At 38.3% G+C, this 144,179-nt stretch overlaps 2 protein-coding genes across 3 annotated transcripts; one reads left to right on the top strand and one right to left on the bottom strand.

Moving 5' to 3' along the window:
• Positions 1–28,555: 28,555 nt before the first annotated feature.
• Positions 28,556–100,249, top strand: LOC149816790 (sphinganine C4-monooxygenase 1-like). 2 transcript variants are annotated; one of them, XM_089986717.1, is made up of 3 exons: positions 28,556–29,197; positions 57,005–57,120; positions 100,058–100,249. In XM_089986717.1, exons 1-3 carry the CDS (start codon positions 28,976–28,978, stop codon positions 100,170–100,172), a joined length of 453 nt encoding a protein of 150 aa, XP_089842843.1. In that variant the 5' UTR covers positions 28,556–28,975; the 3' UTR covers positions 100,173–100,249. The 2 variants fall into 2 exon arrangements, with proteins under 2 accessions (XP_089842843.1, XP_089842842.1); XM_089986716.1 differs by lacking the exon at positions 100,058–100,249 and having other exon boundaries at positions 28,738–29,197; positions 57,005–57,665.
• A 3,269-nt stretch (positions 100,250–103,518) lies between these two features.
• LOC149816789 (protein PHYTOCHROME KINASE SUBSTRATE 4-like) lies at positions 103,519–105,147 on the bottom strand. The gene has a single exon (XM_089986715.1). The coding sequence runs from the start codon at positions 104,957–104,959 to the stop codon at positions 103,691–103,693; it is 1,269 nt and encodes a 422-aa protein (XP_089842841.1). The 5' UTR covers positions 104,960–105,147; the 3' UTR covers positions 103,519–103,690.
• Between the last annotated feature and the right edge of the window lie 39,032 nt (positions 105,148–144,179).

Genomic DNA, 144,179 nt, shown 5'->3' with positions numbered 1-144,179 from the left:
CCACACTGGATTCATTTTTCAAAATTCATCATATTTTCCTAAAATATTTTCTTCTTTTATCAGAATTTAACTTAAAATTAACTCAAAATATATACCAATGGCCATAGTCAGGGTATATTGAGGGTTAATTTCATTTTAAATTCTATAAAAGCACCAAAAGGGTATTTTATCCTTCATTTGAATTTAGATATGAATATTATATAATACATTCAATGACCATAGTCAGGAGTGTATTATGTCATTAATCTTATTTAAAATTCATTTGAAGAATGAAATATGATTTTCAAATCCAATTTCAAACTTATTCAAATTCATTAGCATATAGGATAGAATTGCATCATGTTTTCAAAATTTTCTTTCCAAAATTCCAAGTGATTCTTCTTCTTCATTTTTCAGATCAAATCTTATTCAAATCCAATTTTATCTCATTTCAAGATTCAAAAATTCAATTTCAAAGTCCAATTTGACTTTGAAGTTCTAAAATCATTTTATATTCAAACTTCAAATTTCCAACTCAATTCAAAATTCAATTTCAAAGTTTAATTTAACTTTGAAGTTTTTGATTCATCTTCTGATTCAAAATCAAGTTTTCTTCTAGTTTTGAATCAAAGTTGAGATTGACTCTGAATCTCAAAATCCAAACCTTCCTAAGTTCAATCTGGGTTTTCAAAACCCAGATCCATCTTCAAAAGTCCTATTTTGGACTTTTCAAAACCCGAGACCAAAGTTAAATCTCAACTTGGATCCAGATTTCCAAAGTATGAATCCAACTTCCCCTTTTTTGGATCTTAGACCTTAGATCCACATTCTACTTTGGATCTCAGACTTCATATCCAAATCCACCTTAGGATCCAAAAACCAATTCTATTTTGGATCTCGGATTACATATCCAATTCCATTCTAGGATCCATAACCCAATTCACCTTGGATCTCAGATTACAGATCCAAATTCCATTCTAGGATCTAGAACCCAATCCTACTTTGGATCTCAGACTTCAGACCCAATTCCATCTTAGGATCCAGAGTCCAACCCTATCTTGGATGTCAGATTTCAGATCCAAATACCATCTTGGATTCCAAATCTTGAATCCAATTCCACTCAAAATTCCAAATCCAAATTCCACTTTAAATCCAAACCTTAAAATCAATTCCATTTCATTTCAGATTTCAAATCAAGTTCCCATTTCAGATCCTAAACTCAAAATTCAACTTTGAACTCTATTCAGAATCCAGATCTTGGATTCGGATTTCATCTTGAAATTCCAACTTTTAAATCAATTCCATTTCTCAATTTTATTCAGATTTCCCAAATTCTATCTTTCCTTCTTATTTCGAACTTCAAAGTTAGAATTCAATTCCATTTTCATTTCTATTTTGATTCAAAGTCCATTTATGACTTTGAAAATTCCTTTCTTCTTCTTTTATCTCAAAACTTCAATCCATATTTATTTTCCCAAGCTCTTGATTATTTCCAAAAACTTAGAACTTTTTTTTATCTTAAGTTCTAAGTTAGAAACTATTTCTTTATTCTATCAGCAGATTCATCTCAGAAACACTTGAGAATTCTTCAAAACATTTTTCAAAAAGAGCATACATCTTTTGCATTCGCACAAGCATGATTCTTTGTGCATTTAGACTTAGAATAATTTCTTAGATAAATTCTTAGCAAAAATAAAAGGCATGAATTCGACCCTTGGTTCGATTACCTCTGGTAAAGGCACCAGGAATGGTCGAACCTCGTACCGATGAGCGGATCCCGTCTCCCAGTTTTCCCGCAAATATTTCAAAAACGGAGGCGAGTTATTTCAAAAAATTTCAAAATTAAGGTCAAGTGAGACCCGCAAAAGAGTTCCTCCTCTTCTTCTTTTCTCTTCTTTTCTCTTCCCTCTTTCTTTCCGTCTTTTATTTTCTCCCTTCAAAAAGGAGGAAATAGAGGTTGGAAAGGAAAAGAGAAGGAAGAGAGAGAATACCACAAGAGAGGAAAAATTTTGCGATGATCACAAATAGTTAAGTGGGAGATGACCATATCCAACCCAACACAAACTGTTGTCCAAGTCTAAATCCCTAATCTATTTAACATCTCTTCTTCTTTGTATTATGCGATAGAGCAACTTGTTCTATTTTCTCTTACTACCTCATCTTCTTCTACTTCTTTTCCCTACTACCATGTTTTTTTCTTTCTTTGTTCTTCTGTGTTCCGCCAGACGGAAAAAAGCACAGATGTTCTGCATGATAGGCATGTGGGTGTTGATGACCTTCTGTTTTTTCTATTCCTATTGTCATGCTCTTAATCGTTCGTGTGCCATACTTTTCAGTTTTGGGGGTTGCATCCTATCTGCCTAAACTTTGATGTACTTCATGACAAATAATGCTAGTCTAGGGGGGCTTCATCGTATTTGCAAATTGGGATCCATTCCTTCAGTAAACTGCAAATGTGAAGGATCTCCATTGGTAGATAGATTGGACTTCTAGTAACTAGCATAGGCCACTCGGTAAATTGAAGGTGTTGTTGTTGATGATGATGATAATGTTGATGATGTCTATTTCGAAGCACATCACTATATGGACGTGGGTTGATGTTGTTGATGATGTCAGTTTTCTTTGTTGATGTTGATGATAATGTATTTGTAAGGCAAACTATTGGTCATTATGTATTGTAACTAAATACTCTTGTAAATGAATGTCATTGTAATGTATTGCGATACATCGCCAATCTCTTGTGCAATTTTCTTTTGATGGGGAAGAGAACTTGAGCGATTTATGAACATCAATCATTTTTTTTCGATGTTGCATGTTATCATTTTTGAACTTCGGTTACATGCATTTGTTGATCGCATAAATCACATATGTCTATTGCGATTTTCATTAAATGACGATGAGTAATAATGAGTTTACCTTATGGATTATAGCTTGTCATTAAGTAACAACTCTCGACCTTATGGATCATGGATTCTGAGTTTACCAATATGGAGATTACTGCACCCTGCCTACAGTCCTTCAAGTCCGTTACACGCATTTGGCATCGAAAAGTGAAGAAAACTATGTATGCATCGGACTTGAAGGACTGCAGGCAGGGTGCAGTAGTCTCCATATTGGTAAACTCAGAATCCATGATCCATAAAGTCGAGAGTTTTTACTTAATGAAAAGCCACAATCCATAAGGTAAACTCATTATTACTCATCGGCATTTAATGAAAATCGCAATAGACATATGTGATTTATGCGATCAACAAATGCATGTAATCGAAGTTCAAAAATGATAACGTGCAACATCGGAAAAAAATGATTGATGTTCATAAATCACTCAAGTTCTCTTCCCCATCGAAAGAAAATTGCACAAGAGATTGGCGATGTATGCGGTGAGCAATGGTTGTTCAAGATCGCCATAAGTGTAAGATATAGAACGATATTTCTTTAGAAATCACAGTTTTGCTTGTCGTCATTGAATAAAAAATGCCAAACTCATATGCGATTCAAGCGGCCAAAGATGGCTATTATGACTCAACCTTCACGAATGCGATGTATGTAGTCAGCAATGGCTGAACACGTTCACCCGTCTTAAATGATAACAGCCAGCAACGATAAGAAATGCTTGTTGTTCACATATCGCCATATTATTGATCATGTTGCATTGTGCGAACACGATACCATTCAACGGGTAACAGTACCATGTTTTTTTGACAGCATACATTGCAAATTTATTTTGCGATTTTTAGTACAATATGAAAAGAATTACAGCGATTTGTGTACGTCGATCATTTCTTATAGATCTTTAATTTTATCATTTATGAACTTCGATTACATGCCTGTGTTGACCGTATAAATCCAAATGTGTTCTCTGATGTTCATTCAGTTTAGTGTATAGGGTATAGGGATTATGTTATAGGCAATCGGGTTGAGGCTTCATGTTTAATTTTCGTCTCGATTTGTAATGTATTATGTTGTACGTACAGCGATTCCTGGATTTCAATCGTTACTTTGTTATAAATTTCTCGTAAAATTGATGCACATGATTTAAACTACGACATGTTGTAAATATCTATTGCGCCTATACGAATTACTGTTATACATTACTCATACAAATCGGAGTTGGATGACTGCACAAATCGCTATACAGCGAATACGAAATCGTCACCGACAAATCAAATTCCAGCGAATACGAAAGACTTCCTCGGCAAGATCAGTGGACGTCTTTGGAGTTCTATTGCAGTCCGAATAAGAAGGGAAACCCAACAATTTCTCAGTAAACGAGCTCTGCTGGAAACCCTAAACTATTAACAAATCCGACAATGTGGTAATCGAGTCATACAAAGATGCATGACAACTTATTTAATAGCCCAAACGAGATTTCTGTGTACAAGTTTTCTCTTGCGAATTCATTATAGCCTGTCTTGAAACACAAAATATAAAAAACTGCCTTAGGTTTCACAAGAAATGCAAACATCATCCCAACATTGATTACATACCAAAAGAGTTGTAAAACTGAAGCTATCATTACCGGAAATCCGGTCGGGGGGATAGAAGGTTCGCACGTTTGATATTACGTTGTTAGGGTATTGCTGCATGTTGGACATTACACAAGTTAGATATTGACAAGCTTCATGTAATGGGAAGCAATATAATGTCTTATATACCTGTTATTGAGAAGGGCTTTGTTGCTTTTGATTAGACATTGGTTGTTTCTTAGACCTTTTCTTGCCAACCAATTCTAGTGCACCCTTTGTCCGACGACGACTGCGTTCAGAGGCAGGTTTTCTTTTGATACCCTTCGCTTCATGAATATGTCCATCATAATCAACAACATTCACTACCGACTTGTTGAAGATGATGTTCATGCTATGACGCAACTTCTCAAAACTATCTTGCGAAGCACGATTTTCACCTACGTTGTTCGATCCCATTATCTTCGACTTGTATTCATTCGCTGCATTAGACCACAGGCTAATTAACTGCACATTTTCAAGTAACTTCCTTGACACTTTTCTCATGCATATATATCCTTCTTTACTTCTCGATGCCAAATCAGCAACATGCATAAATGACCTACATAGTTGTTGGTAACGGGAGGCTATGCGGCACTTCTCATCGACACCAGATTTACTCACATTGTCTTCTCCAAGCATCTCAATCTTTGCTTGTCTTCTCCATCTTCACATTACATAAGACTCCGATATTTCTTGTATCTTCTCTTGAGTAAGTTCCTTTAATGCATGACAGCATAAAATACCTTTGAATTCATACATTTTGCATGAACATGCAACTATTCCATTGTCCACATTGTACGTGACATGTGCTTCTTGCCTTTTGTGATGCTTTTCGCCCTCCAATAAAATGCAGTATTTGCGCATATTCTCGGTTTGCACGGGGCCTTCAATATTGCAATTCATGACATTAAACACCTCTTTCTTGATCCATTCAAATACAGTTAGTGTATACAGATATGTAGGTTGGTTCAATATATTCATGCCAAAAGTTGGAGGTCGTGTATTGAAGCATTTGACGTCTTGTTCAAGCTCATTCTGTCTTAGACCGTCTATAAATAATTCATATTGTTCCATGAAGTGAAACATTGTTAAACATGAATACAGGGTTTTCTTTAGTGTGGCATGCATAGATTCATCTCTTTGTATGCTTATCATACCAGCGCAAAAGTATTGTCTTCCATATGTCAATGCCCACTTCTCTTTTTCTGCATATAAATTTTGTAGCCACAGACAATCTTTAAGGTCGTATGTCTGAATCATTTCCTCCCAATCAGACATAAAGGTGATCTTGTCTACGTTGTCAAGCACACACCTAGTAAACTTTTTATCAAACCTTGTCTTCTGATTAAATATGTATCCTATGTTCTTTGCTGCATTTTGAAAGATATGCCACAAACATAGTCGATGATGTGCATCTGGCCACACATGAAGCACTGCAGCCACAATTGTGTGATCACCATCTATAAGTACAGCTTCAGGTTGCTTCTCGTTCATTGCCTGTGTAAATACTCTAAACAACCACTCAAAGCTTTTCTTGATTTGGTCATATAAAAATGCGTCGCCTAATATACAACTCTATGCGTGATGGTTCACTCTGACAAACTGCGCAAATGGCCATTGTTCAGTATTAATCTTTACTGTAGTATCAAATACAAGCACATCATTGAAGCATTCATAATCTACTCTTGACTTTGAATGAACCCAAAACATATTCACAGCATAACCATCTTCATCCAGTTGCATTGCACTAAAGAAACCAAGGTCATTGCTTGATTTCTTCTGTAAGTAATCAACCAACGAACATATTTCTCCATTCTTCATGTTATCTATCATCTTCCTTTTCAAGTGGTTTCTTAGATCCAAATGTGTGAATGGCGCATTATTGCAACCACCGTCTATGTGGGCAAACAAATTATATGTCTTCCTTGGTGCAATGCCGGCGCTATCGGCTATTTCAGCCATTGCAGCATACACTACAGTTACTTTACGATGTGACCTTAACATAGGAGTCATAAATGATACAGATAATTCATGATTATGATCACTGATTAAAGTACGAACTAGAAATTTCTCATTTAGATGTCTTCTCAAAACCATTCTCGCTTGACATCCACATCTTGATTTTGGCATGCTCCCTGTTAGATTTCCCATTGATTTCTTTCAACCTTGCTTGGAACAAACATATGTCTTTCTCACCACGACACCCTGTGCATTTTTTGACTAAGAAAACCTTCTCACACTGAAACCAACTTTTAGGGCATAATCATTGTAAAATTTATATGCAGCTTCCTCATTATTAAACTGCATTCCTTCTACCGGAACATAGTCTAGTGTACTTCCATGTTCATTCACAGTGCCTGCACTTTTAGTATGTGTATTGTCATGATAATCTACATCATTATTGAATTGCATTTCTTCTACTGGAACATTCAAGTCAAGAGTGGGTCTAATGCATGTGTCATTCTTATCATGTGCATCATTAGTGCATATGTTCAATTCTTCAGTTGCGTCATTACTATAGATGTTCAATTCTCCATCACTTTCAATTGATTGAGCTACGTCGTCTTCATTACAACCTGATGATAAGCTTGACAATGTTATAAGCAATATATTAGTTTGTGTTGCCAGCATAATAGCAAACAAATCGATATTAAGTAACAAAACAATATCTCATAAATCGGTAGTATGTTACTAATACAGCAGTTTGAGATACAATGCATATAATGAGTGAATGTAAGATACCTGTTGGGGTAGAGGCCCTTCCTAGCAATTGTAAACAAGCATTCTTGTCGGCAGGTCCCAGCGTATTACAAATATCGATCAGTTTCCAACCATCGTAAGAACAAGATCTACCTGCAGTAACAAAACAATGCCTTAATGGAACACAAGATGACACACGTTCTTCATCGACAGAATGATGAGATGGAAAGCTACTCATGATGCTTTAATGGCAGTGGTGGGAATATTTGTGCGTCATTGCTTTCTTCAGTAATGCCTAACGACAACGCAAAAGAAGAGAAGACACGAGAATGTTTTGTAAGCAATATATCATGTTGTGTTAGCAACATCATACGTTTACTGCGATTTAATTAGGATGTATATAACAACAGATACCGATAAGGGTTAGCAGGTCAAAGAATCGATTTAATGAATGACATTATCAAAGCAACTACGGTTTGATATTTGCTTATACTGAGACTCGAGTTGTCACTTACAATGCCAATAAAAGACTCGAAATGTCGTACATGTGTGTTGATGATAACGTTGTCGGTAGATCGAAGAGGCTATGAAACGAGTTCAATACAAAACGCTGATAGAGCAACAATTTGAATGTGTGTAACAATATGTTTCTGCATGGACACATTTTCAAAGTCTGTGTACAAATATCTTATGAATACATATTACAAAACATATAATATCTTACAAATCGATATACATATCGAATAATATATTGAAAATTGATACGGCAGTTCAGCATAATAACTTACAAATCGACAACACAAACCATAATATCTAAAAAATCGATAAATATATCGCACAATAAATTACAAATCGATACGAAAGAAATTGAGCATAATAGCAAACAAATCGATATTAACTAACAAAACAATATAATGAGTGAATATAAGATACCTGTTGGGGTGGAGGCCCTTCCTAGCAATTGTAAACAAGCATTCTTGTCAGCAGGTTCCAGCGTCTTACAAATATCGATCAATTTCCAACCATCGTAAGAACACGATCTACGTGAAGTAACAAAACAATGTCTTAATGGAACACAAGACAAAATACGTTCTTCATCGATAGCATGATGAGATGGAAAGCTACTCACGACGCCTTAATGGCACTGGTTGGAATGTTTGTGCATCATTGATTTCTTCCATAATGCCTAATGATAATGTAAATGAAGAGAAGACACGTGAATGTTTTGTAAAACAAGATACAAAACAAGGCGGAATCCATAAATAGCAAGAGAGACTCTACCTAGAGACGAAGGAAAAGTTTGCGTTGACAGTGGGAGCTACTGTTACAGCAGATGGTGCAAGAGTTTAATGAATAGCGAATGTCTACACCATAATACTAGTTAACATCAAACTTTCTGGATGAAGGACTTTTTTGTAATTTTCTCAAACCGTCTTTTCCCAACTTTTGAATGGAGGATATTTTTGTCCTTTCCGAGAACCGCCATTTCAGGGCAAGAAAATCAAGTAAGGGTGATTAAGTCTTTGTAACAATGCAAAGTTATGTCAACATACAAGGGAATATGAGCCCCATGTGTGTAAATATGTGGTGCTTATTCGCCCCCCCCCCCCCCCCCCGAACACAGACGTGGGATTCAGTGAATCATCGGGGGAGAACATACACCACCCTCTCCACATTGACCGGTAAGCAGCATAGTAAGTAACACATTGTCCATCAAACATCTTAAGCTTGCTTTCGCAACACCGAATGTCTGGCTTAAAATTCATAAGAATGAAGGTAAGTAGGCAAAAGGCACTACACCAATGTATGTAAGTGGTGACGGCTAAGGAGGGCAAGCGCTTGTTTCTTATGAATGTTTGTACCGCTGATCACATGAGTTAACAGTGATGCGTGCGAATCCGATCTAACATCAAACTCTTTGTGAGTTTGACGTTATTGGTTACTCTCTATATATAGGGAAAATATAAGATGGTTTTGTACTATGATACCATGCGGTAATACACACTTTTGTTTGCATGCATCTAGCCACCAAAATGATAGATCTAACTGTATAGATGTGTTTAGCATGGTTTGTTTACTATGATAGAAGGTTTTATCCTGTCTAATACATCATAAGATCGTATTTTTAAGACAATGAAAATCAAGGATTAACAATTCATGAAAATAAATGTGGTCTAGGAATGATATAAAACACCATATTTTAGTCAAACTTTAAACATTGGAAATAGTAATTATGTTAAACATGATCCAAAAGGAGCTATGGTGTCAAAATAGATTTAAGCTCCAAAGGCAAAATCTAACCATTACATCATGTTTAGTGTGTTCTATTTATTATTTTTATGTGTTATAGTTGAATCGAATATGATTGTTATATCTTTTTTATAATTGTTATATCTTTTTCAAAGCATTCTTATTTTCGTGAATTGTATGCGGTTGATTTTCACAGACATAAAAATGAAATCTTATGATGTATTAGACATGATTAAACTTTCTAATATAGTAGATAAACCATGTTAAACACGTATGTATGATTGGATTTATCATTTGGCAGCTAGATATATACAGACAAGTGTGTACCACTGTATAGTATTATGGTACAGAACTATAAGCGGGTATTCCATGCCAAAATTTTGACTCTTTGCGATCGTTTTTTAAATAACACTCATGCATGTGATTGTGATATATAATTATGAATTTGTCAAGACATTTTTTTACAAAAAAGCAAATGTTACTTTTTTTTTCTTTTGAATGAGAATATCAGAGCATTGCTCCGATTAATTAATAGCATAATAAAGAGTTATTGCATCAATCCACCTAAGGGAGGTAGTCAATCCAGTGGCGTATCCTCTAAAACAAAAAATTGTGTTTGTGCAGAAGCAGAAAGATATAACCCATAGCAGCACAAGAGCCCATAACATAAAAACAAAATCAAAAGCCCCAGCCAATGACGAGATAGCTCACGCGCACCATGGCCTCTACAAGCTGAACGCATCGAAGAACACCAACGGCGATTGTTGGAGATGAGAGATACATGAGACCCATGATCCAACTCAAGAAAAGCATGGATGCACTCCACCTTGACCAGGGAATAATCATACGCATATCTCTGGCCTCCAATGAATAGAAATCACTGGAAATCCAATGTAGCAAAAACCAGCAATCTATAATCACCAAAGTTGAAATCGCATACCAAAAAATAATCTGCTGACCAATCGGCTGCACCAACGGGATGCATGCTGGGCCATCAAGCTCCAAGGGTTTGATGATTCGGGACATTTCTGGAGGCCATCCCAAACACATCATCTGATCCGCACACACACTCCAAATAACATGTTAAAATCTCTCTTTGGAGTAAATCTCATCATTATGCAAAATAGCATTCATACCTGCCATAAAACTATATGGAATACTGAGTTCCAGCACTTTTGCAACCTAAAACTTGACGGAAAACCACCAAGATAACTCACGCGCAACTGAGGTATGAGGCAAGGCAACCTTCTCTTATCAAATTTGTTGCAAATCACATGCCATAAAGCATCACAGGACAAGAGAAAAATTGGTGATTGTGATCCTCTCCTGCCTTGCAACATAACAAACATTTGTTTGGGAAAGACATCCCAAATCTCTTCAGTCTATCCAGCGTCATAAGTTTATATAAGCAAGCGAGATAAACTACCCAACAAGATCTTGGAAGAACACCTTTGGCCCACACAAATTTCAACCAAGAATCTGGTTGCCCCTCTTTACGGATAGAATTCCAGATTTCCTTACAACAAACATCATTCACATTGAGGGAGTCATTCCAAAGCAGCAAATCTGGACCATGCTATAAAGAAAATGAGAATATATAGTGACAGCAAGAACCAAAAATAAACTGCAACCATCTCACCCTTAACCCGGTTCAAAATATCCTTTATTAGAATCAATAAAGGAAAGGAGTGGAGCTTACGAGAAAAGAAGGAAGAGGATATGCACAGGGAGTTACGTGGTTCGGTTGTTATAGCTTATGTCTACTATAAACAATCTTTCTCTCACGTTATATTATCATGTGAAAGCCTTGTAAATTTTATAGAACCATTGACATATTTTTTGAGTTTACATATTTCTCTTGATTTCTTGTTGTACAATAGGCTTTATCTTTGCCTAGAAACTCTATGAATATTGGTCTTACTATTATCTGAATGAGAAGACTAGCTATTAGCATGATCTGCTTTGTTGGCTTCACCGTGATCAGTTATTACCCCCGTCAAGCTTGGTGTGGGGTGAAGACACAAGCCAAGCTTGATGCGTAGAGAAGCAAAGTTGGCCTTGGTCGAGGGCTTCGTGAGAATATCAGCAACCTAGCGATCAGAGGTCATAAATCGAGTTTCAAGCTGTTGTTGCACAACTTTTTCATGAACAAAATGATAGTCCAGCTCGATGTGCTTGCCAGGGTTGACTATCATATGTAGGGCAAACATATTATCGCAAAAAATAATAGGAGCCTGCTGAAGAAAAATGTCGAGATCCTGCAAAAGGTAGGAGACCTAGTTTAGTTCAGCAGTAGTGGAGGCGAAGGCATGATATTCTGTTTCAGTACTAGAATGGGAGACAGTTAGTTGCTTTTTCCGTACTAAGAAATACAATTTCCACCAAAGTATAGGCAAAACCCAGTGGTGGATCGGCGAGTAGTAGAACATCTGGTCCAATCGGCATCGGAGAATCCATAGAGAGAAGTGGGATTATTAGCAAAAAGGCAAATCCCATAAGTTATGGTTCCTTTTATCTTAAAATACGTTTCAGCAACTAAAAATGGTATTGAGTGGGGGCATGCATATATTGACATATGAAATTGACACTATAAGCAAGATCAGGTCGGGTGAAGGTGAGGTAGTGTAGGTTGTTTGCCAGACTTTAATAATAATGAACATCCTCAAAGGGTGGGTCATGAGCTGGTGGTTGGGGCCGAGAAACCATGGGCGTAGTGAGAGGCTTGCAATCAGCCATTTGAGCTTTGTGGAGTAGTTTGCGAACAAAGCAGCTTTGATCAAGAAATAGGCCATGTGAAAAAGGTTGAACCTGTATGCCGAGGAAGTGATGTAAAGTGCCCAAATCCTTCATAGAAAATTCATTGTTGAGCTGAGAGATGACCTGATTTAAATAAGAAAGAAGGGACCCAGTGATTATGATGTCATCGACATAAAGTAATAGATATATGCAGCCATGGGAGTGTGGCAAACAAAGAGGGATGAATCAATAGTACTACAAAAAAACCCAGGGTCAAAAGAAAAGAGCTGAAGCGATCAAACCAGGCGTGATTGGATTGTCGAAGCCCATAAAGGGCCTTTTAAAGCTTGCAAACATGATTAGAACACAATGGATCCTGGAACTCAGATGGTTGGTCCATGTAAACAGGTTCAGATAACGTCTCATGTAGGAAGGCAATTTTGATATCCATCTGACGTAAAGCCCACTGTTTTGATAAGGCGATAGAAATGACAAGCAGAATTGTAGTGAGTTTGATCACTGGGGAAAAAGTTTCTAAAAAATCAATGCCAGGTATTTGGGTGAAGCCCTTGGCAACAAGCCGAGCCTGTGGCATTCTAGAGAACCATCAGCCTTAAGTTTAGTTTTGAAAACCCATTTGCTACCAACAGGGGCGTAGCTAGGATTCATGTGAGGGGGGGGGGGGGGCAAACAAGGGTGTAGAAAAAAAAATTATTTGCTTGATAGTCGGGGGTTCGGAGGCAGCGCCCCCGAAAAAAAAATTTTGAGATAAAATAAAAAATGGCTACAATTATTAATAAAAATCTATTTCATATGGACAAATCAAACTATTTGCTGCAGTAAGGGCTGGGCTGGGCTAAAAAATGGATAAAAATCTATTTCATATGGAATCAGGGCAGGGCTAGGACTGGGTTTTTAAATTTTTATTTTTTTTTTAACTGTTTGGGGAGGCAGGACTGGGCTACAGCCCAGTCCTGCCCCCCCCCCTAGCTACGCCTCTGGCTACCAACTATGTTATGGATGGGTGAAAAGGAACAAGCTCCTAGGTGCTGATATTATGAAGTGTTGTGATTTTTTCTTGCATGGCTTGAAGCCAAAGTGAGTCACTAAGAGCGGTCTGGACAGATTTGGGTTCGGACAAGACTTTTTGATGGGTAAGAATGCATTTGGGGTTAGATTTAACAATGTCATCTTTGGATTGAGTGACCATAATGTGAGAATTAGGAGGACAAGATGAGAGGTCATTAGGAGATAAAGTTGACTCGATAGGATCATTTGTAGGCAAAGGTGGGTCCAGTGATGAGATAGGGGGAGAATGGGTGCTGGCAGCCAATTCAAGGGGAGCAACGATGGTGTCGGCAGGAGTACTTAGATGTCTAACATCAAGTTGAGCAACAAGGGCTGGAACTTGAGGTGAATCATCTTGCACGTTCATCCATTCATCAAATGTGCCAGGTATGGTTGCGTTGGGGTTACTAGCAAGTGCTTGTACAAATGGCAATTTTGTTTCATTAAATAACACATGTCGGCTAACATAAACATATCTAGTTGGCAAATGAAGGCAATGATAGCCATTATAGATGTTGTAGCCCATAAATATGCATGGGAGAGATCATGGATTGAACTTATGGCAAGCATAATCACGTAAATACGGGTAGCATCTGGCTCCAAAAATGCGCAAGTAATGATATTAAGGAGGCTTAGAAAATAAGCATTCATAGGGGAAAAGCATGCCAAGAGTAGAGGTTGGTAACCTCTTAATCAACCAAGTAGCAGTAAGAAAAGCCTTAACCCAATATTGTAAAGGCACATTAGCATAAAAAATCATGCTTAGACCCAATTCTACAATGTGGCGGTGTTTGCGTTCTACCCAAACATTTTTTTGAGGCGTTCTAGGAAAGGACACCTTATGGATGAATGTTGCCGCATATAATCTTAAAATTTTGTGGAGATAAATTCTCCTCCTCCATTGGAATGAAAAACTTTTAAGTTCTTTTAGAATTGGTTTTAAATCATAACATGAAACTCTTTGAACTTCTAAAAAAAAATAGATTTGGTCTTTAGGGGGTAAAGCCAAATGAACCGAGAATGATCATCAACCAATGCAACATAGAACTTAAATCCTTGAACAGATGCGATGGGGGTGGGTCCCCACAAGTCGCAATGGATTTTATCGAAGGGGGCACAAGCATGTGACAAAAATATCTCAAAAGGCAGGTGACTTGATTTTGCAAGAGCACAATTTGAGCATAAACCAGAACCTTTATTTGATGAACTAGAAATAAAGCCATGCTTAAGTAAAAACTAAACAATGTCTATATTAGAGTGGTCAAGATATCGATGCCATGTGTCGAAGTCCACCATATTCTGTCGATTAGAAAAAAGAGCTTGCTTCTCATCAAGAGAGTCATGTTGAAGCACATATAAGTCTCTTTGTCTATGCTCGGTCACCATCAACCTCTGAGTGTTCCTGTCCTTTATACAAAAATCATGGGTAGAAAACTCAAAAATCAAATCTTTATCAACGTCAACTGACTTACTAATATTAAGTTTTTTTTTATATCTGAACAGGACATTATTAAGATCAAGAGGTCCATGATTGGTAGGAATCAAAGCTGATCCAACATGAGTTATCTTATATTGTTGCCCATTTCCAACCATTATCTTGTCGGATCCATGATAAGAAGATAGGGAATGGAGATTACCTGAATTTGAGGTTATGTGCGAGCTTGCTCCCGTATCAGGAAACCACATTGAGTCTTGGGTGTCGACAATAGGCATGGTGGCGAGGGCCTGGGGTGCGTCTCCTGCTTGATAAGCACAGTTGAACATATGGTAACATTTAAGAGTAGAATGATTTGGTTTGAAACATATTTGACAAACAACCTTTTGCTGATTTTTGACGTCATTATTCTGCTTGTTGTTATTGCTATTATTGCTATGCCCTTGAGTTTGTGGCCGATACGACGGATTTCCGTGTTGACTAAATCTGTGACCTTTAGAGGAAAAATTGCCTCCACTGCATCCACGATAATTGGATCCTCCTCTACCTTGTTTCTGTGTATAGAAGGCGGTATTTCTAATTTGGAGTGGATGATTGATCAGAAGGATTCAACGACTTTCGAGTTTCATGCCCTTTAAGTAGAGCAACAAGTTGAGCATATGTTGGCATCGGCGGTTTAAGCATGGTTGTAACAAATGGCTCGTACACAGATCCAAGGCCATTGAGTAGAGAGAACACCATGTGTTCGTCTAATTGAGGTTTACCGATTGTAGCGAGTTCATCACATATATCTTTGAAGGATGAGATATACTCGACCATAGATTGGTTATTTTTTCTGTGAGTCTGCATTTTCTAAATAAGAAGACATTTATGTTCCTAGGAATCCAAGGCAAAGTGATCTTCAAGAGTTATCCACACTTAAGTAGCGGATTGTAAACCGACAATGAATCCCATCTCTTCCTCTAACAGAGTATCGGTTATCCATGTTTTTAGCAGGCGGTTCGACTTCTGCCATGCTACATAATCAAGATTTTCAGCTTGGGTATTGTCACTGCTCGAGGTAAGTTATGGAGGTGTTGCCATGGTGTCGACAACAAAACCTTGCAGATCCTAGGACTCAATAAGACCCATAACTTGGGTGTGCCACAACAAATAGTTTGTATGAGAGAGTTTAATGGGTACAAAATTTGCCATATTGAGGGTGGCAGGATAGAGGTATTTTTAAGCAATAGGAAAATTGGTAATTGAGTGGCAAGAACAAATGAACAATGATAATGCATATCCAAGCTCTGATACCATATGAGAAAAGAAGGAAGACGATAGACACAGGGAGTTACATGGTTCGACTGTTACAGCCTACGTCCATGATCAACAATCTCTCTCTCTCTCTCTCACGTTATATTATCATGTGAACGCCTTGTATATTTTATAGAGCCATCAACATATTTTTTAGCTCTATTTTTGCTGAGATAAGAGTTTATATATTTTTATTTATTTCTTGTTGTACAATAGGCTTTATCTTTGACTAAAATCTCTCATGTGTATATGTGTAGATCAGCATGAATATTGGTCTTGCTATTATCTGCATGGAAAGGCCAGCTATTAACATGATCTGCTTTGTTGGCTTCACCATGATTTTTGAAGTGTCAGTTATTAAGCTCCCTTCCAAGGGTCTCGATCCAAACAAGAGACACACACTTCAACCGCCTCCCAACCCCATAACAAGCCCTTCCACATGGTGGATCCCATAGGATTCTTCGATAATCCCCAAAAACTTTTCTTCTCTAGATATTTCACTTTGGAAAAAGCAACCCATGTAGAGTCCTTGGTCGAACATCAAGAGCCAACTTAGCCAAGCAAGCCCTATTCACTTCCTCTAGCCTCTGATTACTAACACTACCTTCAAAGTTTCAGTTTACACAACTTGTCCCATGCAATCTTCTCTTACCAGCCACCCCACCTTGCTATAAAAAGTTTATTGACATTGTTTTCAATGTCTAAATAACTCTCCTAGGGATCCTAAAAGAGAGCAGCCAAAAAACAAAAATAGAGCTCAACGTATTCTGAATTAGTATGACAATGCCCGCATAAAATAAAAGCTTAGAATTCTAAAGCTCAATTCTTTTTTAACCTTATCCACCACCTCCATACACGAATCTGTATACAACTTACCATAGAAGAGAGGGACACCAAGATAGTGTCATTCACCATAAGATTATGAAAAGAGTTCATATGTCACCTACCCTTAACCGTAGTTATGAAAAACTTTGTGTTACTATCACCCTTCTTAGGCCACCACACCCTTGCCTTTTGCTTCAAACAAAAAAAGCAAATGTTACTTACACAACACTTGTGTAACTTTTTCAAACAATAAAAGACTTATACTTGTCATTTAAGTAGCTAAACTTACCATCATTGTCTCTCTCATCACCCTTTCTCTAAATAGAGGTAACTTATGTCTCTACTTAAGTAACTTTCTCCCTCTATCTTAACTCCTTACGTTTCTTTATCTAATCTCTCTCTAAACAAGTAATTAGGTATGCAACTTAGGTAATGTTTCTTTCTCTAATCTCTTTTTAAGCAAGTAATTAGGTATACAACTTAGGTAATGTTAGCATTTGGCTCAAAATTATATCATTTTTTAAACCAACATCTTTGCAAAATATCTTCTTTTTGCTTAGTTTTTTAAGAAAATATTTTGGAGTGAAAAATCCAAAAAAAAATATTTAGTCCTAGATTGATAATCCTTAAAAACACTTTGAGTTTTAAATGTGGAGAGCTGGCTTAGAGAGCAAGGCCCTCAAGGGGCTTGGATCTTGGCTTATCAATTAAACTTTGGACTTAGACTTGATTCAAATTCAGATTTGGTTTTGGCTTTGGACTTAGTCTTGGACTTGGACTCAGATTTGCACCAGCCCAGCCAAGTTTGGTTTGGTTTAATCTGATCTAATCTAATCTTGGTCATGGTTTGACTTTGACTAATATTTTTATCACCTTTTTGGATAAATTTGTACCTCATAATATCACTTAATAAGATTTATTTTTCGTAAACTTTTGATGGTTGACTAAGGTAGTCAAAGGTCATTTGTGACCTTACTGAATGGTGACACCTAGCCTTAATGGCTAGCCCAAGCCCCAACATGTCTAGAAACGTTGGGATGTTAGTGGGTCTTGGTTGCCCGTTGGTGGGCACAAGGAGCCTGTTTGGATCATAATGGGTGCATGCAACCTGTTTGAACCTTAATAGGCATTTATGGACCCATGCAAACTGGGTCTATCTCAATCCTAATTGATACATGCTGCAAACTTCCTTTTATTGTGCTCTCTCTCTCTTTGTTTTCTCTTGCAAAGCTATTCAAGGGGCATTATGTCATGGTGGCCTGTCCACTCAATGCAAGGAGTGATCGATAATGCACGTGAGGTGCATACTTGGTTGTATCTTAGAAGCAAGGTTGATCACTACCCCTTTCCACCCGAGTTCAACCTTAGTGGGGCAATTATCGTTTTTAAGAAAGTGCTTTTGTTGTGCCTTTAATCATCAATCCCATCGATTTCTGTAAAAAAAAATATCAAAATTTTTAATAATTTAAAAGTGACATTCTAGCTCCATGGCATCCATTATGAAGGTCAGAAACAAGGGGATTCAAAAGTTATCTCAGTTTGATGGGACCAACTTCAAGCACAAGTAGAACAACGTCACAATCTTTTTAACTAGGGAAAAAGTGGTGTGTGTGTTGACTGAACCCTACCCTATAAAACAAGAAGAAACCATTGTTGAGAATAAGAAACATCGCAAGTGAAAGGAAGTTAACTATGTATGATGATGGCATATTCTAAATGTCTTGCCCGACCCGCTATTTGATCTCTACTCTGAAGTACACTCTGGCAAAAACTTTGGGAAGCTCTTCAGAATAAATATAACAAAGAAGATGCAGGAAACTGTAAGTTTCTTGTTAGCAAATATATGGATTTCAAGTTATTTTATGGCAAACCTCTTCTACCTTAAGTTGATCGATTGCAATTATTGGCTCATCAACTTAAGGTAGAAGTCATGAACCATGATGAGCCTTTCCAAGTGGCTGTGATAATTGAAAATTTATTGAGCTCATGAAAAGACTATTGTAATATATTAAAACATAAAAATGAAGATAGGTGAGAAAGAAGCTTACTTTGAAGCAACTTTTTTCTCATCTTCGTATTGAAGAAGAAGCTCGTCACAAAGATAAAAAGGAAGAAGTTAAAGAATTATATACTAAAGTGAACATGATAGATTGTAAGCTAAGGTTCAAGCCCAGTTTAAAGTTTAAAAAATAAGAAACCCAAATTTTTTAAGAAATCCAAATGAGAAATTGTTTTCTGTTATGTGTGTAGCAAACCGAGGCACTATGCGTAAGAGTGTTGTCATCGCAAAGGATAGAGAACCAAGGCAAAAGCTTATGAAGAGAACCTAGTAGTTGTAGTAAAGTCAATTTTTATGGTTCAAATGGACAGAGAGCGGTATGTGAATTAAGGATCTATAATTCATACTTGTAATAACTGAAGTATATTTAAAACATACGATGTCATAGGGAAAGACAATTGAATCTATATGAGAGACTCTCATCATGTAAAGGTTGAAGGAAAAGGGCATGTGGAACTAAAATTTACATCCGAAAAAAGTCTTATCCTCACAAATGTGTACGATATACCAACTGTGATTAAGAACCTCGTATCTGTCTTCCTATTGACAACACATGATTTTAAGCTTGTGTTTGAATCTGATTATTTAATATTATAGAAAAACAATGTGTTTATTGAAAAATGCTTTGTTTTTTATGGTATGTTCAAACTTAATATAATCAATAATAATGCATCTATTTTTGTTTACTTGCTTGACTCACTTGAAGTGTGGCATACGAGACTTGATCATATGTAATTTAGATCCATTAAGAAAATGAGTAAACTAGGATTAATTCTGATTTGCAATATAATAAATTTGATGTGTGCATTCAAGCAAAGTTTAAAAAAAAACTTTTTATAGAGTGAAAAGAAGTTTTAAAATTTTTAAACTCATACATAGTGATGTTTGTGATTTAAAAAACACTCCAATTCATGGAGGTAAAACTATATTTTATAACTTTGATTGATGATTTCTATAAATTTCTTATGTTTACTTTATGAAAAGCAAAGATGAGTCATTTGAAAAATTCAAGATTTTTAAAGCTGAAGTTGAGAATTTTTATAATTGAAAATTACTTCATTTAGATTAGTGAAAATTATTTATCTTATGAATTTATCAAATTTTATGAAGAACATGGCATACACGAACAAAACATTGCACCTTGCACTCTCGAGCATAATGGTGTTGCTGAACAAAAAAATAGAGCTTTAATTGATATGGTGAATGCAATGCTTATTAGTTCTGGTCTTAATTTTAATTTGTGGGGAGAAGCTTTACTTAGTACATGTTATATCTTAAACCGTATTTCTTACTCAAAATTAAAATTTACTTCTTATAAATTATGGAAAAATAGAAAACCAAATTTAAGTTACCTTAATGTTTGGGATTTTGTTGCTTATGTCAAATTGAATGAACCTAAACAAATCAAGTTAGAACCTAAAAACTAACATATGTGTCTTTATTAGCTACTTAACAACAAAGCATATATATTTATTAACTTAGAAACTAACATAATTTGTAAATTTATACAAGCTGAATTTAGAGAAGATCTAACTTTTAAAATTTTGTAAAATCTTTCTTCTCTAAATAATTTTTGTGAACCTATATCCAAAAAACATGTTTTGAAAGATAAAAATCTAGAAATTAGAAAAATATAAGAGAGAAAGAAAAACAAAGGATTTTTAAACAGATTTTTATCTTTATATGATTAACAGAGATCCATTAACCTTTTTTGAAGCTATGTTCTCACCTGATACAATATTTTGGAAAAAAGCCATTCAAAATGAAATTGATTCTATTTTTGAAAATAAAACATGGATTTTAACTAGGTTACCATATGGTTCTAAATCACTTGATTATAAATGAATTTTCAAAAGAAAATTCAGATAGATAAATTGACAAATTTAAAGCAAGATTGATAGCAAAAGGATTTAAACAAAAGTTTGAGATTGATTATTTTAACATGTATACTCTAGTCTCTAGAATCACTTCAATAAGAGTTATTATAGCCTTAGCTTCAATTTTCAAACTTGAAATTCATCAAATGAATGATAAAATTATATTTCTAAAAAACAATTGACTAAATAATTTTTAGTTATGGATTTAATAACTTTGAATATGAAAAATGTATTTATACTAAGGTTAATCATGAAAACATAGTCCTAATTTGATTACTTGTAGATGGCATGTTGATGCTCAACAATAGTATAAAATGCATAATTGACACTAAGATGTTCTTGTCATTTAATTTTGATATGAAAGATATGAACTTTGTTGATCTGGTTCTTGGAACTCAATAGCATTACATTAAAAAATTGCTTAGAAAAATTAATTGTTATGATAGCAAGGTTGTTGATACTCTATTTGATCCCTATGTTAATTTATCTAAATACAGTGAAAGAGATTTCTCAACTTGAGTATGCTATTATTATTGATAGTCTTACGTATACTATAAATGAAACTAGAGCTGACATAATAATCTGCATGAGCAAACTAAGTATATATACTAACAATCTAGGACCTCAGAATTAGGATGCAATTTTAAGGATTCTGAAGTACCTTAAAGGGATATTGGATTATGAGTTATTTTATATGAGGGCAATGACTAACTTTGAAGGTTATAACGATGCAAATTGAAATTCAAATTGGGATGATTTCATATCTACAAGTGGATGGGTTTTTATCCTTGGATCTAAGGCAATATTTTGATATTAAAGAAGCAAACTATCATAACCCAATCCACTATAGAGATTCCATTGAGTAGCAAACTCATGCCTCCTGTAACAATTTATTGTGATAGCCAAGTTGTTATATATAAAACAAAGAGCAATATATACAGTGAGAAATCTATACATATCAGTCTAAGCAATACTGTAAATAATTTACTCAAGTAAGAAATATGGCAGATCCACTAACGAAAGGCCTTTCATGAAAAATCACTAAAAATACATCTGAGAAAATGCGATTAAAACCTACTAAAAAAATTATTCATGATGGAAACCCAACCAAGTGACTTGGGTTAACTAAGTTCTTTGTTTAATAGGAAAAACAAGTAAATGAAGTATTTGGGTGCGCACTAAAGAATATATAAAAATAAAAAGTATCTTCAAGTCTCGTTCTAATGTAAGTGCTCTAAAAAGTTGTGATATGAAGACGAGTCTCATGACCCTTAATAAAATCTGTAGAAAAGATTGGCTAAAGTAGTCTAAACATATTTTCACTTTTGACAAACTCACCTATATGAGTGCGAAAGTGTAGGTCACTTTCTGTGAGATTGATGTTGTCTCTAGAGTACTCATGAAGTGAGATACTGTATAGGACCCTATATATATGTATTCTTTAGTTTGATGACACATATGGTTACCTAAAAGGAATATGTTTGTGAATAGGCCTAAGAAGTCCACAATAGAGACTAGGTTTAAATCTTAGTTAGTTTTTTATACTGTCTGAATCTTACTCACACTAAGGGTATGTTCAGGTGCCTCAACTCGATGTGATTTAGAATCAAAATGATTTCAAATAATTCTAATTTTTGAATCATTCTGATTCGAAATCATGGGTTGCTTGAAATCTCATGTTCGGTTGAACATGAACTGAACATGAGATTTCAAGCTATTAAAATTGCTTTCTCGGGTTCTTCTGAGAAAGTGATTCTGAATAATCCAACCGAATGTCCATTAAATGAAGGTTCAAACCCAAAAGGTACTTTCATTTATGCATATAACTTTCACGAATAACTTTATATTTTTTTCTTTATAATTTTGACCCACGTCTGGGATTGTTTTTTTTTTTCATTTATGCATATAACTTTCATGGATTTGGTTTTGACTTTGGCTTTCAACTTAGACTTGGACTTCGACTTGGATTCTGATTCAACCTGGTTCGATTCAGTCCAATTTGATCCAATTTTGGTCATGGTTTGACTTTAACTAATCTTTTCATTGCCTTTTGGACAAACTTATACCACATACTATCACTTAATAATTTTTTTTCTTTTTAACTTTTGATGGTTGACTAAAGTGGTCAAAGATCATTTGTGATACCGATCCTTAATGTTTGCCTCAATGTGTCTAGGAACGACATTAGTGGATGTCGGTTGCCCGTTGGTGGGTGCATGCAACCCATTGAGAGTGTCCATTTGGACCATTATGGGTGCATGCTACCTGTTTGGATCATAATGAGTGCATGCAACCTGTTTGAACATTAATGAGCCTTTATGGACCCATGCAAACTGGGTCTATATAAACCCCAGCTGCCATAAGTCAGACCATTTGCTAACATTCTCTTCTTGTGATCTCTCTATGTTTTCTCTTGCGAAGTTGTTCAAGGGTCATTGTATCATGGTGGATTGTCTACTCAGTGTAAGGAGTGATTGACAGTGCACGTGAGGTGCAAACTAGTTGTATCTCATAAACAAGGTGATCACTACCCCTCTGCACCAGGGTTCAACCCTAGTGGGGCAACTATCGCTTTTAAGAAAGTGCCTTTGCTGCGCACGCCTCCAAGCATCAGCCTCATCGGTTCCTACAGGAAAAAAATACAAGAAATTCCATCAGGTAACTCTCTCTTCCTACCCTAACTCATTTCTACATCTTTGTCTCTCTTCTCTCTCCTAATCACTTGATCATAACTATTTTCTAAAGAGTTATATTATAATTTTTTTTATCTCCTCTCACTCATTCTAAGGACACGTTTGAAGAATCCAAAAGTTTCTCATTTAGTAATAGTAAGTACCTTCTAAATCAAAGCAGGTTGTATGTTCCCCCCCGATGATTCACTGAATCCCATGTCTGTGTTCGGGGCTTTGAATGAGCACCACGTATACAAGCACATGGGGCTCGTATTCCCGTGTATGTTGACATAACTTTGCATCGGACTCTGGTGTTGTTGCAAAGACTTAAGTACCCTTTATTGCTATTCTTCTCATAAAGTGATGGTTTGAGAAAATGACAAAAATGCCTTTCATTCAAAAAAGAAAAAACAAATAGTTCAAAAAAAGGATAAACATGTCCTCCATCCAGAAAGTCGAGGATGATGTTGACTCTTCAAAGTCTTCTTCTTTTTCTGTTCAAAAAAAGGACAAACATGTTTTCTTCTTCTTTCTCCGTAAAACACTGTAAAACCCTTTCTCTCTCTAGAGAAGAAATCAAGGGAAACAAAGAGTTCTTCCTGGAGAAGGCCATGAACATCAACCCTCTCACTCTCTCTCCCTTCTCTCTCTACTTCTGTGCACATCCAACAGACGATCCTACATTGCTGCATCGTCATCTTCTTCTTCTTCCTTCTTCGTAAAACACTGTAAAACCCTCTCTCTCTGTAGAGAAGAAATCAAGAGAGGTAAAGGGTTCCTCCTGGAGAAGGCCATGAACACCAACCCTCTCACTCTCTCTCCCTTCTCTCTCTACTTGTGTGCCTGATTTAGAGTTTTTGCCCTTACAGGAGGGGGGTCCGGGGGCTCCCCCCCCGGCGCGGATCCCGCTGCGCGGTCAGCGGGCGGGGGTCCAGGGGGGCCGCCCCTGGCGGGGGCTCGGGGGGCAGCGCCCTCCGGACCAAAATTTTTTTGGGCCTTCCAATAACGATTTATAGTGTTATCGGGTTTTCCTACAACGATTTGTAGCATTTGTAGTATTATCGGGCTTTCCTAATTTGCGGAAGACACTACAAATCGCTATAGCGATTTGCGAAAGACACTACAAATCGCTATAGCGATTTGCGGAAGACACTACAAATCGCGGATTTGGAATATGACCTCCGGTTAGGGAGATATGACTCTGACAAGTTGGTCCTAATTTGCGGAAGACACTACAAATCGCTATAGCGATTTGCGGAAGACACTACAAATCGCTATAGCGATTTGCAGAAGACACTACAAATCGCTATAGCGATTTGTGAATCGCTATAGCGTTTCGCGATTTACGGAAGACACTACAAATGCTACAAATCATTGTAGGAAAACCCGATAACACTATAAATCGTTATTGGAAGGCCCAAAAAAATTTTGGTCCGGAGGGCGCTGCCCCCCGAGCCCCGCCAGGGGTGGCCCCCCCTGGACCCCCGCCCGCTGACCGCGCAGTGGGATCCGCGCCGGGGGGAGCCCCCGGACCCCCCTCCTGTAAGGGCAAAAACTCTAAATCAGGCACACAAGTAGAGAGAGAAGGGAGAGAGAGTGAGAGGGTTGGTGTTCATGGCCTTTTCCAGGAGGAACCCTTTACCTCTCTTGATTTCTTCTCTACAGAGAGAGAGGGTTTTACAGTGTTTTACGAAGAAGGAAGAAGAAGAAGATGACGATGCAACAATGTAGGATCGTCTGTTGGATGTGCACAGAAGTAGAGAGAGAAGGGAGAGAGAGTGAGAGGGTTGATGTTCATGGCCTTCTCCAGGAAGAACTCTTTGTTTCCCTTGATTTCTTCTCTAGAGAGAGAAAGGGTTTTACAGTGTTTTACGGAGAAAGAAGAAGAAAACATGTTTGTCCTTTTTTTGAACAGAAAAAGAAGAAGACTTTGAAGAGTCAACATCATCCTCGACTTTCTGGATGGAGAACATGTTTATCCTTTTTTTGAACTATTTGTTTTTTCTTTTTTGAATGAAAGGCATTTTTGTCATTTTCTCAAACCATCACTTTATGAGAAGAATAACAATAAAGGGTACTTAAGTCTTTGCAACAACAACAGAGTCCGATGCAAAGTTATGTCAACATACACGGGAATACGAGCCCCATGTGCTTGTATACGTGGTGCTCATTCAAAGCCCCGAACACAGACGTGGGATTCAGTGAATCATCGGGGGCGAACATACACAACCCTCTCCTTCTAAATAGTTACCATTTTAATTGCCTAACTACTTTAGATGCTCACCCCCCCCCCCCCCCTTCTCAGTTTATGGATATTCTTTTTTCTCTCATTATTTATATATTTTATTGTCCACCTTCCTTAGTTTATTGTTCTCCCACCTCATCACTCATCATCGTCTTCTTTGCATACCCCTTTTTAATCCTCTTCTCCCAAAACTAAGTAAGCTCAATATGCCTTCTTCATGCTCATTAGTATGAATTTTCAGATTGGTTTAATGAACTTTGTGATGAGCATGCTTGAATTTATTATTTGGTATTGGTTTGTTTTGCAATATATGAATAACGTAATCTAAAATCTCTTGTTATTATGATTTATGAATGCCCTTTTCTTAAATTTATGAAATGTATATTGGCAGTGTAAATTTATAAATACGTATAAAGATTAGGTAACTTAAGTATCTCTCTCCCAATCTTATATCCTCTTTATTTCTCTTCTACCCTCATCTACCTCTTTCTCCATTAGGGATGCACACAAGCCGGATTCAAGTCGAGCTTGGGTTGGCTGGACTCGGCTCGAGAAGAAAATCTGGTTGTTCAAGCTCTGCTTGAGCTCGAGACGAGCTTTAACAACCTTTGTATGAGATTGGCTCGAGCAAATCTCAGCTCAAGATGAATATTGTGTCAAGTTTTTTTGAAAGAGAAGAAGGTGGGATTTAAACCCACGCCACTTCCAAAGAAAACCAACGATTTACCCATTAAGATAAAACCTCTTTTTATGACTATATTATGAACAAAATAATACATATATAAATTCTAATTTTTTTATATAACAATGTGAGCCAAGATTAATTGGGCTTATCGAGCTTATCCAAGCTAGACTGCCTGTTCAAGCGGCTCATTCACGTTTATTGAACATGAACCCTTATTCAAGCTCGGGTCATTTATTTTTTTGAATGAGTTCAAGCTGAGCTTAAACAGGTCAATCCCGAGCTAGCTCGTCTTATCTCCATCTCATCCCCTCCTAGTAGGGGTGGCAAAATCTGACCCGACCCACCAGCCCGATTCTTAGCCGGGTTCGGGTTTGGCTTAAACAGGTTTGTGTCGTAAACGGGTCGACCCGCCTAACATGTTTATTAAACGGGTCGGGTTCGTGTTAGGGGTATGCCAACCCACCAACCTGTTTATATATATATATATATATATATATATATATATATATATATATATATATATATAAATCCCGAAATCCAAGCGGGATGGATGTGTGTTGAGCAAGACTCGTGTGTGTTATCCCAACGGGAGCGAGGAGAACCCCCGCAGCGCGCAAGAATCAGCCGATCGGAGGGCATCATTTTTCGGTGAGGCTCCGCCCGGCAGTGCTGATCCATCTCTACGGGGCGACCAGAGACGTGGTCGAACAATTCGATGCAGCCTCCTTTGAGGCGGAGCGCCTCGACGCCAAGGCGCGGCGGTCAATGGAGGAGGTTTCTTCCCGAGAGGCAGAGGAGGCAGAGGTGGACGACGAGGATAAAGGCATAGAAGTGGAGGATAAGGAAGAGGGTTTGTGACCTAATGGAGAGAGAGAACGTCGCTTGAGACCCTCGGCCCGTCCACCATCGAATCCCGAACTTTGATGGAGCACTGATGGCGGCAAAAATTGTGAGTTAGGTTTTCTCTCTCTCCTTTTGTTTTCCTAATTTATTTCATAAATTTTGTTGCGAGTAATGATCTGGTGACAATGTGATCACTGAAAGGTCAAGTTGTTCGCATAATGCTGCCACTTAGATTTGTCAGTGGGTGTTTGTGGATTTTTTAGTAAAAGAAATGAGATGATTTCTACGTGGAAGTCAACCTGCAACCCGTTTAATAGATGGCTCAACCCGAAACCCATGTAATCGAGTCGTGTCGACCTGACCCATTTATTAAACGGGTTAACCGTGTCGTGTCCGGTTACCCGTTTAATAAATGGGTCAGGTTCGTGTTTGCCACATCCGACCCGTTTAATAAACGGGTCGGGTTTGTGTTGAGGTATGCTGATCTGCCAACCCGTCGACACGACCCACGGGTTGTTGACATGTGATTCTTTCCCACAAGTGGCTGTCATTCTCATAAACACTTGCTGGCTTTTCTGACTGAACTCTTCTTTTGTGGACTTGGGCCAACTCATGAAAAATATCTGGATTCTTGGTCTAATGAAAAGTCAACATGCATGGTCTAAATTGGGACTAGTAGGTCCAGAACTGTGAAAATCATTTTCAACAAAGATTATGGCTTGTTGGCATGACTAATATTTGCAGATCCAACCGGGATAAAATACCACACAAAACTTATGCTATTGATTATGAGCAAGATGTGAATTCAATTTATGGTATTCGTGTAGATTCTTTAGATTTTTCTCGGGTTTTCAAAGTCCAAAATCATGATCCGTTTCAATTTGTTCCATCAACTAATGGAGCTAAATCTACCAAAAGATTGACCCGCTGAGTTTAGAGTTTTACAATATTGGCTTGTATGGATGGATTTGTCAAAAATAATAGGGATATTAATGCTAAAATTCTTTGTTAGATGTCAGACAAAACCCTGTTTTCGATGATCCGAAAAGATGGAACCGGGTTTTCAGATGATGCATTTTCCTATCCAATTCAAAGTCTGCATCCACCATTACCTATCTGATTCGATCAAAGTCTCCAGATCCAGATAGAAAACCGAATCGTCTAAGGACACCTCATTCACCAATGCATAACAGTGCGTTTACCAAGAAGAGCACGAAAGAGTCAAGTGCTGCTGCCAGTCTCACTAAGAGGGTTATAAATTGTGAACTAAATGCCAAACATTTTTCTCGTTTTATACGTGGCAAGGAATGAGTCCGATGCTTATTATGAAAGCACACTCACAGTCAGGTACTACCATTTATCATCCAACCGAATTCTCTCTCTCTCTCCTGTATGTATTTTTTCTTTAGCGACAATCCGAGCTTCGACGAGCGCCCTGTGAATTCGGTAACGTCAACCGAAGCCCCACATAACAAAAGTCATCGTCGTGTTGGAAAGTTGGTTGCCTCCCCGCCTCTCTCTTATGGATCCAATGGTCTTCCTTCCTCCTTCCCATAGCGACTTTGGCCTCGGGAGAGCGCTCCTTCCCTCGTTCCTGCCTCACCCACATCGTTTCTTCTGCCAAATTCGTGGAAACCGTCAAACCCACTTCCATTCTACAGCAAAATAGAGGCTCCCCACAAAGTTTTCTTCCCAAAAATTTCCGAGGGAGAAATCCCGGTTTTGGGGATCCCCACCTAAGGAATTGGGGTTGGTTTCTTTCTGTTGTTGGTTTGCTATTCTTCTTCTTGGTGGCTGGGAATGGATGTGTACATCTCGGATGAGTTGCTGGGCACCTTTGCGCCCATCCTAGTCTACTGGATGTACTCTGGGATTTACGTCTTGTTGGACGTCTTCGAGAATTATCGGTTGCACTCCAGAGCGGAGGAGGAGACAAAGAATCTCGTCTCCAAATCGACGGTCGTCAAAGGGGTTCTTCTCCAACAAGCAATCCAAGCCGTCGTCGCCATCACCTTGTTTGCGGTATGTTCTTTAGAGTTAATCCATTGCCTCTGAGAGCGGTTGGTGGGCATTCATTGTTTTGATTACATGGATTTTACAAGTTTTCCTTTCTTTCTTATGCTGATGTAGTTTTTGTCTTGTGATTGCTTTTACTTGTCTGCGTGAACTTAGTGTTTTTTCTATTAGTGGAAAGGTTTGGTTCCTCTAATTGTGTTTGAGAATTCGTATTCTGGGGTGAATTGGGCCTTTCAGGAGGCCCTATTTTGTGCTCTGGATGGAATTTTGTGCCTCGACTCTTTCAAGAGTAACTCACGATTCGATGCTTTCATGAAAGCTGGTTGTGCTTATGTTGGTATGACCAGTCAGTTGATTTTTTTTATTCCTTTTAGCTATTTTTGTCATATTTATAATTCAAACTGGAGTAGAATGGTGCTTCCACTTTAGATTGACTTCTTAATTGAAAGTGAGAGAAGTTGCAATCAAATTATTTCAGTTGATCTTTGTTGTACCCTTTTAAGGGGAAAATGTCTTTTATGCTTTAAATGAATTTAGACGTACAGTTGCACAAGTTTCAGATAATTTAAATTAATGTGTTTGATATGCTCACCACGTTCTTCATGCAAATAGGATATTTTTCTTGACATTCTTGGTGATATTTCTTGGAAGCAGGAAGCTGCTATTGTTCATGAATGATATACTTAGCTAAAGATGGGTGATCAATTGCATATGGACATGATTATAGTTGGTGAAGGGAATGGGCTGCTTGCTACTTGGATTTGTCTCATTGGTATTGGGCTCATTTGAGCTTGGAAATAGGCTTATCCAGCTGAATACATGCCTTTTTGCAGGCTCTCTAAGGCCCCAAATTTCAAACTTGCGAACCTTTTCAGAAAAACAGGCAAGACACTAGAAATATCTCTTTCCTTCAGAGTTTGTTTATGAAATCAGCGGAAGATTTTTCTTTGATAAGGCAAACTGACAACTTTGGGCACATTAGCTAAAAGAATCAAAACTCGCAAGATTCGGATATCCTAAGGGAAATCCGATACAAACCCAAGCGTCCAGGACGCGAGCTAAGAGCAGGAAGAAGAAGTCTTGAAGCCATCTTGCAATCGCGTCATCGCCCGTAGTGTACCTAATCATCACCTGTACCCATAGAATGAGTTAGTTTCGCGAAAAACTAGTAGGTGCACAAGAGAGACTACAAGAAACTGAATTAAGCACATTTAATTCAGTAGGTTACGCAGTTTAAAGCAGATATGCAGTTAAACAGGTAAGCAATGCAAGCAGGTGAATAGTGCAAACACATAAGCAGTACAAGCGAATAAGGTGTGCGAGCGAGTAAGTAGTGCAAGCGAGTAAGCAATGCAAATGCGTAAGTAGTGCAAACAGTAAGCAGTTCAACGCAAGTAAGTAGTGCACCTGACCAACGCAGCATACGATCTATTTGATCGTAAGATGTGAACTACTACGCAACAAGCTTGTCCTCGTTCCTAGAACGAGGTCTCTGCATCTAATCACCATCGGGACATAGTTTGTCACTCGCTACTTCTAACCAACGCTTTGTCCTGAACGACCTTAATCTATCCTCATCTCTCAAAGTCTTACGCGGCTAACCATCACCGGTTATGACGCACTAAGGCGTCATACCTTCTCAGAAAAGCTCACCCTTCCGTAGAAGGTCCAAAACATGATCACTAACTCAAATCGCTAACGATCTGATTCTCACACCTGAGTCAAGCATGTAATTATGCTAAAACAGAAAGCCAAAACTATGAATTCATAGTTGGCTATTACAAATAATCTCAGAAGATCGTCACAGCTCACCATAACCTTTTATGGTAAGCAAAAACACAAGATCCACGTCGGATCATTCGGTCCGAGAGATATACGATCAGACAAGGAATTACCGCCCTAGAGGGTATACCTGATCTTGGACCCTACACTTCCTCACAGGAGTTCACCGTCTTTGCGGCTACTCGTTCGTGGACAATGTACATCCTCACAGAGATCTCCCACTCTAGCCGGGTTACCTGATATGGGAAATGTATAACCTCACAGCGAAACCTTTGGGAGATCAGTCCCTAACAAATGCCATATCCAATGAAAATCATTACGATACATGCATCCATACAAATGACCGCTCTCAGGGTCGATAGCCACTAATACAAACAACAAGATCAACGTCGGATCACCTGGTCTGGGAAATATATAACCTCACAAGGAATTCCGCCTTAGACGGTATACTTGGTCTTGGACCATACACTTTCTTACAGGAGTTCACCGTCTTTGCGGCTACCCGTTCGTGGACAGTGTACATCCTCACAGAGAATCTACCACTCTAGTCAGGTACCTGGTCTTGATCATACACGCCCTCGCAGATAATCCTTTGGAGATCAGGTGCTCGACAAACACCCTACTCGGTGATACACGCATCTATACAATCGACTGCTCCGAACAGTTTACTGCTCTCGATGTCAGTAGCCACAATATGGGCACAAGCATGTATATCAACAATATTTATCGTATTACTCCACGCAGAAGCATATAATCCTACGCATCGTATGATTGCCACAAGGAATATTGCAATCCTCAAATAGGCCCTCAAAGCATGTGTAAACGACACATGAGAACGCGCAGATATGGCAATTCAGTTGATTCTATGGGCGAAGGGTAACTAACTCTACCCGTCAGCCAAACAAAACAACTGAATAAGACAAACACTCATAACAATGCTCGTAAAACATATAATTACCATAAAATGACTCAGTCCATCGACAAGTAATTAAATTAATTGTAAGGCATAAACCATTACATCATAAGCCATTCATAAGCAATCATACGACAACAGTTATATCACAATATGTAAGCAGCTTATAAGACAAGCGGCCACATCAATCCTAGTTGCCACCAGTTCGTAGATTACGAACTTTATGCAATCACATCAATCATAAGAGATGCAAGTCAACAAGTGCTACGCTACAATAAGCACCAAACAGTTCGACCAAGGGATAAAGCAAGTTACATGCTAATATGTAGCAACTGGTATAATGCTATTATTATAAGCATTTAACTAGTATGAGAAACTCTTTATTACTCCGCAAAGAACTGCGTAAGCAGTTTAACCAACTAGAGTAACACCTTGACAGACGTGCACAGTTCAACGAGTAGCATACTGAACTATCGAGCAAGCAAGCGAATTAGTAGTGCAAGCGAAGCAGTAGTGTAAGTGAATCAGTAGTGCAAGCGAATCCGTAGTGCAAGCGAATCTCACGACCCACGACCAGTGTGAACAGACCTTATGTTTCGATAATTACTGGCCTGCAGGTACGCGCAGGCAAAACGTAGAAACAACTGAGACTAGTTCGGGCTTCTGTTATTCTATGTATTTTCAATAACCCGAATAGCTAGTTGAGTCCGCTCCAAAGGGGACGACATTAGCCGAGAGAGGATTCCCCAGAGGCTGAAAAGCAGTGCCACGGATGTATCCAACTTTGCAGAAGTGTTGAGCTAACTTGTGTAGCCTCTATCCCCTAACTCCAATGACTGGGGAGGCCGGATCTTTGCCCGTGGGGTGGTTGTTAACAACCTGTCCATTGGAGTTTTTGTACCGATTTGTTCTCTCCCTTGACAGACAACCAGAAGCGAACGGGTGCGTTAGGGGTTGCTTAACTAACGACCAATTCTATGCTGTGGTATTTAAACCACTCGAGCATCTTGCCTGTGAAGGCGAATGTGAGGCCATTTATGTGATTACAACATTTTGCATTTAGCGCTGTTCGAGGTTGCACGACCGTCTCATCCGATCATCGCAGTACTAGACGTGTCGTGCACGACTACAAGTACTCTAGGATGAAGGGGGTATAACTCCTCAATAGAAGCCCCAACAGGAGTGTTTCACAAAGATGTAAAGTTTATCAACTTTACTCTATCTTTTGAAACAGCAGTACCTTGTGCCAACATTATGCATGTGATTATCTCGAATCACATCCGCTATCGGGGTATCTACATGTCTCGCATGACTCGATATCGGCCTCGATAGACGGGATACAGGTTTCTCAACAAAACACCCGCTACGAAGTTCGCTCGAACCCCCAATTCGGGATCACCCGAGATATGCCAAAAAGGCGAGCAGAACTAGCCAGTCACATCCTTCCAAATGCTTCGATTTGGAGCAGTCTTTGATGCTTTTGCGCAGCTCCCTGAAATCTCAAGTCGACTCTGCAGGACTGCACACACGAAGAGCCAGGATCCTTGCGAGGTATCCCTCTCCTTAAACGGAGGTGTATCGCCAGCTCCCAACTGAACTCTTGTCGCAAGAGTGAGTGATAGATGTCTCTTGCATCCTCCACGAGGATGCCTTTAAGGCATACGCAAAGAGCAAGAACCTGCACGTCATCTGCAAAAAGCAAGGCAATACCAACACATATGCAAAAGCAAGAGCCTAGGCGCAACGACAAAGTAAAGGCGGTAAGCAGAAGTGCAATGCAAACCCTCGCACAACGCGCGACGGCAAGTAAAAACTGTAAGCAGGAGTGCAACGCAGAACCTTTGCACGATGCGCAATGGCAAAATAAAGGAACTGTAAACAGGAGTGCAACACAAAACCTGTGCACGATGCGCAACGGCAAAGTAAAGGACAAGGATCGCGAAACTGCGTCCTTGTGTTAAATGCGTACTCATATAAATATATATAATATATATATGCATATATATTTATTTAATTGTCCTTTTTAGTTAATTGAACTCAATTCAATTGTCCAAGTCTTCTGTGCAATCTTCCTCTACCTTTGAGAGTTGCAAGATTGTTGTCGTCCGCGGATGTACGCGATTGGCGGCTCGAGTCGTGGAGCGCGAGCGGGATCCGTCGTACGAGCTGCAAAAGTAACGATATTAGCAAGCTAATACCAAAATAGAAAGTCAGAGGCACTATCGCCGTTCTGACGTAAGGGAAATAGAGGCAGGGGCATCGTGCGCATGCGCACCTGCTATAAGCGAAAGAAGCAGGGGCCGCGAGCCCCTGCTGACTTGTTGTCAGCGGACTCCGAGGAGGCAGGGGGTTGCACCCCTGCCCTCATAAAGCGAGGGCAAGCAGGGTTGCGCCCCTGCCTGACAAAGTAGAAGAGAGGCAAGGGCAGATCCCCTGCCTGTCAGCAACGAAGGGGAGGCAGGGGGCTTCGCCCTTGCCAGACGACATACAAAGAGGGAGGCAGGGGGCCTTGCCCCTGCGTGCCGAAGAACAACAGAGGCAGGGGCGATGCCCCTGCCTAAAGAGAGAAAAGGCACAGGGAAAAGCGAAGCGAGGGGGCTTGCCCCGACCCATCGAAAAACAACGAAGAGGCACAGGGAGGGCTCGACCCCCTCCCTTGCCGCAACAAGGAGCAGGGAGGGGCTCGACCACCTCCCCCCTTCAAAACAACAAGCAGGGAGGGGGCTCAGCCCCTCCCCTGCCAACACAAAGAGCAGGGAGGGGGCTCAGCCCCTCCCCTGTCATAACACGAAGCAGGGAGGGGGCTTAGCCCCTCCCCTGTCATGATAGGGAACAAGGAGCAGGGAGGAGGGGCTCGACCCCTCCCCTGCCGCAACAGAAGCAGGGAGGGGTCATGCCTCTCCCCTGCCGTAACAGAAGCAGGGAGGGGTCGTGCCCCTCCCCTGCCAAACAGAGGGAACAGAGAGGAGGGGGGCGAGTCCCTCCTCTGCCGTAACAGGAGGCAGGGAGGAGGGCTCGGCCCCTCCCCTGCCTTGACAGAGGAAAAACATAGAAGAGAGGAGGCGAGCCCCTCCTCTGCCGAAAGAACCACGAAGAGGCAGGGGCTCTGCCCCTGCCGAAAAACCCACAAAAAGGCAAGGGGCAGAAGACCCTGCCGAAAGGGTGGGCCGACACAGGGAGCTTCGCTTTCTGCCGGCAAAACAAGAGGGACAGGGGGAGCGGAGCCCCCTGCCGACACAGTGAGTGACAGGGGGCGGAGCCCCCTGCCGGTGAATGGCGACGATAGGGGGCTCTGCCCCCCTGTCAATCGACCTAAAGAGAGACAGGCTGGGGGGAGTCCCCCTGCCGACGACAGGGGGCTCAGCTCCCCCCCCCGTCGGCCGATCTTGAGAAAGGCAGGGGGTAACCCCCTGCCGATGAGAGGCGACGGCAGGGGGCGCTGCCCCCCTGTCGGTCGACCCCACACCGAGAAGAAGAAGTGGAAGAGGAGGCAGAAGGAAGAGATAAGTGGGGAGGTGGAAGCGTACTTGGGGTCGTCAGAGCCTTCGCAGCACAGAGAGGGAAGGAGATGGCCCGCAACAACGGCGCCGAAGGGAGGTCGCAGGTGGAGGCGACGTCGAAGGGAGAAGGGAAGAGAGAACGAGAGACAGTGAGGGAGAGAGAGTAGGTCGGGGAAGAGAGACCGAGAGACGAGAGGGGGAAGAGGCGCTGAGGGGGAGAGAGACCGAGAGAGGAAGAAGGGGGGCGGGGGTTCTCTTTGAACCCCTGCCTCACTGTCTTCAAAAGACACGGGAGGCGGTGCCTCCCTTTCGGGTCCGGGTCAGGTCCGGGTCCGGATTCGGATCCGACCCGAATCCAAGCTTAATTTTTTTTTTCAGTTTATTACATCCTACCCTCCTTAAAATAATTTCGTCCACGAAATTACCTTGACCTACATTAGTAAAAATACAAGTCAGGGTAATTTTTCCTAATATTTGACCATTCATCAGCTGAATCTTTGTTCGAGTTTCTTGCCATCCTTGGAGTAAACAAGGAAATACTTAAGATCAAAATCTCAGGAAGCTCGAAAAAGAAGCCAAAAACGTCTATACTATTCATGCGTAACATGAGTAGTTCACAAAAAACCCAGCAATGCTGGTACATAAGCATAACATGTCAAGTCATTTAGCTTAACAACGCTAAAAACATCTATAAAATAAGAAAAATTCTATACTTACAGTGCGATGCGGATGCTCAATGTTCAAGAATCCTTACTTTCCTTAGCTCTGATACCAAGTTGTAACGCCTCAAATTTCAAACTTGCGAACCTTTTCAGAAAAACAGGCAAGAGACTAGAAATATCTCTTTCCTTCAGAGTTTGTTTATGAAATCAACGAAAGATTTTTCTTTGATAAATCATAAGGCAAGCTGACAACTTTGGGCACGTTAGCTAAAAGAACCAAAACTCGCAAGATTCAGATATCTCAAGGGAAATCCGATACAAACCCAAGCGTCCAGGATGCGAGCTAAGAGCAGGAAGAAGAAGTCTTGAAGCCATCTTGCAACGCGTCATCGCCCGTAGTGTACCTAATCATCACCTGTACCCATAGAATGAGTTAGTTTCGCGAAAAACTAGTAGGTGCACAAGAGAGACTACAAGAAACTGAATTAAGTACATTTAATTCAGTAGGTTACGCAGTTTAAAGCAGATATGCAGTTAAACAGGTAAGCAATGCAAGCAGGTGAATAGTGCAAACACATGAGCAGTACAAGCGAATAAGGTGTGCGAGCGAGTAAGTAGTGCAAGCGAGTAAGCAATGCAAATGCGTAAGTAGTGCCAACAGTAAGCAGTTCAACGCAAGTAAGTAGTGCAACTGACCAACGCAACATACGATCCATTTGATCGTAAGCTGTGAACTACTACGCAACAAGCTTGTCCTCGTTCCTAGAACGAGGTCTCTGCATCTAATCACCATCGGGACATAGTTTGTCACTCGCTACTTCTAACCAACGCTTTGTCCCGAACGACCTTAATCTATCCTCATCTCTCAAAGTCTTACGCGGCTAACCGTCACCGGTTATGACGCACTAAGGCGTCATACCTTCTCAGAAAAGCTCACCCTTCCGTAGAAGGTCCAAAACATGATCACTAACTCAAATCGCTAACGATCTGATTCTCACACCTGAGTCAAGCATGTAATTATGCTAAAACAGAAAGCCAAAACTATGAATTCATAGTTGGCTATCACAAACAATCTCAGAAGATCGTCATAACTCACCATAACTTTTTATGGTAAGCAAAAACACAAGATCCACGTCGGATCATTCGGTCCGAGAGATATACGACCGAACAAGGAATTACCGCCCAAGAGGGTATACCTGATCTTGGATCCTACACTTCCTCACAGGAGTTCACCATCTTTGTGGCTACCCGTTCGTGGACAATGTACATCCTCATAGAGATCTCCCACTCTAGCCGGGTCACCTGATCTGGGAAATGTATAACCTCACAGCGAAACCTTTGGGAGATCAGTCCCTAACAAATGCCATATCCAATGAAAATCATTACGATACATGCATCCATACAAATGACCGCTCTCAGGGTCGATAGCCACTAATACAAACAACAAGATCAACGCCGGATCACCTGGTCTCGGAAATGTATAACCTCACAAGGAATTCCGCCTTAGACGGTATACTTGGTCTTGGACCATACACTTCCTCACAGGAGTTCACCGTCTTCGCGGCTACCCGTTCGTGGACAGTGTACATCCTCACAGAGAATCTACCACTCTAGTCGGGTACCTGGTCTTGATCATACACGCCCTCGCAGATAATCCTTTGGAGATCAGGTGCTCGACAAACACCCTACTTGGTGATACACGCATCTATACAATCGACTGCTCCGAACAGTTTACTGCTCTCGATGTGAGTAGCCACAATATGGGCACAAGCATGTATATCAACAATATGCATCGTATCACTCCACGCAGAAGCATATAATCCTACGCATCGTATGATTGCCATAAGGAATATTGCAATCCTCAAATAGGTCCTCAAAGCATGTGTAAACGACACATGAGAACGCGCAGATATGACAATTCAGTTGATTCTATGGGCGAAGGGTAACTAACTCTACCCGTCAGCCAAACAAAACAACTGAATAAGATAAGCACTCATAACAATGCTCGTAAAACATATAATTACCAAAAAATGGCTCAGTCCATCGACAAGAAATTAAATTAATTGTAAGGCATAAATCATTACATCATAAGCCATTCATAAGCAATCATACGACAACAGTTATATCAGAATATGTAAGCAGCTTATAAGACAAGCGGCCACATCAATCCTAGTTGCCACCAGTTCGTAGATTACGAGCTGTATGTAATCACATCAATCATAAGAGATGCAAGCCAACAAGTGCTACGCTACAATAAGCACCAAACAGTTCGACCAAGGGATAAAGCAAGTCACATGCTAATATGTAGCAACTGGTATAATGCTATTATTATAAGCATTTAACTAGTATGAGAAACTCCTTATTACTCCGCAAAGAACTGCGTAAGCAGTTTAACCAACTAGAGTAACGCCTTGACAGACGTGCACAGTTCAACGAGTAGCATACTGAACTATCGAGCAAGAAAGCGAATTAGTAGTGCAAGCGAAGCAGTAGTGCAAGTGAATCAGTAGTGCAAGCGAATCCGTAGTGCAAGCGAATGTCACGACCGACGACCAGTGTGAACAGACCTTATGTTTCGATAATTACTGGCCTGCGGGTACGCGCAGGCAAAACGTAGAAACAACTGAGACTAGTTCGGGCGTCTGTTATTCTATGTATTTTCAATAACCCGAATAGCTAGTTGAGTCCGCTCCAAAGGTGACGACATTAGCCGAGAGAGGATTCCCCAGAGGCTGAAAAGCAATGCCACGGATGCATCCAACTTTTGCAGAAGTGTTGAGCTAACTTGTGTAGCCTCTATCCCCTAACTCCAATGACTGGGGAGGCCAGATCTTTGCCTGTGGGGTGGTTGTTAACAACCTGTCCATTGGAGTTTTTGTACCGATCTGTCCTCTCCCTTGACAGACAACCAGAAGCGAACGAGTGCGTTAGGGGTTGCTTAACTAACGACCCATTCTATGCTGTGGTATTTAAACCACTTGAATATCTTGCCTGTGAAGGCGAATGTGAGGCCATTTATGTGATTACAACATTTTGCATTTAGCGCTGTTCGAGGTCGCACGAACGTCTCATCCGATCATCGCAGTACTAGACGTGTCGTGCACGACTACAAGTACTCTAGGATGAAGGGGGTATAACTTCTCAATAGAAGCCCCAACAGGAGTGTTTCACAAAGATGTAAACTTTATCAACTTTACTCTATCTTTTGAAACAACAGTACCTTGTGCCAACATTATGCATGTGATTATCTCGAATCACATCCGCTATCTCTCTACATGTCTCGCATGACTCGATACCGTCCTCGATAGACGGGATACATGTTTCTCAACAGAACACCCGCTAAGAAGTTCGCTCGAACCCCCAATTCGGGATCACCCTAGATATGCCAAAAAGGCGAGCAGAACCAGCCAGTCACATCCTTCCAAATGCTTCGATTTGGAGCAGTCTTTGATGCTTTTGCGCAGCTCCCTGAAATCTCAAGTCGACTGTGCAGGACTGCACACACGAAGAGCCAGGATCCTTGCGAGGTATCCCTCTCCTTAAACGGAGGTGTATCGCTAGCTCCCAACTGAACTCTTGTCGCAAGAGTGAGTGATAGATGTCTCTTGCATCCTCCACGAGGATGCCTTTAAGGCATACGCAAAGAGCAAGAACCTGCACGTCATCTGCAAAAGCAAGGCAATACCAACACATGCAAAAGCAAGGCAATAACAACACATGTGCAAAAGCAAGAGCCTTGGCGCAACGGCAAAGTAAAGGCGGTAAGCAGAAGTGCAACGCAAACCCTCGCACAACGCGTGACGGCAAGTAAAAACTGTAAGCAGTCGTGCAACGCAGAACCTTTGCATGATGCGCAACGGCAAAATAAAGGAACTGTAAACAGGAGTGCAACACAAAACCTGTGCGCGATGCGCAACGGCAAAGTAAAGGACAAAGATCGCGAAACCGCGTCCTTGAGTTAAATGCGTACTCATATAAATATATATGATATATATATGCATATATATTTATTTAATTGTCCTTTTTAGTTAATTGAACTCAATTCAATTGTCCAAGTCTTCTGTGCAATCTTCCCCTAGCTTTGAGAGTTGCAAGATTGTTGTCGTCCGCGGATGTACGCGATTGGCGGCTCGAGTCGTGGAGCGCGAGCGGGATCCGTCGTACGAGCTGCAAAAGTAACGATATTAGCAAGCTAATACCAAAATAGAAAGTCAGAGGCACTATCGCCGTTCTGACGTAAGGGAAACAGAGGCAGGGGCATCGTGCGCATGCGCACCTGCTATAAGCGCAAGAAGCAGAAGCAGGGGCTCGTCCGAGGAGGCAGGGGGTTGCACCCCTGCCCTCATAAAGCGAGGGCAAGGAGAGGCAAGGGCAGAGCCCCTGCCTGTCAGCAACGAAGGGGAGGCAGGGGGCTTCGCCCTTGCCAGACGACATACAAAGAGGGAGGCAGGGGGCCTTGCCCCTGCCTGCCGAAAAACAAAAGAGGCAGGGGCGATGCCCCTGCCTAAAGAGAGAAAAGGCACAGGGAAAAGCGAAGCGAGGGGGCTTGCCCCGACCCACCGAAAAACAACGAAGAGGCACAGGGAGGGCTCAACCCCCTCCCTTGCCGCAACAAGGAGCAGGGAGGGGCTCGACCCCCTCCCCCGTCAAAACAACAAGCAGGGAGAGGGATCAGCCCCTCCCCTGCCAACACAAACAGCAGGGAGGGGGCTCAGCCCCTCCCCTGTCATAACACGAAGCAGGGAGGGGGCTCAGCCCCTCCTCTGCCATGATAGGGAACAAGGAGCAGGGAGGAGGGGCTCAACCCCTCCTCTGCCGCAACAGAAGCAGGGAGGGGTCATGCCCCTCCCCTGCCGTAACAGAAGTAGGGAGGGGTCGTGCCCCTCCCTTGCCAAACAGAGGGAACAGAGAGGAGGGGGGCGAGCCCCTCCTCTGCCGTAACAGGAGGCAGGGTGGAGGGCTCGGCCCCTCCCCTGCCTTGACAGAGGAAAAACATAGAAGAGGGGAGGCGAGCCCCTCCTCTGCCGAAAGAACCACGAAGAGGCAGGGGCTCCGCCCCTGCCGAAAAACCCACAAAAAGGCAAGGGGCAGAAGCCTCTGCCGAAAGCGTGGGTCGACACAGGGAGCTTCGCTCCCTGTCGGCAAAACAAGAGGGACAGGGTGAGCGGAGCCCCCTGCCGACACAGTGAGTGACAGGGGGAGCGGATCCCCCTGCTGACACAGTGAGTGACAGGGGGCGGAGCCCCCCTGCCGACATAGTGAGTGACAGGGGGCAGAGCCCCCTGCCGACACAGTGAGTGACAGGGGGCGGAGCCCCCTGCCGGCGAATGGCGACGACAGGGGGCTCTGCCCCCCTGTCAATCGACCCAAAGAGAGACAGGCTTGGGGGAGTCCCCCTGTCGACGACAGGGGGCTCAGCTCCCCCCCCGTCGTCGGCCGATCTTGAGAAATGCAAGGGGTAACCCCCTGCCGATTTGAGGCGACGGTAGGGGGCGCTGCCCCCCTGTCGGTCGACCCCGCACCGAGAAGAAGAAGTGGAAGAGGAGGCAGAAGGAAGAGATAAGAGGGGAGGTGGAAGCGTACCTGGGGTCGCCGGAGCCTTCGCAGCACAGAGAGGGAAGGAGATGGCCGACAGCAACGGCGTCGGAGGGAGGTCGCAGGCGGCGGCGGCGGCGTCGAAGGGAGAAGGGAAGAGAGAACGAGAGACAGTGAGGGAGAGAGAGTAGGTCAGGGAAGAGAGACCGAGAGACGAGAGGGGGAAGAGGCGCTGAGGGGGAGAGAGACCGAGAGAGGAAGAAGGGGGGCGGGTGTTCTCTCTGAATCCCTGTCTCACTGTCTTCAAAAGACACGGGAGGCGGTGCCTCCCTTTCGGGTTCGGGTCCGGGTCCGGGTCAGGTCCGGGTCCGGGTCAGGTCCGGGTCCGGATCCGGATCCGACCCGAATCCAAGCTTAATTTTTTTTCCAGTTTATTACAGGCTCATCATGTTTGATGAGCTATGACAGAACAAAGGCTATGCAGCTTTTTATATGGTCCTCATCAAAATATTGACAATGTTTATTCTTGGATGAATTTAGAATAAGAGCAAATCTAACAGTCTTTGAGGATTACAAAAAGAAAAATTAATATTCATTCTTTAAAAAATAAATTTTGATGAATCATGCATGCTGTGCACGGACAATTGCATAGCCTTTGCCAAGCACATGCAATTCATAATATTATATAATGAATCATGTAATATGGAATTTATAGAAAATATAAAAGGCTTTAAAATAAAGAATTAAAGTAAGTAGTTCCTAGTGAGCTAATAGATCAGAATATTAATACAAATCAGATACGCAGTTCTTTGGGTTCACTTGAGCTTAGGATGTTGAATAGTTACTTGTATAGATTTCAAATCGAGCAGGTTAACCCAGTGACTTGTCCGAGTCAAACGAATCAACCCTTCTATTCGGTCAATCCATTGGTTTATCTAGTCCTCACCTATGTCACATGGCTACGGGTGCGGGGGTGCGGCACTTTCAAAAACCTTGGGCACAGGGGTGCGGCAAAAAAAAAAAAATATATGTATATATATGTATATAAATATATATATATATATAATTTTTAAGTTTTATCAGTTAACAACATTATCAGTTTCACAGTCTGAATTAGTTCATACTTACATATGCGTGGCTTAATCTTTGACACAAGCATATGTGTAAAACCCTCGTTTAAAAACAAAGTCGGACACGTGCCGGGCATGTGCCGATGTTAGGTTCCAGATTATTCGCCTGCATCTTTTAAAAGATGCATGCTGAGAGGCGAGGGGCAAAACCCTTGCCCCTTTTCTCTCTCCTTTAGCTCGCTCGTCTCCATCCCCTTCGTTGTTGATGTCGGCGATCGAATCGCCGGTGACCCCCGTGCTCCGACAATCACTGCTGTTGACAACCCATTTCCACCACCCCAGTCCTGCGCCCCCCCTGCGAGACCCTCCGAAACCCCGATCTCTCTTTTCCTCTCTCTGCTGTCTGCAATCGCCGCCGCCGGCGATCCTCCGGGACTACCTCTCTTTCCCTCTGCCTCTCGTACTCTCTCAACCTCCCTGGGTTCTCTGGTACCACCGCCGACCCCCTTTGTTGAGATCCTGGACGATCGCCCGACACCCCGCGTCGCCTCCTTTTTGCCGCTGTCAAACCCCCCGACGAGCCGCCTGGGCCGTTCCTTGCCACCGGTGTCCCTGGGCTCCCCCTTCATCGGTGAATCTACAGGTATACCGCCTCTTCTCTCTACCTTCTACTTTGACCTCTTCTGTTTTCTCGGTCAAGCAGCAGGATCGCCGCCTGCATTGTGCCGTCAGGCGGGCAGGGTCAGGTTGACCGCACCCAAGGTCGGGTTGATCACACTGGGTGCCGCACCCGCACACACACCCACATCGCATCGCGTGTGTGCGGCACCTGGTTGGCCGAATCCCTGTGACATAGGTCCTCACATGTCTGCTTCATTTATACACAAACACAATTTGATGGGACACCTTAATGGAATTTGATGGGAAAGTGGTAGATGGAGCAAAAGTTTTACTCTAAATTATGGAAATAACAACAATAATATTCCATTTTGTTCTTATTGCAAGAATCATGAACCCACATTGGAGAAAACATTAGTATATCCAAACATTTACAAGTGCTAAAAGGAGATCAATGATGCCATAAACCTCTTCAAACTCAGAGCCAACAACCTCAGTTGCTAATGCCAGCCCAAGTTATGTAGCTTAGTGCATCCTGTTTCAAATGTCAGCGTGTAGTCTATTGGTGATGGATCATATTTGAAATCTTTAGCTACCAACCATGTCATGGCAGAGAATAGGTAAATTCTCATATTTGATCTAAAAAAAATTGTTAATTACTGGTCATGACAATCAATTTTGTACTTAACATAGTGTACAATATGCAATGATATGTATCTCGTAGTTATGGGGGAAACTGATATGATACACACCTGGACCACATTTTGGGTGTATATTATACTAGTGTCGGGTGTATCGGACTGTATACCCTTGTATTACCGTCTGTCTTAGGTGGGGACAGACTTGTCCCTTTTTTGTTTGACCATCTCAAAGTGTATATATATAATCAATATAATTATATATTATTGTAAATTCTGCATTTTTCTTGACTTTTTTGTTTGTATCCCAACTAGTCTTGCCTAGGCCTTTTAAAGATCTCCCACCAACTTGCGCTTTTGACTAAATTAGGCTGGAAGCTCTGTCTAACCTATGGGCTGCTCACTCTCAGACGACCTCAATTTACCAAGTGTCAGCCTTGATCCTCAGTCTCTAAAAGAATGAATGGATTCTTGGGTGCTATGTGACATGGGTGCGGGGATGCGGCACTTTAAAAAACCTTGGGTGCAGGGCTGTGGCAGGGCAAAAATGTAAAAATCTATATATATATATATATAATTTTAAAGTTTTAACAGTTAACATTGTCATAATATCATTCATCATGCATGCAATATATCAAATTAACAATTCTACAAAAGCTGGAACGACAATCGGCAGGTCAAGGCCCCTGTCGGAAAATATCGACATTCGACAGGGCTTTGCCCTTGCTGGAGAATAACAAGCCCCCCCTGCCAAAAAGATTGTCGACAGGGGCCTCGCCCCTGCTGGAGGAAAGATGGTCGGCAGGGGCAAGGCCCCTGCCGAAAGAGGACTGCCGACAAGGGCCTCGCCCCTGTCGGAGAAATGACCGACGATAGGGGCAAATCCCCTACCAGAGAAATCCCGTCGACAGGGGTCTTGCCCCTGCCGAAAAAACAATCGGCATGGGCAAAACTCCTTGCCAGGAAAATGGTGGTCGACAGGGGCAAGCCCCTGCCTAAGGAGATGGAGGGAGGCAGGGCTTCACCCTTCATGCCGAAACTTCGAGCGATAGGAGCGAAGCCCCTGCCAGATAGGACTCAGGCGACAGAGAGGGGGAGGGCCCTCCAATAGCACAGAGAGGTGGGAGGGAGGGGCGGCAGGGGCCGCCGTGAAAGTGCAATAGGATCGAGGCAACGAGCACTAGAGGGGGGGTGAATAGTGCTTTTAAATATCGTATGCGGAATTTTGTAATTCGCAAAGCAATCACACAAAGACCACAATAATTTATCCTGGTTCGGTCTTTTCCGACCTACATTCAGTCCCCAAGCAAAACCCGCTTGAGATTTCCACTATCAACCTTGTGTAACTAAAAGATCATACAGACCAAATCCGGTCCTACTTTCAGTAACACACCTACTGAAAGCAAACAACTCTTTTAAACCAAGGAGTTTTTCCTTTTACAGAAAAAGAAATAAGTAACAACTTACAAAACAACCTACGAGCCTTCTTATGAATGCAAATGAGATGCAATTGACTTTTGAGATTGTTGAAATACTCTACTCACGAATTCACTATCTCTCAAAGGAATTTGAGTGAAAAGCTGAAGTGAAAAATATCACGTGAGTGAGAAAAAGAATATGAGTGAAAAGCAAAGAGTAATTGATTCAAATTGATTGAATTGTTGTTGTTTTGAGTGTAGAATGCACTCATATTTATAGTTGAAAGTTTTCATACGTTGAGGGTATGAAAGGGTATCAAAACGGTCTATTTTGAATGATCAAAACGTTTGAAAAATGAAAAGACACGCATTTTTGAAGTTTCAGGAAAAACGACAAAATTAGTCGACTGGAACAGTAGTTAGTCGACTAATAGTTAGTTATTAGTAGACTGATAGTTATCGTCGGTCGACTGAGTTGTTTATCGATCCGTTTGAAAATCTGAAGTTTTGAAACTTAGTCGACTAGAGAAAAATTAGTCGACTGATAATATCATCAGTAGACTGAAAAACCTTTCAGTCGACTGCTGCTAAAATTTTCTGAAAAACATACATTCTGTCCGGTCGACTGATAAAAGCATTAGTCGACTGCTGCTAAATTTTCAGAAAACACATGTTCTGTCCGGTCGACTAATAAAACCTTCGGTCGACTAATTTGACAAAAATAACATTTTGCTTATAAAATTTGGTGCGAAAGGATTAGTCGACTGGTAAGTCTATTTGTCGACTAATAAACACGAAAATTTAAGAAAAGAGTTTTCTAAAAACATTTTCATGAAGTGTTCTTTTAGAAAAGTTTTTCTAAAGACTTTTTAGGTGAAATGCAACCGAAATATGCACTCTAAGTAAGGCTCTTAAAATAATCTAAGACTTTTAATGAATTTAACATTTGCACACTAGTCTTCAAAGATTCTTGATCGAATTCTTCAATGTTTGTCATTGTTCTTCATTGCCTTAGCTGAAATGTAGTTGCTTTACTTGTTCATCATCAAAACCTTGTACTTGAAGTATCATGTACAGCTTCATTGTCGTAACAATCTCCCCCTTTTTGATGATGACAAACTTAATCAAAGATGAAGCATTTAGATGCATAGATGGAGATTTTACTCCCCCTATCAATATGCTGCAAAACATTAAAAGTTAGTACATTCAAAGCACATATATCACATATTGATTGGTTTGCATTTCCATCATTACTTCATGCATTTTAAAAACTTTTTCATAAATGCAATTTTCAATGCTTTCTTATGATGTAATTTCCATGTCATAATGCAATTTGCAATTTCTATTTTTTTCTCTTAATTTTTCATTTCTCATGCAAGATCTATCTTTTTCTAGACACAATTGTGTCTAATTCTATCTTTTTCTCCCCTTTTGTCATAATAAAAAAGTGTAAGGGCAGAAATAACATAAGCAAAATGTAAATACATATTTAAAATATTACAACCCATAAAGTATCAACGTTAGTAAAGACATAAAACAAAGATCAGAAAAGTGAGTTGAGCATGTCCTTGATTGCAGTAACATCTTTTTGAATCGAAGAAAGTTGTTGAGTCACATCTTCACGAAAAGTGCGTTGATGCAACTCCAAAGCTTCCCGTCGCTGCAAAACTTCATCATTGTCTTGAGTTGTAGAATTTTTTTTTTCGTTTTGCTTGAGATAAAGGTGTCACAAAAGATGGTGAAGGTTCAAAAATTGATGGTTCAGTAGGATCAGATGGTTCAATTTGATCAAAGTTTAAAGGAGGCAAATATTTAATTTTCATTCTTTTAAAAATGGTTTGATCAAAGAACTCGTTTTGCTCAATATATTTTTCATTAGTTAAGGAAACTTTGAAATGTCTGAAAATACGAGTAAGGAGACAACCATAAGGAAAAAATGGTTTTTGTTTCCACAAATTTGTAAAATACACGTTGGCCCAATTAACAGAAATATTTCCAAATAAGACATAAAGAGCCGTAGAAAGATCTGTGAAATAATAATCAAAAGAACCAGTTTTAGGTAGAACATTGTGGGCAAGAATTCGTCCAGCAATGCGTGCACGAGTTTGAAGATTGGTGTTTTTGAAAGGAGGACAATGAGGTGCACCTGAAAGAAGAATTTGTTCAAATTTTTTTTCATCATTTAGTTCAACAATATTAAAAAGAATGTCTGAAGGTGGAATTTCTAGGATTTCTCCAAGTAGTTTAGAATCAAACTCAATTTCAACATCACGAACAAGAGATGAAAGAACTTCAGTTTCATGATCAATTTGTAAATTTGTATAAAACAAGTGAATCAGAAAAGGATAATGAAGGGTATCTGTACAGGCATAAAAAAGATGTGAAATTCCTGGAAATAATTCTCTGATTTTGTAACGAGAAAACATGTGAAACAGGACATTTCGGCCTGATAAAATAGAAAGTGCAGAAATCGATCCAAAAGTATCATATAAAAGAGGATTTCGAAGTAATCTAAGAGAAAATCCATGTCTTGCTGAAGGTGTAGGAGGAGGAGAACCTTTTGCAGATGCAGTCTTTGAACGAGGCAGGGTTAAAAACAGATTCACCCAAAAAAGATGCAGAGAATGATATTGACTTCCAAATGGCGTTCGGCTGGAGGAAGATGTTGTCCGGACGTTGTGGCGGAGAACCAATGCAACATAATCACTTTGTGCAAAGTGAACGATGCGCCTTCTTCGATCGAGGTTGTGGGTAGAAGCCAAAACAATCGGCAGAACAACCCACCAAAAGGGATGTCGTTCTTCACAGATTTTAGGCAAGAATAGAGACGCGAGGAGGAGTCCGCCTGCTACAGAAATGGAGGATGACATGGTGGATGTCGGCGAGTGAGAAGAGGCGGCCACAAGCGGCGTTGGCTGAAGAGGCACCGATCACGGCAAGAGGATTCCGACGAAAAATCAAGAGACTCCCTGTCACGGCCAGAAGATTTCGGTGAGGAGAGGTTCGAACGGCACTCCGAGAGGTTTTTCGGAAGAGAGAAAGAGAGAGAGTGAGGGTTTCGTTTATCAAAGGATTTCGTTTTTAAGAAAAATGAAAAGGTGCGTAAAAAAAAATGAAATGATGCCCAAAAAAAAATCCGGTAAAAAAATCCAAGGGGTATCGGGTCCTTTCAATTAAATTTTTTTAAAAAATTTAGTCGACTAAAATTTTATCGGTCGACTAATAATGTGCGACTCTATCTAAAAAATTTAAAAGCATCAGTCGACTAGAAATATTATAGGTCGACTAATATGATACGACTCATTCTAAAAAAATTTTAAAGCATCAGTCGACTAAAATTTTATCGGTCGACTAATAAGGTGCTATTTTGAGATTTTGTTCAAAAATCAACATTTTATAAATCCAAAAATGAGCAAATGCCTAGTTCTCTCCTAATTCTCATAAAATCTTCATTTTTAAGTGGTTTAGTGAAGATATCGGCAAGTTGTTCATTAGTAGAAATAAAATTTAACGAAATATCTCCTTTTAACACATGATCTCTTAAGAAATGATGTCTAACTTCAATATGCTTAGTTCTTGAGTGTTGAATAGGATTTTTCGAAAGATTTATAGCACTAGTATTATTATCACAATAAATAGTTGTTGTGGAGTAATTCAAATCAAAATCTTTTAAGGTCTGTTTCATCCATAATACTTGTGAACACGCTAAACTAGCTGCTATATATTCTGCTTCAGTTGTTGAGAGTGACACTGAATTTTGCTTTTTACTAAACCAAGGGAATTTCCTAGGAAATGACAAGTTCCGCTAGTACTCTTGCGATCAGATTTACTTCTTGCAAAATCTGCATCACTATATGAAACTAAATCAAAGGAAGATGATTTTGGGTAAAACAAACCATAATCTGAAATATCTTTCAAGTAACGAAGAATTTGTTTTACTGCAGTTAAATGAGATTCCTTTGGATTAACTTGAAATCTTGCACACATACAAACACTAAACATTATATCAGGTCGATTAGCAGTTAAGTATAATAGAGATCCGATCATACCTCTATAGAGCTTAGTATCTACATTTTTACCATTTTCATCTTTATCAAGAGAAGTAGTTGTGCTCATAGGATTTCTTCTTGATTTTGATGAGTCCATCCTAAATCTCTTGAGAAGTTCTTTTGTATACTTAGCCTGATTGATGGAGATTTCTTCTTCAGCTTGCTTTATTTGAAGTCCAAGGAAGTATCTTAATTCGCCCATCAAGCTCATTTCAAATTCTTCCTGCATAGCTTTAGCAAATTCTTTACAAAGAGAATTATTAGTAGAACCAAATATTATGTCATCAACATAAATTTGCACAATAAGAATATCTGAATTAAGATTTTTAATAAATAAAGTGGAATCTACCCGACCAATGGAAAAACCAAATTGTTCTAGAAAATTTCGTAGTCTTTCATACCACGCTCTTGGTGCTTGTTTAAGTCCGTACAAAGCTCTTTTTAATTTGTAGACTTTTTCTGGATATTTCTCATTTTCAAAGCTTGGAGGTTGCTCTACATAAACTTCTTCATTGATGTGTCCATTTAAGAATGCACTCTTAACATCAATTTGATATAACTTAAAGTTCATGTAACTAGCAAAAGCAAGCATCATTCGAATTGACTCCAATCGAGCCACTGCTGCATAGGTTTCATCAAAATCTATGTCTTCTTCTTGATTATAGCCTGCTGTGTTTCGAATGACTTCGTCATTCTCGTTCAGCTTATTTCGGAAGACCCATCTTGTTCCAATTATTAGATGATCCTTTGGTCTATCAACTAGATCCCATACATCATTCATAGTAAATTGGTTAAGTTCTTCAGACATGGCCAAAAGCCAAAATTCATCATCACAAGCCTCATTGATATTCTTTGTATCTATTTTAGATATGAAAGCAACATTCGTAATATATTTTTCTAATTGCCTTCTAGTTTGGACACCACTCTTTATTTCTCCAATAACTTGTTCATATGGATGATTAGGAACTTCTTTCCAAACCAGTTGAAGAAGAACATTTTCTTGAGAAGTATTCTCTATCAAAGGTTCTTCTTGAAGTATTACTTCTTCTCCTTCGCTTAAAGGTATAACCTACTCACAATTCTCATCAAATGCAATATGTAAAGATTCTTCAATGCAAGATATTCTTTTATTAAAAACACGATAAGCTTTACTTCTAGAAGAATATCCAAGAAATATTGATTCATCTGATTTTGAATCAAATTTATCAAGATTATCTTTGGTATTTAACAAGAAGCATTTACTACCAAAAATTTTGAAATATGAGATCTTTGGTATACGATCATGATATAATTCAAAACATGTTTTATGTAAAATTGGTCGAATAAGAACACAATTTAAAACATAACATGTTGTATTTATTGCTTCAGCCCAAAAGTATTTTGGTAAATTTTTATCTTGAAGCATGGTTCTAACACATTCTTGCAAAGTTCTATTCTTTCTTTCAACAACTCCATTTTGTGGAGCCGCTCTAGGAAAAACAAAGTTGTGAGATATACCATGTAGATCACAAAACTTTAGAAAAGATTCATTTTCAAATTCACCACCATGATCACTACGAATTTTAATTATAGATATAGATTTTTCATTTGTAATTCTTCTACAAAGTTTGAAAAATTCAGGAAAAACATCATTTTTGCTTTTTAGAAAAATCACCATGTAAATCGAGAATAATCATCTACTATAACAAAAGCATACTTGCTACCATTCAAACTTTGAATTCTAGATGGTCCAAATAGATCTAAATGTAAAAGTTCAAGATGACGTTTTGTTGAAACTATATCTTTTGCCTTAAAAGAACTCTTGATTTGTTTACCCATTTGGCAAACATCACATAAGTGATCTTTCTTATATGGTATTCTAGGTAGGCCTCTAACAAGATCATTCTTGGATAACTTGGAAATAATTTTAAAGTTAACATGTCCAACTCTCTTGTGCCATAACCATTGAATTTCATTTGAAACAATAAGACATTTTTCATTAAAAGTGGGTAACTCATCTAGATAAAGTTCATACACATTGTTCCTTCTTTTACCTTTAAAAATGATCTTTTTAGATTGAAAATCAGAAATTAAGCATAAATCATGTTCAAAAGAAACGAGATAACCTTTATTACATAATTGACTAATAGATAATAAATTATGCATTAAACCATCTACTAAAAGAACATTTTCTATCAAAGAAAATTTTGGATTACCAATATTACCAATACCTATTACTTTTCTCTTGTTATTGTCACCAAAGGTGACGGTTCCTCCATCCTTACTTTGGAGGGTGGAAAATAACTCCGGCCTTCCAGTCATATGTTTGGAACAACCGCTGTCCAATATCCATTTGCTCTTTATTTTGTATACCTACAACAAAATTAGAAGACAAAGCATTTGACCCCTTTCTATTTTTGGGTCCATGAGAGTTAGTCTTTGGAACCCATATCCATTTGGATTTTGGTTTCCTTTGATAATAAATATTCTTTCTGTAAAAAGATTTAGCATTTCTAGATTTATCATGTCTAGGCTTATAAGCATTATAAGTTCCATGATTAAATGCATTTCTATTAGAACTAGAAAATTTAGTTCTATGAACAAATGGTTGAGAATATTGTCTTTGATTCTTCACCACATAGTTTGGTCTATTTTGAGTATCAAAGAAGCTATATCCCAATCCGGTTTTATTAACCGAGCATCTTTGAGAACCAAGAAGTCTTTCTAGATTCTCTTGACTATTTGTGAATTTGGTGACTATAGAAACAAGGTCATTTGATTTTTCTTTTAGACTAGTTATTTCATTTTGTAAGAGATTAGTTCTAATTCCAATTTCTTTTATCTCAAATGCTTGACAAGAGTTTTCCTTCTTAAGATCTTCTATCTCTAGAAGTAACACTTTGTTTTGAGAGTCAAGAGTTGAATTTTCAGTTTTTAACTCTTTGTTTTAGAACTTAAACTTTTAAATTTAGCATATAAATCATTGAATGCTTCTAATAAATCATCATAGTCAAATTGACTTACCGAATCTTCTTGTGCTACAAAGCACATGTTGACGACTTCTTCATTTGATTCTTCATCGGAAGAGGAGTCACTATCATCCCAACATGCTTGAAATGCCTTTTTCTTCTTGAATTGGTCTTTGGACTTGATTTTGAGAAGAGGACAATCTTTCTTGATATGTCCAGCCTTTTTGCAATTAAAACACTTGACTTCATTTGGATTGGAAGAGTCTGCTTTCTTTACCTTTGAAATCTTCCCTTTTTAATGAATCTTCTGAATTTCCTTGTAATGAGGGCAATATCTTCATCTTCATCTTCTTCTGAATCTTCAAAGTCAGAAGTAACCGTAAAAGCAAGAGATTTCTTCTTGGGTTCTTCTTCTTGTTTGTCTTGAAGTTGGACTTCATATGCCATTAGGTTACCAACCAAATCTTCAAGAGTGAGAGTGTTTAAATCATTTGCTTCTTCAATAGCTGTGGTTTTTCTTTCCCATTCAGGAGTTAAACACCTTAGGATCTTTCTGACTAAATCCACTTGTGAATATTCTTTTTCAAGGGATTTCAGAGTGTTAGTTATATCGGTCATTCTTGTTACCATGTCCGATATAGATTCATTTTGCTTCATTTTAAACAATTCAAATTTATGAACTAAAGAAGCAATTTTAGATTCCTTTACCTTTGACGTACCTTTGCGAGTCACGAGAAATATATGTCAGATTTCATTTGCTGTAGATCATTGAGAGATGCGATTGAACTCTACCTTGTCAACGTCACAATACAATGCATTCATAGCCTTGGCATTAAGTGAAGTAGTCTTCTTTTCTTCATCGGTCCATTGACTAAAATCAGTTGATGACATTTGGTACTTTTCTGAAACAACTCTCCAAATTTCGAGATCCATGGATTGTAAGAATATGGTCATTCTCATTTTCCAGTATCCGTAGTTTGTTCCGTCGAAAAGAGGAGGACGAACAAAGGAGCAACCTTCTTTGTGCTGAGATGATGTTGCCATGCTAGATGATGGTCAAATCAAAATAATAGCGAACCTTGCTCTGATATCAAATGAAAGTGCAGTAGGATCGAGGCAACGAGCACTAGAGGGGGGGTGAATAGTGCTTTTAAATATCGTCTGCGGAATTTTGTAATTCGCAAAGCAATCACACAAAAAACACAATAATTTATTCTAGTTCGGTCTTTTCCGACCTACATCCAGTCCCCAAGCAAAACCCGCTTGAGATTTCCACTATCAACCTTGTGTAACTACAAGATCATACAGACCAAATCCGGTCCCACTTTCAGTAACACACCTACTGAAAGCAAACAACTCCTTTAAACCAAGGAGTCTTTCCTTTTACAGAAAAAGAAATAAGTAACAACTTACAAAACAACCTACGAGCCTTCTTATGAATGCAAATGAGATGCAATTGACTTTTGAGGTTGTTGAAATACTCTACTCACGAATTCACTATCTCTCAAAGGAATTTGAGTGAAAAGCTGAAGTGAAAAATATCACGTGAGTGAGAAAAAGAATATGAGTGAAAAGCAAAGAGTAATTGATTCAAATTGATTGAATTGTTGTTGTTTTGAGTGTAGAATGCACTCATATTTATAGTTGAAAGTTTCCATACGTTGAGGGTATGAAAGGGTGTCAAAACGGTCTATTTTGAATGATCAAAACGTTTAAAAAATGAAAAGACACACCTTTTTGAAGTTTCAGGAAAAACGACAAAATTAGTCGACTGGAACAGTAGTTAGTCGACTAATAGTTAGTTATTAGTAGACTGACAGTTATCGTCGGTCGACTGATCTGTTTATCGAGTCGTTTGAAAATCTAAAGTTTTGAAACTTAGTCGACTAGAGAAAAATTAGTCGATTGATAATATCATCAGTAGACTGAAAAACCTTTCAGTCGACTGCTGTTAAAATTTTCTGAAAAACATATATTCTGTCCGGTCGACTGATAAAAGCATTAGTCGACTGCTGCTAAATTTCCAGCAAAAACATGTTCTGTCCGGTCGACTAATAAAACTTTCGGTCGACTAATTTGACAAAAATGACATTTTGCTTAGAAAATTTGGCGCGAAAGGATTAGTCGACTGGTGAGCCTATTGGTCGACTAATAAAGACGAAAATTTAAGAAAAGAGTTTTCTAAAAACATTTTCATGAAGTGTTCTTTTAGAAAAGTTTTTCTAAAGACTTTTTAGGTGAAATGCAACCGAAATATGCACTCTAAGTAAGACTCTTACAAGAATCTAAGACTTTTAATGAATTTAACATTTGCACACTAGTCTCCAAAGATTCTTCATCGAATTCTTCAATGTTTATCATTGTTCTTCATTGCCTTAGCTGAAATGCAGTGGCTTTACTTGTTCATCATCAAAACCTTGTACTTGAAGTATCATGTACGACTTCATTGTCGTAACACGCCGGCCACCGGCCTCCTGCCGACGAACACAGGGAGAGGGAGGAAGGAGAAGACAAAAGGAGGGGGTCCGGCAGGTGGCCCCTGTCGCCCTCCCCTTGTCCTTTGAGGCCTACCTGAGGGTTTAGAAAAGTTTTTCTAAAGACTTTTTAGGTGAAATGCAACCGAAATATGCACTCTAAGTAAGGTTCTTACAAGAATCTAAGACTTTTAATGAATTTAACATTTGCACACTAGTCTTCAAAGATTTTTCATCGAATTCTTCAATGTTTGTCATTGTTCTTCATTGCCTTAGCTGAAATGCAGTTGCTTTACTTGTTTATCATCAAAACCTTGTACTTGAAGTATCATGTACGACTTCATTGTCGTAACACGCCGGCCACCTGCCGACCCTCAGGTTGGCCTCAAAGGACAAGGGGAGGGCGACAGGGGCCACCTGCCGGACCCCCTCCCACAAATAGAGAGGGAGGAAGGCGTGGCAGGGGCCACCGGCCTCCTGCCGACGAACACAGGGAGAGGGAGGAAGGAGAAGACAAAGGGAGAAGTGGAGGAAGAGGAGGAGCGTACCTGCAAGCTCCGGCCGTCGTCGGGGTTGCGGGTGGTATTGACGCCAACGATCGTCAAAGGTATGCGATGAGGGAGAGGAGGAGGTGGTGTTGGGCTCCCCTGAGAGAGGAGGTGAGAGAGCAGAGGAGCGTAGGAGAGGAGAGGAAAGGTCTGGCGGAGGTCATCGGCGACATCGGAGTCCAGCAGAGAGATCGACGTCGGGAGGAGAGGAAGGAAGGATTAGGGCAAAACAAATTTGCACTAATCCTTACAACCCTTTTGATCGGGCAATTTTTTTTTAAGTCCAAAAATTGGACCAAAATGACCCTGGGTGCATTGACCACGGGTTGGGTTGACCACACCGGGTGCCGCACGTGCACCCGCGTCGCATCACGTCGATGAGGGTGCAGCACCTAGTTTGCCGAATCCCTGTGACTTAGCTTGGGAGGTGAAAGGGTACACTCCCACATAATACTAGAGGAAAATTAAAGTTGAGGATAGAGCTTCATGCATTCGATATTCAAAACAGCTTGATGGAAAGGACATCAGATTACCTAGGGGAGGCTGTGTACCAAAATCCTAATCATGAAGCTTATTGTATAGAATAGGCATGGTCAGGGTTCTTAGCGACCTCTCCTTGGAAACTTGATTAAGAAAAGGTGCTTTGATATTGTGGGCATTAGTGTTATATAAATTGGAGCAGGTGGATATTTGGTTTGTTAATAATATCTGGTGTGATTGCAGTTTTGCATTTAAACCCTCTAGAAGTTAGGGTATCATGATGATATGGCATCGAGATTGGCAATTTGTCTGTCTCCATTCTTTTCCACAATGGTTTTGAAGACGACATATTTATCTTAAGTTCTTAACGATAGTTTATGACCTTGATTTATGAGATATTGAAAAGCATTTTTGGAGGAGCTTTCTGGTATTTGTTTTTATTAATGAATTACCAAAGGTGGAGACTTTTTTTTTATGACAAACATTGAGCATGTATTCATTTGCAGTTTAAAACTGAAGTAGCATCTATTTTCTAAGGACCAAATTGATATTTTTAGCTAGCTGTCATAATTTTTGGCTCTTCAGAAAGGTTAAATTGAATCAGTGTGCTAGAAGGATTTTTGAGAAAAAAGATGATAACTTGAATCCATGGCTTTTGTTGTTCATTTTGACCTCATATAATGATATAATCATCAAGCTCAGCTGCAAAAGGTAATATTTGCCTGCTTGATTTTATAATTCTGATGAATATTAGTAGAATGCTATGTCACCTGGGTACAGGTACGGGTACAGAGGGTACGACATGACAATTCAGAAAAATGTGGCTACGGGGACACGGCTATATATATATTAAATACAAAATAAACTGAATATAATCTAAATATATATGCTATATCTAAAATATATATTATATACTGAAAATATAATTAAAGTTATAAATTAAATACAAACTTGTATGTAAAATGGCATGTCCGGGTGTCGACGTGCATCGACACGGGGATATGCGTGTCAACAAGGGTACGGAGGGCAAAATGGAGTGTCCGGGTACCATAGGTAGAATGAAACTGTCATTGATTTTCCTTTTCAACATCAGCCAATCTTTTTTATATATTGTCAGTTACATGTCAATTTGGTGTTCTTTCAATTTCAATATTCTGATGAACCTTTACCATATGCAGATCGCGGGCAATGGTGGAATTGCTTCATCTGTTCTGCAACTATCTGCCATTACGCATGTGAAGCAGTTTCTCATTGCAATGTTTGTGATGGACACATGGCAGTATTTCATTCATAGGTACATGCACTACAACAAGTTTCTGTACAGGCACATTCACTCCTATCATCATAGACTTGTGGTCCCTTATTCCTTTGGTGCTTTATATAATCATCCTTTGGAAGGTCTGCTGATGGATACTGTAGGTGGTGCTTTATCATTCCTCATCTCAGGAATGTCGCCTCGTGCTTCCATTTTCTTCTTCTCCTTTGCTACAATTAAAACAGTTGATGACCATTGTGGACTATGGTTGCCTGGGAACTTGTTTCACATTTTCTTCCAAAATAATACTGCATATCATGATATTCATCATCAACTGTATGGAAACAAATACAACTTCTCACAGCCATTCTTTGTCATGTGGGATAAAATCCTTGGGACATACATGCCTTATAGTCTTAAGCAAAGAAGTGGTGGGGGGTTAGAAGCTCATCCGACCAAAGACTGAGAGAGATCATCAAACATTTGCTTTTTTTTTTTATGTAAAGTCATACTTATGTTATTTGTATATAAATTATGGATGAAAAAGGTGTATTATCAGTTTTTATATGTATGAAACTTGTTCTTTAGTGCGCTCGTATTGCATATGGATTTTTCTATATTCAGCTGATATTCTCTTGAACTACACCATTTGTGGTATACAGTAATTCTTCTTTTTTTAAGCAGTAAAAATTTCATTTCTGATCAAAACTGTACAAATTTGTTGCGGTTATCATGCACAAACGTGATAAAATATTCAATTCAGCTGTCTACTGAAGTTGCTGGAAACTGATGGCGTCTTTGTTGGGAAAAACAGCAGAACCTGCAAACTGATGGCATATTTTATCTGGAAACATGGGGCAAAACTGACTATTCGGAAAATATTATGTGATTCTTGCACATTTAGCTGATTAGATCATTATGTTAGCTCCATGATCAAGCATTTTTTATGTGACTCTTGCTCATTTAGTTGATTACATTGTCATATTGTCTCCATGGTCATGCACATCCATATTTTGATCCTGGTAGAATATCTGGATTCTGGAATTCTTTTTTCTTTTTGTGAATACCAGTGGAATTGATGGTTATATCGTGCATGCAAATTAAATACATTTTTAGGTATAATTTTGATTCAAGTGTGTTACAGACCATTTATTTTCCCTTTATTCATGCCTTTTAGTACATTAACCGTAAATAACACAAAATTACAAGGTATATCAATGGGCTTTAAGGCCAAATACACACCACTATGGACAAATACACAAATCACTATGGGAAAATACACTATCCACTAACCGCAAATAACAACGACACTAAGGCACGCGAGAGCATTCAAGATAAACACATAAAAAAAATTATTTTTCTTTAGTAAAATGCCTTTAACAAGCATACTTTACAATGGGAAGGAACCCATATATATATATATATATATGATGATGATGAAGAGGACAAAAGAGAAGGCATATTAGTTGTTAGACATGCCTAACGATTAGTTGCCAATAGCTAGTTTCAAGCAAATAAAAAATTATAACAAGATTTAATATATATTATATAATATATGTACAAAGGATATACATAAACATATATACATACAAGTACTATACACATATACATAAATATACTTGTATTTATATACATTTATATACATACATATAAGTATATACATATATGTGTATAACAAAAATATATCAAATATGAACACTAACATGGCATTGAAGTACCATGAGTCATTTGTTCTTAATTCTCTATCTTACTATCAATTTTGTTATATAGAATTACATTATGTGCTTGCTCATTATGTGGGCAGAATCTTCAGTGATGCCATAACTTAAGCCAACTCTATTGCTCCTTTTAGATATTCTTCTCTAACATAATGACAATCCATCTTTATATACTTTGTCCACTCATGGAAGATAAAAATCTGATCACTTTCTATATAGATTGCACTTTTGTTGTCGCAATATATCTTCGATGAAATTGAGGTGTTTCTCTCAAGTACATTAGAATAATTAAAGATATGTATGAAGGAGTAGTAACCAATGTCCGCACTTGTGGAGGGGTGACAACCAATTTTCCTATAACGGTTGGGTTACATCAAGGCGTAGTTGTTGTTGGTTGGGTTACATCAAGGATCTGCTTTAAGCCCTTTCCTATTTGCTATAGTGATGGATGAGCTTACGAGATCAATTCAAGAAAATGTGCCGTGGTGTATGTTGTTTGCTGATGATATTGTTTTGATTGATGAGTCTAGAGCTGAGGTTAATGCTAAGTTAGAATTATGAAGACAGACATTGGAAGCAAGAGGTTTTAAGTTGAGTAAGAGTAAGACATAATACATGGAATGTCGGTTTAGTAAGCAACGAAGTAGTGATGGGAGTGTAGTGAAGCTTGGTGAGCAAGAAATACCGGTGAGTGATTGTTTCAAATATTTAGGATCTATCATTCAAAAGTATGGAGAAATTGATGGAGATGTAAATCATAGAATAAAGGTTGGGTGGATGAAATGGAAAAGTGCATCTGGAGTGTTGTGCGATCGTAAAATACCATTGCGGTTGAAGGGAATGTTTTATAGGACGACTATTAGGCTTGCTTTACTATATGGTACGGAATGTTGGGCTGCCAAGAGGCATCATATTCAAAAAATGAGTGTAGCTGAGATGCGTATGCTGAGATGGATGTGTGGAAATACAATAAAAGATAAGATTCGGAATGAGGAGATACATAAGAAGGTAGGCGTTGCACCCATTGAAAATAAGATGAGAGAGAATCGTTTACGGTGGTTTGGACATATTTGGCGAAGGCCTAATGATGCTCCAGTTAGAAGGATGGAGAAATGAGAAAATATATTAGTTAAAAGAGGTCGGGGTAGGCCTAGGAAGACATGGATGAAGGTGATAGGAAAGGATATGAATGCTTTGAACCTCACCGAGGACATGACATTGGATAGAAATGATTGGAGGAGAAGGATTCATGTGGAAGACCCAAAATGATTTTCTTTTTTGGTTCATATCGCCGACCCCAATTATTTTGGGATGAAGACGTAGTTGTTGTTGTTGTTTGTTGTTGAAATTGAGATGTTGACTCCCATGCCTCTAAGTAAGCTCCTCATCCATACAAGTTCGGTGGTCGTGGTCACGATGGCATGATATTCAACTTATGTCAATGATCAAGATAGTTTTTGTTACTTCTTACACCTCTAAGAAATAAGTGAGTCTCCTAAAATCACATAAAAGCTAATAGTGATGACTATCATTTGAATTTTCTCTCCAATCAACATTAGTATAAGCAATCAAATTCAAAGAAGAAGAAGATGATAAAAATAGACCTTTAGTGATAGTGTTCTTGATATACTGACAATTCTTAAAACAATACTCGTGTGTATTGCAATAAGGGCATGTTGAAACTTACGTGTTGTGTAAACTTCATGAGCTATATCCAGCCCGAGTAATTAAAAAATAAGTTAATGAACCAATTAGTTGCATGTAGGGCATTGGATCTTCTAGTAGAGTACCATCTTCTACTCTCATCTTATTGTTGACAACTTCATGTGTGTCAACTTATCATCTAAGATTGTCGGCATCAAGTTTCATCTGAGATATGAGATATCCTCTTGGAGAATATGTCACCTCAATACCTAAAAAATACCTCAAATATCCAATGTTAGACATATCAAATGATTCTTAAAAATAATCTTAATTTCATCTACTCTCTTTTTATCACATCCAATGATGATTATATTATCTATGTAGAGTAACAAAATTACAAATATTAAAACATGTTTCTTTAACAAAGAGAGTAGTATCAGTGTAATATGATTTATATCTCAAGCTTATCATTACCTTACTAAATCTATCATACCAAGTTTTAGGAGCTTGTTTAATACTATAGATAGCATTCCTAAGCTGAAAAACTTTTTTCTTCTCGATCTCAAGACCAGGAGGGGGATCCATGTAATCTTCTTAGTTTAAATCACCATTCACAAATGTGTTTTTAACATTGAATTGGTAGATAGGTCATTTTCTAACAAATGTTATAGCAATAAGTGTTCTAATGCTAGTTATTTAGGCTATAAGTGCAAATGTTTCTTCATAGTCAATCCCACATTCTTAAGATTATCTTTTAGCCACTAATCTAGCCTTATACCTTTCTAGAGATTTATCTTCTTTGATTTTTACTTTAAATACTCATCTATACCCTATAATTTTCTTTCCTATAAATAAAGACTAAATATCCTAGGTTTTGGTCTTGTGTAAGGCTTTTAATTCTAAGTCCATGACATCTACCTATTCTGGAATGTCTTTAACTTCTTTGTAGGTTAAAGGTTCATAAAATGAGTGAACGATATAAGGCAGGCTTTATATTTTGGTGAAAAAGAGTCATATGAGGTGAACATACTTGGTGGTTTAAAAACTCATTTTGACCTCCTAACACTTGGTTCTTATACAATTTGGTTTTGTGTATACTTATCAAGTGCATATGGAGGGTTCTCGACCATTGGAACAATATTGAATATCATGAATAGGCTTATCTACACAAATATTAACACTTAAAGAATCACTAGAAAAGTTCTCAACATACTCTATATTTTCTCTTTCTAAATCACAATCGTCAATGTCCAATTTATCATTTCTAGATAACAAATCAAATAAAAAGTAGTACCTAACATCTTCCTTAGGCTTGTTTCCGTCAAACCCATTTTCATTTTCAAGAATTTAACATTTCTAGCAACATAAAGTTTGTTATTTTTTAAATCAAAACATCTATAACCCTTTTGGTTTTCCGCATAACGAAAAAAAATACGTTCATTAGCTTTAGGGGAGATTTTGTCATTCTTTTCAATTAAAACAAAACATCTCTAACCAAAGACTTTCAACCGTTTTAAATCTGGTTTTATTTTATAAAGTTTTTCAGCACTTTGAAACTTTTTGGAGTGAAGATGAGGACATTCTATTTATAAGATTCACCACGCTAAGAGTGGCTTCGACCAAAAAAATTTTTGGCACATTTTTTAAAATTAGTTAAGTTCTTATAGTTTCAATAAAGGTTGTATCATATCATAAAAAATCATAAATTTCACTAAAAAATTCTTTAAAAATCTAAAAAAAATCATATAGTATAAGAACATAATTTATTTATGTAATAAGATTAACTAAACATAGATATATTCTTAAACATTAAACAACCATGCATTTGGTTGTGCAACAGCCACACTTCTAATCACCATAAATACAATTGATTAAGACAAAATAATGATACATTCAAAAGCCAAAAAAATTTCATAACTCATTGCAAAGGTTAAAGTTACATTTTTTAGTTACAAAATGTCATGGTAAAAGGAAAGGCATAAAGCTAGAGTTCAGAAATATATAATAAAAGTCATCTTCAGTGTTAAACTTCAACTCAATGATTTTCTTTATTTATTGCATTGTTCAGTGGCTTGAGATGATGATGGGTCATTTTCATCTTCTAAATCGGGGACCACCTTTGATAAATTTTCTTTCATAAATATTGCACGTACTCGTGTCTTTCTTTTATCATCTTCTATAAAACTAGTAAGAAGCTCAATACGAATATCAGTAGGAATGTGATGTGTACATAATTTCATGGTAGAATTTTTATGCCCCACAATATGACATTTAAATTTATATAGTCCTCCATGCATTACAAAACCACAAAAGTTACACTTCACTATTCCTTTCAAAAGTCATATCCCTTGCGCATGGATCGGCCCTCAAATCACACTCATGACTCCTAGGATGCGTGAATACCCCTCTAATGACATCTAACAAATAGGGAGTCGTCCCTCAAGAGGTATTTAACCCCCCCCCCCCCCCCCCCCCCCCAAAAAAAAAAAAAAATATGATTCGTCCCTTGACACTATATCGTACGATACACCTTGTATCGTTCTATACGGTATAATACAGGTTCGCATTGTACAATACATTTTTTTAAAAAGTAATGATACATGTCATAGTGTATCGTATGATACACACGATACATACAACATTGGTTTCAATAATATGTCAATGTTTTCTTTCAACTAGCTCATTTTGTTGGGGGTTTTTGGGCAAGATCTTTGTAGAGAAATATTATGTTCTTTCAAATAGTTTTAAAAATCATTTGATAAATATTCTTACCTTGAATCTGAATGAAAAATCATTATGTTAGTTTCAAATTGATTTTTACTAGATTGTGAAATCTTTTAAAACATGAAAAAACTTCAGATTTAAGTTTAAGGAAGTAGATCCATGTGTACCGAGTATAATCATCAATAAACACTATATATATAGTGATGAACACATGCTAAATGAGGTTTTGGGCCTTTTTTTGTTTCACTTTTAAATTTTGACCATACAGGTGTGATCTAGATGCTTGATTTTATAGGAATCAGCTCTTGGAGTGTTTGATTCCAACACATGGGCAGGTTTTTTATAAGGTTTGAAAAATCAATGGTTCAAAATCTTTGTAAAATTTCAAGGCTCCAAATATCATTTTTTTATAATAAAAACATGATCCAGGTGTTGATTCCTATCAAAACAACAATGTTGAACACATCTATGGGGTTAGAATTATGAAAAAAGTACCAAAAAACCTGAAGAATCCATTTAGCCTGTTTTCATCACTATATATATATATATATATAGGGAAGGGAAGGTGGACTGTCCTACCAAAGGAAGGTCCAAAATCTACAACCAATGACGATCAGACGGCTCCCCTTCTCTAATGTTTGAGTGTTTCAGCAATCAGACCTTATATATTTGTTCTTGATAATTTATTTAGTAAGAAATATGTTTTATACAGAGACTTTATGACATCTATACATGTTTTTTGAAGCTTTAAAAATTGACTACTCACAATTCATTGAAAACTTTACAGTACAAAGAATTGTGGCCGTTGATTTTTAGCGCTTTCAAAAAACACATCTAAATATTGAAAATTCAAAATCTAAAACATGTCACTTATTGAATGAATGATAAAAATCCAATATGTAAAGTCTGATCGATGAAAAACTTAATTGTTAGATAAGGAATTCCATCAATTATTATTGGTTGTAGATTTTGGATATATATAGTAGGGTGTAATGCCGAACTCACAAAGTGTTTGACATTACGTTGGACAAATGCACGCGCGATCAGTGTCACACATTATTTTTTTTGCAAAAACAACCATTTAGCTTGGTCCACCACTAAAGGCTAGTTTTTTGCCCAAACATTTAGTGGCGGCCCATGGTCGCCGCTAAATGTCAAAAAAACACAAAATAAAAGGGAATCAGATGCGCTGGGCGTGTCCGACCCCTGTTTGACGATTGGTCGTTTGATGATACACTCAATCTTATATATATAAAAGATACATACTTTCGGGGCCACTAGAATATGCCAACTAAAGTGTGAACTAGGCATTTCCGATTTTTTTTTTTTTGCAAATCCCACCTGTAGATGTATTCAGCATGGTCCATTTGTTTGTAATCAATTATTGGATCATGATTTTTTGACCAAAAAAAAAAGAATTTTGGATGCTTGAATATTTATGAAAATTGTGAACCACCGATTTTCAAGCCTTAAAAAACACTGCTTATGCATCACAATCGGATGATTTAAGAGCCTGTGCCTTTAAAACCAAGCATGTAGACTGCATCGGTATGGTGAGATTAAAAAAAACAAAAAACCCCATGAAAATCTCGGTTAACACTCTAGTTCTCATATTCTAGTGGCCCCATACTTTTGTATGTGCATGTACTCTGATGCTTTGTTCATGTTTTTGTGAATCCATAACATCCAAATTATGTTAATATGTTTTAAGTCTATTTGAGGTAATTTGCAGTATTATTATTATTTTCTTATCAACTTTGTTCCTTCATAAATGCCACAAGATCCTCACTTCAACTTCAGTCCCATCAGTAAAGCTTGAAGACTCTTTCCATAAATGACATTCCAAACAAAAAGATCAACATGAGCTGGGTAAAAAGGACTAAAGTAAAAAAGGCCTGGATGGAGATATTAGGTGAAAATCATGAAACCTATGAAAACAGCAGAATAGTTGAGGCAATATTTAATAAAAGAACATAGAATTGAAGTTATCTATATAAGAATGGACATTCGATTTGGCTCGAGTTGTCCCATTCAGGTCAGGCAAGTAGAAGGTTAGAAACTGGGAATTGCTCAAAGTGTAGAGAAGGGTATAGGGCTGAAGCTTCCAGGCTGTGTGGGGCTTGGGTTGTACCTCTTGGGTCTATGAAATTATTCCAAATTAAACCTGTTCTAGTCTTATCTGTCTTGGGCTCATGCCTGCCTGTCAGTTCTTACCAAAAACTCACCTATTTGTGTGTATTCCTGAGCCAGATCAGCCCCAGGGCTGATGAGCTCAGTTGCAGGCGCAAGAAACCTATTGGGAATGTGGACTAATGTCCATCTGTAATGTGGTATTGTGGATAAGAACAGTTGAACATCAACTAAAATGATGATGAATCCAACAAAACGGTAATGGAAAACTAAGAACATGATTATAGGTACTTGAAAGCTGAAACTCAAGAAAATGTTCAAATATTAGTAATTCCTATAATTGGAAGTCTAAAGTAACTGAAATCAGAGGTTTCTAGCACAGAATTGAAGAAAAACCTGGATCCGTTTGGGAATTAGACCATCAATTTTTGGTATAGAGCTGAACACCACCTAGGGACTCTAGCGTATCCTATTGGAATGCTGGTAATGCCTTTAGGTGGGTGTAAAACTCAATGAACCTTATCTCCCTAACTGTCGTCTTGAGTTTGTCGCAACATTCTTCATTCTTCTAAAAAAAAAAAGAAAAACCAATGTTAGTATCTTTAAAAAAACTGTTGAATTTTTTTATAAAAAAACAAGTGGGTCTATGAGGATGAGCAGGGTATATTCTCTATATCATTATCCTAAAAGCTGTAGACCAACATTTGTGTGGTTCTATACATTAAGCTTTCATATATGTGAGCACTTTACATATTTTATATATACTTGCTTGTTATACATGTATGCATAATCATAATCTTTATGCATCCTTGGTATATTTCTCTATATGCATTACATCATGAAGCATCTGTTTACATATCTTGCATGTTACTAGCTTGTTTTTTAACAGGAACTTAGTTAACTCATTAAGAAAAGCCTACTCAGTTCTATCTTAGGATCATCCTGTAGATAGATGAACGTTAGATTCATAGGTTGTCCCACAGATTGATGGACCAATATGAAAGCCATTTGACGAGCGTGTAAACCATTTCACCACCCTTATCTCCAAAAGTGTATTTGGACCATCAATGTCATTTCAGATGTCTATGTCTTATTCTGATGCTTTTGTCCAAAAGCTTGTTTATCTCTTTGTTTCTTGCAAACTTGTTAGTTGCCTTTTGTGTGATCTCGGGTGACAAGGCACTTGTTTCATCTTTTATCTTACATTGTTTAAGAAAGACTTTCTACTCGTAGTTATTGAGTTTAAAGAAAAACCCTCGATGTGAAACAAGATACCAACTTAAATTTTGATTTAACCTCGTTTGACACGACATCTCTGCCTATATAGACAAGTATCACAGAGACTCTTATATTGAGTTATGTACACACCTTTAGCTATCACTTGCACCATAAGTTGTCAATGAATTTGTCTTTTCACAAAAAAGTTTCAAAAAGTACAATGTTTGAGCCAATCTTTTGCTCTTTTCAAAACTGGTCTGTTTACTTTTTTTTTTGTTTTCAACCGAGCTTCGCACACTCAACAATAAAGATGAGCATATATAGATGCCCTAATTTCGACAGTCATTTCATACTATCAAGTCTCATATTTTTAGATTATTTCAAAATAAGGATAACTTTAATCTAACCTTTGGCTTTCAAAACTACTTCCTCAAGGTTTTTGTCCAAAAGATAAACTAAATTAGAGAATCTTAGCTTTTAAACTAGGTCAATCCAATACCAGAATCCAAAGTTATGGTTGAAACAAGTTGGCAGCTCTTAACAAGTTATCAGATAACTATAAATTGTCATTAGTAGCTGACCTGAACTATGATGTGTCGTCAACACTACTAACAATACATGAATTTTTGTTAGAAGATCTTGCTTTTCGTTAGAAGTTTGTGTCATTGGCAGCCCATTTGGTTAGAAAAACATAAACCATTTGGAGATAATACTTCTAGAATCCTATTTCTATCTCACAAACTTGTTGGTACATATTTTCTTAACCAAATAATGTACCTACCCTCATTCCCAAAATCCTAAGATACTCTCTAACCTATCCCTTTCCTAAATCTTAGGCTATTGGACTCGTGGCCAATCAGATCTTGCCATCTCACTTTCAGATGAATCTAGATCATTGGATCTTGGATATGTAGATATTGTGTCAGAATCCGTCAAAAAATCTATAAATAGGGGTTTAGTTTTTTTATTCCAATATCTGACATCTGAGATTTAGAAGTGACCTTACCCCGCAAAAATCTCTACTCATCTAGACTTAACACCCTAGCTTAGCTAAGCCCATTTAACTTAGGCTAGGACCTAGATCCCCTATCTCACCCACGTTTTGGAACCCATGCCTAGCCGAAGTAACATTCGAGTTTCGTCATGCTCATCACTATCGTAGTAAATGACTACCTAAGCTCGAGGTGAGATTTAGCTTCCTTTTATTTCATTTATTTCATTTAATTATAATTAAGTGTAAGATCTTTCTAACTTTCATGTATTGGTTGTGTTTCATTGCTTTTTTCAAGCCTTGATGGTGACTCACAACATCAAACTCACTTTTTTTTAGGACCCGCATACAAGGTAGGATTACTCATAAGCTGAAGCCCGTATTAAATATTTTGAGTCTCTAGTACCGATGATCCCTACTCGGCGAAGGTGGAAAGGCACACAACTTGAAGAGCATACCCCACAACTTTCTCAATCTTTCATCTCAAATTCGGATATGTTTTTTCTTAATCCATTTTTTTTTCAGATAACCCTCTTTTGGTTTTCAAAATTTAGAGATCCACACCCTACCATCTTTATGACTCACAACATCAAACTCACTTTTTTTTGGGACCCGCATACAAGGTAGGATTACTCATAAGCTGAAGCCCGTATTAAATATTTTGAGTCTCTAGTACCAATGATCCCTGCTCGGCGAAGGTGGAAAGGCGCACAACTTGAAGAGCATACCCCACAACTTTCTCTATCTTTCATCTCAAATTCGGATCTGTTTTTTCTTAATCCATTTTTTTTTCAGATAACCCTCTTTTGGTTTTCAAAATTTAGAGATCCACACCCTACCATCTCTATGGCTGCACAACTAACCAAGCTTAGATCGAGCCTGGCTCAGACTCAACCCATTTAATCTTGGCTTGAACTCATTCGAATAAATAAATGAGTCAAGCTTGAACAGGGGTTCAGGCTTGATAGACATAAAGTGGAGTTTGAACAAGAAATCAAGCTAGGTTACGCTCGATTAGCTCTCATTTAGTTAATAATTCCCTTGTGTTTAGCATATGTAAAAATTTTGTTGATAAAAGAAACTCCAAAGAGGAATGCGCCCAAATGGGTAAGACGTTGGGCTTTCAAACAATGGGGTTGAGTTTGAATCCCAGTGGTTATACCTTCTTCTCAATGATTTTTTTTTGAAATAAAGATTTTCGGCTCGAGCCGAGCCAAGCCGTGCTTTGCTCGAGCTAATCACGTATAGGTGTTGTTCAAGCTCAGATTGAGCTTGAACAACCAGGTTTTTGGCGATCCGAGCTTGAGCCAGCCTAAGCTTGGCTCGAACCGGGCTCGTGTGCAACTCTAACCACCTCCTAAAGGGGGTAGTTGCTAAATCCAGGATTTGACAACTGTCACATTTCCAAATGCATAAACTCCCTCCAAACTACCAGTTTCAGGTCATCACTATCCAGCGATATGCTAAATGCAAATGAAAAAATAGTGGTTTCCGCGGACTCATTAACTAGTGATATTATTGCCATATGCATATCGTACTACTAGCTAATGTCTTTTTGCTTTTTGGACATGAGATTATATCAAGGAAATATTTAACAAAAGCTATAGTGTTTAATTTTTGTTACTATATCTTTTCCTTTTCTTCAAATACGTGAGCTAAGTCGGTTTTCTGAAATTCAAGCTGCTGTATTTTGGAACTAAATATTTTGAGGTAAAATAGCGTCTTTCACTTCAAAATGCTAAGGTCATCATACTCAACGCACTTGAAGAGGGGGAGAGAGGCACGTTATCTACGTGGCTGGGTGAATATTCACCTACGTCCACGGTTATATTCCCTTATTCACGTTACATTTACAAATTTTTGAAGCTTATCACTTTTACATTTTCCTTGATAAGCTCCTACATTTACGGTACCAAGACTTTCCTTTTGTTTCTTTACATCTTCATTTGATTTGCCTTCATCCTCTTGATTCTTGCTATATCTTCGTTTGCTTCTTCTGTTGAGCCAGCTGTACCAGCCTCCGTCCTTATCGTCTTGGCTATCCTTGCTCCGTTTGCATTTGCATCATTTGGTGTCCAGAGGTCTGAACCCCATCCATTTGGGGAGACCCGGTCTATTCTATCACATACACCATGGGCGCAAGACAGGAGAATGCAGACCAAAATGGTTTGATCGTTGTAACTTTATCATGCCTTTTATTGCATGTTATAGGAAGATACATAGGGATGACAGTGGACCGGGGCTGAGGCTGGGGACAAGGTCTCCATCCCCGCCCTATCTCAAAATTCTGCCCTCCATCCCTGCACAGGTTTTGATTTTAACCTTCATCCAATCCACTACCGGTCCAAATGAGGCGAGGCCCCATTTCTCCCCAGACCACTACCATCTCTAAAGGTATTTTAGTTATTTTACTAAGGTGTATGGAGGACGACGGGGCAGGGCAAGAAAAAGCATAAGTCCATCCTCGCATGAATTTTGATTTTAACCTTCATCCCCACCTCAATACCCGTTTCATGTCTTCCATCCCCAGTCCGGTCCAAAAGGGGCAAGGCGGTGCGGGGTCCCATTTTCCCCCGGTCCACTGCCATCCCTAAGGACACAGTTAAGAACACTAGCCCAGCTGATTACTCAGGGTTATTTAGTTTTTTTTTGTGTTACATATTTCTTGTGTAAAAGATCAAGTATCCTCGAGATCTGCCGTCAAGGGATCTGCACACTTAGTTAGGTGGGGCAGCCTTAGGCGTTTCAGTTAAAGCACATCTCTATTTCGATGCCCATGGTATTTGTTCCTTGCCACAATGTGGTGGGTAGGGGAAGAGTAGTTTACATTGCAGGCATGGAAACAAGGCCATGATGAATGTGGCACCTCTCAACCCATAATGGGATGTCCAACTCCAAACCGCTGTATATCCTCGTCGTTAAAAACAAAGAAAAATATCAAGATCCTCCTGACTTGTTGAGCTCTTATATGCATATGCATGCATGTGTGTGCAAATGTCCTCCTCACGGGCTTATTGTATAAAACAAAATACCAACCACATCTGGCTCTCACAAACGAAAATTCTTGCAGGGTAACTATCACAATACTAATAGAAATTTCCTTTGGCTATATCTGACACCAGCATTTAAATGAACCTTTTGAGGGGCGTGGCTCTTATTGCAAGAGACAAAACGTGTGGACGATTTCCTGCAAGGACTTCTTGGGCCATATAAGTCTCTTTTTTGCCAATCCACTCCCATTATGACTGTCAACAGGGCTTGTGCAGCCAGCCATTACTAAATGATTTTTTCTCAATGTTCTTTCCTTTGTAGTTATTTGCATGTTAAATAGAAAGGGACCATGACAAGTCCCCTTTGTAAATGCTAAAAACGATCTCACTATCTTGAAGAATATCTTGAAAGGACTTTCTTTCCATCAAATAAATAATTTGGGTTCATTTTTCGTCCTTAACTAGACATTCATCTTTCTTAGTCTAAACTACAAAAGGTCATGTTTGGTTTACTTTCTCTCTCTCTCTGACGAGGAATCTTGGCCGCGAATCCGATCAGTTAATCGGCCCTCCTCCCTGCAAATCATATCTTCCCTGTACAATTTTTGCATTATTTTTATCTTCCCTTTCACAGTACCGGGGTCTCTCTTTCTCTCTCTCTCAACGCTGTTCATCACTTTCAGTCAACAACAACATTCCCTGTAGAATTTGTGCATGATCATATCTTTCCTTTGTATTAAATGGCATTCATGGTCAACCAACCTTCTTCACAAAGGCGTGGCCCATAGGCTGCAAGCTATATAGATACCCGTGTGATTTCATCCATTAGGGTTCCTTTCAAAAAAGAGGGACTAGGGCTCAAGTTGACAGCCAAGAATTTAAGGCTGATGCCCAATACAGTTGCATTGTCACGTAGACATCCATGGGGGAATATGATTATTCCCTCCTACGCATAAATAATTTATTCTTTCGGGACATAATTTTGTGTGGTGAGTACGTTTAGTAATGATGAGAGTCAAGCTACACATAATGAATGTGAGAGCGCTTAGGCTGATATACGATGGAGACAACTGAGCACTCAAAACACTACAAGTTTGAGACTAGAATATTCAAACTCTGTGAACTGTGCTTTTTTTTTTCAGATACAACCATGTAGATGTGTTTGACATGGTGAATTTGTTAGTAATCAAATGTTGGATCCTATATTTTCATGAAAACATACAATTTTTTTATGATTTAATATTTTGAACATTATGAGCTGTTGATGTTAAAGCCTTAAAAAAATCTTGTTTATGCATCATAATCTGATGATTCAAAAGAAAAAACAAAAAAAAAACCCATGAAAATCACTGTTCACATCGTATATCAGCGCTTAGGCTGATATATGATGGAGACAACTGAGCACTCAAAACACTACAAGTTTGAGACTAGAATATTCAAACAACTCTGTGAACTGAATGTTTTTTTTTTTTCAGATACAACCATGTAGATGTGTTTGACATGGTGAATTTGTTAGTAATCAAATGTTGGATCCTATATTTTCATGAAAACATACAAATTTTTTATGATTTAATATTTTGAACATTATGAGCTGTTGATGTTAAAGCCTTAAAAAAATCTTGTTTATGCATCATAATCTGATGATTCAAAAGAAAAAAGAAAAAAAAAAACCATGAAAATCACTGTTCACACAGTAATTCTCATATTTTTAGTTCTTATATATATATATATATATATATATATATATATATATATATATATATATATATATATATAGAGAGAGAGAGAGAGAGAGAGAGAGAGAGAGAGGGGAAACCTTTGGTTGAAACTTAGAGGGATATTGTTTTTCCCAAGTCTAACCGCTTGAATGTATTCAACATGGTAAGAAAGCCACAATCATATCAGATTTTTTCAATTTAAAAATGTGATTTTTTAAGGGATGATAAGTTAGTATATTGTACTAAACCCATAGAAAATCCTTCTATGATATGATGGTCAATTTCTACTAAACCAAATATGTAATCACATATGAAGGGTCAGAAGCACAAAAATAATTAAAAAAAAATTGACTTTTCACTATAGGGATTCTTGCCTTCATCGGCTGGCTTCTTCCCAACCTTGATCGATAGAGTGAAGGGCTTGCACTGAGTACCCACTAGGTGTTCGGCCATCACATACACATCTTCCAAAGTCTCGGAATTGCTTCTTTCGACTTTGGACTATGCCCATTATTGTAGCCCCCACAATAAACCAGTTGAGTTTGTCTTCATCTGTCATATTGGGTACCTCTAGCATGAGCTTCTGAAATGTTCTGATATAGTCTTGCAACTATAAGACCCGTAAATTTTTCTGAGGAATTCAATGTTTACATGATTTTGAGGTGTATACTTTCATATGTTTATGAGGTTGTAGCACGCATAATTAGATATAATGTGAATTATGCTTTAAATTTCGGTTCATAATGAGCGAGGTCTGAAATCGCGTAAGTACAGTACATGAGTTGGAAGAGCACAATTCTGGATGAATTAACTTCTAAAATTTTTAAGGTAAATTCATAATATAAATGTATAGTTTGTCCCCGAATTTGAGACCCATACGACGAAAAAATACTATCAGTGCATGTGAATTATTGAAATTTGCATATTGATGGTACGTGAGTCATAACGAGAGCATTTCTCGCAAACAATGGAAAATTTCTCTATGGAGCTTTAAAAACTATATGGTGATTAAGAGTTTGAAAATGAAAATATAATGTGTTGAAGTCAAATTTTGTTTTAAAGCATTAAATGAGCATTTTATGTAATATTTACATTTTCGTTTTTGGATCTGGAGGTGGCCCAGACCCATTGGACGGTCTTCCATGTGGACAGTGGTGGCCATGAGGACCAGCTGGTCAATGGTTGACCAGTTGGGCGGTGTCATTCTTGTAAAAGAATGCATTGCTTGAAAAGGGACGGCCACGATTGGCCATGCCCTTGGTTCAAGGCCTCATGATGAGGATAAAAACTTTATCATGAGGGGCACCTTTCCAAGAGAGGAAGGCATGGGGTTGCGCCCCATGGCCTTTTGGTAATTGTTTTAAACCTTTTCAAAATGCAAAAAACGATTGGTTGTAAGGGGCGGTAGCCTTGGGGCTCCCCTTGTAAATTTCTCAAGATTTAATGGAATTTTTTAAAACCTCAAGGAGTGGCATTTTTGAAAGACCTTTTTAAAGTTTTGAAAAGAGGATTTTTATAGGTAGAGTGGGCGGCTATGGGGGGGGGGGGTGAGTGGAGCACCCCAGCCCTCCATCCAATCCGGATTAATCTTGGCCGTTCATTCTAGAACCCTAGGTATTTAATCCTTGTAGAAAGAAGGAGAGCCCAAAAGGGGTGATTTTCTCTCTCTCTCTTCCCCTTCTTCCCTCTCATTCTTCTCTTCTCCCAAACTGTGAGAGGTGTAGGTGCTAAGCACCTTTCTCGTAGAGGTTTCCTCTCCATTAAAGCCTTTAGAGGTGAGGTTTCGTTCATCTACCATTTGCATATATTGATTTTCTTACAAAGATATACATGGTTGTACCCTCTTTCTTTAAAAGCATGAAACGGATTTTCAAAAATGCATTCTTATTAACATGCATGTAGGATTTCGGTGGAATAGATGGTAGTTGTGTAGCTTCCTTTTTCTTGCACGATGTCTCTTGAAGATGTGGCATTTTGACTCTTCCATGAAACCGAACCACCTTGCATCCATGGCATGCAAGGGGTTTTCCGGTGGATTAGACGATTTTGCTCATATTGCATATTCGTTTCACATTTATTGTTTGTTTTGGTTTCTCTCTCTCTCTCAATGTTACATTTTGGGGCTTCTTGATCTTTTTCCCATTTTGGGTTCGATGGTGTGGGTGTGGTCTGCAGCCACCACTCGCGGTGGAGGGATGCTAGCAACGTCGCCATCTTTCATCGTTGCGTTTGGGTGGCGGTTCGTGCTTGCACCTAGCCAAACCCGCCATCTCTCACTCTTTCGGTTTGCCTCAGTTTGAACCAAGTTGGTTCAGACTGGACCTTGGGCACTGCCGGTCTGAGCACAGGGCTCAGACAGGCTTTGGGGTGGCATTCGGCGTGCCCAGACCAATGCCGAGTGCTGGACGCACACTCGGGTGGTCATGTGGCGTTGGCGCCCATGCGTCATGAGCTGGTGCCATTGTGGCTGACACTCTTGTGGCAGGCGTTGACCTGCAGTGCCCTGCCCATTCGTGTTTGGTGCGACCTGCACCTTCGCTGGTCTGGACATCACAGTCCAGACCCGTGCTCAGAGCCCGAGCAAAGGCTTCGGTCTGTACCAGACCTGAGCCAAATGTTGCAGCACATGAATCAAGTCGGTTCATGTGGCACATTGTGTACAGGCAAGTCTGAACCGAATGTCTAGACTTGCTGTCGACTTTTTGGGGACCACCTGGTCTAATGGCGTGGGTCTGGACCTCTGTCCATACCAGTAGGCTGCTAAGCTCCGCGTGTCGGCAACACCCTATGCTGGTGGGTTGGGAAGCATCACTCCTGAGTGTGCGGCTGCAGCGGTTTGACAACAGCGTATGATGATGTGCTCAGTATCGCGACCGTAGTGAGGCCTTGGTGCAACCTCATATATGAGTTTGCTGTAGCAGATAGGGGCAGCTTGTTGTTGGGCCCCATTCTCGCTTTTTCATGGTTTTCCATGTATCATGGCCTTAATGGCCGTTTGGGTTGGACGCACCTCTTAAAAGCACGATGATCGATGCCATAACACCCTTTGGCAAGTGTTTCTTTTGGCACCGAGGTAACGAACATATATATATATATATATATATATATATATATATATATATATATATATATATATATATATATGTATGGTGACATTTCACTTAGGTTATTTACATGCATAAAGTTAGCTCTTTACGCAATAAAGGGTTTTGCGAAATACATGAAGTAAACTGATAGAATATGCAATATTATGACTCAAGGAAGAACAAGTAAATCACGTGTCTAATGCTTTCGTACTTAAGTGAAATTATTTGAAGGCTTTGGTTCAATGAGCTGAGCATTATGTTTCTCAATAAGTATTCACGCTTCTTATCACTCACACATTTCTCAGCACACATCTTTGGATTGTGTGATTTATGATAATTCTCGAATTACAAGATAACTTGGGGAAATGACATGTGATCATTAGACATGTCAACAATTCGTGTAACCATGTCATAGAAATTTGTGGTCGTCAGAACTCCATGGTGAGTTCAGTATTGGGCGATAGACCCATCTCGTGAGATGAGCTCATTAAAGATAACAACGTGATGTTATTCACACTTTTCTTGCTAAGTGCACCTCATGCGATGTATGTTCTAGAGAAGCCTTGCCTTAGATAGTCAATTGACGAAGTGCTCCTTATTGCAATTAAAGTCTATCACAGTTACACTTGGTTCCTCTCTTTAAATAAACTAAATTGTATCACTACAAAGCACATACATGTACGCACCCACTGTTTAAGTTACTCTACCTGCTTCAGTTATGGTTAAATTCCATCAGATCGTTAAATTGCAATATTATGTTTCTAATGCCTATTGCGATCAAGATGTTAGTGTTGTATGCTACCTTGGCTCAATGTTTCTAACTATCTCATCCTAATGCACATTGTTTTGTACTGTTCATTACTAGTTCTCATACTTGCCACAACATGCACATATATGTCCACTTGTGCCTATGCATAGTTCACAATACTTTATTTGTTCTGCATGATATATTCTCATGTGCTGTTACATTGGTTGATTATGTTCTGTGATGCATATCATGTCATACATGCTATGAATTGTTTAATGAATGTCGTAGATGATTTTTCACCAGCTCACAAGAGTATTGACCCCGTTTTATGGGAATACAGGTGTTTGCTTCTAGGCGTGCGATGGAGCTCGATGTGCAGACACTTCGAGAACGTCAAAGACCTTGGCAATGTTTTTTTAAAGGGAATTGTTGTACTATTTGTGAAATATGATAAATAAAAGATGTTTCATATCCTTGTTGTTCACCCTGTGATCCGCCAGAGTTCCACTTGTTTTTTCCTTTTGGTATTTCTGTATTTGCGCAATGTTTTCAAAAACAAATTTACCCAGAAAATCTAAAGGATTTTCAAAGTGGGGATTCTGGGGCGTCACAAGTCTTGGTATCAGAGCATTGTTATAGAAGTGTGGTTCAAGTCTCTGCACGCATCGACCATCGCACTGTAAGTATGCTTAGCTCAGTAGTTTTATGTTTTTATTTCTTAGTTACTTCTCCTGCATGATTAGATCAAATTCTATGATATTTCGGGTGTCGTTCGATGCGAAACCCAATTTCATGTTTAAGCTTGTATTTTTCTTTTTGGCTTGAGATATTGAAGGTCGGAACCAAGGGGTTCGTTTACGCTTATGGATATAGTTTCCCAAGCTAATTCGAGTCGACTCCTGCGAGAGTTAAAGTTTTTGACTGAGACCTAGGGAGCTACTTGTGTAGTTCGCCCTTCTCGTTCCACATTGTGTTGATAGAGACGATTGAAGAATCGTAGCAACGATCAAAACTTTTATCGTAATTGTATTAAGGACGATGTGGTTTTGATGAGAATTATCGTGTAAGGCTCTAAGTGCATGTTTTCTCTCTTTTCCAACTTGTTGGAATTGTTCGTGACCCTGTCTTTGGCGAAGGGTATCTTTTCAGATATGACCTTTTTGGACAGAAGGCTAAAGCCTTGTCTGTATCAGTTAAGCCTCAGTGTATCTCGTTGGAGGATGTTGTAGATCCCTGTTGTTCTTAGTGATGAGAACATATACGATGTTTTGCCTTTAGCATGTTGCTTTTGTGTTGCCAGTGATGGCATTTGACTCCTGAGAGGGTCGTATTTGGGGTTAGCATAACACCGATCTTCAGGGTGTTTTTTCTCTTGAGAAAGCGTTGTGGGAATTCTTGTTTCCCAACCACAATCAGGAGGATTGTGGTGAGTTGGCTCAGGTGGTGATTCCTGATACTGCCAATTATGCCGTTGGAGTGGTGACTCTTCAGCGAGGCCGTCAGGGTGGTGATTCGCTGACGATGCCATTAGGGTGGTGATTCCCTAATGATGCTACTAGAGTGGTGATTCTTCAGTAATGCCGCTAGGGTGGTGATTCTCTAGTGATGCCATTAGAGTGGTGATTCTCTAATGAAAGTCGTTGGAGTGGTGATTCTCCAGTGACATCGTTGGAGTGGTGACACTTCAGCGATGCCGTTAGAGTGGTGATTCTCTAACGATGTCGTCAGAGTGGTGATTCTCTGATGATGCCATTAGGGTGATGATGCTCTAATGATGCTGCTGGGGTGGTGATTCTCCAGTAATGCCGTCAGGGTGGTGATTCTCTGACGATGCCATTAGAGTGGTGATTCTCTAATGAAGGTCGTTGGAGTGGTGATTCTCCAGTGACACCGTTGGAGTGATGATGCTTCAGCGATGCCGTTAGAGTGGTGATTCTCTAACAATGCCGTCAGGGTGGTGATTATCTGATGATGCCATTAGGGTGGTGATGTTCTAATGATGCTGCTGGGGTGGTGATTCTCCAGTAATGCCGTTAGGGTGATGATTCTCTGACGATGCCATTAGGGTGGTGATTCTCTAATGATGTTGTTGAAGTGGTGACTCTTCAACAATGCCGCTAGGATGGTAATTCTCTAACGATGTTATGAGTAACGATTCTCTTTGTTTTGTTGTGTTAGAGTGGTGATTCTCTAACGTTGGTCATCTAGAATGGTGACTTCCTAGCGATAGCGACCTCTTGTGTGTTGCTTGAGGTTATTCAAGGAACATGTTTATTTGTCGTGTTGCTACATGATTAAGTTATGATGCACTTTGCTTGAATTATGTGTAGTGCGCCCGATGATTTTTGAATGATTGCTGCGATTATTATTTAGCGAGCATAGTTGTCAGACCTATCGATTAATTATTATGTCTTTTTGTCATGATAGATGACTTGGAAGACCAGATGCAATGATATTATGGGCACTGTGAACAACCTTGCAGAGGTTGTGCAACAACAAGTGGTTGCGATGCAACAGATGGGTGCAAACCTTCAACACGTAGCCCAAGGTGGGAAGAATATTAGTATAATTACCTATAAGCGTTTCATGGAATTGGATCCTCCTACCTGGGTAAGACAGACCCTGAAGCTGCTGAGTCGTGGATACGTGAGATACAACAAATTTTTCGTGTTTTGAACGTTCAAGAAGAGCTGAAAGTGAATTTTGGTACTTATCGTCTGAAAGACCACGCTGAGAAGTGGTAGGATATGATCTCATCGGTTAAATTCAAAGACAAGAGCGTTACGTGGGATGAATTTGTTGAAGTTTTTAACTCAACGTATTTTCCTAAGCATGAACAAAGTAAGAAGATGCAAGAATTCCTAGACCTGCAATAGGGGACGATGACCCTGTCTAACTATATTACTAAGTTTCGTTGTTTGGAGCGATATTGTCCAAATGTTTACATCGCAGAGAAGGAACGAGCAATGAAGTTTGCTCGTGGTTTGAGGCCTACTCTGAGAACCAAAGTGTTCACTAGCGGGCCAAAGTCGCTCAAGGAGGCTATTGAGGTAGCTACTCTATTGGAAGAAGACCAAGCCAAGCAGCAGACCAAGGTTTTTGCGATTGTAAGTGAAAAGAATCCTAGTAGGAAGGAGTCCTCGCCACCTACAAGAAAGCGAAAGCATCATAAAGGACATCAGAACTGCCAGCAAAGGCAATCCCAGCGACGAAATGCTCAACGAAAGTGTCTACGATGCAACAAAGATCATCCTTTTAGAGCTTGCCCTCTCTATCATGGCAAGTGTTTCAAGTGTGCACAACTGGAGCATATTGCCAAGTTTTGTCCAAAGAAGTCTACTAGAGACTTAGTTGTTGCCGATTAGGCACCGTCAAAGGAGATCTGACCATTTTGTCGCTGTTTGATGTTTTGTGATTTCGCGGACGAAATCCCTTTTAAAGAGGGTAGGATGTAAGACCCACAATTTTTTCTGAGGAATTCAATGTTTGCATGATTTTGAGGTGTATACTTTTTTATGTTTATGAGGTTGTAGAATGCATAATTAGATATAATGTGAATTATGCTTTGAATTTCGGTTCATAATGAGCGAGATCTGAAATCGCGTAAGTACAGTACATGAGTTGGAAGAGCACAATTCTGCATGAATTAACTTCTAAAAATTTCAAGGTAAATTCATAATATATATGTATAGTTTGCCCCCGAATTTGGGACCCATACGACGAAAAAAACACCATCAGTGCATGTGAATTATTGAAATTTGCAAATTTATGGTATGTGAGTCGTAACAAGACCATTTCTCGCAAACGATGGAAAATTTCTCTATGGAGATTTAACAACCATATGGTGATTAAGAGTTTGAAAATGAAAATATGATGTGTTGAAGTCAATTTTTGTTTTAAAGCATTAAATGAGCATTTTATGTAATATTTACATTTTCGTTTTTGGATCAGGAGATGACCCAGACCCATGGGGCGACCCAGACCCATTGGGCGGCCTTCCATGTGGACAGTGGTGGCCATGAGGACCAGTTGGGCGGTGGCATTCTTGTAAAAGAATGCATTGCTTGAAAAGGGAGGGCCACGATTGGCCATGCCCTTGGTTCAAGGCCTCATGATGAGGCTTAAAGCTTCATCATGAGGTGCACCTTTCCAAAAGAGGAAGGCATGGGGTTGCACCCCATGGCCTTTTGGTAATTGTTTTAAACCTTTTCAAAATGCAAGAAACGATTGGTTGTAAGGGGCGGTAGCCTTGGGGCTCCCCTTGTAAATTTCTCAAGATTTAATGGCATTTTTAAAACCTCAAGGAGTGGCATTTTTGAAAGACCTTTTTAAAGTTTTGAAAAGAGGATTTTTATAGGTAGAGTGGGCAGCTATGGGGGGGGGGGGGGGGGGGAGTGGAGCACCCCAGCCCTCCATCCAATCTGTATTAATCCCAGCCGTTCATTCTAGAACCCTAGGTATTTAATCCTTGTAGAAAGGAGGAGAGCCCAAAAGGGGTGATTTTCTCTCTCTCTCTCTCTCTCTCTTCCCCTTCTTCCCTCTCATTCTTCTCTTCTTCCAAACCGTGAGAGGTGTAGGTGCTAAGCACCATTCTCGTGGAGGTTTCCTCTCCATTAAAGCCTTCAGAGGTGAGGTTTCGTTCGTCTACCATTTGCATATATTGATTTTCTTACAAAGATATACATGGTTGTACCCTCTTTTTTTAAAAGCATGAAACACATTTCCGAAAATGCATTCTTATTGACATGCATGTAGGATTTCAGTGGAATAGATGGTAGTTGTGTAGCTTCCTTTTTCTTGCATGATGTCTCTTGAAGATGTGGCATTTTGACTCTTCCATGAAACTGAACCACCTTGCATCCATGGCATGCAAGGGGTTTTCTGGTGGATTAGACGATTTTGCTCATATTGCATATTCATTTCACATTTATTGTTTGTTTTGGTTTCTCTCTCATTGTTACGTTTTGGGGCTTCTTGATCTTTTTCCCATTTTGGGTTCGACGGTGTGGGTGTGGTCTGCTTGGTCTGCAACCACCACAAGCGATGGAGGGATGGAAGCAACGCTGCCATCTTTCATCATTGTGTTTGGGTGGCAGTTCGTGCTTGCACCTAGCCGAACCCGTCATCTCTCACTCGTTCTATTTGCCTCAGTCTGAACCAAGTTGGTTCAGACTAGACCTTGGGCACTGACGGTCTGAGCACAGGGCTCAAACAGTCATTGGGGTGGCATTCAACATGCCCAGACCAATGCCGAGTGTTGAACGCGCACTCGGGTGGTCATGTGGCGCTAACGCCCATGCGCCAGGCGTTGGTGCCATTATGGCTGACACACTTGTGGCAGGCGCTAACCTACAGTGCCCTGCCCATTCGTGTTTGGTGTGACCTGCACCTTCGTTGGTCTGGACATCACGGTCCAGACCCGTGCTCAGGGACCGAGCAAAGGCTCCGGTCTGTACCAGACCTGAGCCAAATGTTTCAGCACATGAATTGAGTCGGTTCATGTGGCACATTGCGTACACAGTGAGCAGGCAAGTCTGGACCGAATGTCCAGACTTGTTGTCGGCTTTTTGGGGACCACCTAGTCCAATGGCGTGGGTCTGGACCTCTGTCCATACCAGTAGGATGCTAAGCTCCGCGTGTCGGCAGCACCCTACGCTGGTGGGTTTGGAAGCATCGCTCCCAAGTGTGCGGCTGCAGCGGTTTGACAGCAGCGTATGGTGATGTGCTTAGTTTCGCGACCGTAGTGAGGCCTTGGTGCAACCTCGTATATGAGTTTGTTGTAGCAAATGGGGGCAGCTTGTTGTTGGGCCCCATTTTCGCTTTTTCATGGTTTCCCACGTATCACGGCCTCAATGGCCGTTTGGGTTGGCCGCACCTCTTAAAAGCATGATGATCGATGCCATAACACCCTTTGGCAAGTGTTTCTTTTGGCACCGAGGTAACGAACATGTATATATATATATATATATATATATTCCATACGTATGGTGACATTTCACTTAGGTTATTTACGTGCATAAAGTTAGCTCTTTATGCAATAAAGGGTTTTGCGAAATACATGAAGTAAATTGATAGAATATGCAATATTATGACTTAAGGAAGAACAAGCAAATCACATGTCTAATGCTTTCGTACTTAAGTGGAATTATTTGAAGGCTTTGGTTCAATGAACTGAGCATTATGTTTCTCAATAAGTATTCACGCTTCTTATCACTCGCACGTTCTCAACACACATCTTTGGATTGCGTGATTTATGATAATTCTCGAATTGCAAGATAACTTGGGGAAATGACATGTGATCATTAGACATGTCAACGATTCGTGTAACCATGTCATAGAAATTCATGGTCATTAGAACTCCATGGCGAGTTCAGTATTAGGCGATAGACCCACCTCGTGAGACGAGCTCATTAAAGATAACAACATGATGTTATTCACACTTTTCTTGCTAAGTTCATATCGTGTGATGTATGTTCTAGAGAGGCCTTGCCTTAGATAGTCAATTGATGAAGTGCTCCTTATTGAAATTAAAGGCTATCACAGTTACGCTTGGTTCCTCTCTTTAAATAAACTAAACAATATCACTACAATGCACACATATGTACGCACACACTATTTAAGTTACTCTACCTGCTTCAATTATGGTTAAATTCCTCCATCAGATCATTAAATTGCAATATTACGTTTCTAATTGTTATTGCGATCAAGATGTTAGTGTTGTATGCTACCTTGGCTAAATGTTTCTAACTGTCTCATCCTAATGCACATTGTTTCTTACTGTTCATTACTAGTTCTCATACTTGCCATAACATGCACATATATGTCCACTTGTGCCTATGCACGGTTCACAATACTTTATTTTTTCTGCATGATATATTCTCATGTGTTGTTACATTGGTTGATTATGTTCTGTGATGCATATCATGTCATACATGCTATGAATTGTTTAATGGATGTCGTGGATGATTTCTCGCCAGCTCGCAAGAGTACTGACCCCGTTTTATGGGGATACAGGTGTTTGCTTCTAGGCGTGCGATGGAGCTCGATGTGCAGCGGAGGACATGAACCCACACTTCTAGAACGTCAAAGACCTTGACAATGTTTTTGTAAAGGGAATTATTGTACTATTTGTGAAATGTGATAAATAAAAGATGTTTCATATCCTTGTTGTTCACCATGTGATCCGCCCATAGTTTCCACTTGTTTTTTCATTTTGGTATTTCCGCATTTGCGCAATGTTTTCAAAAAAAAATTTACCCTGAAAATCTAAAGGATTTTCAAAGTGGGGATTCTGGGGCGTCACAACAACGATCCAGTGTGCTTAAGTTCTGCCACCATCTGATAAGCTTGCCTTTGTGCATTCCTTGGCATAAAGTAGTTGCGTAGCTCATTTTTTGAAGGCTTCAATGCTATCAATTAGATAATGCTCTCTTTTCATGTCGCTATATTTTCTTCTCCACCAGGCTATGACATCTCCATCAAGTAGAGTTGTTGCAACTTTTACCCTGAGGTTCTCGGCCAATACATTCTGAATGTCTAAGTAGTTTTCCACTTAGAACAAAAAATTTTCTATGGCCCTACTGTTTCTGAAAACATTGAACTTTGCTGGTCTAGGCACATCTATCTTTGATGACCTATCGTCATTTCTACCATTTAGGGTCATTGTTCGCTACAAAGTGTAGTTCTTTAATTGAATCTCTCCTACTTTAGTCTATAGGGTGATCACTGTCATATTTATTGAAATAACTTGTCCCATTAGCAAGTTCCAAACCATTTATCTTATACACCATTACTATCATGGGCCTACTTTTTTAATAGGCCAGTGTGTCACGACGTGCCTTTCTTACCGCCATAAGCCTTCTCGATCACTCGCTTGTCACTGTGGAAGCTTTGAGTATAGAGAGTTTAAGAGAGCGAAAGAGAAGAGAGGGAGAAAATTATAATCACTTGAAAGTAATCACAACGAGGGTGAACAAAGAAAGCTCAATGCATTTGCATTCATTCACTATTTTGCCCGCAGGCTCATTAGAATTTAGATCTATGGGCTAACCCTTCAGGGTATTGATTAACTAAAACCAAAGTGCAAGGGTGGCCCAAAGAAAGTTACAACTGACTCGACACTTACATCAGACTCAACCAAAGCAAAACAAATGCTAAACACATATGTATAAAGTAGGTCACAGGGAAACATGCTCCTCCCTTCAAATCATATGCCGCCCTCGGTGCTATCTGTTTCATGGTAGGCCCCCACTTCATCTAGATAGTGACTCTTCATCCGAAATGTTGGCTCCCACATCGGTTCCACTGTCTCTTCCCACTGCACAAAATACTTTTTCGCTTCACCTAACTAGTTGACCTTGTGATGAAAGATCTTGTTGAGATGCTTCTTAGCCCAATATGTTGCCAGGGCCCTCTGTAGGATAAGGGTGTGTTGTGTCACACTATGTTTCAGATCTCCTTCATCCACATAGAACAATTTTAGGTTGTACACATGAAACATTGGGTGCACCTTGAAGTCCGTGGGCAGGTCCAACTTGTATGCTAGATTGCACACTTTCTTGGTGATGGTGAATGATCTCTCATACTTCCTAATCAGTTTGTGGTGCCTTCCACGGAAGATGCCTTTGTGATCCAAGTAAATCTTCACCAATACCTGGTCCTCAACACGGAACTTAGGAGGCCGACGATGCTTGTCCGCCCACTTCTTTATCCTCTTAGCTGCTTTGTGCAAAAACACCTTCGCCAACTCCATCTTCTCATTTCGGTCTCGAACAAACTGATAGGTAAATGATGACCTTCCCTTCTCTTGTGCAGCTAGAGTGTGCCGGGTTAGCGGTTGCTGCCCCAAGGTTATCTCGAACAGGTTGTGGCCTGAAGACTCAGTCTTCTAAAGATTGTAGCAGAATTGGGCCACGCCCAAGAGCTTCACCCTATTTTTCTGATTGACACTAACAACGTGCCTGAGGTATTGCTCCAACAGTCCATTGATGCACTCTGTCTACCCATCTGTTTGTGGGTAGAAACTTGTTGAATATAGCATATCGAAGCAGAGTAGCCGAAACACTTCACGCCAAAATTTTCTCATAAAGCGAGCATCGCGATAACTCACAATGCTTCTTAGTACACCTTAGTGCTTCATAACATGCTTGATGAATAACTCTACAGTCTTCTCTGTAGGGCACTTCTTAGAAGCTGGGATGAAGGTTGCGTACTTAGATAAATAATCCACAACCACTAGGATGGAGCAAAAGCCATCTACGTTTAGCAGACTAACAATAAAGTCCATGAAAATGTCTTTCTAAGGATGTTCTGGAATAGGTAGAGGCTCAAGGAGGTTGACAGTATTCTAGTTGGTCCCCTTTTTTTGCTGTCAGATGAGGCACGTTCACATGTATTCCTCCACATCGTCTCTCATCTGCGACCAATAATAACCGTGCTCAAGAAGTGCTAAGGTCCGCTCCTATCCTAAGTGACTGACCTATAGTGTATCATGGCACTCTTTAAGCAATTCACGATAGAAGCTTCCCCACTGTGGCATGAAGATGCGACCCCCTTTTTGTCACAAAGAGGTTGTCTCGTAGCCAAAATCATCGAGTCTTTCCTGCTTGCGCTATAGAGACAAGGTGTTGTGCCGTCAAGTCCTGCTACATTACTTCGTGAATGCGGTCCAACAATGCTCCCTCTGAGTGGACTTTAAAAGGCTCCGTCGGCGCAACCACCAGTTCTACCTTGCAACTCAGGGCATCAACAACAAGGTTGGTGTTCCCCACCTTATACTCCAAAGCGAAGTCAAACTTAGCTAGGAACATTTGCCATCGAGCTTGCTTGGGCGTTAGCTTCTTCTGCGTTTGGAAAAAGCTCATGGCGACATTGTCCGTCTTGATGATGAATTGGACACATAAAGGTAGTGCGACCATGTCTAGAGGCAGTGCACGATGGCTATCATCTTACGCTCGTGCACAGTGTAGCGCCTCTCGACAATCAACTTTTGACTCTCATAAGTAATTGGATGACCCTCCTGCATGATAACTTCACCGATGGCGAAGTCTGAAGCATCTGTGAATACTTTAAAGGGTCTTGTGTGGTCGAGCAACCGTAGTACTGGTTCCCTCATCAGGGCCTTCTTCAAGCAACCGAAGGCATCTTGGCAGATTCATGTTCAAAGCCATACTCAATTATTTCTCAACAAATACATGAGGGGCATAATGTGGGAATAACCTTTAATAAACCGCCAATAGTAGTTTGCCAAGCCAAATAATGGTCGCAACTCTAACACTTTGGTTGGCAGACTCCATTTCTAGATAACTCGTATCTTTTGCCTGTTCATCCGCAGTAAATCATGCCCCACGATGTGGCCAAGGAAGCTGATCGCCTCTTGGTCGAAGAGATACTTCTTTCGCTTGACATAAATGTCATTCTCCTTCAGCACCTGAAATACTATTTAGAAGTGTTCAACATTTTTCTCCATGTTGCTACTATAGATCATGATATTATCAAGATAAACTATCATAAACTTGTCTAAGTAAGGGTAGAAGATTTTGTTCATCAATGTCGTGAATATGGATAGAGCATTAGTCAACCTGAATGGCATCACCAGGAATTCGTAGGCACCATAGCGAGTGATACAAGTTGTCTTTGGCTCATCACCATCAACAATCCTCAGTTTTCAGTAACCCGATCACAAGTCTAGCTTCAAAAAGACATGGGCACTGCCTAGCTGGTCGAACAAATCTGCTATCAGTTGCAACAAATACTTGTTTTTCATCGTGACCTTGTTCAATGCAAGACAATCCACACATAACCTTTTGGAACCATCATATTTCACCTGAAAGAGCATAGAGGTGCCAAAAGGTGCTTTCAAAGGACGAACGATACCTGCTTCTAACATTTCGTCCAACTGCCTGTGTAATTCCTTCAATTTGGCTGGTCCCATGCGATAATGGATGATGGCAGAGGGCTTTGCTCTCAGGGTCAACTCTATCTTATGGTCAACCTCACGTCTCTGTAACAAACACTTTGACAATTCCTAGGGCATCACTTCTCAAAACTCTACCAATAGTGGGGCAAGGGTCGACAACACTACTGCTTTCACCTTCCCTTGTTCGGTGCACACGACTACTAGAAATGTCTACTCTCCCCGCTTGACACCCTTCTTAAAATGCATGGCATATAACATTGAAGACTTGCCTTAAATAGTAAGGCAATGCACTGTGTGTGAAGAGTTTTGCCCAATGATCGTCAACGAGTTAAACTTCAATAATATCATCACATTCTAGTTACGAAAAAACTCCATGTCCAAAATCATTTGAAAATCATCTAGGTTCACGACTGAAAAGTTGGCTTTGGCAGCCCAACTCTCAATTTAGATAGCCACATCCCTTGCTTCACCAAGGGTGGGTTTGGCCTCAGAGTACACCGCCTTGATGGTCCTCTGCTTTGGCATGCGCTTCAAGTCCAACCGCTTTGCCTCTTCCCATGAGACAATGTTATGTGTGGTCCTAGATTCTACCATTATTGTAGTAGACTTTCTATTTGCAATGACTTCTAAATACATGAGTTCTTTACTAATTGGTATGCTTTCGACTATGCAGCTTCTTACTACGTTGACCAATCGCATAGCTTATATCCTTGGTTACATGACCTCGATGTCGCTACTCTCTGTCTGTACTGCATTGGTCTGACCGTCATCCTTCACGAGTCACTTTGAACATTGTCTTGCGATATGCCTATCACCACAAAACCAACAAGTCACAACCATCCCTTTGTTGTCGTTGTTGTACTTTTTATAATTTTGCTTCTTGTCGAAGTGGTGTTGGGTCGATGCCTCACCCTTGTTATCATGCCGATTCTTCTTCTTGACTCCATGGGCTGGCTTCTTCCCGACCTTGATCGATGGAGTGAAGGGCTTGCACTGAGTATCCACTAGGTGCTTCGTCATTACATACACATCTTCCAAAGTCTCAGAATTGATCCTTTCCACTTTAGACTATGCCCATGGTTGTAGCCCCACAATAAACGAGTTGAGTTTGTCTTCATCTGTCATATTGGGTACCTCTAGCATGAGCTTCTGGAATGTTCTGATGTAGTCTTGCAACGATCCAGTGTGCTTAAGTTCTACCACCATTTGATAAGCTTTCCTTTGTGCATTCATTGGCATAAAGTAGTTTCGTAGCTCATGTTTGAAGGCTTCAAAGGTATCAATTACGTAATGCTCTCTTTTCATGTCACTATATTTTCTTCTCCACCAGGCTATGATATCTCCATCAACTAGAGTTGTTGCAGCTTTTACCCTATGGTTCTCGGCCAATACATTCTGAATGTCTAAGTAGTCTTTCTCTTAGAACAAAAAGTTTTTTATGGCCTTACTGTCTCTGAAAACATTGAACTTTTCTGCCCTAGGCAGATCTATCTTTGATGGCTTATCGTCATTTTTGCTATTTAGGGTCATTGTTCGCTACAAAATGTGGTTCTTCAATTGAAGCTCTCCTACTTCAGTCTGCAGGGTGATCATTGTCATATTCAGTAAAATAACTTATCCCATCAACAAGTTCACCTACTCTCGCATGCTATTCACCTTGTTGTCAAGTCCTTTAAATGACTCAAATGCACATGAAATTGCTTCCTTATGTGAAGTCACATCAACCACCAGTCTATTGTCACTCTCGTCCATCTACTCATAGCCCTAAGATGAACCCATCTTCTCGGTCTCAACGACTGCCTTACCTTTGGTGCTACGCAAGTTGTATTGGGGTGTCATGATGTCTTGCTCACAAATCACAGTCTATCGACGTGTCTCTCGACACTGACTCTAGAGTCCCTTCTCCAACTCGAGAATGAACTTTGGTATCACTTGTCATGAGCTTACTTCTTTAATAGGTCAGTGGAGCGCGGCGGACCTTCCTTATCACCACAAGCCTTTCTGATTACTCGCTTACCGTTTTTGAAACTTTGAGTATAGAGAGTGCAAGAGAGCGAGAGAGAATAGAGGGAGAGAAATCGCAATCACTTGAAAGTAATCACAACGAGGGTGAACAAAGAAAGCTCAATGCATTTGCATTTATTTACTATTTTGCCCATAGGCTCATTACATTTCAGATCTACAGGCTAATCCTTCAGAGTATTATTGATCAACCTGAACCAAAGTGCAAGGGTAGCCCAGAGAAAGTTACAAGTGACTCGACACTTACATCAGACTCAACCAAAGCAAAATAGACGCTAGACACAACTGTACAAAGTTGGTCATGGGGAAACAATTACAGAGTTTTAAAAATAATATTTTCATGTATTTTTTACTTAATGTAAACCCATAAATGTGATCTAGATGACTTATGTAGTAGAAAATGTGTATTAGTTTAAACATTTTCATATTTATATGTATTTTTAGATTAATAAAAAAAAATTGTTTATATTACACCAAAAACTTGATTGACTAAAAATCAAGAATTCTTATTAAATGAATTTGATCCAAAACATGATTCCTAATGAATAAGTAATATAAACACAACTATAACTTTGGATTAAGCAAAAAACACAAGTTCATCTTTTAAAGGGGTTTGAGACAGCCTATAAGATAAATGGTTAAGAACATTATATATATATATATAGGCACCAAATTATGTGGAATTATGAAGCTGAAAATCATATCTTTTAGTTTTTTTTTTTAAATTAAATCTTATGAATGTGATCTAAAATGTTTGTTAGTGAGAAATATGTTTTGAATCATATGATTGTAAAACATAAGCAGGTTTTTTAAGGACTTAAAAAATGAGCAGTCTACAATGCAATAAAATGTCATGACTCAAAAAATCATATATTTTAATCGAAATAACATGATCCAAGGCTTGATCCTTAGTAGACAAACCTTCCTGAACACATCTATGTGTCAGATTTAGTTGATAAAACTCAAACCTATGATTTTTAGCTCAATAATTTTATATAATTTTGTGCCTTCAATGTAATGTTGTTAGTTGAATCGTTGGGCCACCAATTCAGCTGTATCAATCGATAAGGATACTCGACTGAATCGTTATGTATTGGCCCATAAATAATAAAAATTTATTATGTATCAATCACAATATGACATATGTTAAAACCATTAAAATCAATTTAGAATAATATTAAAAAATTAATTTTTGGTATTTTTACATTTATTAGAAAATAATTGATTCAAGCCTAAAACTTATCAAAAGTTTGCCAATATGATATGTATCGACCGATACAGGCTAATAAGCAACTGATAACATTGCTTCAAAGGCACCAAATATATATATATATATATATATATATATATATATATATATATATATATATATATATATAAAATCATCCCTAGAATATATGAACTAGAGCATGAATCAAGATTTTCATGGGTTCTTTGTTTTTTTTTTCATTAAAGTTTACAATCTGGATGTGATTTACATGCTTGGTTTTATAGGTATGATGCATAAGCAAGATCTTTTAAAGCTTAAAAATCAATGGCTCATAATTTTCATAAATATTCAAGCTTAAAAAATTATGCCTTTTCATTAAAAATGATTTAATAGTCTATTCCTAGCAAATGGACCATGATAAACACATGCAGGGTAAGAATTGCAAAATAGGTGGGAGAAATGCCTAGTTCACACTACAATTCATATATTTCTAGTGAAGACATTCAAGTGGCCTTATATATATAGGTGCTAAATGAGTTTTTCAAGTTTTTCATTTTATTTTTAAATTCTCACCGTATAGATGTGATATGTATACTTGATTTTATAGGGATCAACTCTTGAAGTATTTGATTCTGACACATGGATTTTTATAAGGTTTGAAAAATCAACAGTTCAAAATCTTTGTAAATTTTCAAGGCTTCAAATATCATTTTTTCATAAAAACACATGATCTAGGTGTGGGTTCCTCGTAAATCAGCCATGATCAATACATTTATAAGGTCAAAACTGCAAAAAACGGCAGAAAAGTAAAAAAACCTATTTCATACATATAATTTAGCACCTGCCCATCACTATATATATATATATATATATATATATATATATATATAGAGAGAGAGAGAGAGAGAGAGAGAGAGGAGCACTATAAGAAAAATGTTAATTAGTGATAGATTTTTTTTGTCGCAAAGTTGCAACGACTTATCGAGAGAAAAGTAGTCATCGCTAAAATTGAAATTTGTTGCAGGCTTAGCAATGGAATCATTCCATCTCAAACTCCGTCGCTAATTAACGACATATTAGCGATAGAAAAGTTCTGTGTCAAGCTTCATCGCAATGTAGCGACAAAATTTTTCCGTCGCTACAAAAGTTGCTACTTAGCGACGAATTTTGAAACAGAACTTTTTTTTTTCGCTAATCCATCTCTATTTTTTGATATAAGTCCGTCTAAGGTGCGACATTCTCTCTCTCTCTCCTCACTCTCCTCTCTCTGATTTCCCCAAAATCAGGTTCGAACCCTAACCCTTGCCTTTGCCTCCATCGACCGGACCCTTAGCAGACGGCGGCCCCATTGCTTCTGTCGGCCCTCCCTGCATCCGGCTACCTGCCGCCGACAACCCAGCCAAAATCCACTGCATGTTCGCATGCCCCTGCGCTCCCTCCACTCCAATGTCATGCGCCTCTTGCTCGTCTGCCGACGTCGATGACCTCCTCCCCCAGGTATGTCTCCTTCCTTCCCTTCTTCTTTCCCCCCATATCTCTCTCTCTCACCCAGCAGGCCAGCGGAAGGGGTTGGAATCCCCCCCTTGTTTTCAAGAACTGCATTGGCCTTTGGATCCTACCCCCCCTCCCCCTCCCTTTTTTTTTTCTTCTTGGTCCGGCAAGGGCCATCAGCCCCTGCCTCTTCCTTTTCAAGAGCTGCAGGGGCCTTTGGCCCTTGCCCCCTCCCTCCATTTTTTCTTGGTCGTATATAAATATACTTTGCAGGTGCGTAGCTGAGCTAATTGCGAGATGCTTAGTGCTAAGCATCGCATGCGGCTAAAAATGCAATGAAATAAAAAAATGCAAAGACAATAGCATGCAAATCAGGTAAATACTCGTGGTTAGTAAGTGATGTAAGTGCATCACAGGTTATTTAATTTTTTGAATGCAACAATTTTCTTTTCATACACTCAGTTGTGGATATCTAGGACTGCTTTGATGGAGTTTGGAGATATAATGTTGAACATGATTTTAATGTATGAAAATAAAAGTGCTCTTATTTTTGGAGTTCGGATTCCATGCTTGTTATGATAGTAGTTAGCGGGATATTAGAGTGTGTTTGTTGTAGGTACATGTTTGACATTGTTTTGATATGAATGATTTGAATGTATTGCAATGTTTGATGTGACTATATCCATGCTTGCATGCAGTTATTTTCAATTTGATTATACCTTCCATGTGAAATTGTATCATGAAAACATGCTTCAAATGAATGTCTCATGTTATGAATGAGTTTGCACATGAAAATGAATGATAAGTTATCAATGCTTTAAATGAATGGTTTTCCACATGAAAATATTGAGTTATCAATGCATGTATCATTGTTTTTATAATTGAATGACATCATATATATATATATATATATATATATATATATGTGTGTGTGTGTGTGTGTGTGTGTGTGTATGTGTGTGTGTGATATATCAAATTATTACATCCACCACGAATGCATGATCAATTTGATATATATTTTCTTCATCATAGCATTCTTATGATTCTCTTTTAACTAGTTAGGATAATATCCGTAACATCATAGGACAAAATGACTGAAAACTATGAATGAATATATCCTATGATAGTTGACAATGAGGTATCACTTGAATATATGGATGGTGTTCACAGTTTTATTGAATTTGCAACGGCAAGTGTCAATACAGTGGATCCCACAGGTCGGATCAGGTGCCCCTACACGATGTGTAAGAACAATCGATTTGTAGAACCTTATGGCGTTAGACATCACCTATAAAGGAAGGGTTTTGTGAGTGATTATCAGAATTGGATGTTTCATGGTGAAGAATTTTGGAACAATTTTGATGCACGGGTGGATGTGGTGCACGATAATCCATATATGGATTTGATATTTGATGCTGCATGACTAAAACTGGGTTTTGCTATGGATCCTAGTGATATACCAACTAAGGTAGAGGAAGAAGCAACAAATGATGTAGCTAGTAGATTTTATGATTTACTTAGAGATGCTGATGAGCCACTTTAGAATGGTTGCGAGAGTCACACTATCTTATCTGCACTTCTTCAACTACTGAATTTAAAGTCTGAGTATAATTTGAGTCAATCACATTTTGACTGTTTGTGCTCTATTTTGAAGAGTATGTTGCCTAAAGATGAGAAATTGACACAAAATTTTTATCGTGCGAAGGTTATGGTCAACACTCTAGGTATGAGGTATCAAAAGGTAGATGCTTGTTCAAATCATTGTATGTTGTATTTCAAAGATCAAGAAAATAGTAGATCATGTTTGTCATGTGGGCATCTTCGGTTCAACCCAAAGACAAGAGGTAATGGTAGCATGAGGTCAAAAGAAGTGTCATACAAGTCGCTTCGCTACTTCTTTTTCACCCTTAGATTGCAACGATTGTATATGTCTTCGAGAACAACTAAACACATGAGATGACATGCAAATAAAGTTCGACATGATGAAGACAAGATCACACATCCTGTTGACGCGGAAGCTTGAAAGCACTTTGATCATACTCATCAAACATTTGCAATGGAAGTGAGAAATGTTAGGCTCGATTTATATATAAATGGATTTAATCTATTTGGGGGTAGATCAGCTTCATACTCGTGTTGGCCAGTATTTGTCACCCCATACAACCTTCCTTCAAGCTTGTGTATGAAGCATCAAAATCTTTTCTTGTCTCTATTGATCCCTAGTCTGACCTTTTCAGGCCAAAATCTTGATGTATATTTAAGTCCATTGATTGATGAAGTGAAAATATTGTGCGATGATGGTGTTCTCACGTTCGATGTCCACAAAAAACAAAACTTCAATATGAAGGCTATTATTCTATGGACAATCAGTGACTTTCCTGCATATGGTATGTTATATGGTTAGAGCACACATGGGAGGTTGGCATGGCCGTACTGCATAGAGGATACACAATCTTTTAGATTGACACATGAAAGAAAGTCGTACTGGTTTGATTATCACCGTCGATTTCTACCCAACGACCATCCGTTCCAACGATAAATGAATGTGTTTCAAGCAGGCACAACTGAAATAGAAGGTTCACCTACAAGGTTGTCTGGCATAGAAATTTTAAGACGATTGTGATACTTTCCATATGAACTAACAAATGCCCGTAGTCCGACGCCTTTCCTTAGATTTGGAAAGGATCACAATTGGATAAAGAAATCTATATTTTAGGAACTGACATATTGGCTGACCTTATTGATATGACATAATTTGGATGTGATGCATGTAGAGAAAAATGTGTTTAATAATGTGTTCAATACGGTAATGAATGTCAAAGGAAAAATGAAAGATAATCTGAAGGCCTGTATGGATTTAAAAGTAATATGTAAAAGATTAAAATTAGAACTCAAAGAGTACAATGGCAAAATACTAAAACCAAAGGAAATGTACGTGCTTGGACTAGATCAAGTAAAGCAGGTATGTCAATAGTTGAGATAATTGAGATTTTCAGATGGATATGTCTCTAACATTGCTCGGGCTGTGAGGATAGACGAGGGACAATTATATGGGTTGAAAAGTCATAGTTTTCATGTCATTATGCAACAGTTGATTCTCCTAGCATTCCATGATATGTTAGACAAACCTATATGGGGGGTATTATATGAATTGAGTAGATTTTTTAGAACATTGTGCACATCAGAAGTTGTAGTAACTGGGGTAAAGAATCTCGATGATTCTATCGTCACTACTATTTGTCAGTTAGAGAAGATATTTTTGTCAGCATTTTTCAATGTTATGGAACATGTAATCATACATTTGCCATATGAACTAACAGTTTGTGGTCCTATGCAATATCGGTGGATGTACCCATTTGAAAGATATATTTTTTTATATTTTTCTCTTCAATGATATTGAGAATTTATTATATTATGAGATGCATATTATTGACAGATGCATGTTTGACCTCAAAAAAAAGGTTCGGAATAATGCAAGAGTATGAGGTTCTATTTGTGAGGCGTACACTTTAAAAGAGATTTCAATTTTCTCATCTATGTATTTTGAACCTCATATTCTAACATGTTACACTTGCCCACCTCGTAATGATGATGAAAAATAATTTACTGTAGCTGACAAACTGTCGATATTTCAACCACTTGAGCATGCTTTTGGTAGTTGTCAATCAAGACTCTTGGAAGATCGAGAGCAAGGTGTAACACAAATTTATATCTTTTTTAATTGCTCAGCAATCGACCCCTACATCAAGTAAGTATACTTAATATGTAACACTAGGTTCTATATGTGCATACATGGTTCGGTAATATAAATATTTGTTAAGTGCAGACGATTTGATCTGGAGTTGCGAAGAGAACTTCTACATCTCACTAATGCAAAAGTACAGAAAGAACATGAAAATAAGTTTGTGACATGGTTGAAAGAGTTGGTAAGGATGATGAATATATTCTTTCTGTGTAAACAACAATAAGTTACTTAATTGGTTATGATCATAGTCATTGTTTATGCTTGTAGGTCTGTCATGATGATGTTAATGATCAAAGAATATGTGATTTACAAAATGGTCTGACCAAAGTTGTGCAATGTTACAACAGATACATTGTAAATGATTATCGATTCCATACAAAAAACTATGGTGTAAACAAGTCAACGATGAATAGTGGCATGTGTGTCAAGGGTAGCAGCTACAGTGAAAAGGAACATGACTATTACAGTGTTATAGAAGACATAATAAAGTTGACTTACTTAGGCATAAATAATAGGGTAACTTTATTCAAGTGTCATTGGTTTGATCCCACAACAACAAGAGTCGAAAAAGCCTCAGGCATTGTAGAGATAAATCATAAATCAAGGTTTGAAACATATAAACCATTCATATTAGTCTCGCAAGCTCAACAAGTTTACTATACTTTAAATCCGAATACAAGGAAATAAGATAGAAATGAATGGTGAACAGTTTGCACGGTGAAGTCTAAACTATACCCTGAGTATGATCAGTTACAGGAAGACAAGATTGTTGAAGATGGTGATTACTATCAATCAGATGATATGTATGACTTCTCTTATGGTCATGATGTCACACATGGTATGCATGTCATATCTCCATTGTCCGATGGCACACGTATGGAAGAATGTGATCCAAATGATATACCAAGTGGATGGACGCCCAATGAAGAATAAGAAGAAAAGAACGAAGAGGAGGAAGAAGAAGAAAAATATCAAAGTCAAATAAGTGATGAGGAAGTATACTTGTGCTAGTGAAATATATCTTGTAATACATACCTTATGTTTGTATGTATTAAAATCTTTTAGAGTTGTGTAATTGATCCAATTGTATTGCAAGTTAAAGATAAGTTATCCATGATTAACAAGTGATGTCATATCTTATGTTTTAATGTATTACAATGTTTGATGTGAATGATTTGAATGTATTGCAATGTATTACAAAGATTTAAATGATTTGAATATATTGCAATGTTTGAATGTATTACATAAAGTTATTTTTTATTTGATTATGTATCTATGAAGATATGGAGTTGTATAATTGATCCAAATAAAATTTTTATTTGTTAGAATATAGTTCGTGAAGGTCATAATGGTCGAGCACCCAGTGATAGACAGTCTCAACCTTCATCTTCATGAGCTGCTTCGATAGGTATATCAATTAACTAATTGTATACTTGATTAGTTTAAATGTGCATTGTGTGAATTTCTAACTCATTTTTCTATAGATGATGTTTCGCTTGCACATGACCCACCTACATCAGCTGTTCATACAAGTTACGAGACAACACTGGATGCAGGGTTTTCTCAGTCAGACACATGATGACTCATTCAAATAATGTATATTGATAATCGACCGTAAGTATTTTATTTTCACTTATCCAATACTTATCTTATAAATAGTGTATATCAGTAGTTAATATGCACCAATTCATGTGCATCGCGAGGTTCGAGATACAAGAAGTAATACTTGAGATTAGGCAGTCACTAGTTCAACATCTACCAAGACCAGTCACTCAATGGAAAGAGTACCCGGATGAGGTGTTGGACAAATTATGGTCTTTATTCATGGTATATAATCGTTTCTCATAGCTAATGTGTTTTATATTTAATTTTTTGTTATAGTCATCTCTACTAACTTTCTAAAATTATTTATAGGCTTTGAATCACTTAGCGGCTACGATTGAGGAGCAAAACGCAAGACGGGTGTGGCAGAAGGTGGTTGTCAGTCGATTTGCAGACATGCTGCACAATATGAAGACTGCAACAATAAAAGCATCTGATGTGATAGATGATCCACTATAGTGGAAGGGCCATGGCCCTCCTACTATCAGGTCAGATTTTTGTGATGCAATGTACGACAAGTGGGTGGGCCATGAATTTCAAAATCGCTCAGCAAAGGCTGCACAAAACTGAGTGAAGATGCCCGATGCTCATCTACACAGGTGGATCTAGGACTTTTGGGAGCCACCTGAAGAAAATGGTAACTCATCAATATATATATTGTCAAATTTATAAGTATTGTTGTATACCTTTTAAATGATTTTTTTATCATTTAACTTCACAGGAAGTAGAAAAAGGAGGCATTATGCCTTACAAGAATGTGTTTGTTGAAACACATAAACGTAAGAGCATGGGAGAGTTCGTATCAGAGAAGGCAAGAACGACAACGATATATATTTATTGTATTAATAAACATTGTAATATATAAGTTATCATAAACATTATAATTCTTAATATATTAATTCATATTGTAATAATTACTTTGTAAGAGTCATACGAGCAGCAGATGGTAGAGCGATATGGCGATGACTCTACTCAACATCCGCCTTTTGATTCTACAGTATAGGTGACTGTAACTGGTGAACCCAAAAAGGATCGTGTGTTCGGGTTTGGGAGTAATATGAACATCTTATCAGTCGTTGCATCCTCCATCCAGGGCTCTTAGAGTTCTCCCGCCAGCTCAACTCCAAGCGCCCAATTGACCTGATTAATTCTTGGAATGGTGTCTGCCAGCTTGTTAAGGACACAATGCATGACCATTTACATGAAGCAATTTTCGATGTTGTCTGTAATGAGTTATGCATCTTTTTTGGGGACAGGGGAACTTTGTTTGCAGGTGCCTGTCAGGTATGAAAGTTTCATGTCATTTGTTTCATGTCGTTAGATTTCAAGCTAGTATATGCATGATTTTATCATATATGAGCATGATTTCATCACTATGAAAGTTTTTGACGGCCTTATAACACATATATGCATGATTTTATCACTATTAAAGTTTTTTGACAACATTAGAACACATATAAGCATGATTTCATCACTAGAAAAGTTTTTTTACTACTTTAGAACGCATATGCATGATTAAATCACTATGAGATTTTTTGACAACCTTATAACACATATATGCTTGATTGAAGCACTATGAGAGTTTTTTGACAACAATAGAACACATATAAGCATGATTTCATCACTATGAAAGTTTTTTATTGCCTTATAACACATATATGTATGATTGAATCACTATGAAAATTTGTTGACAACATTAGAACACATATATGCTTGATTGAAACACTATGAGAGTTTTTTGACAACAATAGAACACATATAATAAGCATGATTTCATTACTATGAAAGTTTTTTACTGCCTTATAATACCTATATGCATGCTTGAAGCACTATGAGAGTTTTTTGACAACAATTGAACATATATAAACATGATTTCATTACTATGAAAGTTTTTTACTGCCTTATAACACATATATGCATGCTTGAAGCATTATGAGAGTTTTTTTACAATATTAGAGCACATAAGCATGTTTTCATCACTATGAAAGTTTTGACTGCCTTATAACACATATATGCATGATTGAATCACTATGAAAGATTTTGACAATATTAGAACACATATAAGCATGATTTTATCACTATGAAAGTTTTTTGACTGCCTTATAACACATATATGCATGATTGAATCAATATAAAAAAATTTTGACAACTTTTGAACACATATATGCATGATTGAATTACTATGAGAGTTTTTTGACAATATTAGAACACATATAAGCATGATTTTATCACTATAAAAGTTTTTGACAACCTTAGGACACAAATATGCATGCTTGAAGCACTATGAAAGTTTTTTGACAACATTAGAACACATATAAGCATGATTTCATCACTATGAAAGTTTTTGACTGCCTTATAACACATATATGCATGATTGAATCACTATGAAAGTTTTTTGACAACATTAGAACACATATAAGCATGATTTCATCACTATGAAAGTTTTTTGACTGTCTTATAACATATATATGCATGATTGAATCACTATAAAAGTTTTTTGACAACCTAATAAAAAACATATATATGCATGATTGAATCACTATGAAAGTTTTTTAACAACCTTAGTACACATATATAAGCATGATTTCATAACTATGAAATTGTTTGACTGCCTTAGAACGCATATATGCATGCTTGAATCACTATGAAAGTTTTTTTGACAACCTTAGAACACATATATGCATAATTGAATCACTATGAGAGTTTTTTTGACAACATTAGAACACATATAAGCATGAATGTGATTCATGAGATATTTATTTGACAGCCTTATAACACATATATGCATGCTTGAATCACAATGATATTTTTTTGATAACCTTAGAACACATATCTGCATGATTGAATCACTATGATTTTTTTTATTAGCCTTAGAATACATATCTGAATTCTTTTAATGTCCTTCACTTTATTGCTAGCTAGTCTATGTAATTCACTCATGTTACTTTGATTACCTTAGATTAGGTGCATTGCATATAATTTATTTTATTTATCAATATTAACCTTTCTTTTCTCTTGTAGGATGCTGGAGATAATCACTGTAGAGAAGCTGATGGAGGCATGGATGAAGGGGCAGATCAAGATAATGAAGAAGATGATGCACATAATCTTGGCAATGATTAGATTCATGTATTGAATTTGTTGTACCTTGTTGTTTCAAAAGAAACTCTTTGTAAATTTTCACTTGTAAATAATTAGAACTTGGCGAGGATTATAGTGGATCGATAAATTGTTTTAGCTGCTTTGTATATGTATTTTTTATGTGTACTTTATTTTTTATACACAAGATATATAAATTGTATAACGAGAAATTTTTTCACAATATTTATATTTCAAACATTTTTTTTAATTTTTTTTTGCAATGGATTAGCGACGAATAATATTTGTCGTTAATTAGTATTGACTTCCAATTTAGCGATGGATTAGAGATAGATATTTATCCGTCGCAAAACTGAATCGGTCAATGTTTTGTGACAGATTGTAATCCATCGCAATTTCGTCACTACAATAGCGACATATTCGTATCTGTCGCAAAACCAAATCTCTGCAGATTAATGACGGTCTTATGACAATCATGACATTCGCTAATTCATCGTAAATTAGTGACAGAAGTAGCGACAAATATTTTTTGTCACTAATTAGCGACTAAGAAATTGCGATGAAAGTTATTCATCACTAACCTGTCGTTAAACTGTACAACGACGGATTGCGACAGTCGCTAATCTACATATTTCTTGTAGTGAAGGTGGTAACTGCGAACCACTTTTTCAGTTAAGCAAGTTTCTTAAGGATTCTTTTTTAAAGTTTTTCTTAAATCTGACCATACAAATGCGTTTGACATGGTCGATCTACTAGAAAATGAAAATTAGATTATGTTTTTTCAATAAACCTTGAATATTTAAGAAAATCATATAGACCATCGATTTTTTAAACCTTATAAAAACTTACTTGCGTGTTGGAATAAGATGATCCAAGAGTCGATCCCAATAAAATCAATCATGTAGAAGACACGTCATTGATTTAAAGAAAACATCGAAAAACCCTTTGAAAACCTAGTTAGCAGTTAATTAGCAGCTACCACCTCTCTCTATATATATATACACACACCTCACTAGCAAGCACAATCATGACCTCAAATCATGTTACGTCAGAATTTATATAGATCTAATTAATGTCTAAAAGTGATTTTGATCACATTTGATGTGTCTTGTTTACTATTTTCGTGTGTCAAGGTTGTCTCTGAGATGCTGTTTAGACCGTTTCTGAGACATTCTTATTTTGATGAATTATGATCATTTTATTTTTCACCATCTTGAAAATTAAATCTAACGATATATTGGCCGTGAAACTATTTTACTAAATAAACTATATTCAATATACCGATATGGTTAAATCTAGATTTTGGTGGCACCCGCACATCTAGCTAGGTGGGTTGGCTTAAGGCAATCATGTTGCAGGATGTCGGGAGTTCGATACATCGGTGTGTCTTCCTTGCCTTATCACCGAAGCAACAGGATTCCTGGTAGAGCATCAATCACTCTCGAACTTCACCACCTGATTCAGGGTTTTCCCTCAATAAATATCAGAAAAAGAAAAAAGGACTGAAGAAAACTAGAGTGCAATCCACCATATCGTATCATATATAGTTCAGATCCTGGATTAGTATTTATGGCTGGTATTCACATCCAAAAACTAAAAGAGAAAAACCTGTTTTGGCAAAAAAAAAAAAAAGATGATTGAAAGTTGGATTCGTATCTAGATAAACAATATAAGACCATAAGGTATTTGGATCCAAACTGAGTTCTATACATTTATTACATCCATTAGGGAAAGAATCCAAAGTATCTAGACCTGCACAAAGCTGTCAAGTTCAATTTATCTGGATATAGTCTCTTTCATTTTTTCCCCCTTATTTATTTCTTTTTTTTTGCAAGCTCTCAACCTACCCTCAGCTAAAGGTTTGTAGTAGGTTAACATTCTGAAATCTAGTTGAATCTGGACCCACATGCACATTACTGTAGAAGACAGTTCTCAGCGTAATTTCAAAATCATGATCAATTCATTTTACCTGAATAAGACCTTGGTGCAATGTACAAACCTAAGTCACTCAAATATTTGCAGGTGCATCAAACCAAATAGATAAAATTTTAGATATTAATTACATGTTCATGAAGGACAAAGGTGAATAATTTAGGATGTATCAGAATAGGCAACCAAGAAAAGGAATCTTTGTATTTAAATTTACTAGATGTGTGGCATGATGAGTCCTAAATGAACCATGACAAATGAGTTTATATGGGTTTTTTTTTTTGTATATATGTGGAAGACCCATAATGATTTTCTTTTTTGGTTCATATCGCCGACCCCAATTGTTTTGGGATGAAGGCGTGGTTGTTGTTGTTGTATTTGGAAATGAAAGAGTAGGTGAGATTTTAGTTATGAATACCAAATTTGTGGTGGGGATTTCTGCACCAAAGACACTCATTTATGGGTTTCCAGATTGAGATAGATATCCAAACCAGACTTTCGGATGTAACATCCAACTTAAACGCTGTTAATTGCTTAATGACAGGTTTGACTATCAGCTTGGGGCTGTAAAACAAGTCGTTTTGGGTTAAATCAATGTAGATGATGTGTGAATCCAATTCGTATTAGGCATTTTCAAGCGAGTGGATTCGGTAAACCATGTTTTTACACGGTTATAATTGTAAAACACCAAATGATACAGGACTTGGAGACTTTGTCTTGTCGTCATCCGCAAGTAGAAGGTGGGCCCCGCCATACAAGACCACTATCACCCCTTCCTAGCTGTTTTAGCTAAAACGTTTCACATCATCTGCTTTGTACATAATCTTTATATATGCTAATATTTTCATGAGATAGTAAAAACATATAAAATTTTATATTTACAATCAGATTTTTCTGGAGGAACTAAATGAGTTTTCAGGTTCTTTTCATTTTATTTTTAAATTATGACTGTGAAGATGTGATCTGTATACTTGATTTTATAGGGATCAGCTCTTGAGGTGCCGACACATGTTTGGGTTTTTATAAGGTTCAAAAAATAAACGGTTCAAAATCTTTGTAAAATTTCAAGGCTTCAAATAAAAAAGCAGAAAAACTCATTTAACATATTTCATTTAGGCATTTTCCCTAAACCACCCAATCACACAGGACTTGTCTTGTCGGCATCCACAAGTAGCAGGTGGGCCCCACCATACAGGCCGTTATCACCCCGTCCTAGCTGTTTTACATAAAAACGTTTCACCTAATCCGCTCTGTACATAATCGTAAAACATGCAAAATTTTATATTTACAATCAGATTTTCATCGAGTTTTTTTTTTTTTTCTTAGAAAGGGGTTTTGTGAAATAGCTCAAAAGATTGGGCCGAGATAGTATGGGTGGGGTCCTGTGTGCTTCTTCCCAATTTGCAACCCTAATCCCACACCGATTTCATGGCACTTTAGCGTAACGCATGATATTTAAGCAAAAGAGAAAGTTATAATTAAATAAAATAACATAAAATATTACATGCACGAAAACACAGAATAAGAGAATCATAAAAGACATCACAAACTTTAAAGATCTTGAAATCGAAACGAACATCAGGCAGCATGTGCTTAAACGGGGCGAGCTGGGAACCTCGCTGTGCGCTAAAGCACGTGCACGGATTTGGAATGTGCGTGGTACGGCACGTGCGATGGCTCCAAGTGGGCCCCACAGCTCTCGGCCGGCGGTTTGGCCACAGAGGTCAATGAATCTGTAGCTACGTTGACGGCCCTCTCGTTCCGGCAACCAAGTAGGGTCGGCCGCCTCTTAGGCGCACCCTCCGGTGCTGGTGCGGGCAAACCAGGACCCCTACTGCCCCTGCCCGCTGTGCCCGACACCCGGCAGCCGGCTTCCGAGAAATCGGCCATGCTCGCCGTCGCGACGCTCCACTCGATGCTTGCCTCGCTCGGCTCATAGCCCGAGGTCGATGCGTTGCCAGACACGGTGCGCCGCAAGTAGGCCCCGACCTGGCTCGAGACCACCTCCAGCTCGAACAGGTCCGAGCTCGCATCGCTGGCTGCGTCCTCATCGTGCGGCCCTGAGCTCGGTGTGAAGACGTCTATGCGCCGAGTGGTCGACCTCCGGCTCCTCGAGATCGCGGGCCCCACGCCCTCCGACCCAAAGATCTTGACGGGGACGCGTGCCTTCTGACCGCCGGATCCAACTGCCATGATCTTCCCTGGCAGATCAACGACCGGAAAGGACAAGCTCTCCTTCCTTACACTCTCCAACCTGCCCGAACGCAGCAATAGCTCCGGCGGGAGCCTCACGATCCGGTCAGCGGGGTCCGATACTCCCACAACAATACGTTTAGACAAAGACTCGGGATATCCGGTTCTCATGTCAAAGATTTGCCTTCTGGATTCGAGAGCGCCCGGATCGTCAGTCAGAACCGATCTCTTCCCCAAACATGGGCAGCCCAAGAAGATTCTTCGTGTCCTCTTGTGCTTCTCTTCGGGTCTCGGTTCGTTCTTTGGCGGGTGAACCCGTAGGAGTGCTACCTGGCTGTTCGCGCTGGACTCGGAGCAGCAACTCGGCGTCACCGATTTGTAGAGCCGGGGACTCGGGATCCCGTGTCTTTGCATGGTGTCCTCCTCTCCTTTGAAGTACTTCTCGGCGTCGAAGACTTCGATCTCTCTGTCCTTGGCCTTGCGACTCGGTTGAAAGGGATTGGTGGGGGTGAAGGGACTCGGAGAAGTCGAGCCGCGGACCGACTCAGCGAGCTTCATGACGAGCGGAGGATCGTCAACTCGGTGGGGGACGTATGAGCGGAAGGATGCGTCTTGGAGGTGATGGGAGATGTCGTTCATGAAGGTGGTGTAGGTCGGAACCAGAGTCAAATTGCAGTCTGCGGTTATCGTGAGGGTGGTCATGGCTGGAGAGAGAGAGAGAGAGAGAGAGAGAGAGAGAGAGAGAGATGCCTGTGATGGCACAACTCAAGAATAGAGGAGAGAGAAGGAATAAGACTTTGATGGCACTAGAGAGAGAGATGCCTGTGATGGCACAACTCAAGAATAGAGGAGAGAGAAGGAATGAGACTTTGATGGCACTAGACACAATGCATCAGCAAAAGAGAGAGAGAGAGAGGTGTGTGTGATGGAACAACATGTACAGTTCGTGATACATAAATAGAAGAGTGGGGAGCTAAGATATTGTCGTGATGATGAAGCAAGTAAAATATGCTCAACATGATAGTAGGGGAACTCGTACAAGCTTAGGGCCCACAAAAATCTCGTCAAGTCCTTAAGTCCTTGCTGTAAAACCACGTAAGATTCAGATGGGACCCGGTCAATGACCAATAGTCAATGTAAGCCTTAAAGGTATACCGGGTTGGTCCCAATCATGTGGTTGGATCTCCGGGTTAAGCTGGGAAACTAGATGACCTGCTCGAAGTTTGGCTCGTAAAAAACTCGTTGAAACTCATAAAATCATAAAATAAGGTCGGGCCAAATGCGGTGTTCAGCTTAGCTTGGCTCGCAAAGTAGTAATTGACACGGACGATGTAGATGCCCTCACTTTTATTGAAAATAACTTTGTTAACCGCAACTTAAAATATATACCGAGCAAGGCCAATTTACTGTTTATTTGACACTTTTACCCTTTATCACAAAAAATATAGACGTTTGATTTTTCAGGACAAAAGGATAAAATTGTTAACAAAAAAAATCAAGTGGTCATGTTTGGCATATTTGACATATTTTTCTAATCTCGGTCAAAACAAGGTTTGGTGACAAAAGTGAGTACCGTCACTACAAGAAAACACGTTGTTAGCGATAAACGGTAGCGACGGAATATTTCTGTCGCTCGTTAGCGACGGATTAACGAGCGACAAACATCTGTCGCTATAATCAATGAAGCATACAAAACCAGCGACAGACTATAGTTCGTCGCCCCGTCCGTCGCTATTTAGTGACGGATTTTGCGACATACTATTTTGTCGTTACAGTCGCACGATTTGCCGACGACTCTTGCGACAAACTCTAGTTCGTCGCTACTTAGCGACGGACTTGGCGACGAAGGATACTCCGTCGCTGGTTTCGTAAATTTGATTTACGTGGGCTTAACGACAGATTAATTCCGTCGCTAAGCCATTGCTAAGTTTCGAATAACCCTAATCCCTGTCAACTTTTCCTTTTCTTCTTTCGCTGCTCCCGTCGATCGCCGGTCCCACTCTCGTCGTTCGCCGGTCCCACCGTCCGCAGGCCCCGCCGCCCGGAGGAAGGTAAAGGATGCCCCCCCCCACGTTTTCCGGCAGGGGTCGACTCACTGGCGAAAAGGCTGGGGGTCGACCCCCTGCCCGAACAGGGGGTCAGTTAACCCCCTACGTTCCGTAAGGGGGTTAACCCCCTACGTTCCGTAAGGGGATCGACCCCCTGCCAGAACAGCAGGGGAGTCGACCCCTTGCCAGAATAGCTTTTTTTATTTATTTCGTGGTGACTTCATTTTAAAAAGTATTTTTTTGTGCAGATTTTTCAACGGAATCAGCTCGTGCTCAGCCACTTGTGGTAAGTAAGTGTCAAAAATAATGCAAATCGGGTAAATACCCATGATGAGTAAGTGATGCAAGCGTATCACATGTTATTTAATTTATTAGATGTAACACTTTATTGTTCACGCACTGACTTAGTTGTTGATATTTAGGGTTGCTTTGTTGAAATTCAGAGATCACGCTGAGCATGATTTTAATGTATGAATATTGAAGTGTTCTTATTTTTTGAGTACGGAGTCCATGCTAGGCATTGTAGTAGTTAGTGAGATATTGAAGTGTGTTTGCTGCAGGTACATGTTTGCCATTTGTTTGATATGAATGATTACAATGTATTGCAATGTTTGATGTAATTATATCCATACTTGCATGTAGTTACTTTCAATTTGATTATGACTTCCATGTGAAATTGTATAATGAAAGCATGTTTCAAATGATTGTATCGTGTCATTAATAGTTTGCACATGAAAATATTAAGTTATCAATGCATGCATCAAAATTCTTGTTATTGTATGACATCATATATTGTATGCTAAATTTGATATGTTCTTCATCGTAGCATTCTGATTGTTCTCTTTTAATTCGTTAGGCTATTATTCGTAACATCATAAGAAAATGACTGCAAACCGTGAATGGATGTACCGTAGGATAGTGGACAATGAGTTATCGCATGAATATATGGATGATGTTGACAGTTTTATTGAATTTGCAACGGCAAGTGTCAGTACAATGGATCCCACAGGTCAGATTAGGTGTCCCTGCAAGATTTGTAAGAATAATCGATTTGTAGAACCTCATAGCGTTAGACATCACCTATACAGGTGTTGAGAAACTCGGTTTTGATGTCACATAATATGATACACTGTCTTATTTGATTTTGTATGATATGATAATATGTTCTCTTGAAATAATGTTATATTATGACTGAATATGTTTTGCCTTAAATCTAACGAGTATTTGATGCAAGGATATCTCACCCAATAAGGATGGATACTTCTTGTTCAAGTACAACTATGGTGCAATCATACTCCTTGAAGAAAAAGCTTGATGAGCCATGCTTTCCTAAAGTTCAAATGAAGAAATCGGCTACCTCAAGATGAAGATTTTTTTCTTCTTTAGAGTCATATGTAACAGAACCTTCAGGAACTTGCATTTTGCATATTACATACTCATTCATATATACTATATCATAAAAGTATACAATAGTTTCAAAAAGCTTTTTTTTTTGAAAACCAATAAGTGTACCTTCTTACAACCTTTTATGAAAAAGATATTTTGTCATATAATAATTGTACATTCTTACAACCTTTTATGAAAAAGACATTTTGTCATTGTACCTTACACTATATACAAGACAACATAAAAAAAGGAATGTAGGAAAAAGACAAAAACATAACATCGACTACATGGAGAAAACAAATAAAATATGTTTTTGAAAAGACTCTAGTTTCCCTCTTTAAAGAAATATTTTTTTTATAGGAAGAAGACAAAAACATAAAATCGACTACATGGAGAAAACAAATAAAATATGTTTTTGAAAAGACTTTAGTTATCTTCTTTAATGAAATGTTTCTTAATACAAGAAGAAGACAAAAACATAAATCGGCTACACATAAGAAAAACAAATTAAATATGTTTTTAAAAGGACTCTAGTTACCTTTTTCTCATAACCATAGAATGTCGACTTACTTGAAGTCATCATTCTCTCTACAAAGCATTAAATGCCTTCTATAACAAATCCTTTCTAAATATCCTTCCCAAAGAATGTCGACCTTCTTTTTGGTCCTCATTCTCTCTGGAGACTTTGAAATACACTACATAAAGAATACACTTGACATGACTAGGTACAAATAAATATCTCAAAGCACTCATAGTACTTACACTCATTTAAAGTAAAGAAGTACTAATGTACCTCAAATCATTAATTAGAATAAAGACAAAACTACAACCCAACGTTCAAATGTACTATTGTAAGAAATAGACTTTTTACATAAAATATGTATTACTTAAAACAATACAACGACTAGTGTACCCTCTATTTCACCTTTATGGAAAAAGGCATTCTCAAACTTCTCTAAAAGATGGTTTTGAAATGACCTAACATTTCACATTTCAAAAAGTTACAATTCCAAAATGTAACGACTACTTTTTATAAGCTATATAAACACACACACATAAACTATTCAAAGAAGAGGAATGGAATAGACGTGTGAGCTTACAAAGAGAAAAATTTCTATTCGTGATTTGAAAAGAGAGCCTTGAAAAAGAAAGAGAAAAAGAAAAAGGAAGAAAAGAGAAAAAGTCAAGTCCAGCTCTTTGACAAAGAGTATCCTCTGAGTGACAAACAGAACATTCTTAGAATCCTTCATTCGTGCATTCATATCATTCTGAAGGTTCTATAGGAAGTATTGTAACTCTGTTTATTCACTGTATTCCTTCTTTAAAGAAGTAGACCTCTTGGGAAGAGGGTGTTGCCCTTCTCTGTTGAGAGAAGAAGACCTCTTGGGAAGAGGGTGTTGTACTATTTATCCGGTAACTCGGATGTTATAGTGGAATCTCAAGTGGTTTGCTTGGGGACTAGATGTAGGTCTGGATATTGACCGAACCAGTATAACTTCTGTGTTTTATGTGTTGTGCCTTATTGCTTAATTATTTTATTTTATCGATCATTATCATATTTCACTATTCACCCCCCTCTAGTGGAATTTCATTTGGTATTAGAGCAGGTTTGCTGGTTTCGACGTAACAAGTCTTCCAGCACAAATGACATCTACCTCTTATGCTCGTGATATTGAAGGTCAACACGCATCTCGTCCTCCTTTCTTCAATGGCTCCAACTATGGATATTGGAAGTGCAGAATGGCTATCTTTCTCAAATCCATAGACTTTGCTGTATGGAAAATTGTTGAGCATCCATACACATCTCCATCCGCAGACTATAACTTGTGGTCTGATGAAGAAAAGAAAATGGCAAACCTAAATGCAAAGGCTATGAATGCCTTATATTGTGCCATTGATCAGAATGAATTCAACATAATATCTATATGTGAATCTGCATATGACATTTGGCATTCTTTGGAGGTTATTCATGAAGGAACCAACAAAGTTAAAGAAGCCAAAATATCATCTCTTGTTAGAAAATATGAGTTGTTCAAAATGAACAAAGATGAACCCATCACAGAGATGTTTACCAGATTCACCAACATCACCAATGATCTGAAATCTCTGGGTGTAACATATTCCCAGACTGAAAAGGTGAAAAAAATCTTGAGATCTCTCACAACTGATTGGGAGAAAAAGACTACTGCTATTGAAGAAGCTCAAGATTTATCTAAGCTTACATTGGACGACTTAATAGGCAATCTTATGGCCTATGAAGTCCACATGAAAGAAAGAAGGGAAGAAGAGCAACCAGTAAAGAAAACTCTAGCTTTCCCAGCCCTATCTGAGAATGAAGACTCAGATAAAGAATCAGAAATTGCGCTACTTACCAGAAAATTCCAGCGCTTCATGAGAAGGAACCAGCTTCCAAACAGGCACAAGGAAAGAAAAGATCTTAAAGAAGATCCCATGTGCTTTCAGTGTAATAAGCCAGGCCACTTAAAACGTGACTGTCCCCTTCTCAAAAGAAAGTCCAGGACTGAGGAACCAAAGAAGAGGTTTTTCAAGAAAAAGGCTCTGCATGCTCAATGGGATGATTCAGAACCATCCACTAGTGAAGAGTCAAGTGATGATGAAGCCGAAACTGCAAATATGTGCTTCATGGCAAACGAAAGTTCGGTAAGTGAAATCTCTGATTTTTCCTTTGAAGAACTTCTAGATGCTTTTCAAGAACTATTTGAAGAATCTAGAAAATTGAGTTTCAAAAATAAAGTTTTAAAATCTGAAAATTTAGAGCTTTCTCAAGAGAATGAAAAACTCAGCAGTGAAAATTCTGAGTTGAAAAAGAAAAAACTTTTGCTTATATCTGAAATTTCTTCTACTAGCTCCAAAACTAAAAATATGCAAGTAGAAATTTCAGAGCTAAAAAGTAAAACTGAGAACCTCATGAAAATGGTTTTCAAGTTTACTAAAGGTAAAGAGAACTTGGATAAACTCTTATCCTCTCAGAAGGTCTCCTTTTACAAGAATGGGATTGGCTATTCTCATTTCAAAAAACCTTGTATAAATCAAAAGACCACGTTTGTGAAAAGTTCATCTGAACCAAATAAGGAGTATTATATTGATAATCTTTTTAACTCCTCTAAAGAGATAGACAAACCCAAATCCAAATGGATATGGGTTCCAAAGTCTAACAAAAAAGGACCCGATTGGGTACCAAAAAAAAGATTTACTTAATGTTTTGCAGACTCCAAAGAAGAAGAACAGATGGATACTAGATAGTGGATGTTCAAAGCACATGACAGGACATCCAGACCTTTTTGTTGTTCTTCATCATAAAGAAGGAGGAACCGTCACCTTTGGAGATAACAACAAAGGTTTGATAATTGGTATTGGAAATATTGGTAACATAGACAAACCTCTTATCAAAGACGTTCTCCTTGTTAAAGGCTTAAAACATAACCTACTAAGTATCAATCAAATGTGTGACACAGGTTATAATGTTAGCTTTAATCATGATGCATGCCTCATAGCTGACACAAATGAAAACATCATCTTAAAAGGTATAAGAAAGAATAATATATATGAACTATACCTAGAAAACATCACAGAACATTGCCTCATAGCTAATAATGACACTCAATATCTATGGCACATGAGAATGGGCCATGTCAACTCTAAATACATGTCTAAACTAGCTAAAGATAAGTTAGTACGTGGGTTACCCAACATATCTTTTAAAAAGGATTATTTTTGTGATGCATGTCAATTAGGAAAATTGTCAAAATCTTCTTTCAAATCAAAAAATGTCATTTCAAGTAAAAGACCTTTAGAGCTTCTCCACCTGGACCTCTTTGGTCCTTCTAGGGTAGCTAGCCTTAATCAAAATAGATATGCTTTTGTCATTGTAGATGATTACTCAAGATTTACTTGGGTAATATTTTTGAAAAACAAAAGTGACACGTTTTGTCAGTTTGAAATCTTATGTAAAAAATTACAAAACGAAAAATCGTGTTCTATTGTTAAAATCCGTAGTGACCATGGAGGAGAATTTGAAAATGAACTCTTTGAAAATTTTTGTAACTTGCATGGTATTTCTCATAACTTTGCCTTTCCTAGAGCTGCACCTCAAAATGGTGTAGTAGAAAGAAAGAATAGAACCCTTCAGGAATCTGCCAGGACTATGCTCCAACACAATAATCTTGCAAAATCTTTTTGGGCAGAAGCTGTTAATACTGCATGCTACATAACAAATAGAGTTCTCATTAGACCCTTATTAAATAAAACTCCCTATGAACTATTCTATGACAGAACTCCAAGAATAGACTACTTCAAAGTCTTTGGATGTAAATGCTTTATCCTAAACACAAAAGATAGCCTGGATAAGTTTGATGCTAAATCTGTTGAAGGCATATTCTTAGGATATTCAAGTCATAGTAAAGCATACAGAGTTTTCAATAAGTGTCATAATACTATTGAAGAATCTATGCATGTTAGTTTTTGTGAATCTATTGATCAATCTGTTCATATACAAACTAATGATGATGATGTTGAAAGTACAGATTTATTTTTAGATAACACAGCTAAGTCTAATGAAGATGATCACCAAAGAACCTTTGTCGATATCAAAGATCATCCTCAAAAGCAGATTTTGGGAGAACTAACAAAGGGGGTTCAAACTAGAGCTCAGCTAGAACGGATTGCAAACATGGCATTCATTTCTCAACTTGAACCAAAGAAGATTGATGAAGTCATCATTGATGAGTTCTTGATGCTAGCCATGACTGAAGAACTGAATCAATTCCAAAGAAATGACGTTTGGGATCTTGTACCGAGACCAAAGGATCATCCAATCATTGGGACAAGATGGATCTTCAGAAACAAGCTAGACGAAACAGGTAATGTTATAAGAAACAAGGCCAGACTAGTAGCTCAAGGATACAACCAGGAGGAAGGTATTGACTTTGATGAAACATTTGCTCCTGTTGCTAGACTTGAATCTATTAGAATGCTCTTAGCATATGCAAGCTATATGGATTTCAAATTATTTCAAATGGATGTTAAAAGTGCTTTCTTAAATGGTTTTATAAATGAAGAAGTCTATGTAAAACAACCTCCAGGATTTGAAAATGAACAATACCCAGATCATGTTTTTAAACTCAAACGTGCTTTGTATGGTTTAAAACAAGCACCTCGTGCTTGGTACGAAAGACTTAAAACCTTTTTATTAAAAACTGGTTTTTCTATTGGCAAAGCAAATTCTACACTATTTGTCAAAGTAGTGAATAATCATACCCTAATTGTTCAAATCTATGTCGACGACATCATCTTTGGATCTTCTAACAGCACTCTCTGTGAAGATTTTTCTAAGTCCATGCAGAAGGAATTCGAAATGAGTATGATGGGAGAACTCACCTACTTTCTTGGACTGCATATTAAGCAAACCAAGGATGGAGTTTTCATTAACCAATCTAAGTATGCTCATGAACTTCTGAAGAGGTTCAACATGAACTCAACTGCTTTAAAATCCACTCCTATGAGTACTACTACTGTGTTGGACAAAGATGAAGATGGTAAGACTGTTGATACAAAGGTATACCGGTATGATAGGATCACTTCTTTATTTAACTGCTAGCCATCCAGATATAATGTTTAGTGTTTGCTTGTGTGCTAGATTCCAGTCAAATCCAAAAGAATCATATCTTAAAGCTGTAAAAAGAATAATGAGATATTTAAAAGACACAGTTGATTTTGGATTATTCTATTCAAAATCCTCTACATTTGATCTAATCTCATACAGTGATGCTGACTTTGCTGGAAGTAAATCTGACAGAAAAAACACAAGTGGAACATGTCACATGCTAGGGCACTCACTAGTATCATGGTTCAGTAAGAAACAGAATTGTGTATCATTATCAACTACTGAAGCCGAATACATTGCTGCTAGCCTAGCTTGTACTCAAGTCATCTGGATGAAACAAACTTTAAAAGATTTTGGTTTAAATTTTGAAAATACAACTATTTTTTGTGATAATATGAGTGCTATAAACCTATCTAAGAATCCTAGTTTACACTCACGAACTAAGCACATTCAAATAAGACACCATTTCTTAAGAGAACAAGTCTTAAACAACATAATTAAACTAGAATTCATACCCACTAATCAACAGTTAGCAGACATATTCACTAAACCATTAAAACATGAAGACTTCACACGAATTAGAAGAGAACTAGGAATATGCAAACTAAGTGACTTATAAATTAATCACACTTTTTATAATACTTCTTATAAGTCTTGTTTTAAATTGCTTTCCTTCTTATCGATTTTAGTTAGTCAAACTAAGTTTCCATATTCACGTATTCTTATAAGACACATTCTTTATGTCTTTCAACTTGTCATCTTTCAAGTACACATCCATTATAACTCCTTGTCCTATCTCCTTTCTCTCATATCCATAAGAACTAATTATATTAAAAGCCATCATAACAATGTTCACATCACTCAACTCCTTTATTATTTTTGTCCTTTTATAAAAACTTTTCTTACAATAAATGGTCCTACTTAGTTTATGAGAACTCATACTCTTCATTAGTTAAAATCGAATGACTATTTAGTTCCTTTAAAAGATCTAGTTGATATATTCACACGTATTTTTTTTACTATATCATCTATTTTATCATAGCCCAACAAACTATCTATTATCATATCTTTTGTATACAAATTAAGCCTCCGTTTTTGTCTACTATTATTTAAAACATAACCTTGTCGAGTTTCTTTAAGAATATAAATAATAATTCATATCAATCATAACCTCATGTCTTTCATCAACCTTTTTTTTATTACTTCTTTATCCTTCACAAAATCCATATATGTCATCTCACTTCTCTCTATGACAACCCTCATTTATTACCCTTCATTCATAAATATTTCTTTGTCTCCTCATTTCATCTCTCAAATACGTTTTTTTTATTATACATTTTTGAATCCGACTCCTACATGTCTATTCTTATTTCAATTCTTATATATTTTTAACTCTTTCTCCTTTTTTTCTTATCATCTCTCTTACCACTAGTCTAAGTCAAATATGTCATTCTCATATCCACGTATACTCTTAAAAAAATTACAAATATTAATCATGAAACATTTTTTTTAAAAATGTCATATCTTTCAAAGTACACATCACATGATCACCCTATGACCTTTCTTTCCATCCGTGACCTTGTCTCTCTCTTATTGTATATCTCTCTAAAATCGAGAACCTTTAAAGTCTTGCCCCCAAACAAACCTTTATTTATTCTAACTCTACTTTATGTCATATCTAAATCAAGTAAATATTGTTCTTTATTTTCTTTCTCTCCTCTCTAGATATCCACATCATCTTTTTTTTAACTCTCCATTCACGAATTTAGAATCCCTCCACATAGAATAAAAAGTTGTTTGTTTTATTAGGCCATTATTCTCAAAGATCAATCATTTTTTTTTATTCAACATGACACCCCATACTCTATTAATGGGTTCTCTCACTAGTCGATAAACTCATCCATAGTAAAATCTATATATTTCAATACTATGTCCTCCTCAATCTAATATAATACACTATCCTCCATCATTGATTTGATTTGTCCCTCACAAGCTTCTTAACTTACTACTCACGGATTTCCTTATTTAGCTAAAATCTAAAAATCACTCTCTTCCAATATCATTCATTTCATATCAACAATTATTTTCTTCCTTCTATTTAATCAATTGGTTCATCTCTTACCATTCCATTCGAACTTTTCTATCCTTATACAAACTTTCTCTCGGTTCAAGCTCCTTTCTCTCCTATTGCTTTATAATCAAGAAATTCGATAATGGCTTCCTCCTCCACCAATGTGATCACCTCCGCCGATCTAAGGTATCCTGATTTGTTTCACAACTACAACAAACTCTGCTCTCGCCCCATTCATGAAGGAAAATTGATCAACTTTGCCGACTTCATGTTCTTCGACTTAGACACCTATCTCCCTGAACTCAAACCTCTCATAGGATCTTCATTTACAGCTGCATATTATCCCGAACTAGTCTGACTGTTCTATACCAACTTCTCTACTGATCATGAACAAACCTCAATCACCAGCAAAGTCCGAGGACAGCTGATGATTTTCGATGCTTCCGCCCTAGGTAGAATTCTAAACCTACCTTCCACCGGTACCAACCTTAACACCATAGTACCAATCGACCGATCGGTACTTCGAAAAATACTTCTCTGCACCAATTGTTACCAACTTCCGTGGCACATGAGGAATCTCCAACCTCATGCTCAGCTACTTGCCCAGATTCTTCTCCACAACATCTATCCCAAGCGTCCCCGCCAGGGATTAGTTCCTCGAAAAATCTCTCTTCTTATCTACACAATCCTTTCTTCTCTTCCGATAAATTGGTCATCCATTATTTTCGACCTCTTTATTCGTTATCAGAAATTTGAGCCTCTTCTTTTTGGGTGTTTTATAACTCCCATTCTCAAATACTTCCAAGTACCACTTCACAACGAAGGCATCCTCCGTCCCTCTCTAGTCCTCGATGGTACCACCTTCAATCTTAGGTCCCTACACATGCCCGACTCTGATGAAGCAGATCCAATGTCCTCCTTCAATTATTTTTCTGCTATGATGGATATCGAGCAAACTCAGGATCGAATCCTTCGTAATCAAGCCCTGTTGCAGCAGACTCGCAAGCGGAATCGTGCCAACCGGCCACCTTCACCTTCTTCACCTTCGAGATAGACTCATTTTTTATATTTGGTCTGTAATAACTTTTAAATACTTTCGGTCTGTAATATTTTTTACTCTTATCCCTCCTTTTTGTCCATGACAAAGGGGGATAAAACTTGTCTCCATTATTGGAGAAATATTCTCTCTTTAAACATTATTTCACCTTTTTTATCATATTATTATTTCTATGCATAATGTCTTTTTGACAGGGGGAGCATATTTTGTCATCATCAAAAAGGAGGAGAATGTTGAGAAACTCGGTTTTGATGTCACATAATATGATACACTGTCTTATTTGATTTTGTATGATATGATAATATGTTCTCTTGAGATAATGTTATATTATGACTGAATATGTTTTGCCTTAAATCTAACGAGTATTTGATGCAAGAATATCTCACCCAATAAGGATGGAGACTTCCTGTTCAAGTACAACTATGGTGCAATCATACTCCTTGAAGAAAAAGCTTGATGAGCCATGCTTTCCTAAAGTTCAAATGAAGAAATCGGCTACCTCAAGATGAAGATTTTTTTCTTCTTTAGAGTCATATGTAACAGAACCTTCAGGAACTTGCATTTTGCATATTACATACTCATTCATACATACTATATCATAAAAGTATACGATAGTTTCAAAAAGCTCCTTTTTTGAAAACCAATAAGTGTACCTTCTTACAACCTTTTATGAAAAAGATATTTTGTCATATAATAATTGTACCTTCTTACAACCTTTTATGAAAAAGACATTTTGTCATTGTACCTTACACTATATACAAGACAACATAAAAAAAAGAATGTAGGAAAAAGACAAAAACATAACATCGACTACATGGAGAAAACAAATAAAATATGTTTTTGAAAAGACTCTAGTTTCCCTCTTTAAAGAAATATTTTTTTTATAGGAAGAAGACAAAAACATAAAATCGACTACATGGAGAAAACAAATAAAATATGTTTTTGAAAAGACTTTAGTTATCTTCTTTAATGAAATGTTTCTTAATACAAGAAGAAGACAAAAACATAAATCGGCTACACATAAGAAAAACAAATTAAATATGTTTTTAAAAGGACTCTAGTTACCTTTTTCTCATAACCATAGAATGTCGACTTACTTGAAGTCATCATTCTCTCTACAAAGCATTAAATGCCTTCTGTAACAAATCCTTTCTAAATATCCTTCCCAAAGAATGTTGACCTTCTTTTTGGTCCTCATTCTCTCTGGAGACTTTGAAATACACTACATAAAGAATACACTTGACATGACTAGGTACAAATAAATATCTCAAAGCACTCATAGTACTTCCACTCATTTAAAGTAAAGAAGTACTAATGTACCTCAAATCATTAATTAGAATAAAGACAAAACTACAACCCAACGTTCAAATGTACTATTGTAAGAAATAGACTTTTTACATAAAATATGTATTACCTAAAACAATATAACGACTAGTGTACCCTCTATTTCACCTTTATGGAAAAAGGCATTCTCGAACTTCTCCAAAAGATGTTTTTGAAATGACCTAACATTTCACATTTCAAAAAGTTACAATTCCAAAATGTAACGACTACTTTTTATAAGCTATATAAACACACACACATAAACTATTCAAAGAAGAGGAATGGAATAGACGTGTGAGCTTACAAAGAGAAAAATTTCTGTTCGTGATTTGAAAAGAGAGCCTTGAAAAAGAAAGAGAAAAAGAAAAAGGAAGAAAAGAGAAAAAGTCAAGTCCAGCTCTTTGACAAAGAGTATCCTCTGAGTGACAAACAGAACATTCTTAGAATCCTTCATTCGTGCATTCATATCATTCTGAAGGTTCTATAGGAAGTATTGTAACTCTGTTTATTCACTGTATTCCTTCTTTAAAGAAGTAGACCTCTTGGGAAGAGGGTGTTGCCCTTCTCTGTTGAGAGAAGAAGACCTCTTGGGAAGAGGGTGTTGCCCTTCTCTGTTGAGAGAAGAAGACCTCTTGGGAAGAGGGTGTTGTACTATTTATCCGGTAACTCGGATGTTATAGTGGAATCTCAAGTGGTTTGCTTGGGGACTGGATGTAGGTCTGGATATTGACCGAATCAGTATAACTTCTGTGTTTTATGTGTTGTGCCTTATTGCTTAATTATTTTATTTTATCGATCATTATCATATTTCACTATTCACCCCCTCCCCTCTAGTGGAATTTCAACAGGAAGGGTTTTGTGAGTGATTATCAGAACTGGACGTTTCATGAAGAAGAATTTAGAAACGATTTTGATGCACGGGTGAATGTGGTGCACGATAATCCATATACGAATTTGATATTTGATGCCGCATGAACAAAACTGGGTTCTGCTATGAGTTCTAGTGATGTAAGAACTGTCGTAGATGAAGAATCACCAAACGATGCAGCTAGTAGATTTTATGATTTACTTAGAGATGTTGATGAGCCACTTTGGAACGGTTGCGAGAGTCACACTATCTTGTCTGCAGTTCTTCAACTAATGAATTTGAAGTCCGAGTATAATTTGAGTCAATCATGTTTTGACCGTTTGTGCATGATTGTGAAGAGTATGTTGCCCAAAGATGAGAAATTGTCACAAAATTTCTATCGTGCGAAAGTTATGGTCAACGCTCTAGGTATGCGTTACAAAAAGATTGATGCTTGTCCAAATCACTGCATGTATTTCAAGGAGCAGGAAAACAACATATCATGCCCGTCATGTGGGCATCCTCGGTTCAAGCCAAAGACAAGAGGCAATGGTAGCACGAGATCAAAAGAAGTTTCATACAAGTCGCTCCGCTACTTTCCTATCACTCCTAGATTGCAGCGATTGTATATGTCTTCAAGGACAGCTAAACACATGAGATGACATGCAAATAAAGTTCGACACGATGAAAACAAAACCACGCATCCTGTTGACGCTGAAGCTTGGAAGCACTTTGATCGTACTCATCAGAACTTCGCAATGGAAGTGCGAAATGTTAGACTCGGTCTATGTACAAATGGATTTAATCCATTTGGAGGTAGATCAACTCCATACTCATGCTGGCCAGTATTTGTAACTCCATACAACCTTCCACCAAGCTTGTGTATGAAACATCCAAATCTTTTCTTGTCTCTGTTGATTCCTGGTCTGACCTCACCTGGCCAAAATCTTGATGTATATTTAAGGTCATTGATTGATGAACTAAAAGTACTGTGGGATGACGGTGTTACCACGTATGATGCCCATAAAAAACAAAATTTCAACATGAAGGCCGCTGTTCTATGGACAATCAATGACTTCCCTACATATGGTATGCTATATGGTTAGAGCACACATGGGAGGTTGGCTTGTCCGTACTACATGAAGGATTTCAAAGCTTTTAGATTGAGGCATGGAAAGAAGCCTTATTGGTTTGAGTGCCATCGTCGATTTCTACCCAGTGGCCATCCGTTTCGACGACAAAAGAATGCGTTTAAAGCAGGCACAACTGAAATGGAAGGTCCATCCTCAAGATTGTCTGACATAGAGATTCTAAGAAGATTGCGAGATGCCTGCAGTCCTACACCCTTCCGTGGATTTGGGAATGATCATAATTGGACGAAGAAATCTATTTTTTGAGAACTACCATATTGGCTGACCCTATTGATACAACATAATTTGGATGTGATGCATGTGGAGAAAAATGTGTTTAATAATGTGTTCAATACAGTAATGAATGTTAAAGGAAAAATGAAGGATAATCCGAAGACCCGTATTGATTTAAAATTAATATGTAAAAGACCAAAATTGGAACTCAAAGAGTATAATGGCAAAGTATTGAAACCAAAGGCAAAGTACGTGCTCGTACCTGATCAAATAAAACATGTATGTCAATGGTTGAGACAACTGAGATTTCCAGATGGATATGTCTCTAACATTGCTCGGGCTGTGAAGATTGACGATGGACAGTTATATGGGTTGAAGAGCCATGATTGTCATATCTTTATGCAACGATTGATACCCCTAGCATTCTATGATATGTTAGACAAACCTATATGGGGGGTATTGTCTGAGTTGAGCGGATTTTTCAGAACATTGTGCGCATCGAAGGTCGTAGTATCATATGTAAAGAATCTCGAGGACTCTGTCATCACTACTGTTTGTCTGCTAGAAAAGATATTTCCGTCAGCATTTTTCGATGTTATGGAACATTTGATCATACATCTGCCATATGAACTAAGGGTTGGTGGCCCTGTGCAATATCGATGGATGTACCCATTTGAAAGGTATATGTTTTTTTATATTTGTCTCTTTAATGACAAATATTTAAAATTTGAAATGTATATTCTTGTCAGATGCATGTTCGACCTAAAAAAAAAGTTCGTAATAAAGCAAGAGTAGAAGGCTCTATTTGTGAGGCATACACTTTAGAAGAGATTTCAAATTTCTCATCTATGTACTTCAAACCTCATATTCCAACATGTTACACATGTCCGCCCCGTAACGATGATGGAGAACAAGTAACTATAGCTGACAAGTTGTCGATATTTCAACCACTTGGGCATGCATTTGGTAGTTGGCGATCAAGGCTATTGACAGATCAAGAGCAAGACACAACACATATCTATATTCTTTTAAATTGCTCAGCGATCGACTCATACATCGAGTAAGTATATATAGATGCAACACAATTATAAATCCTTTTATGTTCTATATGTGGATACATGGATCAGTAATATAAGTATTTGTGGTTTGCAGACGATTTGATCTGGAGTTGCAAAGAGAAGTTTCACATCTCACTGATGCAGAAGTACAAAAAAAACGTGAAACTAAGTTTGTGGAGTGGTTGAAACAGTTGGTAAAGAAGCTAACATAAATTTTGTACTTATAAACAACACTAAGTTACTTAATTGATCGTGATCACAATCATTGTTTATGTCTGTGCGTAGGTCCGCCATGGTGATGTTAAAAATCAAGAAATATGTGATTTAGAAAATGGTCTGACCAAAGTTTTGCAATGCTACAATGGGTACATCATAAATGGTTATCGATTCCATACAAAAGATTACGCTATAAACAAATCAACGATAAATAGTGGCATGTGTGTCAAGGGTAGCAGCTACGATGAAAATGAACATGATTACTACGGTGTTATAGAGGAAATAATGGAGTTGACTTACTTAGGCATAAATAACAAAGTAACTTTATTCAAGTGTCATTGGTTTGATCCAACTACAACAAGACTCGACAAAGCTTCAGGCATTGTGGAGGTAAATCATAAATCCAGGTTTGAAACATATGAACCATTCATATTAGCTTCGCAAGCTCAACAAGTTTATTATACTTCATATCCGAGTATAAAAAAGTCAGATAGACATGAATGGTGGGCAGTTTGCAAGGTGAAGTCCAAACTATACCCCGAGTATGATCAGTTACAGGAAGATGAGTTAGCTGAAGACAGTGATTACTATCAATCAGATGATGTCTATGACTTCGCTTATGGTCACGATGTTGCGCATGATATGCATGTCATATCTCCATTGGTCGATGAAACATTTATAGAGGAATGTGATCCAAATGATGTACCAAGTGGATGAGCAAACAATGAAGAAGAAGAAGAAGAAGAAGAAAGTCAAACTAGTGACGAGGAAGAATTCTCAAGCCAGTGAGCAAAATCTTGTATTACAAACCTCTATTTAAATGCATTGCAATACATGATGTGAATGATTTGAATTATTTGAATGTATTGTAATACTTGATGTGAATGCATGAGTTGTATTGCAACACTTGATGTGAATGATTAAAAATTTTATTTGAATGTATTGTAATACTTGATATGAATTATTTGAATGCATTGTAATACTTGATGTGAATGATTTGAATTATTTGAATGTATTGTAATACTTGATACGAATGATTTGAATGCATTGCAATACTTGATGTGAATGATTTGAATTATTTGAATGTATTGTAATACTTGATGCGAATGCATGAGTTGTATTATAACACTTGATGTGAATGATTAAAAATTTTATTTGAATGTATTGTAATTGTAACGCCCTGATTTTCAAAACAAAGCTAAGTTAAAATTTTCATGAATTTCTTTTTTTTTCTTTGCAGCGGAACTTAGAAAAGCTTTTAGCAGCGGAATCAGACGATAATGAGTCGTCAGTTTTAGAAAACTCCGAGCACATTACAGGCATGTGGTCAAGCCACTCATTGACCACTGAAGTGTTCCATTTTATCAAAACTACATGTTTATTACAACATCACTGCTTAAGAAGAAGTATAGGTTTAAATAAAAGGAAGCAGTACAACTCTGTCTAGAGAAACCCAAGAACTCGATGCCGCCTTGCTCCGCATATCGCAACGTAGGTCCAACACCTGAAATCCCCATAAAACGGGGTCAGAACCACTGATGGTCTGGTAAGCAAGCAATCACCTATCCATTCAACTCAAGTAAATGTGTAGACCACTCAGGGTCGCAATTTGCAATAACGACGCTCCAGTCTCCACGACTTAGTGTATATCGCAAGAGCCTCCTCAGGGCTATGAGTTGAACATCCACGCAAGTCTTCATGACTTCGTGTAAGCCTTTTCAGAGCTGTGATTTGGAATAACCGCTCAAGTCTTCATGACTTAGCCTTGACCTCTTCCGAGTCGAATATGATGCTCAAGTCGTCATACTTGGCACATCTGTATCCCACGCATCTAAGGACAACTCCTCGAGCTTCGCTTAGTCATGCGAATACAACAAGGGTCTTTGCCCAATCGGTCCAGTCGTATACCGACTATGACACCCTCACAAAGGTTATGCCAGACTGACTCAACAACGTCCATCCACTCATACATTCAAGCATCGTTGTACCTAAGCTAATGCATTGTTTCGATATTTAACATCTTTCACCCTTGGTATGCGGGCGAAGCAATTGTCCGGGCATCAACTCAACGTTCTGGGGGTTGATTATTCTATATATTTTAGATACCCCAGAAGCCTGTTGACCCTATCCATAGTAGGGCAGTGTGTTTCAACTGAGAGAACCCTACTAGGCCCATATTCGGATGCATCATCTACTTGCAGTAATTGGGTTCAATCCTTAGATCTTAAGGATAACCACGACCCCAAAACCCATGAGTGACTGAGGCCATCGTGGACTCTATCAGGTCCAAAGTAAAATACATGTCACTCAAGGCTGTACCATCACTGTCATTCCACAGTGAGAATAATTCCTGAAGGAGTCAGTCAGTCTTACAATTACTTAGACAGATATTTGCATGCCATTTAAGCAGCCCGTGCCTCAGCACTACGGGAGTATGTACCCGACCCCATTCAGTCCGCCCCAACACAGTCATTAACTGAGGGGGATACCCCTAACACGATCATCAACCGCAGGGTATATGTGACCTTAAGTCTTATTCATATGCATGCAAAACACTGCTCTTGGCACTATGACCACCACGAGCATCACACCTCTTTTGGGTGAAAACAACACACTCTGGCTCTTCGGCCCTTACGAGTCTGGTTGTGCAACCGTTCTCAATGAGCATGCATATGACTCGATCTAAATAGATCGGCTGCTAGATGTATTTTTACGCAACGAGTCCAAACCTAGTCAAGGCGCAACCTCTACTCCGGCTCAGCAGCCCTTACGAGCAAGGTGCCCTCGCAGGCACAGAGATACGAGCCATTCTGGCATTGTTCCATCACAGACATCATTATGTCGTTTAATCGGTTCCGGCAGCTCTTCTGCCAATCATTTCGTCAACACCTCCCCTGCTCTATTGGCAGTGGTGTGACAAACCTTTCTACATTGTGGAAAGCATTCCATGAACTAGGTAGCACTCTGCTATATGTTAGAGTATCCTGCTACGTTCTTTCTGAGCTACTCTTAGCTTCTCCAGAAATTTCAGCAGCACTTTCTCTCTTTAACAGAGAAAGTGTGTGTTTCTTTTATCCATTTCAGCGGCATCTCCCCTCTTTGGCGGGAAATCGCTACGCTTTAACTTGGGAAATGGATGTGCACTGTTGTGCGTACTTTGCATCCATCAAGGTTGCAGGAACCCTGTGCCATAGCCAGGCTATACGTAATTGACTTAGTCTTTACGTAAAGAGCATTTTGCCAAAAAGCGAAGCCTTTCCAATAGGGGCTTCATTCATTAAGCAGAATCTTGAACGAGGAGAGGTAAGGGAATCACATTGGCGATTTGGAGTTGATCTCCATTTAAACGCTCATTTACGCGTCATATATTTAGTATAAGCAGAAGTTTGTGCTTTATACAGCGGCGGCGTAAAGAAATGCATATACTATTGTTTACGGTGTGAAACTGAATGAAATATTCTACATATATATTTGCAGAAAGCAGGAGCCTTGGTGTCATTCAACACAACGACGTAAGTAAATGCATAGTCGGAAGTGCATTAATACAAAATTACAGAAAGCAGGGAGCCTTGGCATCATACGACGTGATGGCAAAGGTAAATTACATAGCCTATGTGATATAAGACGTATCGACAGTATCAACAGATATACACTTAGATCCGTATCCAACAATAGTTACGAGGCAAGCGGGTGAACACTGAAGTGTTCTAAAGGGCTCAACAAAGAACTAGGGTGAGATACCATTTTTAAGAATGCAGATATTGCGTATTTGAATATATATATCCGACAATAGTTACGAGGCAAGCGGGTGAACACCGAAGTGTCCAAAAGAGGCTCAACCAAGAACTAGGGTCAAATACTATTTCAGAAAGTATATACTATATACAAACAAACAAATACTTGAGAGAGATGGATCAACAAAGCGAACTTACTTCGATTTTGAGGAAGAAACGACTCCGGAACGCTTCGATGCTTCGAACGAGGCTCGACTTAAAAAAGGATCAACTTTGAACTTCGGACGAAAAAGGACTTGGACTTTAAACCAAACCAGGTTCAAGTCAAGTCAACTGGGTTTGGACTTAGGTCAGGTAGGTTCAGACCTAGGTCAGGTGGGTTAGGACAAGGTCAGGCAGGCTTAGGCTAAGTCAGGCAGGATCAGACCAGGTCAGGTAGGTTCAGAACTACTGGGCTAGGTAGGGGAGGTTTGAGGAAGTAGGAGAGAAAAAGAGGAGGCTAGAAAGGGGGGGGGGGGGCGATTTTTTCTAAAGGGGAGGGCCTTTATTTATAGAAAATGAAACTTGGGCCCCAAGTTTCCCCTTTACCATTATGCCCTTGACTTCTTTTTAATACCAAGAGGTTCCTTGGTGTGGGGCCCACTTGGATATTTCCATGGGATATTTTTGTGGGTCCCACCAGATATTTTCTGAGGAATATTTCTGTGGGTCCCACCAACATTTCCGTGGGTCCCGCAAAAATTTCGGGTTTTCGGCGATTTTTTTCTGAAAAATTCTAAGTACGCCATTCTCTTCGTATCGACGTAACTAAGAAAGTTGGCTCGAGAAAATCTCTTGATTTCGTTTAAGTAGAAAGTTATGGCTTCCAGAGTGTTTGAGCATATATTCGCAAAGCGACGAATATCTTAAGTATAACTGGTTCACATGAATTGATTCGTTTCGTATTCTGAGAGAAAATATTATTTTTACCGGTAAATGCCTCAAGAATTTTATTCAGATATTTCTGAAAAATTGCGCGTCTTACAGTAATACTTGATACGAATTATTTGAATGCATTGTAATACTTGATGTGAATGATTTGAATTATTTGAATGTATTGTAATACTTGATACGAATGATTCGAATGCATTGCAATACTTGATGTGAATGATTTAAATTATTTGAATGTATTATAATTTATGCAACGAATGATTTAAATTATTGCAATACTTGATGTGAATGATTTGAATTATTTGAATGCATTGTAATACTTGATGCGAATGATTTAAATGCATTGCAATGCTTGATGTGAATGACTTGAATGCATTGCAGTACCTGATATGAATGATTTGAATGTATTGTAATACTTGTTGCGAATCATTTGAATGTATTGCAATATTTGATGCAAATGATTTAAATTATTGTAATACTTGATGCGAATGACTTGAATGTATTGCAATACTTGATGTGAATTATTTGAATGTATTGTATGACATATGTTATTTGTTAGAATATGGTTCGTGGAGGTTACAGTGGTCGCTTATCCAGTAGTAGCCAGGCCCAACCTTTATCTTCACGGGCTCCTGTGATAGGTATATCATTTAACTAATTGGATGCTTGATTAGTTCAAATGCGCATTCTAAGAATTTCTAACGTATTTTTTTACAGATGATGTTTCGCCTATACATGACTCACCTACACCAGTTGATCACACAAGTCAGAAGCCAACACAAGAAGCAGGGTCTTCTCAGTCTGGCACAAGAAGACTCATTCGAATAGTGTATATCGATAATTGACCGTAAGTATTTCATTTTCAATTATTGCATATCTTATAAATATTTTATATTGATATTTACTGTGTAACAATTCATGTGTAGCACGATGTTTGAGCCACAAGAAGTAGTATGGGAGATTAGGAATTCACTTCTTCAACATCTACCAGGACCGATTGCTCAATGGAAAGAGTACCCAAAGAGGTGTTAGACAGATTGTGGTCCTCATTCACAGTATACAGTTGTTCCTCGTAGTTAATGTGTTTCATATTTAATTTTTTTAAGTAATGTATACTAACTTTCTGAAAATATTTGTAGGCTTCGAATCGCTTCACAACTACGGTGGAAGAAAATGATGCAAGGAAGGTGTGGCAGAAGGTGACTGCCAATCGATTTGCAAACATGCTGCACACTATGAAGACTGCAACAAAAAAAACATCTAGCGTAGTAGATGATCCACTACAGTGGAAGGGCCATGACCCTATTACTATCAAGAGAGATTACTGGGATGAAATGTGCGATAAGTGGGCGGGAGATGCATTTCGAAATCGCTCTGCGAAGGCTGCACAAAATCGAGCGAAAATGCCTGAAGCCCATCTACACATAGGTGAATCTAAGACATTTGGGAGCCATCTGAAGAAAATGGTAACTCATCAATATATAATATTAATTTTATAAGTATTGTTGCAAACTTGTGTACTAAATCTTTTGTCCTTTAACTTCACAGGAAGCAGAAAAAGGAGGCATTGTACCATATAAGGATGTGTTTGTTGAAACACATAAACGGAAGACCACGGGAGTCTTCGTATCAGATAAGGCAAGAACGACAACAATATGTATTTATTCTATTAATAATCATTGCAATATGCAAGTTATCATAATGTTATCATTAATTATTAATGCATACTTTAAACATTATTTTGTAGAAGGCATATGAGTAACAGATGGTAGAGCGATATGGCGATGACGCTACTCAGCATCCATCATTTGATCCTGCAGCATGGGTGACTGCAGCAGGTGAACCCAAAAAAGGTCGCGTGTTCGAGTTTGGGAGTAATCTGAACACTTTACCAGTTATTGTTTCTTCTAGTTACGACTCACAGGCTACTTTCACCTACATAAGCTCCAAGCAGCAGCCTATTCTTTCCGGTGATGATGTACGCCAGATCATTAAGGATACAATGCATGACTACTTCCATGACACCATCGCCCCCTTTCTCTGAGATGAGATCACCAGTATTATGCTGAATAGAGGATCTTCGATTGCAGGTCCCTCTCAGGTATAATCACATATTCAATTTTTTGACTGCCTTAGCACACATATGAGCATGATAGAATCACATATATAACTTTTTGCCTGCCTTAGAGCACATATGAGGATGATAGAATCACATATAGAGTTTTTTTATTGCCTTAGAGCACATATGAGCATGATAAAATCACATATAGAGTTTTTTTTACTGCCTTAGAGCATATATGAGCATGCTATAATCACATATAAAGTTTTTTGCCTGCCTTAGAACACATATGAGCATGATATAATCACATATAAAGTTTTTTTGACTGCCTTAGAACACATATGAGCATGCTATAATCACATATTCAGTTTTTTGACTGCCTAAGAACACATATGAGCATGTTATAATCACATATTCAGTTTTTGACTACCTTAAAACACATATGAGCATGCCAAAATCACATATAGAGTTTTTTTACTGCCTTAGAACATATATCATTCATGATAGAATCACATATAACTCAAGATTTAAAGTTTCTAAGTCTTTGAAATAATCAGAGTTTGGAAAAAATAAATCTGGACTCTGAAAGAAATGATTTTTGAAGTTGAGATAAAAGGAGAAGAAAGGAAATTTCAAAGTCATAAATGGACTTTAAATTAGAATTTTGAATCTGGATGAATGTTTGAGGATGGAATTGAATTCTAGCTTTGAAGTTTTGAAATCAGAAATGAGATCTGGGAAATTAAAATAGAATTTTGAGAAATGGAATTGGATTTGAGAATTTTGAGAATCAAGATAAACTTGGATTCTGAAATCTGAAATAAAATGGAATTGGATTTAAAAGTTGGAATTGGGAATAAAATTTGATTTGGAATCTAGAATTCAAGATGGAATTTGAATCCAAAGTCTGTATCCTAAATAGAATTGAGATCCAAACTTGAATTCTGGATTTAGAGTCCTAAATGGGAATTGAATCTGAAGTCTGAGATCAATGATGGAATTTGGATCAAAAGTTTGGAATGGAATTTGGACCTGAAGTCTGAGATCCAAGATGGAATTGGATTCTGGATCCTAAATGGAATTTGGATTTGAAGTCTGAGATCCAAGATAGAATTGAATTCTGGATCCTAAAGGGAATTTGGATCTAAAATCTGAGATCCAAGATGGAATTGGATTTCTGGATCCTAGAATGGATTTTGGATCTGAAACCTGAGATCCAAGATGGAAATTGAATTCTGGATCCTAAAGGGAATTTGGATCTGAAGTCTGAGATCCAAGATGGAATTGGATTCTAGATCCTAAAATGAGGATTGGATCTGAAGTCTGAGATCCAAAAGTGGAGATTATACTTGGAAATCTGGATTCAAGTTGGATTAGGATCTAATTTTGGATTTGGATTCTGAAAGTCCAAATGGGACTTTTGAAGATGGATCTGGGTTTTTGAGAACCCAGATTGAATTTAAAATTTAAGAAGGGTCCAGTTTTAAGACTCTGAATTAATCTCAAACTTTTATTTTGAATTTTGAAGATAGGAAGATAAACTTGGTTTTGAAACAGAAGATGACTTCAAAGTTAAATTGAACTCTGAAGTTCGAATTTTTGATTTGAAAATTGGAATTTAAATACAAAAATGATTTTGAAATTTCAAAGTCAAATTGGACTTTGAAATTAAACTTCTGAATTTTGAAATGAGATAGAATTGAATTTGAATTTATAAATAAGATTTGATCTGAGAACTGAAGAAAAGAATCACTTGGAATTTTGAAAAGGGAATTTTGAAAATATGATGCAATTCTATCCTAAATGATGAATGAATTTAAATAATTTTGAAATTGGATTTAAAAATCATATCTCATTATTTAAGTGAATGTAAATAAGATCAATGATATAATACACTCCTGACTATGGTCATTGAATGTATTATATAACAATCGTATCTAAATTCAAATGAAGAATAAAATACATTTTGGTGCTTTTATAGATCTTCAAACGAAATTAACTCTCAATATACCCTAACTATGGCCATTGATATATATGTTGAATCAATTTTAAGCTAAACTCTGATAAAAGAGGAGAAATATTTGAAGAAAATATGATGAATTTGGAAAAGGATCCAGTGTGGATCCAATGTTATTTTATAAAAGATAAGGATCCTAAGTTTTGTTTACATCCTGACTATGGCCATTGATGTAAATCATCAACTTAGGATTAATTACCTCTTACGAAATGGTGCACATGCCATTCGTGTTTCACCATTGTGAGATTTTGGCAAATAAAGGTAAAAAGCATGAAAATAAGCAATTTATGATATTAGCAATGCTTATTCATTCTATCTAAAAGCTGGAAATATAAATTCTCATTTAAGACCTAATTTATTACAACATATAAGATTTGAATTTACAACTCCAAGTAATGATATTTTCCATATATTCCCTGCAAAGAAATGAGTTAGTATGAAAAATGGAAGAAAATTGCACATATCATATAGATGTCAATGGTAAAATACTCATATGCCAAGATATACATGATGAAAAGATGAAAAGGGGCATATGTATATATATATATATACATGTAGGGTATATTCCATAGCTTGTAAGATGGGAGATATGGTGGACTGTAGCAAATGTGCTGAAATGTGAGTGGTTGTGTAGGCTAATGAGAATGTGATGGAAGACGTGTAGTAAGAATGAGAGAAGGTGCCTATGGAATGGTTGTAATGCTGCAAAAAGCCTGGAAAGCTATAGAAGCATTAGGGCTGTTGTGCCATTAAAGCACAGGGAGCCACAACAGTTTATTGTGAACCATTGTGAAAGAGCACAACCAAGGTAGTTCACAATGAGCTTACCATGGGTACCAAAAGACATAGTGGTTCAAGATGGACTACTGTGAAAGATGGCAGGGATGATAATAGTTCTAGGTAAACTGTTATGAAGTATAAAAGGGGCACAACAATTCAAAGGAACTGCTGTGAAGGGCTCATTGCTACGGCAGTTGAAATAAACTGTTATGACGGGCCTAAAACCACAGTAATTTAAAATTGAAATATTGTGCAAAGGGACACAGTAGTTCGGGCTGAACTACTAAAAAAAAATGAAATTTGAAGCAGGTGAGTGCTGATGGAAATTTTCATAGGGCACTTGGTATAGAAACAACGTACAAGAGATTCACAGAAATATTTGCCCAAGATAATTGGGTTCACTCACCTCCCTAAAAGAGATACCTGAAGTGTCACAAACTGTACATACAATTGTAATGACTTGACACAAAGAAACACAGATTTCTCTATGATAGAACACCCTTAGAGCCAAACTAAACCCTTCAAGTTATGGGTAGCAAAGTTTAGCAAACTATGGCATGACCCTGCAATGGTTTATCTGAAGCAAGAAGATGTTTGAGATAACAGTTTAATTATCTAGCTGATGGAGATTGAGCATCTCAACCCAAAAAAAAGAAAAGAAAACAAAGCACCTAATGACAAGAGGCAATCGACGCATTTACTTAAACATTTCAAACCAGCACATAATGATACATGTGATATGATAAACATTCTATAACAGATTACTGTAACACAAGTCAGTAAAATGAAGCATGCTCACTGGGAATTTCTACTATTAGAATCAAATCTGAAGGTATTAAGCTGAACTTGATCTGACTTTTCTCAAGTTTTGGATGTCGAGTCACAGATGAGTTCTGCTACCACATAGGCCTGCTGACGTAATTCATTAAAAATGGAAAATATCCTGACATTACTTTATATGAATTAATCAACACAATAGTACCTGAAGTGTGGAGCATAAAGAATTGGATTATGAGAAGCCAACATGAGCGATTTGCCAGAAAAATGCCAGAGCAAGAGAAGATCTTCTCTACAGAGCAAGGCCTCCTTAGAGGAAATGCAGCATGAACTTCATCTGGTGGCTGAATTTCTATGAAACTTCCATCATCACTGGCCAGATTAATGACCGGCAAATCATTTTCAACTTGTCTCGCTTCATTCACTTGATCACCAATCTTGGAGTAGATGATAGGTGCTTATCCAAAGAATCCCTGTTATAGAAAAAAAAACTTGGCTTTAGGCATGTAGGATGAAATCATTCAGTTGGGTTAATTATTCACCTCTCCCCTAGAGACATGATATTGGGTTCAGCTTCACAATTGGATGGGCTACCTGTTTCAAATCCTAACTATCACAAGCAATGCAATATCTGTGGTTTGACATAACCCATGATAAAAATGAGAAAATGAATAACACATGACATGAAGGCTGTAGCAGAAATCAAAGAAAGGTTCAAATATCACAGAGTTGCAGATTTTTTACATGCTTTGTCAACCAGATTGAATGGAGATACCATTTGCAAGTTTCTCAACTAGGTAGGTTGAGACAAGATCATTTCTTATTACGTAGAAGACAGATTTTCATGATCATCTAAGTAAGACAGACATTGAATTGACCAACTTTAGATTACATGAATTAATGAAATTAAAATCAGACAAGATGAATTTTACCATCCAATTTTCAGTAAATGTTTTCTTAGAGTGCAAAGAGATCAATACACATAGGACCACGACATACTCAAATCTGAATTTGTTACACAAGTAGTAAAACTGAGTTACTGACATATTTAAGCTAGTTAAATCTTTCACCCTTGCAACCCCCAATAACATCCGCCACAAGACCCCAAGATTGCTGACGGCAAACGACCTATACATATGTTCTCTCCAATGCTTGATATTCAACTCATTTTTTTTTATGGCTGATTTATCTTTCCCTTCATTTTCTTCTAACATACCATCTAAATCACCTGTATTTCCTTCCAAAGCACACCAAACACATCCACAACTGATCCAAAAGAAAAACTGACAGTGAAATGATCAAACCCAGCAACACAAACCTTTACTCATGAGTTGAACCTCACAAAAGTCCATCACCAACCCTACCTCACTTGAAAAACTCAAAGTGAAAGGATCAAGCCAGCAATACAAACTTTTATTCACAAGCTGAACCTCACACAGGTCTGCTACCAGCCTTATATCACTTGAAAACTCTTCATCAATGCCAAATATGGGCCCACCATTTGGGGGAAACAATTTGGATGGGTAGCATATAACCGTGAATAGTGCAATTTGCAGGTTTTTCCTTTCTTTCTTTTTTTCTTTTTTTTTTACATACAGGATGATGAACATAAGATGGGATGCGATGGGTTGATAAAAGAGAAATGCCATAAAATTCTGGTGACAAAATGCTAAGATGATATACCAACAGACCTGTATTATGGTGTGCTCATGCTTGGAAGCTCAGGTTGATGTTATAGCACCTTGACTTTATGCTGAAAAATCAGAGTGATCAGCAATACCAAAACAAAAATCAAGAAGATGATCAACTCATGTTTCCTGACTGGACCATTATGATTGAATTCCATCTAGGATTGATAAGCATAAGTTTTTTATGCAAAATACACAGGGGCCAAATTCCCTGATAAAACTAAATGTAAAAGGAGCTAGCATCTTGTTTTAGTGAAATGGACCAAAGAGCGAATCAAACATACATCCATTCGTCATCACGACAGACCTTTGAAAGTATCGACAATGCTGCCTTAGGATCAAAATGAGATGACAAGGGGTTCATCACAGAAGCCTTAAAACAGAACGGGTTCGGATGACTCTTACTGTAACCATTAACTAACCCTCAAGATATAACAGAAATCAACAGCAAAAAGGAAAAAGAGAGAAAAAAAAAGAATAACATTAGTTTGGTAAAATACCATGAGATCTAATGAGCAGATGAATCAGTGTGGAGGCTATGAATCAAAAATGACTAACGATTGGGAAAATAACAAAGGCCACCATCGAATCAGAAGGGCCATAAGATCTAAATAAAGCAGATACGTGAAAACATTTCAACAGAAACGCAGGGAAGATGGTAAAAAAAAATGGCATTTCAGAAATTGAAGTTACATCAACCGAATACAAAAGTGGAAATATAAATGATATCTTAAAACTAAAACGAAGAAAAATTGTTGGAATGGGATCATTCTGTTTGTGTTGCACATTGGATAGATTGACCTGCTATAGGCAGATCACTGCTATCGTAGGTGCTTCAGTGAGAGCAAAGGGGAATCGAGGAAAACCAAGGAAGAAGAAAAAAATTAGAAAGGATTCTTACCTTGGCTTACTTGTTGTAAGAAAGGTCGTTCTTTCGGTTGGTGGGGAAAACCAGAAGAGGAATAAGAAGGAAAGGGGAAGAAGAACGAAAATATGCAGATGGAGGGGGTGAAGATCGGATGTTAATGGATGCCCTTCTCCCGGTGTGCTTCCCCTTTTTAAAGAGGAAGAGGAGCATTCGAGAGAGGGAGGTTGTTGGAGATCGATGGTCCGAAAGAGAGGCCAGTCATCGGAGGGTGGAGGAGCTCGGGAGATGGATGCATGCGAGGTCGTTGGTGATGAACGAAGGAGGAGGAGGTGAGGCGATCGGAGGGTCATGAAGGGGCTGATGGTTGCACGATCGGGGAGCTCGGAAGGGAGAAAGTGGAAGAGGAAGAGAGGGTTTTGGCCCAGAGAGAGGAGGAGAGGCGCTGAGAGAGGGTTCTCGAAACCCTCAGGTTTTCGTTTTTTTTTTTAAAAAAAGAACTTCGTTTTTTAAGATTTTCAAAAGGGCTCCCCCTTTTTAAAAGTTCTTCAAAAAAAGGTTTTTTAGAAAATGTTTTCAAAAAAGAAAGTTTTTAACAACTTATTTTTTTCTTTTCTACATATATATTTTTTTATTTTTTTGTTCTTTTCTTCATTTTCTATATTTTTTTGATATTTTTGGAATAAAATCCTAAAATTTACGGAAAAACAAGGATTTAAACTATTTTTTTTGTATTTTTGAGAAATATTTACAAAAGAAGGTTTTCCAGGCTATTTCAGGAAAATTTCTTCAGAAAATGGGTTTGGACCCAAGTTTTGAGAAAATACTCGAGTTTCAAAACTCGAATCGAGAAATATAACGCGATGGATCCAAACGGATACTGGATGAACCATCTGAATCTTTCAAAAGGTTATTTTGGTAATTTCGAGGATTTGGTCTATAAACAAGACGACAAAGCTTAGATTTGGATCTTTTATCTGGATTCGGATTCGAGATTGAGTCAGATATATATAATGGATTTAATTTCAATAAAACCTGAGAAATAAAATAGAATTTAGATTTAAAGGTGACTCAATTACTCAGAAAATGGGGTTATGGGCAAAGATGAAATATTTACAACATTTTGAAAAATTTGGGGTGTTCACAAATGCCCCTCTTTGCTACTAAGCCGATTGAAAACTGAGCTTAGTGGCAAAGAAAACACTCCAAATTTTAAAAAATGCCCCAGTCAGCAGGTCTGAACTGGGTGTGGGAGAATTTATTTTGAAAGCATGACTTTTCAGGCTTAAAACCTTATCCTGAATGGTTCTGGGGGGACGAAATCCTCGACAATGATATAACTAAATGATAGAAATGAGAAAATCGTGATGGGCCTTTGGGTGAAGATCCCGAAAATGATGATAGATAAGAATTTTGATCAAGTCTCATGGGTGAGGCAAGATCAGCCTTTTAGAATGAGTCAGGTTTAGCCCTTAGCCTGGATGGGACAAAAATATATCAAGATAATTTGGATGGGGAAAGGAATATAAGCGGACCTCGATGGGACATTTTGAGAGAAATGCCTCGTGAGATGAAACTCAAGCATGATCCTTTCCTGGATGAATGTACGGAGCATGGATTCTTTTGTGGGGAAGACCATGATGGGACGGGAGGATTACCTCGTCGAAACGAGGTTCATGTTTAAACCAAACCTGAAAAATGAAGATATCTCGTGGAACGAGGTTCAGGCTTTACCCTTATCCTGAAAGGAACGACCCTACAGAATTCTCGAGTGAAAAAACCGTGATGGGACAACAAATGCATCACCGAAGCGAGATTCAGGTTTAACCCTTGACCTGAGTGGGGGAATCACACGAGGTCCTCAAATGAAGAAACTATGGTGGGACTAGAAAGGATATCTAGTCGAAACGAGACTCAGGTTTAACCTTGAACTGAACGGAAGATACCTCGCAGAGCGAGGCTCAGGCTTATCCCTTAACCTGAAAGGGCGACCATATTGTAAACACCCCAAATTTTTACTCACCTTCTTGACATCGCCCTCAATCATCATATTTCAGTTCTTTAGAAGCAATGAAGGGCAAAATGGTCATTTTCCAAGATTGAACCTTACAGAAGGTCCTAAATTTCATTCTTGAGCCTCAAAATTTCTCTATTTAGGTTCAGAGACATCTTCAAATTGAAAAATTTCAAAATCCTTTTCCTAGAAGGCAGAATTTCCACTTCCTGGTTCAGAATAACATTTCCTGAAACATGTCTTTGCATCGCATGAACACTTTGCATCATTTCACTGCATAGCATGTCAGTTGAGATCCAGAACTCCTGATTTTCAAAATTGTCAATCCAGATTTGATTTTTAAACTTTTCAAAAACGATTTTAAAACCCTAGGTATTCAAAATTACCAAATTTTCCCATTTTACTCCCAGGACTTTGAATTACAAAAATCTTCTCAAGAAAAACAATCTGGATATTTGGATATTGATTTTAAAGATTTTATCTCAAAACTTTTTGCAAAAAGATTTTAAATCTCCTTACAAATTTTTTTACATTTATTTTATCCATATTTTTTCCCTGAAAACCCAATTTTTCCAAATTCTTGAAAAACAAATAATGTTTTATCTCGTATCTTCAAATAAATGGAGCGGGACCCGCCTTTGAACTAGCATCATACTCAGACTCTCAGGTAAGTTGTTTATTCTCAAGCGGGACCCACCCCAAGTTCATACCAATTTGCAAATTTTTCTTCATTTCTCAATATTTATTTATTTTATTTATTTTTAGCTAGTGGGCCCACACACATGTGGCACACCAATTGAAAAAAAAAAAAACTTGCAAAAACAAAACAAAACATTATTTTCAAAAGGATTTTAAAAGTAGAATGAGATGGCATTTCCATAAAAGCCTCTCATTTATGTCATTATTCATTTTTTTTATTTTTTATTTTTTTATTTCTTTTACTTCTTTTCATTAATTTGCTTACCTAAAATCTTAAAAGAAAACGGTCCAAACGGCGCCACAGCCATATTTTCAAAAAAAAATTCATTTTACCCAAAACTTATGTAAATGAAACACATTTTTTTTGAAAAAAAATACAGCAGCGCCCTTTTGAAAAACAGCTACTTTAATGTTTCAGTTTCAAAATTTTCAAAGAAGGTAACGGAATTTCAAAAGGGGAAGGCTCCGATCTTTTGAAAGGGTGAGCGAAAAATCTTTAAAGAGGGGAGCCTGGCCGATGGAGAAAAAAAAAACGAAAAATTTGATGGTTCTTGCTTTTTTTTGGTTTTCTGTAGAGAGCTTCTTCTCAGCAACGTCAAGTAGCCTCTCTGATTTTCTTTCAGCCGAAGCTCCAAGGGGCTACCCACCATTCCTTCAACCCAACCAGCGTTTGGCCCTCTCCTTCAGCCCAGCCAACTACTGTCCGTCCCCTTCAATCCAGCCAGCGTCTCCCTCTTTCCTTCAACCTCAGCAGGGAATCGATCCCTGCTTGTTGGATGCAAAGAGCATTGATCCATCATTGCCCTTTTCCTTCAATCCAGCCATCAGATCCTTGACATTGTCTTCATACAGCAAGCCGTCTCATCCTTCTCTAGTTCCAGCAGCAGAGAGCCATCTTTTCCTGCCATTTACAAACCCATTGGAAGCAAGAGATCTGCAAAGCTGCTGCTCATTTCTTCAGCCCAGCAGTAAAGCACGATTTTTCATTGGCTGATTGCAAGACTCATATAGTGCAGGAATTTACAAGGTAATGCAAAGTTCTGATTCTCTCATACTTGCATTCAATTTTATCAAATAAAAAAAAAATCTTATGTGCATTTGGTTAGCAGGAATAAACGTAAGGTGAATATCCATTTATGACTTTATCTTCAGCACAATAGCAGGATTCTATTATTTATTTTTTTATTTTTTTTTTTGCATCTTGTGTTATCTTCAACCTCTCACATTTTTTTTTTACATCTCAGGTTAGTTTTTCACGTTTTCTGTTTTCTTCATCTTGTGCTACCTTTAACTTCTCATGTTCTCTATATTTTAAATTAGTTTTTTTTTACTATTTCATATTTTCTATTTGCTTCATTTTTTATTTTTTTTGTTTTTTCTATTTTTGATTTGTTCACCATGATTGACATCATGCCTATACGCTGTTATGAGTAATGGCTGGCTTATCATTCATCGACCCTCTCATCAATTTCTGTTAGATGTTTTGATGTTAAATGTCTTGCTGCAATTTTTTTTTTTTTTTGCCTTTGTTATAAGATAGTTCATTATCTGTCAGCTGCACTTTCAAAACTCCACGACCGTCACTACACCTTCACCATCGCTTTTTTCATGTTCAGCCTTAAACACTGCCTCACCAATAACAAGCTTCCGACATCACCTCTATCTAATGCTCAAATTCACACATATATATACATGGGAAATCTCATGCAACACCTACAACAAATAGGCCTAAATTTTGCAGATTATCCTGGTTGTTTACAGATGATATCAGTTTAATCCAGCTGATAGAAGCTGCATCCAGGAGTGTCGATCATGTACTACTGGGTGACGTTTAACCACTCATCATCAAAAGTGGGTTTTCCAGAACAGTTTTATTTTGTGCCCCTGTTTTGAGCAGTTTTAGTTTTCAAAGTCCAAGTAAGTGACAATACTTGGTATTAGCATGACTTGTGTAAGTAGTCAGTTAGAAGTTCAGTGAGATACTGTCAATGGGGGATGTGTAGAACTAAAGTGATGGAAGGGTATAAAGTCATTATAGAATTAGGAGATGGGGCTTGTGGAAGAGTCTACAAGACACTCAACCTGGAAACCAACTAGATCTTCTGTCATAAACATGATTTTCTGCAGGTGTGCAGTCTTGATAATTAGTCACATTCATGAACGGATATATCCATATCCGTTCATGATCTCTTGACCATATTTTGCATGCTTCATTATTGATATATAGAGAAGCTTCATACCCGATTTTACTGAAAAATATGTTATAATTTAGAAAATACAGCTGTGTAAAATCCCCTACAGAAACTGTATATACCTGTATTTTCTGGTTTTACCCATTATATGGAATTTCCATTAAACATATATATTTTCTCATTATATGTATATATATATATCTATGTATATGTATATCTATTGTATATCTACCTATATGTATGCGTATATATGTATATATATATGTCTATATATATATATACATGTATATGTACTTATATATATATATATATATATATCCCTTCATGAGTATTTGTTATTACATATATTTTTCTTTTCTCTTACTCTTGTAAATATATCTTCATTATCATATATCATTCATCATAAATTCAAGTATTTTTATATCTACATGTATATTTTTGTTGTATATAGTATATATATACCCATTTCCTTGGTTATCTTGTACTAACTCTCATTTTGCAGGAAAATCTAGAAGATGCTGATTCATTTGCTCCATTTCATTTTTTTTTATGTTAAGCAATGTAACAATCCAATGTAAACCTTGGAATAAGATTTACTTTTACTGCTTAGATTAGGCCGCATTTCATATAGTTTGATTTCAGTAATATCCTGATTCTATGATGCATATATCTCAAATTTTCAAAATTCACCGTGTATGAACACGAATGGCACGTGCACCAACTCTTAGAGAGTTGATGAACTCGGTGGAGCCCATATTTACGGCCCTAGTCGGAATATGGACGAGACCCAGATCCATCATCTCTCTACCAGTCACATTGAGCCTACACTCTTAGGCTATCTTGAAAATGCACCTCATATTTCCAATGTTTTCAAAATATTGTGAATTAACTCAGATAAACCCTGAATATATTCATGGCCACAGTCAGAATATGTGAAGGATTTACTTTGGCTTAATCCACATTTTTCCAACAAATTTTTCAGAAAGTTTTTCAAAGTGCATTCATTCATTCAAATCATCTGCATCATTCATTTTTCTCATGATTTTCTCAAAAGATTTTCATTTCATGGAGTCGATTTCTCAAGAAACTATGATGATATTCGGAGTTGGATTTTCCAAATCAAAGTTTTCCCGTGATTTTCTTTAAAAAGTTAGTTTCTTAAGATCCATTTTCAAAAAGAATTTTCATCTTTCTCAAGAATAAAAAGCTGATTTTCAGATATTTCAAAGATAAAATTCTCAGGATTTCAATTTCCTAAGTTCTAAATTTCCTTCTCCAATGAGTTTTCCTATAGATTTTCCCTCATTTTCCTAAGAGAATTCTCAAAGTCCAAGTTTTCCTGACAAGTGTTTTCCTTTTCAAATATTCATCTTTTCTCAAGAATTCCTCCAGTTTTCCTGAGATTCTCATTTCTTCATGGTTTTCCAAGTCTTTATAAACTTTCTCCAAATTTTCCTGAGATTCTCATTTCTTCATGGTTTTCCAAGTCTTTATAAACTTTCTTCAAATTTTCCTGAGATTCTCATTTCTTCATGGTTTTCCAAGTCTTTCTAAACTTTCTTAAAATTTTCCTGAGATTCTCATTTCCTCATGGTTTTCCAAGTCTTTCTAAGTTTTCTCAAAATTTTCCTGAGATTCTCATTTCTTCATGGTTTTCTAAGTCTTTATAAATTTTCTCAAGATTTTCTCGAGATTCTCATCTCTTCAAGATTTTCCAACTCTTCATAAACTTTCTCGAGATTTCAAACCTTTTTCGTCTGAGTTTTCCTGAGAGATTGATTTCCATCTTTTTCCTGAGAAATGCTTTTCAACTCTAAATGTTTTCTAAGCATACATCATATTTTCCAATTTACATTTTCCAAAATTCTCATAGCACATGCCTGAATTCTCTGTGCATTTAGGATAGAACACGATTTCGGTAATTTCACCAAGTCAAGCACAATTTTGGTCCTTGGTTCAATTACCCCTGTTAAAGGCGGCAGGAACGGTTGAACCTCGTACCGATAGGTCGAGCCCCATCCCATGGATTTTCCCGCAATTTTCAAAACGGAGGCGAGTATTCAAAACAATTTCCAAAATCCGGTCAAGTTTGAATTGCGAAAGCATTTTTCCTCTCTCTTTCGCAAGGAAGGGAAGACGAGAAAAATTTTGCGACGATAACACATATGGAATCCTCGGGTGAAGAAACCATGATGGGACCTTTGGAATTTGGATGAACAAATCCGAAAGGGGAATTTGCGAGAAGAGAAGAACAAAGGATTCCCTAAAGCTTGGAAAGAGGATGATCTGGGGCGTCTCATTGCTGAGACTAAATCAGCTTTCTAAAAACAGACGACCTCTCGCAGAAGGTTTGGATAATACCTCGAGGAACGAGGTAATAGGTTTGATCCTTAGCCTGAATGGATACAGGATCCTCGAAGAGCGAGAAAACTGTGATGGAACCTCTAGACTTCGCACAAGTCCGAGAAGGGTTTGCAAAAGGATAAAAATGGGGGTCCCTAAAGCTTGAAAAGGGGTTGTTCTTGGTTGTGATGGAACCTCTAGACATGTTGCAAGCTTGTATGCTCGATTGGAAGGCTGAATGGGATTCACACCTGTGTTTGGTTGAATTTGCATACAATAACAGTTACCACGCTAGTATCGGGATGGCCTCGTATGAAGCATTGTATGGGAGACCCTGCCGACCACCGTCTTATTGGGACGATATCAGCGACAGATCTAGAGAATCACTGATTGTTCTTCAGCACTACACTCAGCAAGTGCAGAAGATCCGAGAGCACTTGAAGGTAGCACATGATAGACAGAAAAGTCATGCCGATAAAAGACAATGCGAGTTATCATTTGAAGTTGGTGACATGGTTTTTGTCAGAGTTTCACCGACCAAGAGTGTGTTCTGTTTCGGTAAGAAAGAGAAGTTGAGTCCTAGATATGTTGGACTGTTTGAGATTTTGGCAAGGATCTCTGAAGTGGCATATCGTGTAGAGCTACCTCAACAGTATGCCCACATTCACAATGTTTTTCATGTGTCGATGATAAAGAAGTACATTCCTCACCCATTGCATATTATTTGTTACGAAGATGTGGAAGTGTAGTGTGAACACCCCAATTTTTTCATTTTTTTTTTAAAATACCCTTTTGCCCCTAACCCCGTTTTCTGAGAAGATCAAAGCAATTTCAAAATCTCAGTCATTCTTCAGATTTTTTGAATTAAATTCCATATTGGTATATTCAAAATTAATCCCGGATCCGAATCCGGTACTTTAAATCCATATTTCCTCCAAAATCTAGATTCAAACCCATTTCTGAAGAAATTTTCTCAAAATAGCTTTTAAATTCTCAAAAAAATTCTCTTTTGTAAATATTTTTGCAAAAACACAAAAAATTAGTTTTAATCTTTGTTTTCTCACAAACTTTTGGATTTTATTCTAAAAATACAAAAAAAAAATGAAAGATAACGCAAAAACCAAAAAAATTGGGAAAATTATGAGAAAAACAAATGAGTTTAAAAATCAATTTTTGCTAAAAACCTCGGGAGCCCCCTCTTTGCAAAATATCAAAAATTAGAAGGGCTCCTCTGCAAAAACTCTTTTTAGGGTTTGAAAACCCTTTGTAAGCAAAAAAAATAAAAATAAAGGGGCGAAAGAAAGCCATTTCTCTTCATCGCCTCTCTCCTCTCCTAAAAAATCCTCCATCTCTGAACTTCCCCTTCTCCACCATCGATGTCCAACGACCCCTCTCGAACTTTCCTTCTCCCTCTTTAACGGAGCACACATTGCCTCCTTCAGGGGGGATCGCCTCTTCACCCCAGCACCGGTCTTTCTCTTTCACGGACCCACTTTCACCCTACCACCGCACCTCTCCGGACCATCGATTGTTCACCTCTCCTCTTCGACATCACCCTTTTATCCTCTATTGCCTTCTATTTTTCTCCTCCTCCCTCCTTGGTAGGAGAAGCGAGTCCACTGACGAACGAGAGGAAGTTTTTCCTTCCCTCCCTCCTTCAGAGTTTTGCACAACTAGGTTTAGCCACGCTACCGGAGAGATCTCGACTCGCTCATTCGGAGTCCCTGTAAACCCAGACATGCATCAGAAACCTACGAGTGTGTTTGCTCCACCACCAGCAGTTCCTGCAAAGATGCTATTGCTGATAAAGGGCCAAAACGTATGTGGTTCATAATGATGATCAAACGAGGTTGCAAGTTAGGCGTGTCATCCTAGAGATGTTTCAATAACCGTCATATAAGAGGTCAGTGTTATTTTGTCGACATTGATGATTCACCATGGATGTCTGAATGGATGCCTTGCGTAGCAAAGCATTTCGATGGTTGAGTTTGGGACTGGGAAGATGACACCTATACCGAATTTGGCTATGCGATCAAGAATATCGGTGGCTGTCCTGAACCTAAGCCAACGAGTGGATGCTACCAATCTGGTAGGAAAGCCAATGTTCACTCGAGAAAAGGGAGGAGCCCTCGACGTAAAATCGGTTAGGTCCATTTGAACTTGCTGAAATCATAGGAAGAGAACTTTTCCAGGACTATCCCTGCGCACCAGAAATTTGTTACAGTCGCAGAAAGGCTTATTTCAGCTCTTGGAGCCAGTGGAGCTACCGATGGCTCCAGCTCAGAAAGCCTAATTCCAGCTTTCAAATGGTTCAAGCATGTTAGGATATTCTGCCTATACGTGTACATCTAACTCGTTAATTTTTGCAGAAGTATAGCATCGGCATGAGTATGATGTTTGCATACCCATAGCGCCCCATTCACAATGACCATCCTGTTATGCCAAGTTTGCAATCCTGGAGACGCCCTTCAAGTTGGTCTCTTGTAAAAGACAAGGTGGGTTCATTACAAGGACTTTATCGTGTTCATAATTCCCACAGGCATGTGCGCGATGTGGTTGATTCCTGTCAAATGGAAGCTGCAACAAATAGAATTTTGGGTCGGCTTAAGGTTCAACTTTTTATAGATAATTGAAAGATAAGGTCCATTTGTTATTCTGATTTTGAAGATTGGTATACAAAGAAGCTGCAACATTTAGCACAGAAACAGGAAAATGGTATAATTTTTTTTCTTCTCACCCTGTTACCTGCGTTTTCCTATACTTATGGCATATAACCTTTGCTGCCAATTACTTGTACTTTTCCCTATAACAACACTTCTGCTGTGACTCCC

This window comes from Nuphar pumila, chromosome 14 (assembly GCF_984573655.1).
Source record: "Nuphar pumila chromosome 14, dmNupPumi1.hap1.1, whole genome shotgun sequence".
Taxonomy (NCBI): Eukaryota; Viridiplantae; Streptophyta; class Magnoliopsida; order Nymphaeales; family Nymphaeaceae; genus Nuphar; species Nuphar pumila.
Note: the sequence above shows the minus strand (reverse complement) of the source record. Positions and strands in the feature narration are given on the sequence as shown.

What these genes read in the sequence shown, in the direction of transcription:
- LOC149816790 (XM_089986716.1), top strand. Translation starts at nt 28,976, where the DNA reads ATGGATGTGTACATCTCGGATGAGTTGCTGGGCACCTTTGCGCCCATC. An exon ending in TCGCCATCACCTTGTTTGCG is followed by an intron (nt 29,198 to 57,004) that starts GTATGTTCTTTA and finishes TACCATATGCAG; the next exon opens with ATCGCGGGCAATGGTGGAAT.
- LOC149816789 (XM_089986715.1), bottom strand. Translation starts at nt 104,959, where the DNA reads ATGACCACCCTCACGATAACCGCAGACTGCAATTTGACTCTGGTTCCG.